Consider the following 144,179-nt stretch of genomic DNA (forward strand, 5'->3'; position numbering starts at 1 on the left):
CTAGCTTGGCTCTCGGCGTATATTTATATATGCCGTCTTTTTCTTTACCTTTTCATTGTTTTTCTCAGTAAAAGTGAGGAATAACCCCAACCGAAAAGTTAGAAAAAAAAAAACACAGTCCTGTTTACTTCGTAAGCTTCAGGAAGCCGACACCTGGGTTTGTGTACCACGAACAACGAATTCAACATCAAAATTTTTGAAGCGAGTGAGGCGAGCGTCAGTTGGTGGTACACAGTTGCCTATCAGGAATAAATACTTTCCTTCGTGATCATTCCTTTCTTTAAGTTTTAATTTCCTAAACTTTTTTTTTATTTCCTCTAATCACATTTATATTACTTCCTTGTTAATGACGTTTTACAAAGTGATCACCGAAAAATTCACCATTAAGAATTAACAGCATTCGCCACCTCTCGTGAATGCGTTGGTTCGTATCCCTGACGCTCTAACAGCCAGGCCTCATTTTATACCTCACTCTGCCAAAGTGAAACGATACATCTCAGAAATACTGCATTCAGAGAATACCCTCCCTCCTTATGTACCTTCTTTCTTACCTTTTACTTGTACAACACTGCCTGTTACGGCTGGTGTGAGCGTGTGTGTGTGTGTGTGTGTGTGTGTGTGTGTGTCTGTGTGAGTGTGTGTGTGTGTATGTGTTATGCATTCGTTCAGGGAGGCCCTCAATTATATACATACATGGACAGAAGTACGAGGCAGATTTCGACATCGCTCGACAAACAACGTATGAATTATACATCCCAACACACACCAGTCTGCCCCTGCGATGCTAGGTCTCACCAACCGAGGCACAAACACCGAGATGATATTGGAAGGCCTATGAGCAATACACAGGTGAATACAATCCTTCTTCCAAAAAGAACAAGTGAGAAATATCGAACGAGAAATATTACAGTGGTAGGGAGAATGGTGAACGGTAGATTGACAGGAGTGAAATATTAGATTAAGATGATAGGAGATGAGGAAGGAGAGACATAAAGGCGGTAAAGAACAGATTACGAGAGAGTGTGGGCGAGACTCCTCGCCACGTACTGAAGGACGAGACCTTCAAGACAATAAGGACGAGACACCTGGCTCGGAGTTGTGGACTGTGTTGTGCATCAGCCGCCGCCGGCCAAGAGAGGCACCCCAGAAGCACTAATACAAGGGAACTACCCCCTTCCTTACTAGTACCCCTTCCCCCCCTCCTCCCTCACCAGTCTTCCCTTCCCTCCCTCACCAGAAGCCTCTCCCTCACCAGTGCCCAATCCCTCCCTCACCAGTGCCCCGTCTCTCACCAGTACCCCTTCCCTACATCACCAGTTCCCCATCCCTCCCTCACCAGTTCCCCCTCCCTCCCTTACCAGTTCCCTTTGCTTTTTTCTTACGGAAAATGAGGGAGTAAGACAGCAAGAAATCCCACATATTCTTACCATCATCTGAACACTCAATAGTATGGTTATCTACAGCTACTTGTTCGTGGTTCCTCCTGAATATGGTGTGAGATGAGGTCCTCACTCTTATCTCGCTTACCCCTCCTCCCTGTTCCCAAACCCTCCACGTTGTCCCTCCATCCTCGACACAGACTCTTCACCCTTCACGAAGACCCTCCACCATCCACGCAGACTCTCCCTCCTCCTCTTCGTCCCTCCAGCCTCTACACAGACCCTCCGGCCTCCTCCCTCCACGCAGACTCTCCCTCCTCCTCCTGCCTCCTCGTCCCACCTAAATATTTCAGTTGGCCGAGCGAGCAGCAGCAGCAGCAGCAGCAGGAGGAGGAAGGCTGGCTCAAACTAGATACGCGGGGGACTGGCGGCTGATAGGGGCGGCTGGCGTGGTGGAAGGACTGGCTGAGGTGAGAGGTGGTGAGAGCCTGGCGGGTGAGAGGAAGGGGAAGGACGTCCTGCTGGTGGGGAGAGAGAGAGAGAGAGAGAGAGAGAGAGAGAGAGAGAGAGAGAGAGAGAGAGAGAGAGGGACTTGTTCGTGGTGGAGAGATGGAGAACGTGCATAAGATAGTGAGAGGAGGGACCTGTAAAAAGGAGAGACCTAAGAGAGGAAGGACCTATGGGAGGAAGGACCTGTAAAAAGGAGAGACTTGTAAAAGGAGGGACCTGTGAGAGGAGGGACGTGAGGAGAGAGGAGGGACCTGTGAGAGGAGGGACCTGAGCGAGGAGGGACCTCCTGGCGGCTGTGGTGGAGAGAGAGCTCAAGACTCACTGATAAGAGGAAAGTGATGGTGTTTAGAGACACAGAGCACTGAGGTGGTGCGTGGTGTGGTGCGGTGTGAGGTGGACGGTGTGCGGTGGAGTGTGTAGTGGAGGTGTATTGTGGTGGTGGTGGTGTGTGTGTGGTGTGGAGGTGTCGTGTGGTGTGGTGGAGGTGTGTGTGGTGTGGTGGGGTGATGGTATGGCGGCACACGCTAATAAAAGCAGAGGCAACTGTGGCAGCCAGGAGACCGGAACACCCGAAGTGAGGAACATCAAGGTGGAGTCGACGCTCAGAGTCGCAGCCGTCGGCCCGCCCGCCCGCCCGGCAAAGCCCAGGAGAAGAGGAGGAGGATGAGGAAGAGAGAAGGACTAAGGAGTCCGCCAGGAGACAGAGAAGCAGTCTAAAACAGCTAAAGCGGCTGCTGAAACACCAGGAGAAGAAGCAGGAGCTGGAGGAGAATCGGGAGCAGCGAGAGTATCATCATCAGGAGGAGGAGGAGGAGGAGGAGGTGGTGGTGGTGGTGGTGATGATGGCCGCCCGGGGCTAACCTGTTGTCGACTATTTCTGGCACCGGTGCCCTCGGTGCCGCCAGCCGCCGGGCCACCACCACCACCACCACCACGCTCACATTTCTTCCGTATTGTCTCACTCCTCGGCTCCAAGTCGTCCCTCTCCACGCCACCAACCAACGACTCTACAACAACCACAACACACAACAACACCCCAAGACCGAGCTCTTATATAGATATGCCACTTCGTTCCGGAAGTCTGGGTCGGGTTGTTTGGAGGAGACGAGATTTGTCTCAAGGGGGTCATCTGAGGTCATGGCTGGGGTCCGGTAGTCTTATGAACTACCTTCGTCAAATCTTGAACTACCTCTCATCCTCCACCCACCTTAGGACGTACATGGGATGTTGCCTGAGACGCGAGGCCACACGTGTATAGCTGGGATCAACTGTACCAACCACCACTAGGTTCCCTGGGATGTCTACTGTCCCTCCCTAACCCCAATACGTCCATCCGATGCGTAGACGTTATTTAAACACATATCCAACCTTGAGTCTACATTCCCCCACCTCTATAAGATACAGTGAGGACCCGTTCAGGATAACTGCCTCATCCTCTTCACCAAGTCAGAGAGAGAGAGAGAGAGAGAGAGAGAGACCCTTGTCTTGTGGTACTGTACTGTGTATTGTCTTCCTAATGTTTACAAGGTGTGTGTGTGTGTGTGTGTGTGTGTGTGTTGGGCCAGGGGGGCCGGTATGTTGGCCAGGAGCAGCACCTATGTTGAGCACACACACACACACACCACAAACAGCTGTGCCGGACAGGCCTCTTGAGCTCTACCCGACTCTCCCACTCTCTCTCTCTCTCTCTCTCTCTCTCTCTCTCTCTCTCTCTCTCTCTCTCTCTCTCTCTCTCTCTCTCTCTCCACCAGCCTCTGCAAACAGCTGCCAACGATGATGCCGCGCGACCCTATAACTTCCACACTCAAAAGATACTTGGCTTCTTCGTGATACAAGTATTTATGAAGTTTCTTACGAGAAGCGAAAAATGCCGATACGAGAGAGAGAGAGAGAGAGAGAGAGAGAGAGAGAGAGAGAGAGAGAGAGAGAGAGAGAGAGAGAGAGACTATATCTGTGGATTGATAATAAAAAGATATTTGTACCATGAGGAAGATCTGCCGCTGCTTCCTTCCCCCCTGGAATGTCGTGGTATATTTGCATCTGCTGATGCAAAGGGTGTGATTAGGATCACATCCTCTTGACAAAAGCTGCAGGGTTTATGGTGGAAGTATTAAATGTTTTCTCGACCGTCAAACCACACTCGTCTTCTCAGCACCCAAAGACACACACACACAGACTCCCACCTTCCTAAACTCTGGTCATATAAGAATCCACGACCATTGAGAGTAACAAGAGCTGGTTATCAACGGTATTAAATCTTGAGTAAGGGAATTATAGGAGCGTATCACACGAGGTATATTATATGCCGACGCCTCTGCCTAGTGAATGTGCGTCCCGGAACTTGGGTAAGCGTATTTGTAGATGGCTTTGTGCGACTTTCTGGGTAGAGTCTTCAGAAAACATTTACCAATATATATATAGAAAACAAAAGTGACTTATCTCATCATTCGTAGTGACCGATACTTGGGGGAATGCCCCACTCAAAGGCAAGCTCTAAGGAATGGAATACAGTAAGAGAAGAAGAATGTAGAAATTAATCAAGCCACGGTAGGTATTTCTACACCTGATTCCTGCAGGGTAGAGAGGGTATAAGAAGAAGGAAAAAACGAAAAAGGAAAAAGAAAAAAAAATCTTCACATCTTATCTGATGGAGGGACGAAATAACAGAACGGTCAATCCTCGAGTAGCCAGTTTCGACACAGAAACGGTGGGAAGCAGCAGACAGACGCGTGCCATGGGGGCCTAAGCCTTGAAGGTAGGTAGGGAGGGACACACAGATAAAACAATACCTGCAGGACAGAGAGAGAGAGAGAGAGAGAGAGAGAGAGAGAGAGAGAGAGAGAGAGAGAGAGAGAGAGAGAGAGGAGACAACACCGCGGCCTACAGGAAGGGGTGGCTGAAGAGGAAGAATGAGAGAGAGAGAGAGAGAGAGAGAGAGAGAGAGAGAGAGAGAGAGAGAGAGAGAGAGAGAGAGAGAGAGAGAGAGAGAGAGAGAGAGGAGACGGCAGGAAATTAATGAGACGGAAGGCTTTTTGATGACGCTCCAATGGAGAAGCGACGGAAGAGCGAGCCTCCGCCTGTACAACACACACTTCCTTGCCTTCGGGAAGCACACACACTGTGTGTGGCGCTGATCACGTGGGATGTCCAGGACAGAGTGGAGGCTGTGGTCATACCCAACACCTCTGTGTTATCATGGTGGCTTGAATTATGGTGTTTTGAGACTGAACGGAGGAGAGGGAGAGGAGGAAACGAGTGACATTTAGAAAGTTTAACGGAGTTAGTCCTTTTTCCACTCTCAGAGGATATGTTTTAAGTCCGGACTGGAGGAGAAAATGTTATTCAAGGCGAGAGAAAGAGAACGAGTGTTTTGTGGGGGGGGGGGAAGCAGGAGGGGAGAACGTGCTGAAGTGTGTCAAGCAGAATTATCAGCAGGAGAGCGAATCGGTTTGAGAGTTGAAGATGTGCCACAGAAAGAAGATAGGAGACAGGGGACAACCCTAAGGAACACCTCTGTTGATAGGAGAGGATGTGGAGGTCGCTCCCATCGACGTGTGTATTGGAACGGCCAGAGAAGAAGCTGTGAATTAGGGAACAGAGAGAAGAAAAAAGAAAGAGGGATTTTCCAAGAGGCAAAGACTTATGCCACATCCTGTCAAATGCTGGGGATAAGAATTTTCACCAAAATCCTCGAGGTGTTGTGAGGAGCTTGTATTCTGCTTCGCTTCATGACTAAGATACAGCCTCGCCAAGAGTGACTTTTCGCTTGCGGTGTGACCTAATGTGCAGTCGGATACACACACACACACACACACACACACGAGTCACATAACCTATATGAGTCACAAAGCCTGTATGAATCACACTACCTCTACATTGTGTCATTCAACTAAATGAGTCACACAGCCTACATGAGTCACACAGCCTACATGAGTCACACAACCTACATGACTTACAGAGTTTAGATGAGTGACTTCTTTTCTACCGTCCAATTTGGCTTTTGTGACGTGACTTTAAGTTTCATCTCAAATAAACTGTTTGACTGATTTCTGTTCTATTATCCTCCATATCTAAATCACGTTTTGTATCTTGACAGACTCATGTTTCACTGTCCTACACAGCTCCAGCAGCTGCCTCCAGTTTTGTCGCTTAAAAAAAAAAAAACTTGCTTGGTTGACTCGTATTTCACTGCCAGATACGTCACACAAGTTTCACTGCTCTGCACCTGCTATGATTTAGTTTTCACTGTTTTACAAACGCCTAAAGGACTCACTTTTCACTGTAAAAAAGAAAGAACTAACAAAAAAAAGTATCGTGCTTCATTATCATTTGTACCCAGTGAAAGTCAGTGAAACTTCATCCCTACAGAAATGCTAATAGTGGCTCACGTTTCACTCACTATCATTCGAAGCTACTGATCCATGTTTCACAGTTCTCTACAAACTGTTTAAATGGCCTGTTTCATAATCCTTCACAAGCAGTATAAGACTCTAAGTTTTGAGTTTCACTGTCCTCCACAAACAGCATTATACTCCAGTTTCACTGTCCTTTATAAGTAGTGCTCACCACAAACAGATTGAGAATCACGTTTCGCCATCCTGAATAAAACAGTATGAGACCCAAGCTTCACCCTCCTTCATGAATAGTATGGATAATGCATGTTTCACCATCTTTCACAAGGAATATGAGTCTCAAGTTTCACCTTTTCCCACAAACTAAGAGACTTAGTTTCATGAGGAGTATGAGTTTCTCCCATCGCGTAATGTTACACAAACAACGTGTCACTCATGTTTCAGTGTCGAATGCAAACAAAGTGACTCACGTTCTGCAGTGAATGGAGTGACCCACTCATGTTTCATAATTCTATTCATATAACATGACTTCCTGACGTTTCAGCATCTAAGACAATTACTGACTCACGTTTCACAGCCCGGACACATAGAGTATGGGTTACTCATGTTTCATTATTCCACACAGAAATCATGAGGTAGGTACTCATGTTTCATGCTCCTACACATACAGTATGAGGTACTCATGTTTCATGCTCCCACACATACAGTATGAGGTACTCATGTTTCATGCTCCCACACATACAGTACGAGGTACTCATGTTTCATGCTCCTACACATACAGTATGAGGTACTCATCTTTCGTTGTCCTACGCATACAGTATGAGGCACTCATGTTTTATTCCTCAACACATACGGTATGAGGTACTCATGTTTCGTTGTCCTTACACAAACAGCATGAGTGACACGTTTCATTTCCCCAACACACAATACTTGCCATACACACCCATACCAAATGGCTCTTCACGACCCACACCCATCCACCCATACACACACACACACCCACACAGTGAGGAATTCACTGTCTCTCACGCAACCTGCACATGGATCATGCATCCCTGTCCCATACACATCACATATTCACCACAGTCTTACCCGCACTGCATGACTAGCGTATCTGTTTTGATAACACGAGGTAGGAGGGGCAAGAGACAGGACTATCATCATTTTGTGTGATGCGTAAGGAAAGATTTTCCCACTTCCATCTCATAATGGGGAGACAACACTACGCTTGATGTGAATGTTAAAGTTTCTATGATGTGAGAGATAGAGAGAGACAGTACGGGAAGAGATCCCCAAGGACGAAGTAGGGTGAGGGTGTCGGGGAGAGAGGGGAAAAGTGTATGTGGAACTGGTTCATGTTCTTATGAGCAGAGGTTCGAACGGAACATTGGTGAGTCAGGGTTTAAAACAAATGACGCATGACGGTGAGTAAGGCATCAGTCACTCAAAAGACATAATTGATCAAAGAATGAGATTCTACGGTACATGGGAAGGACAGATAACAGAAGACCTGATGGTCTGTGACGAGATATCTGCTGGAGGACAGTAATGGCAGTACGTGGGAAGGACAGATAATAGAAGACCTGATGGTCTGTGACGAGGTTATCTGCTGGGGGACAGTAATGGCAGTACATGGGGAAGCTTTATTAACATAATATCAGGTTGTACTATTGGTGGCGTAATGTGAGGCGGGTGTGAGTGTAGCCTTGGCTTATGAGGCGGAAGGGAGACCTTCCCCCCCGAGGCCAGCAGGCGTGGCTGGCTATATAATAATAATACTACATGAAGTGTGTCAGGGGGAGGAGACAGCGCCACGGAATAATAACACACTACAGTGCCACAGGAGACTGCCACACAAGTGCCACACCACGTCCGCCGTACTAGGTAGCCACACAAGTGCCACACCACAGTGTCATACTAGGTTGCTGCCACGCAAGTGCCACACCAGACTGCCACGCCAGATTCCCCTATCAGAGCCACAACAGAATGTCACCTCAGAGAGCTACAACACAGTGCCACACGAGTGTCATAGGCATAGCCTAATGCCAGAGTGCCATGACATGGTGACACAGCAAGCTGCCACTCCAAAGCACAAGACCAGAGCGCCGCAACTGGGATGCGCCAGAGTGTCAGCACCACGGGATGAGACACCAGTGTCATGCCGGAGTGCCAAAGTCCCATGACAGACACTCCAGAATGTCATCTCAGAGTGCCTGGCCAGGGGCACGATAGAGAGTCACGCCAGAGTGCTTGGCCAGTGGCATGAGACAGTGCCTGGCCAGTGGCATGACACAGTGCCTGGCCAGTAGCATGACACATTGCCTGGCTAGTGGCATGAGACTCAGCAATATCATAGTGTCTAATAGTGGTATGCCAGGATGCCACGTTAGAGTGCCTGGACACTAGCATGCCGGTGCTCCACGTCAGAGTGCCTAACCAGTGGCATTCTAGAGTGCCACGTCAGTAACATGAGAGTGCCATAACGGAGCGTCATGCTAAACCCTCGACCCTGCACCACATACCGGTCAACGTAGACGCTGCCTCAGACCATATACACACCGACAGTATTGCGATTCACAACACTGCCTCATACCACATACATATTGAACTTACGGTGCTTACAGCTGGATAAACTTTCCTATGCCTCGTAAAGTACAACCAAGTTTTCCACCATGCAAAGTCTATTGAGACACATTTCTGTACACCGGATCTATGTTCTTTGTTCCATCATGTACAACCCTTTTCAAGCCTTACTGTTTACGATGTACAAGCTCGAATACACCGATCACGTATCCTTTCCTTAGTTATTAGTCTCGTACATCTCTCTCTCTCTCTCTCTCTCTCTCTCTCTCTCTCTCTCTCTCTCTCTCTCTCTCTCTCTCTCTCTCTCTCTCTCTCTCTCTCTCTCTCTCTCTCTCTCTCTCTCTCTCTCTCTCTCTCTCTCTCTCTCTCTCTCATTTCCCATCATACACACCTTTTTTTTTATCACCTATCTATGTACACCAACTTTACCTTTCCTATGGTTCATAATGTACCCCTCTTTCACGAACGATTATGTACAGCTTCCGTACTTCCTGTGATGTACATTTTTTTTGTCATGACCATTTTGTACCCTTTCCTAGTTTCCTTTCCGTACACTTTCCCCCTCCTATTCCAGATGTAACAGCCCGGCCCAACAGAGAAACCCCTTTTCCATAAATCTATCAATATGTCGATGTATCAGATTCTTCAGACAGTTTCAAAATATGTAATCCTTCCCTTCCTCCACCTTCCAATGTCTTAAACATCCAATTTATCATTATTCTTTTAGCTCTGAATTATGCAGTTCGTTTATAAGTTCTATCAGATTAAATGAATAAATAGAACCTGTCCTCTTTCCAAGTTCCAACAAGTTCCTTCAATTTCTATTCTTAAGTTCCAATTTCCGTAGTTGTTTTGTATTTCAAATATCCTAATTTTTCTTTGAAGGTTCTGGTATCATTTTCCTTTATAAGTTCCAACGTCCAGTTTTCTTTCATAGGTTTTACCATTCACTTTCATTCTTTTTTTTTTCATGGTCCAAAACATTCCCTTCATTCAATTTTCAATATCTCCTTTCCTAAGATTGTAATGTCACCTGATCTAAACCTCCAACCTTCCGTTTTCTATACTTCCTACACCTACCTTTTTAAAGGATAAACATCCCCTTTTTTTCCAAAGTCCAACATTCACTACTATTTCTTAAGAAAAACTCCAACATCCACTTACTACTTTTTTTCTTTCCTACTCCTTAATGCATTAATGTATCAACAATTTATTTTTGAATACCAAAAACATCCTGTTTTTTAAAGTTCTAACATCCCCCTTTATCCTAACGCTCCTAAAACCTTTATTTCTACATTTTTTAAAGTTCCAACATCTCCCCCACCCTTTATTCAAAGTTCCAAGATCCAAAATCTCTCTCTCTCTCTCTCTCTCTCTCTCTCTCTCTCTCTCTCTCTCTCTCTCTCTCTCTCTCTCTCTCTTTATTCTGAAAATTCCAAAATCTACCTTTTTCACATTTTCTCAAAAAGAAAATTCTCAGCAGAGACGTTCATTTAAATCATCAGTATATACATGAGACAACAGTAAAATGTGCACAAGTACCATAACTCAAAAATCAAATCTTTTATGCATTTAAAACTACATACCTTATACAAAATACCTCTCGTTACTTTAATATATTTCCCAGCCAAATTATGTGAACTGAGCGATTGTCACAAGTTTAAAAATGATTGATCATTTTCATCTATGCCAGTTACAGACACTTGTATATCAAAACTTGCCTTTATGTAACTCATCTCGATAGATCTAAACGCATGTTTTACACTTTCGGATATCTCAAGCGTTTTTTTTTTTTCGATTAGATGTATTTTTTGTTCCGGATGATCATAACAAAGTTTGGAATTTGGTTTCACGTAAAAGGCTGATAACACAGGACATCTTCCCGAGATAAGGCCTATATGATGATAAGGAACAGATATCAGATACCAAAAGTATATCATTAAACACAAAAGTAAACATTTCCTTAACACACACACACACACACACACACACACACACATATATGTATATATATATATATATATATATATATATATATATATATATATATATATATATATATATATATATATACATACAAATTCATGCCATACGCCAGGGTGTGTGTGTGTGTATGCATACACAGACATGAAACATACATGCAAGGCAATACGCAAATAGTAATCACAAATAGCACACACACACACACACACACACACACACACACACACACACACACACACACACACACACACACACACGCAAATATACCGTGACCAAATTCTTAAAAAAAAAAACCCGGATCACTGAGCTGAGCAAAATCTTTATAGCAGTCAAAAGAATGACGTAAAGTGTGGTTGCCAGTTTAATCAGCTGACGTGATACAAGGGTTTCATTAACCAGTGAGGGAAGGAAGTACTGTTGGAGACGCCAGAGGGGCACAATGTTGGTGATGGAGAACCTCACAGCTGTGGGTGATTGGGGCACTAGTGGTGCACGTTCGAGGACAAGGAATACATGATTGAGGCAGAAGGTGGTGTGGCGTTCTCGGCCAAGGTACAGAGTGTAGTGGGGGATGGTGGAGGATTGCTCTCGGTACAGAGTGTAGTGGGGGATGGTGGAGGATTGCTCTCGGTACAGAGTGTAGTGGGGGATGGTGGAGGATTGCTCTCGGTACAGAGTGTAGTGGGGGATGGTGGAGGATTGCTCTCGGTACAGAGTGTAGTGGGGGATGGTGGAGGATTGCTCTCGATACAGAGTGTAGTGGGGGATGGTGGAGGATTGCTCTCGATATAGAGTGTAGTGGGGGATGGTGGAGGATTGCTCTCGGTACAGAGTGTAGTGGGGGATGGTGGAGGATTGCTCTCGGTACAGAGTGTAGTGGGGGATGGTGGAGGATTGCTCTCGGTACAGAGTGTAGTGGGGGATGGTGGAGGATTGCTCTCGGTACAGAGTGTAGTGGGGGATGGTGGAGGATTGCTCTCGGTACAGAGTGTAGTGGGGGATGGTGGAGGATTGCTCTCGGTACAGAGTGTAGTGGGGGATGGTGGAGGATTGCTCTCGGTACAGAGTGTAGTGGGGGATGGTGGAGGATTGCTCTCGGTACAGAGTGTAGTGGGGGATGGTGGAGGATTGCTCTCGGTACAGAGTGTAGTGGGGGATGGTGGAGGATTGCTCTCGGTACAGAGTGTAGTGGGGGATGGTGGAGGATTGCTCTCGGTACAGAGTGTAGTGGGGGATGGTGGAGGATTGCTCTCGGTACAGAGTGTAGTGGGGGATGGTGGAGGATTGCTCTCGGTACAGAGTGTAGTGGGGGATGGTGGAGGATTGCTCTCGGTACAGAGTGTAGTGGGGGATGGTGGAGGATTGCTCTCGGTACAGAGTGTAGTGGGGGATGGTGGAGGATTGCTCTCGGTACAGAGTGTAGTGGGGGATGGTGGAGGATTGCTCTCGGTACAGAGTGTAGTGGGGGATGGTGGAGGATTGCTCTCGGTACAGAGTGTAGTGGGGGATGGTGGAGGGATAAAGTAGTTTTGCCAGGTCCAATGTTTTACATTGCTGAAGGTTACACGGAAAAAAAAGTAGTTATCTGTAGGTACATGAAGAGTTTGTTGGAGGTTGAAGGCTACTACAGCAACTGCTTCTGTTGGTGAGGTACAAGAGAGAGAGAGAGAGAGAGAGAGAGAGAGAGAGAGAGAGAGAGAGAGAGAGAGAGAGAGAGAGAGAGAGTTAAGCCCAGCATTAGTGTTAAATGTGGATCAACAACAACATTCTGGCATTGTTTTTTTTTGTTTTCTTTGAGGTGTACTAAAATTTCAAAGGAAATAAATATATTTTCACACAGTTCATTGTTGCGGGTTAGTAAAGCTAGGACGGACGCCCGCTAGAAGGCGTTAGAAGTGATGGACAAAAAGAGAGAAAAAAAAAGAGAGACATGACCCACAGACGTCGCGTCGCACGGAACATAGTCCGTCTGGGAGAGAGAGAGAGAGAGAGAGAGAGAGAGAGAGAGAGAGAGAGAGAGAGAGAGAGAGAGAGAGAGAGAGAGTGAGCAAAAGAATGGAGAGAGCCAGAAGGCCCTCCCACATCAGCTGATTCTCTCTCTCTCTCTCTCTCTCTCTCTCTCTCTCTCTCTCTCTCTCTCTCTCTCTCTCTCAACTTTGTCTCATCAAAAATTTCTGGCGAGAGCTTGAGGCCGGGGGGATGAGCGGCGGGCGGGCAGCTCGCCTCACACTGGACAACACCACACTTTTCATCGCCTGGCTCCTCACAACACACAACTCCTCCCCGATCACACTAACCTCTCCTCTCCCCTCCCTCTCTCCCTTCCCTCCCACTGCCGTTTTTCACCTGTAGCGTTTTCTATTATTCTGCCCCCCCGGGGGAGAGAGAAAATTTACTCTAATATATTTTCTTGGGGGAAGGGAAATCTATTTTGGCACTTGTACGATCGCTCTGTAGCTTGGCATGCACTATGCCAGTCTCCGGGCAGGTACTTGGGGCGCCCTCCTCTTCCTCCTGGTGCTGGCGATGCTGGTGGTGGTGGTAGCTGGTTGGTTGGTTGGCTGGTTGGGTGGATCTCCTTTCACTCGTATCTGCAAGACACTATTGGATGTCTTCCGAGGCATCTTGGAGGTCTCTGAAGATGTCTACTTACTTCAAGACGACTCTGAGAGGGATTCTAAGGTCCATGTGTACTCCAAGTGATGCTCAAGGTGTATAGATCGAGTAAACACGAGGCTTATCAAGTGAATCTTATAAATTTCCTCTTTTTCTTCCAAGGCAGTACTCTGCATCGCAAGGTTTGAGATAACAGACCATTGTTTCCATCAGTAAGCACCGAGTACACTCCATCTTTACCTCACCTACGTCAGGTAGGAGCCTGAGGTCCTTGTAGCGGGTGGTCCCTGGACGCAACTCCTCTGGGGCTGGAAATGACGGTCGGGAGGGGATGGTGGCAGTGAAGGACCAATGGAGTCCGATGGCGCACACACTCACACACCCTCCCTCCCTCCCTCCCTCCTGTCCCCCAATCACGTGCCTCTACTCCGTGACAACACACACGCACCACCAACCTCCCTCCCTCCCGCTAAACAGACATACAGACTCCACCACACAAACCTCGAAGTTTCTTCGGCTTCGGCTCTCCAACAACGACGAACTCTCACCAAGACACAAGGGCAGGGGGACAGGGTATCAGTTACAGGTCCAAGCTTGCTGAAGACCACCTCTGTTTAATCAACGCGACACACATATGACCATGACACCATTCTGTCTCTCTGTCAATGATCGTCCCCGTCTGTTTTTAAGAGGATTTTTTTGCCTGCCAGTGACCAGCTGGCGATCACAGAGCCGTGAGAGGGCGCGAGGAAGGTCTCTAGGTCATGACCATATAGGTCTACTGTGTCAGGCTTCGTAAAAACAACAGCTCCTCCTCCCTCCCCCTTCTTCAGGAGAGAGAGAGAGAGAGAGAGAGAGAGAGAGAGAGAGAGAGAGAGAGAGAGAGAGAGAGAGAGAGAGAGAGAGAGAGAGAGAGAGAGAGACGCGGTGGAGACACCGAGACAGGCGCCACATACTTGAGGCTGAAGGCAGCCGTGGACAAAGAATGACATCGATTGTGTGACCTCGTGGGGCGGCAGGCGGCAACACAACGCGGCCACCCACTTGTCGATAGCCGTGTCCCTGTGGCTGTGAACTGTTCCTTTCACTGGTGGATGATAGACGGCAGCCTAGCATGTGTGTGTGTGTGTGCGTGCGTGTGTGTGTGTGTGTGTGTGTGTGTGTGTGTGTGTGTGGTATACACCCTCACCACGTGTAACGTAGCTGTAGCTCCTGTCTTGTTTGATGGTATGGGAGGCCCGTGCCGCCTCACTGGGTCAAGTGTGATGAAGTGTATGTGTGCTCGAGTGTGAGTGTGTCAAGTGAAATCCATATGGTCTTTCTCTGCACAGTAGCACAGGCAGCCTCGAGGTGCGTCATCAGCTCACGGCACACATACGTGCAGCGCTGTGCACCTCCGGTGAATGTAGAGCTTAAGTTAAGCAGTTTAAGAGAAAACGTCACTTGCTCTTTACTATAGAAATAAAAGGACTACGTCAATGTGTCGGTGCTTCACAAAGGCCCTTTTCCCCCGCGCTACAGCCAAGGGGGACAAGATAGTCAAACCCGCTGACGACGATACATGAGACCCAGGTTGTGCCTACATCACGACCATAGAACGACCAGTTCCCCCCCTCCACCACCACCACAGCACGTACATATACGGTACCTCTCAGCTGCTGCTGGTGCCGACTGTCTCTTGTTTATCGATACTGTGGCAACACGGATGAAATTTCCTTGAACGGGGAGGCCGCCGCCAGGGGCGTGCGTCATTCGCAGAGTTACCTGACCCTCGACCACCTGGACCCCCCTCCCCCCCTATCACTCGAAATATGGTCGAGATGAGCTTCACTCACCCAGGAATCAATCTACTCTACTGTTTAGAAACGAAAAATGATCCGGGTGCCTCTTTGGCATCACGTGATCTGATCAGCTGAGCTTTTTTGTCTACCCAGACTTGACATTCCATCCCACTCCGCCCGACCCGGACCTCCACTACTTCGCTATCCTGACGGAGGTAACACCACCTACCCCTCCCCTCCATACACACACACACACACACACACACACACACACACACACACGCCTCCTCGCTCACGTCTTACACTTTTTTTGCGCTGAATTCTCCAAGAACTATCGTTCTCCTGACGGGGCTAACGCCACCACCCCAGACGCCTCGCTCACGACCTAAGCCTTGGTAACCAGGAATCTCCAACATAGACTTACCTTGGCCAAGTGTAGACTCCGCTGACTTCGAATCCGTAATGCCAAGATCCGGAGTACTCTCCCTGACCCTTGGGTCCCGTACACACTCCATGGCCGTGGGCCTTCCCATCCTCCCACCCTCCACAGTACGTTCCACCGTCGTCGAAGTCAAAGCGGCCACCGTTGACAGCCTTGTTGGTGCCGCTAGCCTGGCCGGTGGAGGCCATGGTGGGGGCCGCCCCTGCTGCAGCTGCTGGCAGCCACGGGCGTGGGCGTGGGCGGGCAGGGCGCGCTGCACGTGGCGCCGCCTCTACTGACGAAGTTGGTCACGATATATAACACTTGCGGGAGGGGAGGTGAGTTGAGGGGAGAAGGAGAGGAGGAGAGGAGGGTAGTACCTGACCACCACCGTGTGTCACTGGTTGCGGTTGACCTGCCTGCCCTTCCTGCCCCGCCGCCACCGGAGGTCACACGCCCTGCCACCCGCGGGCTCCACAACAGCCTGGGACGTCCGTGCCGCTGCAGCAGGGGAGGCTGAGCAGAGGAGGTGCGGCGACGGCGGCAGAAGGAGGAGCAGCAGCGGCAGCAGCAGCAGCAGGAGCAGGGGGAACGGGAGCGGGCGGGCGCCGCGGACACATGCTCCGTCACACTAGCCAGGCCCGCGCGCGCCGACCCCCCAACACCGCCATTTTTGGCAAGGGAGAGCGCCGGAGGCCGCTAGGGGACACTAGCGTATAGTGGCGGTGGTAGTGGAGACTTCTGCAGCTGGTACACCTGCACACCCAGCGCTGCCGCCCTCCAGCCCTCCGACCAGAACATCTGTAGCTCGCCCACCGCTCCACACACTCGACTGACTCACACACTCACCTCTCGCAGCCACGGGGACGAGGGATCGATCATGGCGCACTGCCTTCTGACACCACCACCACCACCTCCACCACCACCTCCACCACTACACAATCTATTCACTGTACACTGCCCTCTGACACCACCTCCACCACACTTGCTGTGCGCTGCATTCTGACATCCACCAGCTCCACCGCCAAATCCACCACGCTCGCTGTACTCTGTATACTGTCTTCCGACAACAGCAAATCACAACCACCTCTACCACACGCTATATACGCTGTGCACTGCCTTCAGACACCACCACAACCACCACACTCGCTGTACATTGTACACTGTCCTCTGATACCATACCACCTCCACGATATGAGCCCCCGCAGCGCAAAGGAAACAGGCCACGTCCACCGGGCGGGAACACAGGTCAAGAAGTGTGGTAATGTTGTGACCTTGTTTGTGAGAGGTGAGGGCAGCAAAATAGTTATGAAGTAGTAAAAGTTCGGTTGTCTTCAGCATGAAATTTACAACCTGGGCATGACGGGTCCTGTGACGTGTTGAGTATGTGTCTGTAGTGGTGTAGCGGTAATGATATCCAAAACGTAAGAGAGTAAGTGTCACACGTACATACCTGGGGAGTTTAGTTTTCAGATGGGCGTATATCTAGTTGGAATTCATGACTGGGCTGGATGGCCGGATGTCTAGTGCTTGTCGCGTCACTGCTGTGAGTATGTGCTTAGTTTGTTAGGGAGGGACAGGTATGACTCCAGATTACTAAGACTGTGGAAAGGCGTGCGCGTTTCGTTTCTAGTCGAGGGTTCTTAATTAGTTATGGTATGGTTTGGATGAAAGCCGCCTTGGGCCTTTGCAAAGAAAGTAATCAAATGCTGAACACATTGAAGTAAGGTTATATGGTGAGTATTTTTGTTTCATTCTGCAGATGTTGAGTGCTTGTGGCTACAAGGTAACTGGTAACTGTTCTGAAGGCTTTGTCTTGTGTGGTTTGAAGTTCTGTTACGATTGCTTTCGACAGGTTGGGTGACCAGGTGGATGAAGCATAGTGTAAGGTGGGTAGGACGAATTCTTTTTCAGAGGAAGGTTAGGGATTCTTTCTACGTGTCCATCACTGGTACCTGTAAGTGTTTTGAGGGGCGTTTAATTTGTGTATGGCTTTTGTGATCATATTGTGGAGCGAATGAGTGTGTCACACGTAATACCTGCCTGTAAGGTACGGCTGGAGTACTGTTGAGTGGAAGTGGTTGACCATTTAGTATCACTGGAGGGTGTGGAGTGGATTCCAGTCTACCTTGGGTTAAAAGTGTAACAGTTCATTTGTGCCAGGACGCAGACAATCTGATTTGAGAGAGCCAATGTTTTGGTTGTGCGATGTAATGCTGAGTGTTTGTTATTACCCGATTAATGTCTGGGTTTTGTGATTACAAGCTCGTCCGTATATGTGAGGACTTTTGGCTCTGTGGCCAGCGGGAGATGTTTGGAAGTCATGTAAGGAAAGAGATCGAAGGAGGTTGGAGAAGCAACTGTTCCTTGGGGAACTCCATTGTAGAGTCTAAGGGTTTTAAGGGTGAAGCCATTATGAATGATTCTGGCTTGTCGACCAGATACAAAGTTGGGTAGTTAACCATTTTTTGCCTTTTTTATTGGGAGGAGGTGGTGACATGTCAAGTGTGTGTGCGTGTGTGTGTGTGTGTGTGTGTGTGTGTATATATATATATATATATATATATATATATATATATATATATATATATATATATATATATATATATATATATATGTATATATATATATATATATATATATATGTATATATATATATATATATATACATATAGGGTCACGTGCACAAATACAGAGCACCTACATTAAAGATATCAATGGAATCCATTTGTTCGTTGGATTCGCCGATATCAAATAACACATATTTCATAAAAATCAAGAACTTTTTTCCCCTGTGTTTATACACCACACTGGGTTTTTTTTTCTAACCCACATAACTCGCTCGCTGAAATGGACTTCAAGCTAATGTTACGACGAAAAATTTGTGACTGATGATAATGATGATGAGGATTACCATTATCATTCGTTTTTAATGTCGTTCTATCATCCTTACACTATGCGAAGGGCTGAGGCTGCCTGTAAGAAATTGGGACATCTGTTCAGAGATGAAAAGTAGATATCAACTCTTTTGAACAGTTGTTCCTACTCTACGATAGATGGATTTTGAATAGTTACTCTACGATAGATGGATTTTGAATAGTTACTCTACGATAGATGGATTTTGTCCTTGTGTGGGGTACTGCCTTCGCATCTAGGGTGGTTCTAGCTCTACATACTTACTAAACAACCAATCCGATTCATCAACTCTCCCAGTATAATCTTTGAACCTTGACCCACTTGACCTACGCTGCGGCGTTGAGTCTGTTTCTCTCTCCTATGAATATTCCTCTGGTTATATGTTCTCGAGAACTGGGTATTTGTGTGCCACCTGACGTAATCTAGGACCACGTAATACTCAAGGGTAGAGGGCGGTTATGGTGTCTATTTTTTCCCCTACACGGATCAGCTTTTGAAGGTTTTAGCTTCTCATAGCTTTCCTATCATGTTGGGATTCAAACTTCTTTCTTTTGAAAGGAAGGGTGTCCGATCCCTTCAAAACTCCTGGACTACTTTTACTCGTTTCTCTTCATATACCTAACTCCTTAGTCTTTCATTAAATTTCACTTCATGTTAGCTGAGACGGCCCGCTGTTTCCCGCGTTAGCGAGGTAGCGCCAGGAACAGACGAAGAAATGCCATATCCTATCACTTGTATTCTTTAGCTGTCGTGCGTAATACACCGAAACTGAATATATATATATATATATATATATATATATATATATATATATATATATATATATATATATATATATCCGAGCCTAAGCGACGTACCCAGTCATCGGCTATCCTTTGTGTGCCGACTGCCGCGCACAGGATTCGAGCCTGGGGTGGTCCCGAACGTGACTCATGGTCAGCAACGCTAATCCCTATACCACAGAACCCAGTACTTATAATATCATTATCATTAACATTATCTTTTATATTTTCACTTTTTCATTATCACTATTGTTATCATTATCACAAGTACCATTACCAATCTTCACATCATTATCAGTGAAGATCATTGTAATCATCATAAACATTAGCATACTCCTCTACCACCCCTAACTTAAAAGCCGTAAATAAGTAAGTAAGTAAGTGGGTGAGTAAGTGATTGAATGAGTGAGTAAGTAAGTGAGTGAGCAAGTGAATGATTGAGTTAAAGTAAGTAAGTAAGTGAGTGAACAAGTGAGTGAGTAAGTAAAAGTAAGTAAGTAAGTAAGTAAGTAAGTAAGTAAGTAAGTAGGTAAGTGGGTGAGTGAGTAAGTGAATGAGTGAGTGAGTGAGTAAGTGAGCAAGTGAGTAAGTAAAAGCAAGTAAAAGCAAGCAAGCGAACAAGTAAGTAAGTAAGTAAGTAAGTAAGTAAATAAGTGAATGAGTGAGTAAGTAAAAGTAAGTAACAATATAATCCAAACTGTAATTCTACCCATGCGTGTAACTTACAAAGCAATCTGTGTGACGTCCAGGCTATTCTGGGGCGTTCACCTGATGTCATAGACAGTGTTCTATGTTCAGCAACACTGTGTTCTACCCCCCGCCCCCCCACATAACGCAGTCTTCAAGCTGAACACGACAGCTGATGTCTTTGTTAGGTAAACCTCGTCGTCATGGTAGACTTAGATCCGTCTTCGGAGTAAATTAGGTGTCTTAAATTTTTTTTTCTTTTTTTTTGCGATCTGTAAAATGGCCTCAGCTAACACTCGTATGTTGTGTCCTGTTCTACTTTTAAAAGAAATAGCCACAGTGTGTCTTACTGCAGCTCGCCTGATCCACTACTGACATGCCATGAATCGTGTGAGCCACTACAGACATACTGGGAATCGTGTGATCCACTACAGACATACTGGGAATCGTGTGATCCACTACAGACATACTAGGAATCGTCTGATCCACCACCGACATATTAGGAACCGTGTGATCCACCTCAGACATTATGGACCCATTGACTGAACAAAGACATTGAGGATCGTCTGATCCACGAGAGACATTACAGTCATTGTCATCAACAAAGACGAATCATGACATCTGATCCACTACATTATGAGGTCATCTGATCCACTACATTATGAGGTCACCTGATCCACTACATTATGAGGTCACCTGATCCACTACATTATGAGGTCATCTGATCCACTACATTATGAGGTCATCTGATCCACTACATTATGAGGTCACCTGATCCACTACATTATGAGGTCATCTGATCCACTACATTATGAGGTCATCTGATCCACTACATTATGAGGTCACCTGATCCACTACATTATGAGGTCACCTGATCCACTACATTATGAGGTCATCTGATCCACTACATTATGAGGTCATCTGATCCACTACATTATGAGGTCACCTGATCCACTACATTATGAGGTCATCTGATCCACTACATTATGAGACCATGTGGTTCACATGTCTTTAAGCCTTTCAAGTGCCGGGGTCGTTAAGGGAACTACAAACTGCCTATATCAACAAACCGATATATCTTTTATTCCTTCTTCACATACACCCTCTCAATATGGTAGGGGCCCATGTGCAGTAAAATGAGTTCTTGTTAATAACGATAAACATTATCATTATTATCATTATTTTTGTAGTAGTAGTAGTAGTAGTAATAGTAGTAGTAGTGGTAAAAGTAGTAGTGGTAGTAGTCGTAGTAATAGTAGTAGTAGTGGTAGAAGTAGTAGTGGTAGTAGTAGTAGTAGTAGTAGTAGTATCATAATAATAATAATGATAGAGACTGAGAATAAAAAATCATTGAAACTGAATAAAATGAATATCATAAATAATAAATTATATATGAAACTGAAGAGATAAACATATGTAGATCATGATTCATGATAATGAGACATGAATCGTGTCATAAGGCTGAGGGGAGAGAGACATATTAGTCTACGCAAGGCAAATGCCACATTTCAGTATTCAAGCCTACTGCTACTGCTGCTGGTGCTGCCACACATGTTCTTCCTATTAATCATCATTTCTTTAGTTTCCATCATTCATCACCAGGAGTAATAAGGGAGTAAGGACGGAAACTATATGGAAACTTCAGATCACCATGACGATGGCCAGAACCTCCTCACCGACCCATGAACACTCCAATCACCAGCAACACGGGGACTTCTATCACCAGCAACATAGGACAACCATTATCACTAACAACACAGGAACACCTCCAAATACTAGCAACAGAGGAACACTACCATCACCAGCAACACAGGAACACTGCTATCATTAACAACACAGGAACGCAAAACTTCACGGCAATACTTTACGTCTTCAACATAGCAAAGCCGAGGTTAGTAGGACCTCCTTCGTCTTCATCATAGCAAGGACAAGGTTAGCAGGACCTCGATCTCCACTCCAACACTGAACGATAAGCTAAGGTCTTGGAATGAGCGCCGTGGGAGATTCTACTCAGTCCTCCTGCACGGGCCTCCACGGTGGCCCTCGCCTCCTGAGTTCTCACTGCTTACTCCTGTTTAGAAGCCTCCTCTCCTCCTCCTCCTCCTCCTCCTCCTCCTTCCTCCGCTTCATCCTTCCTCCCTCTCCTTCGGCAGTGTCGGGTGAGAGTGATGAGCGGCGTGGCCCTTGCTTGGAAGAGCTGGATGACGGGAGGAAGGGGTCCAATGCGACTGACTCAAACTACCCTAACAGTCCCAACCCTATAGCCCTATCCCAACTCCATACACCCACCCCAGCCCCATCCCAACCTCATTTACCCACCCCAGCCCCATCCTAGCCCCACAAACCCACCCCAGGCCCATATATACCCACCCCAGAACTCTACTCTCACCACTTCAGCCCTTCACACCCACCCTAAACCCTCACACTTGCCCTAGGTCCACATACCCACCTCAGAACTACCCCAACCCATAGGCCCCACCCTAGCCCCAAGATGTCGAACCCACCTCAAACCCAGCGAAATGACCTCACCCCCATTATAAACCATAAACCAAATCAATGTGGAGGTTCATTACCACGACAACTCGCTAGGCTATTATAAAATCAAAGATACATGTGTTTACATACGCATACTTGTGTGTGTGTGTGTGTGTGTGTGTGTGTGTGTGTGTGTGTGTGTGTGTGTGTGTTTGACTGGGTGTATGTGTGCGTGTGTGTCTGTGTCTGGATGTGTGTGGTCGCGTGCAAAGCGGGTAAAGATCGTCGTTATACCAAAGTATGAATTATGAAGACGACCACATGTGGCGACCAGACTTAGGCGACCACGACCACATGTGGCACACAGGAACGCCCCTAACACGATGGAATGCGGAAGAGTGAGTGTTCAGGGCAGGTCCCCCCCCCCCTTTCTCATGCACTATCTCGCTGGGGGGGGGGGGCTACCCTGTGGCCAAGCACTGCAGTCATGCACTCCCTCGACCGCAAACCACTACCTCTGGTCGTGCAAGTCTTTCAGTCAGACACGAGCTCCGTCGACCACACTCCCGTCGCAACTTCGGTGCTCTGGTTCCTGAGGGACCTCCCTCTACACGTACCCATCGAGATGATTTTACAATCACTATAGACGGTACATTGTCTCGAACACCTCAGGGAGAGAGACACCAGACCAAAGACAACAACACAGTCTTCTGGCAAATATCAGAACAGCAGTCAAGTACGTGGATAAAGGAGAATATTTAGCGAGCTATTCACATCCTCCAATAGGCCAATACTAGACTATCGATTCTCATGTTTGGGAACCGCACCTGAAGAAGTACATAGAACTTCTAGAGAAAGTCCAAAGGAGGGGATCAAGGATGGTACCAGAATTAATAGAGCTAAGCTACAGGGAAAGGCTGGAGGCTTTAGATTTACCTCGCTTGGAAGAGAGAAGACTGAGGGGTGACCTGAGCCAACCTTTTGAGTTTCCACAAGAGATCGACGACAAAGTGGACAGTGGACAGTACGTTGAGAGACATAAGGTTATTAAAGCACACATAGAACATGACATGAAACTGAATAAGAAACTTGTAAACAAGGATGTAAAGAAGTATTTTTGTGTAGTATAAAAGTGATGAATAAATGGAGTGTGAATGATGATAATGTACACAACTTACATACGTTTTAAGAGGCTGTATGATGATATAGAGTAATCAAGAGGTGAGACCCCACGAATGTATAAAACTCCTTCCCTTTACAGTACAATAAAGTAATTACAAATAAGTAATTAATCTCGAACACACTGGGAATAGCTTAGATCCTTTTAGATGGTCACTGTCTCGTTCACCTTAATCCCTCGGCGACACTTTGATCAAATAGCATCCTCAGTCGATGTCCTCCTTCACTCGAAGGATCTTCGTCTGATGCGCTACAGGAAACTTCTCGGTCGGAAACACTCCTCGTCGGGTATTTCCTTGGTCGTCAGTTCCTTTGGTTAATTACTTTCGCCGGGTGGAGGTATAGACTCGACTTCCAATACCATCCCTGACGACCAACAGGTTCTGGACGAACTTCCTTGATTCACGCTAGGCAGCTTCAGTGTCGAGAGTCTCTGCACTCCCTGACGAAGTACAGGTCCCACACGAACTTCCTCAACCAGTGTCACGCTGCCCCTGAATCCGGAAATGGTTCTCTCCCATCACCATGGTGCGCTATAGTAGAAGTATTGGTGTGATAAATCACAGCAGAAGGGCGGCTTTAGTGTGGCTAGAATACCACTATTTTCTCCCACAAGTGCGAGGTGGACAAGTACATCTACTGAAGCAGACATGTGTGTAGAAAACGAGCGACATTTGCTTCGCTCGAACTGACCCAAGCCCTCTCACGTCAGACCCCAGACGTAGCAGGTCCTTCTCGCCTGTAAAGTTCCCATTCTTCATCGCGAGAGAACATTGCATTACGTAAAATTACGTTCAGAAATGCACAGGGTTGCTATATTGAGCAAGTGAGGTCCGATAGCTGAGTTTAGATTTGACTAGCGCCTAGTGGAACTAGTAAAAACAACACTCAAACCGATAATGATCTATTTTGAAAAAGAAAATATGCTTCATATGTAAACTCAGAACATTATGATCCATCATCAGGCACTCAGCACCTATAGCCTCGAAAACCTCATTCATTATCTTAGATTTGAATCTTTGTTGAAGAATTACAGACGATAAAAAGCAATTTCTCTGACCTGTCATATTACAATGAGCAAAAAAGATTTTCACAAAGCCGAAAATTACCTTTGTTGAGAATCCTTGCATAAAATAGAATGTAGAGCAAAAGATTCAGAAAACAAGCGGAAGGAGTCGAGAGAGACGAGACATGGTTCACGAGGTACCGAATCCTGACCGAGGAGAGGCAGTATACTAAACGGAACAAGGCTTCGGCCAGTTTTATTTGCTTCACTCGATGTGTCGCTCTTCACCGAAGCTTTGATATCCGCTTTGTAACAAATATAACGGTAAAAACGAAGTGTTCGCTCACATATAAAAACATATTTTCATTACACTGGGCTGGGGATAACATATATATATATTCTTTTTCTTTTTTCTTTTTTTTTTTTAAGGTAAAGGTATTATTCGCAGGTGCGCACGCGAGAAAATATTCCGTGAATCAATTCTTGTTTTTTGACGTATATCGTTTTTCTATATTCGATATATATATATATATATATATATATATATATATATATATATATATATATATATATATATATATATATATATATTCGCTTATTGGACAATAAAGCGACGTAAACCACTCACTATCCTTGATACACACTCTCTCTCTCTCTCTCTCTCTCTCTCTCTCTCTCTCTCTCTCTCTCTATGATAGCATTTTTCTCAGGAGAGGGAAATCAATATATGTTTCTCGACAACTCATTACTCTTCTAAAGCTTGTGTGAGACAACCACCCCCACCAAATGAATACATATATCAATAAATACGCTTAAAATCCACCACAAAACCAGTATATTACGCAGTAAAGAACATTCTCGCGTGACACACTCGAGTTCATGGGTTTGATCGAGGATTCGGTACTACTGAAGCCTCAAACCAACATTGATCAAAATGTTTCAAAAACAACATAATGCTCGACTCTGCATTATGTACTTCACAACGTTTGGAAGCCCAACCCTTCTCATCTGACCTGTAACTGAATGCAGTCACAACTACGGAGAAAACGAGGTTTGAGTTCCTTTGAAATGAAAACAGTAGCATTTCCCTGATGCCAAGGAGACATAATCCTTCTAATATATATATATATATATATATATATATATATATATATATATATATATATATATATATATATATATATACTTAGCAAAGCATTTAAACAGACTGCGCTTAACAAAGTATAAACATTACAAAACACAAATGTGAACAAATATATAAACATTTACATAGCTACAACTGGCAAAGTGCAGACTGGTCTCAGTGTGTATGTTGTATCAATGGTCGTGTATGTATGACAGTTTAAATGCAATAAATACACCGGCTTCTGTACATACGAATACATACGAGTGTAAATGTATGTACCATAAGCCATCCCTATGCATTCGTTTGACGTCATATACCACAATACACCTACGCATGTTTCTTACCTGGATGTTTATACGCTAAAGAAGAAAAATGGAATGAGTGTACTCACCTTGAATTCTCAAACTGTTGCTGCAGTCTTATTATGCCCCTCTAGCAGGACACTATATTCCTGGAACAAATGACAGCGCGACCTTCTTTGATCCGACCCTTGAAAGACCGAAGCCACCATGCTCAAGGATCGAACCGTCTTGCTCTGACTTAACTCTCAAACCCGGTGCAACTCGGGTGTTGCCATCTCCTCGACGATAAGCAGAGAGCGGCAGGAACAGTTGCAACGACCAGGGCAAAGACTCGGGGGCAGTTCACGTAAACACTGTACACTGTATCGACACCTCTTCTGTTCATTCCGTACCGCATCGAACCTCAACACTGACTATCACTGTATGGAAACACTTGTAGGTTTCGTGATGGCTTGACCAGCACTGTTGGTTGGGTTGGTAGGCCTGTGAACTTGGCTAAACTAAAGTCGTCAACGCCATGTTATGGATGACTACCAATCGAAACAAAGAACCTGAGCCCCGTTAAATGTTTATGATCCTAAGACCATTTACACGCTATCACTGTATGTATATATTTGGTCCTCCTCTTAGCAGCTAGAGCGACAGGCAACGTGCTTGTCAAACCACAGGATCTGAATTGTCACAGAAGGCCGTAGCACCGTCACCTCAATCGCTGCTAAGAGATGGCGCCACACATGATGTAAATAAATATCAGCTGATTGCTTTTAAACCATTGCTACATAAAATCCTTTCGAGGCACACAAGATGTATTTAAATATCAACTGTTTGTTCGTACCATTGCTACAGAAAATCCTGTAGCGGCACACAGGATGTAGACGAATATCAGCTGTTTGCTCTTACCATTACTACAGAAAATCTTGTGGAGGCACACAAAATGTAAACACCGAGCAGCTGAGCCCCCGTAACAGTAACGCCTCGTATGATAGTCACATAAACTCCTCTGCGACCAAATGGCGCCACACAAGATATAAACACGGATCAGCTGTTACATCCTATTATGGTTTTCAAACCTACAGAGTAGTGTCTGTTGGATTTATCACTGACACGTGACGATGATAGGTATTTACCGGTTGGTAATTATACCTTGATACTGATAGATCTCATTAACGACCCTGGTTGTTAATAGGTCTGAAGACCAGCTAACCCAACATAACTATTATCACTGCTGTACTGTACACTGGGCTACCACATGGCGTCACACAAAATGTAAACAAACATCAGCTGATGGCCTCCCCTCAGTGCTTCATGCAGACGATAACGAACACATCATCAAGAGGAAGTTCAGTCAATCATAAGTTTTTTTCTCTGTACAATTTAGAATATGTCAAGGGTTGATTACGAGAGAGAGAGAGATAGAGAGAGAGAGAGAGAGAGAGAGAGAGAGAGAGAGAGAGAGAGAGAGAGAGAGAGAGAGAGAGCAATCTGCACAAAAAATCGTCTTCATTACACCCCCTCGATGAACTCATCTTCAGCTATCCCTCACAAACCCATTTTCTTGATGCCCATAATAGGTATATTTACTACAGCTTCAGTTTTACGCCTTGACTACATTTATGAACACCTGGGATATCGGGTCAACGTCGTCCGTTATCTTCACTACACACACACGCACGCCATGCCTATATTCGTGGTCATCTTCACTCCACACGCATTCTCTATATTCGAGAAGCGCTGGGATATACACCCCATGGATACATTTTTGTAGTCATCTTCACTATAAACACTTTCACTATATTTGTGAAGATCTGGGATATACACTCCATGGCTACATTTTTGTAGTCATCTTCACCATAAACACCTTCACTATATTTGTGAAGATCTGGGATACCGAGTTGACGTCGGTAAGCATTTCACAGATTTTGTTATATTCTCAAGATGATCCATCTCCAGAGAGCACAGATCGACGATCTCGTTTCCCGCAAGGAGACAATTCTTGGCGAGGGGCAGTCTGGGAGAGTGTACCTCGTACCTTGGGAGGATTCCACCGCCGTCCTCAAGGTGTCTAAGAACGGAATGGACAACGTCCTCATGTTCTCAGAGGAGGCCAACCTCATGGAAAAACTGGAAGGGGCTGGAGGAACACCCATACTTCTTGGATATGCCCGTGATCCTCCTGCCCTCCTCATGACCCAGGTGGGCTGCCACACCTTGCACCAACTGATATTTGAAAGCAACGCTGGTTACGACCTCCGACAACTGGGGATCAAGGCAGGACGCCAGCTGCTGGAGATCCACGAGAAAGACATCATTCACAATGACTTCAAAACTAACAACATTATTGTCAGCGGCCCCACTGAGGCACCCATAGTCAACATCATCGATCTGGGTATTGCCTGTGGCGAGGGCGAGAACGCCCGCTTGGCCTGCCATCAGCCAGACTTCCCCTGGATTGCCCCAGAAGTGGCCGCCGGAGGGCCAAGCACAAAGGCCTCCGACGTCTATTCCTTTGGCTTCCTTATGGGCGTGATCCTGTGCAGCGTGCCAGGGGACGACTTCCACTCCATGGATCTGGTGGATCTGGCCGTGGAGGAAAAACCAAGCGAACGGCCAACTTTGAAGAAACTCCTGCAAGACTTCGAAGACGATTTCATCAAACAGATTGAAGCTCAGTGAGCTCTTATGATTTGTGTATTATGTATTATTTATGTTACAAAATTATTTCCTATGGACACCACTTTAGTTGAAAAAATGGAAAACATTAAAAAAAAAAAATCTTCACTTCCATATTACCTTATCTATTATTTCTTTTGTGAAAACAAGATTCTCTCATGGACTATTTTCTTTTATTCATTCATGATTATGGAAACAACGTTTTATTCTAAAAAGATGTGAAATAAGGAAGAAAAATAAGAAACAGACAAAAGAGTACAGGTGAAACAAAAAAAAAGAATCATCAAATCTTAATCAATATTTCTGTAGAAATAATGATTTCTTCATGAACACCATTTCCTATTTATTCATATTCATGAGGAAAACGTTCTACTTTTAAAGAGGACAAGAAATTAATAAAGAAATAAAGAGAAAGATTTATAAAGACTCCTCACGTCCTTATACCTTGTAACTATCATGGGAGACAAATATGAATCAAGAATCATCAACTTTGCCCTCCTGTCCTTGTATCACCCTAGTCTATTACCTTTCCTAATAATGGCTGACTACCTCCTCTCTCTCTCTCTCTCTCTCTCTCTCTCTCTCTCTCTCTCTCTCTCTCTCTCTCTCTCTCTCTCTCTCTCTCTCTCTCTCTCTCTCTCTCTCTCTCCACCGTCACTCATGGCAGCCAGGCTCCACTATTCCAGCCTCAGACTGTGTGCCCATCACCACCTCGTTAAGTGGACGATGACGGGCGTGAAAGGTAACCAGAATAACGTGATGGGGGAAAGCCGAGGAGGCGTATGTAAGACCTGTATTGTCGGAGCTTTCCAGAGCATCTGCCTAGGCAGCTGTAAGCTTCATGATTCCTCCAGTAATGCAAACGTTTAGACTGACGTAAACTTTATTAACTTTACACTTGGTAACGATGCTTGGCCGAGGAGTAATTGGCAAAGTAATTCACATGTAGTGAATACCATAATTACCTCGGAATATAATGCACATATATTCTTGTACTGTAACTGAACTAGGACCAGATCACTGAGAAATATTTAAGGTCGGAAAAGAAAGAATTATTGAAGTTTGGAAAATTTAAGGTAGGAGAGAGAGGCTAGCAGGCATTTTATTTTCAACGCATCACACATATCTTTCCGCGGTGACGTAACGTGTCGTACTAAGTAACGGTCAGTGTGACCCGATGACGTAACAGACAAACTACTTTACGTCAACGCATCACACATATCCTGGCGCCGTGATGTCTTCATTACACCCCCGCATCTTGACTACCCCCTCATTGAACTCATCTTCAGCTATCCCTCACAAACCCATTTTCTTGATGCCCATAATAGGTATATTTACTACAGCATCAGTTTTACGCCTTGACTGCATTTATGAACACCTGGGATATCGGGTCAACGTGGTCTGTTATCTTCACTACACACATGCACACGCCATGGGTATATTCGTGGTCATCTTCACTACACACGCATTCACTATATTCGTGAAGCGCTGGGATATACACCCCATGGCTATATTTGTAGTCATCTTCACTATATACACTTTCACTATATTTGTGAAGATCTGGGATACACACCCATGGCTATATTCGTAGTCATCTTCACTATAAACACTTTCACTATAGGCGTAAAGCGCTGGGATATACACCCCGTGGCTATATTTGTAGTCATCTTCACTATAAACACTTTCACTATATTTGTGAAGATCTGGGATATACACCCATGGCTATATTTGTAGTCATCTTCACTATAAACACTTTCACTATATTTGTGAAGATCTGGGATATACACTCCATGGCTACATTTTTGTAGTCATCTTCACTATAAACACCTTCACTATATTTGTGAAGATCTGGGATACCGAGTTGACGTCGGTAAGCATTTCACAGATTTTGTTATATTCTCAAGATGATCCATCTCCAGAGAGCACAGATCGACGATCTCGTTTCCCGCAAGGAGACAATTCTTGGCGAGGGGCAGTCTGGGAGAGTGTACCTCGTACCATGGGAGGATTCCACCGCCGTCCTCAAGGTGTCTAAGAACGGAATGGACAACGTCCTCATGTTCTCAGAGGAGGCCAACCTCATGGAAAAACTGGAAGGGGCTGGAGGAACACCCATACTTCTTGGATATGCCCGTGATCCTCCTGCCCTCCTCATGACCCAGGTGGGCTGCCACACCTTGCACCAACTGATATTTGAAAGCAACGCTGGTTACGACCTCCGACAGCTGGGGATCAAGGCAGGACGCCAGCTGCTGGAGATCCACGAGAAAGACATCATTCACAATGACTTCAAAACTAACAACATTATTGTCAGCGGCCCCACTGAGGCACCCGTAGTCAACATCATCGATCTGGGTATTGCCTGTGGCGAGGGCGAGAACGCCCGCTTGGCCTGCCATCAGCCAGACTTCCCCTGGATTGCCCCAGAGGTGGCCGCCGGAGGGCCAAGCACAAAGGCCTCCGACGTCTATTCCTTTGGCTTCCTCATGGGCGTGATCCTGTGCAGCGTTTCAGGGGACGACTTCCACTCCATGGATCTGGTGGATCTGGCCGTGGAGGAAGAACCAAGCGAACGGCCAACTTTGAAGAAACTCCTACAGGACTTCGAAGAAGATTTCATCAAACAGATTGAAGCTCAGTGAGCTCTTATGATTTGTGTATTATGTATTATTTATGTTACAAAATTATTTCCTATGGACACCACTTTAGTTGAAAAAATGGAAAACATTAAAAAAAAATTTTAACTTCCATATTACCTTATCTATTATTTCTTTTGTGAAAACAAGATTCTCTCATGGACTATTTTCTTTTATTCATTCATGATTATGGAAACAACGTTTTATTCTAAAAAGATGTGAAATAAGGAAGAAAAATAAGAAACAGACAAAAGAGTACAGGTGAAACAAAAAAAAAGAATCATCAAATCTTAATCAATATTTCTGTAGAAATAATAATTTCTTCATGAACACCATTTCCTATTTATTCATATTCATGAGGAAAACGTTCTACTTTTAAAGAGGACAAGAAATTAATAAAGAAATAAAGAGAAAGATTTATAAAGACTCCTCACGTCCTTATACCTTGTAACTATCATGGGAGACAAATATGAATCAAGAATCATCAACTTTGCCCTCCTGTCCTTGTATCACCCTAGTCTATTACCTTTCCTAATAATGGCTGACTACCTCCTCTCTCTCTCTCTCTCTCTCTCTCTCTCTCTCTCTCTCTCTCTCTCTCTCTCTCTCTCTCTCTCTCTCTCTCTCTCCACCGTCACTCATGGCAGCCAGGCTCCACTATTCCAGCCTCAGACTGTGTGCCCATCACCACCTCGTTAAGTGGACGATGACGGGCGTGAAAGGTAACCAGAATAACGTGATGGGGGAAAGCCGAGGAGGCGTATGTAAGACCTGTATTGTCGGAGCTTTCCAGAGCATCTGCCCAGGCAGCTGTAAGCTTCATGATTCCTCCAGTAATGCAAACGTTTAGACTGACGTAAACTTTATTAAATATACACTTGGTAACGATGCTTGGCCGAGGAGTAATTGGCAAAGTAATTCACATGTAGTAAATACCATAATTACCTTGGAATATAATGCACTTATATTCTTGTACTGTAACTGAACTAGGACCAGATCACTGAGAAATATTTAAGGTCGGAAAAGAAAGAATTATTGAAGTTTGGAAAATTTAAGGTAGGAGAGAGAGGCTAGCAGGCATTTTATTTTCAACGCATCACACATATCCTTCCGCGGTGACGTAACGTGTCGTACTAAGTAACGGTCAGTGTGACCCGATGACGTAACAGACAAACTACTTTACGTCAACGCATCACACATATCCTGGCGCCGTGATGTCTTCATTACACCCCCGCATCTTGACTACCCCCTCATTGAACTCATCTTCAGCTATCCCTCACAAACCCATTTTCTTGATGCCCATAATAGGTATATTTACTACAGCATCAGTTTTACGCCTTGACTGCATTTATGAACACCTGGGATATCGGGTCAACGTGGTCTGTTATCTTCACTACACACATGCACACGCCATGGGTATATTCGTGGTCATCTTCACTACACACGCATTCACTATATTCGTGAAGCGCCGGGATATACACCCCATGGCTATATTTGTAGTCATCTTCACTATATACACTTTCACTATATTTGTGAAGATCTGGGATACACACCCATGGCTATATTCGTAGTCATCTTCACTATAAACACTTTCACTATAGGCGTAAAGCGCTGGGATATACACCCCGTGGCTATATTTGTAGTCATCTTCACTATAAACACTTTCACTATATTTGTGAAGATCTGGGATATACACCCATGGCTATATTTGTAGTCATCTTCACTATAAACACTTTCACTATATTTGTGAAGATCTGGGATATACACTCCATGGCTACATTTTTGTAGTCATCTTCACTATAAACACCTTCACTATATTTGTGAAGATCTGGGATACCGAGTTGACGTCGGTAAGCATTTCACAGATTTTGTTATATTCTCAAGATGATCCATCTCCAGAGAGCACAGATCGACGATCTCGTTTCCCGCAAGGAGACAATTCTTGGCGAGGGGCAGTCTGGGAGAGTGTACCTCGTACCATGGGAGGATTCCACCGCCGTCCTCAAGGTGTCTAAGAACGGAATGGACAACGTCCTCATGTTCTCAGAGGAGGCCAACCTCATGGAAAAACTGGAAGGGGCTGGAGGAACACCCATACTTCTTGGATATGCCCGTGATCCTCCTGTCCTCCTCATGACCCAGGTGGGCTGCCACACCTTGCACCAACTGATATTTGAAAGCAACGCTGGTTACGACCTCCGACAGCTGGGGATCAAGGCAGGACGCCAGCTGCTGGAGATCCACGAGAAAGACATCATTCACAATGACTTCAAAACTAACAACATTATTGTCAGCGGCCCCACTGAGACACCCGTAGTCAACATCATCGATCTGGGTATTGCCTGTGGCGAGGGCGAGAACGCCCGCTTGGCCTGCCATCAGCCAGACTTCCCCTGGATTGCCCCAGAAGTGGCCGCCGGAGGGCCAAGCACAAAGGCCTCCGACGTCTATTCCTTTGGCTTCCTCATGGGCGTGATCCTGTGCAGCGTGCCAGGGGACGACTTCCACTCCATGGATCTGGTGGATCTGGCCGTGGAGGAAGAACCAAGCGAACGGCCAACTTTGAAGAAACTCCTACAGGACTTCGAAGAAGATTTCATCAAACAGATTGAAGCTCAGTGAGCTCTTATGATTTGTGTATTATGTATTATTTATGTTACAAAATTATTTCCTATGGACACCACTTTAGTTGAAAAAATGGAAAACATTAAAAAAAAAAATCTTCACTTCCATATTACCTTATCTATTATTTCTTTTGTGAAAACAAGATTCTCTCATGGACTATTTTCTTTTATTCATTCATGATTATGGAAACAACGTTTTATTCTAAAAAGATGTGAAATAAGGAAGAAAAATAAGAAACAGACAAAAGAGTACAGGTGAAACAAAAAAAAATCATCAAATCTTAATCTTTATTTCTGTAGAAATAATAATTTCTCATGAACACCATTTCCCATCTATTCATATTCATGAGGAAAACGTTCTACTTTTAAAGAGGACAAGAAATTAATAAAGAAATAAAGAGAAAGATTCATAAAGACTCCTCACTTCCTTATACCTTGTAACTATCATGGGAGACAAATATGAATCAAGAATCATCAACTTTGCCCTCCTGTCCTTGTATCACCCTAGTCTATTACCTTTCCTAATAATGGCTGACTACCTCCTCTCTCTCTCTCTCTCTCTCTCTCTCTCTCTCTCTCTCTCTCTCTCTCTCTCTCTCTCTCTCTCTCTCTCCACCGTCACTCATGGCAGCCAGGCTCCACTATTCCAGCCTCAGACTGTGTGCCCATCACCACCTCGTTAAGTGGACGATGACGGGCGTGAAGGGTAACCAGAATAACGTGATGGGGGAAAGCCGAGGAGGCGTATGTAAGACCTGTATTGTCGGAGCTTTCCAGAGCATCTGCCTAGGCAGCTGTAAGCTTCATGATTCCTCCAGTAATGCAAACGTTTAGACTGACGTAAACTTTATTAAATATACACTTGGTAACGATGCTTGGCCGAGGAGTAATTGGCAAAGTAATTCACATGTAGTGAATACCATAATTATCTTGGAATATAATGCACATATATTCTTGTACTGTAACTGAACTAGGACCAGATCACCGAGAAATATCTAAGGGCGGAAAAGAAAGAATTATTGAAGTTTGGAAAATTTAAGGTAGGAGAGAGAAGCTAGCAGGCATTTTATTTTCAACGCATCACACATATCCTTGCGCGGTGACGTAACGTGTCGTACTAAGTAACGGTCAGTGTGACCCAATAACGTAACAGACAAACTACTTTATAACAAAGAATCAGACATGTCCTCTCGCGGCGATCAGTTAAATGACCGACTGCGTGGCATTACGAAGTAAAAACTAATTTGACCCAAGTGACGCAAAAAGGCTTTGTATGTTCGGCCGTTTTTGGCGGGTAAATGTCAGAGGGCACGTAGACTCCCACACGCCGCTGGGGTCAAGGGGTCTTCACTAGACTGTTTCACTAATATGTTCTCAACATTTTTTTTTTCTTTTACAAGGACAAATTCAGGGAAATGGGGAGGAACTGTTTCTGTTGTTAGTCGTATGTCCATGTGTGTTTAAGGCGTTAGTTGTTTAAGCCTTGTGTGTGTGTGTGTGTGTGTGTGTGTGTGTGTGTGTGTGTGTGTGTGTGTGTGTAAAATCACCTATGTGCAATGTACGGAGAAGATGAGGCTTTCCTTCAACCATGTATCAGACCAACTTTGGAGTCTGCTTAAGTTCCCTTGTAAACAAATGCAAATCCTCCTCAAATTTCAATTCACTAATGACTTTTTGCATCGTCTGCAAACTTATTCAGGCAGGAGTCCATTCCTTCAGTCATATCGTTTATAGAGATCAAGATGAACAACGGTTCCCCAAAACAGAACCCTCCCTCCCTCACCTGTTGCCTTCTATCGTTCACAATAACGCCCACGGCCAAAACACTCGCCCATGCAGAGATAACCCTGTATGTAATTCCAGTATTTTAACCATGAAATGTAGGAGGTAATATTGGTTCTACCCTCTCGTGTCTTTCCTAATAACTCCAACCTGGCACAATTTTAAAAGACAGGTTTTTCACTTGCTCCAACAATTTTTCAAATACTTTCCCTTGTCTCTTCTTTTTCACTTTCATAATACACTCTATAAATCAATTAAGGCCAAGCCTTGATGTGGCCTGGCTGAAGCCTCCAACGTTAAAAAAAAAATATTTGAAAATTGTTATCCTTAGTTTCAATGAAAAAACTTTGTATCTATGTAACTTGTGTAATTTATCTCACAATAGCTGAACTATTTATTTGATGTCATGCAAAATATGCCTAAGATTATGTTATCATTATTGTCATTATTATCATTATCATTTACGATTAAGAGTAATGCATTTTTTCCTGGTTCTGATGAAGAATGATACAAGGTAATTTCTGATATAGATATAGCAAGACTTTTTTTTCTATATGATCATATTTCTTTTTCATCACAATAATGGAACCGCCGTCAGTTGTTTATTCCCATCCTCAAAAAACTGGCAGGGATTTTACATTTTATTGAAATAAGAAAATGATATATCCGAACTTCAACTAAATTTTGGTGTGAGTTTGTTTATGTACAATAGAGTGCGAGTTGAAGGGGAAGGGGGTTGGCATGCCCTTGTTAACTTAAAACACCTCCATTTTAAATGGATAAAATACGCTTTAACATGAAAATTATAAAATAATATCATAGCATATTGTAATATATATATATATATATATATATATATATATATATATATATATATATATATATATATATATATATCATACAAACCTCCAACAGCCAGGATCGAGCCCGGGACCCCTGTGCAAGAGGCGGGAATGCTAACCGCTACAATATGGGCCCATAGCCTAGCGGATACATTCCCACCTCTTCCACACGGGTCCCGGGTTTGACCCTGGCTGTTGGAGGTTTGTATGTTCTATGAAGATGGGCGTTTCTCTTCTGCAATGTGTTCGTATACACACACACACACACACATATATATATATATATATATATATATATATATATATATATATATATATATATATATATATATATATATATTCCATACTATTCGCCATTTCCCGCGATAGCGAGGTAGCGTTAAGAACAGAGGACTGGGCCTTTGAGGGAATATCCTCACCTGGCCCTCTTCTCTGTTCCTTCTTTTGGAAAAAAAAAAATCACTCATGTTACTTTGAGATTAAATTGTTTTATGGTTTTGCTAGAGAAGAATGGTCAAAAGATAGCATCGTAATGTTTCAAAATGAAAAATTCCAAATAAGCTGTGATTATCTACGTTCACGAAAAAAATGGCATGGATATCTCAAAAAAAAAAAAAAAAAGAATAAGGTTAAACTAATGATCTGGTGCATATCTTTCCCTATGACATAAACAGCATGAAGGCATTATACAATTACATTATTACATGTTTCACCTATTTCATGGGAGGGGTGATACCCCATCACCCCTAACTTAGGCCCACACCAACATCATCTTCCTTATACCCATCTTACAAGGTGAACTGCGAACACCCGTGCACAAAAACATACAAATTAATTTAAAACTCAAGACAAAAAACAGTCATGTCGTTCATTGTTCGTATGTAGAAAAATATGTGTCAAACCATATCTTATCTAAATGAACAAATAGACTAGGGAATTCAGCTGAGCCCGAGTCATAATTACGACTAGCCTATTACGCATTACTGGACAACATTTCACAACCCGAAGGCAATCTAAAATATCTCATTATATCTACCAAACTGAAAGGACATCAAAAATACTCATGCAACAAACAAAAATATATTATTTACATTAACAATACATGATATGTACAGTTTGGAATGTATGTAGAAGCTGGATCATATCTATATAAAATTTGGGTTGCCTTTCTCGTGTGGTAAATGTGCAGTTAGCTCCTAACAGTAGTCTCGGTGAAGTACGTTCTTTATATACGATTCTGATTAGATCTTGTTAAATTCTTTTCTGTTATGTGTTCTACATTTGACAGGCTACCTCACCCTTAATCCGGAAGCCAACAGCTATCTATAACTCACAAAATTAACTAAGCTGCTTTCGTCAAAAGTTATGTTCCATAATTTATTTCATCAAAACCTATTACACAGTTAGGACAGATGATATCGAAATTCTAACCTAACTTTTACCTCTAACGGTAATATCAATCAAATATACTTTATTCAATGTTAGCATACTTATCTGCAACTTAAGAACTTTTTTTTTTTCCATGTCTCAAGAATGTAGTTATCATTGACCTCCTCTTCTACATTGTATTATGAACACTCGAAGTGACCTCAGGTAACTCTATAACTTTCCACCAATAATTTGTCGCTTCACCGTAACTGAGCAGCGATTACACATGAAACTCTTACTCTCATCTTAAATGTATATTATTCACCTAATTAAGCGGAGGAAGTTTGCGCGTAATCATAAAGTGTCCGGATGCCACATTCCAACACTATATTCCAGCATTTCGTCTCGTTCGCCTTGACACTAAAGCACTCATACTTAAGATGACTTAAGAAACCTGTAAGTTCTCGGTCAACGAAGAAAAAAAAAATTCGCTTTGTTAATACTTGAAAACACTGAAGTTTGAATTCACCAAAGCAGCGATCCTGTTCGCTGTTCTTCTGTAATGTTCTGTTGTCACAGTAGCAATGTCTACTGTTGTCTTCCAACAGTGTGACTAACTAGCTAGCATTTCATAGAAAATAAAACAACTTGTAGAAATTTTTGTAATCCATCTTGACACATCTAAAACCATTCTACGTTAACAGTATTTTAAATATAGAACTCATTCAGTGTTATACGGTATATAAGTTAGCTGCTTACGCCACAAAGTAAACTATAAGACACTCGTTTCTCTCAGGCAATACCCTGTGCACACAATGGCAACAATGGCGCCATCATCTTCCCTTCCCCCCATCATCAGGGGGACGGTTTAGTTTGGTAAACACATACTCAATGGGGGACGATCTGCGAGGCAAGATACCCGAAGACATTTCAATAACGTCCTGCCGAAGTTTTCATGTTAAACATATGTCAACAATTGGAATTATAACGGAAAAATCAGACACTGTTGATACTAAGTAGACTTTTCAATCCTTTGGCACATACAACCTACCTTTATACCCTACGCTTGGAAATGTCTTTTGAAAGAAAGCATTTCATCTCTTGAGAAATCTAACGGTTCTATTAAACTAAAAACTCGAGATGAACCCTTTAAAACCGAAGACAAATGAACATTTAAATTTCAGTTATCAATCCAATATACAATCATCTTCGTGTCATAACAGTTGTCTATGCCTACAAGACATACAAGTTTCAGATGCCACTGAAAATACTGCTTGCACCACTTATATCACAAATTCATTTTTTGTGTGTGTATTTGTACATTGGTGTTTTATATTCATAAAATATTCTTGAAACGTCGTAATCTCTGAGAGAAATGTGTACAGAATATACATCATATATCATTTTACAAATATTAACCTGGAATCAATATAAAAAAAAAAAAAAAGGATCCTGATAAACACGTTTTCTAGGCCTCTTTTATCTGCTTGAAGCCAAAATATGTGAGTGAGGTTCCTCTCACGTCAGCCAGCACGGAGAGCACCGCCAGCAGGAGCGGTAGGGCCATGAGTGGGAAGGACAGGGCCCCGGTAACACCAGCCCGGCTAAAACAGTCGATATTGTGCGGCCCGCAGTACACCCGGTACAAGTCAATTCTGCTGTCGCAACCTTCGTCCGCAACCTGAGGAAGGTATGTACACTCGATAGCGGCTTACTATGTTGAGGAGGATCGGGTTGATTATACATATGTTGTGTTTTTTGTTACATCTTAATTCTAGTAATCCTGTAAATGTGCGATGTTTTTTTTTTTTTATCTTAATTCTATTAATCACGTACATGTTTTTTTTTTTTTTTTTTTTACATCTTAATTCTAGAGATCAAGTAAACTTGTTAAGTTCATTATCTCGAACCGGGTACACAATACTGTCTGAGACTCACTAAATTCACTGTTCGTGTTTGTGGAAAGGTGTGTTCAATTGAGTATAGAGGAGACTTATGTTGCTTCTAAAGGACACATGCAATTCCTAAGGTAATGCATGTAATTCCTAGGGAACAAATGCAATTCCTAAAGGATACATACAATTCTTAGAGGACATACATATTTCCTAAAGGGCACATATAATTCCCAGAAGACACATGTAATTCCTAGGGGATACATGCAATTCTTAAAGGATACATACAATTCCCAGATGTCACATGTAATTCCTAGAGGAAGCATGCAGTTCCCAGGGAACACATGCATTTCCTAGAAGACACACGCAGAGAACACATGCAATCTTGGGGGACACATACAATACCTTGAGGATACATGCCATTCCTACAGGACACACGTCACTCTCAAGAGGTCAAATGCTGCGTCTAGAGGACAAGGCCTTCTCGGAGGATCACAGGTCGCTCTGAGAAGCTGCATTTTGCTCCTGAAGGATACGTGCCACCACTAGAAAAGACACGCGCCTCTCCCACAGGATACATGCCATTCCTAGAGGACATACGAAGCTCCCATAGGACACGTTCCATTTCTAAGGAGACATGCGTCGCTCCCAGGGGACACAGGCCGATATCAAATGACACATGACACTGCTCACCATGTCATTAAGGTTCAATTCATCTTGGAGGTGGCAGCCGCAGGCGTCCACGCTACCGTTGAGCGCCGGGCTGATGGTGAGGTACATGGAGAAGGGCACCTTGTTCAGGCAGAGGTGTTGACACGCGCCCTCCACACTTGTCAGCTCGTCGTGGCCCACCATCACCTGCAGGACCGGACACAGGGTCAATAAGGACGCTAAGGTTGGCACACTCGCCATCAACCGTGCTAAGGTTAGCACTGTCGCCATCAACCGTGCTAAGGTTAGCACAGTCGCCATCAACCGTGCTAAGGTTAGCACAGTCGCCATCAACCGTGCTAAGGCTAGTTAGCAAAGTTTTCGAAAGCTATATGCAAAGGTTCGCAAAGTTTTCGTCAACCAGGCTAATGTAGGCAAAGTTGCTCTTATCTTTTTCTACTGCCATTTACGATAAGAAGTTCAAAATGAGAGGAGAGCGTGGTATCCAACCCGTTCTTCAGAGACAAAACTCACCAAGTTATCAAACTGCTAAAGATGCTAAAACTGCGTTAATCAAATTCATCTGACGGGGTTTAAAGGAACATAACAGTCGTCCTTGTCATAAACTGACGGACGACCAGTTCCCTGAGACATAGTTGCCAAGGGTCGTCGGGGGTCGTCCCACACATTGGAGGGGGGGGGGGGGCTACATCTAACCAATTAATGATACGTAGATAAGGAAGGTACCAGAGTCTTGTGATGGTACAAAAATCCCATTGCTTGTAATCGATACTGGTCAAGGACGTGAACAAACCGTGAGGTTTAACCTTTATAGCACTAACTATGGTTAACCTGGGTCGTTTCTGGTAAACCTGAGTCAACTCTAGTATATTTGGGTTGTTCCACTTGGGTCAATTTTGGTATAACTGGGTCACCTCTACGAAAACTGGGTTAGCTCTGGCAAAAGTGGGTCAACTCGGGAAAAAAAAAAATTGGGTTAACTATGGCACAACCGGGTCAGCTCTGGTAAAACTGAGTTAACTCTGGAAAAAAACTGCGTCAGCTCTAATAAAACCAGGGCAACTCTGGTGCACCTGGATACTCTAATCCTCCACCTCTGTGCTAACAACAGACTATGAACGCTCTTTTAAAACTTCAGAGCCTTTATACGTGACTAGAAAACAAAAAAAAAAAAAAAGTGGTGATTCAGACATCATAAGAGATCAGTCACATACAAAACGTCTAAAAATATACGACACAAAATCCTCCCTGACATGAGATTGATATTCTCCTTACGTCCTCCTGCTGTGAGCTCATTTTCACAGAATAATTCCACTCTCATGGCAGAGAGACCCCCAGCACAAGCGTCTTAGCCAACATGCAAGGGAGAGGGACCGTGCCTCAGACCAGGAGGGGAGTGGAAGGGGTTTCTCCTCTGACCCCGAGCCCGATGCGTCTTCAGAGTTAACATTACTTGCCTTTATTTCCAGTAACACTGTCGCTCCACTTCGTGCCCAGGGTAACAAAGAGGTCCAGACGATGTCTTTGCAATCATACCTTCGATTATCTCATCGAATTTGAGTGTTTTCTTGACAGACATTCTACTCTCTGTTATACTTACATCAGGATTTGTCTCCCAGTCTTCCTTACGTATAAAAATGTTCCTGTGTAGTCTACTTGGAGTTCTCTCATGGCTATTTTCCTGCCGGATGATGAGCCAGAGGGAGCGGTGTGTGAAGACGAACCTTCAGTTCTACTAACTCATCTTCATCTTTGTGGATTATACGTAGATGTTATTACTGTCCTGCAGCAAGATAATCCTGTCATGGACCAACAGGTATTCTGTTATCTGTCCTTCCCAGGTACTGCCATTACTCTCCTCCTGCAGGTAACCTCGTCACAAACCAACAGATCATCTATTACCTGTCCTTCCTTATATTTAAACTATTCTATAAGTAATCCACTTGTTGACAAAGGTGACGTACTCCCAGAATGGCTTAAGGCAATGAAACAATCGCAGCATTATCCCGTTGGAGTTATAATCCACTTATATCGTTAAGAGGTTGAGTTATTGTTAGTAATATATATATATATATATATATATATATATATATATATATATATATATATATATATATATATATATATATATATATCTGGAAACAAAAGTAGAGCAAGATAAAAGTAGATGCGACTATAGAGCGACTGTCTCGTAGTTTATATAGAAATTGCAGCTCGCTTATGTAATGTAGATGTAACACAGCTGCATCTCTATGGAACGACAGCAACACCTCCCACACTAAGAGTGCCCCAGGGAAGAAAAGGAACACCTCCCCCACCAACAGTGTCCCAGGGATCAACAACACCTCCTGCACCGAGAGAACACCAGCAACACCTCCCCACCAAGAGTGCCCTATGAGACACCAACAACACCTCCTCCACCAAGTGTCCCTAGGGAACACCAGCAACACCTCCCCCACCAAGAGTGGCCCTAGGGATCACCAACACTCACCTGCGTAAGGTTGACGAACATAAGCGAGTCCTGAAAACTCTCGTCGGCCGGGATGCAGCCCTGGTACGTCTCCAGCAGCGGCTTCCACCTGCGTGGCGTCTGTATTATCACCGTCATCGGCTCCTCCTCCTCCTCCTCCTCCTCCTCCCTATCCTCCGGCGGGGCCTCCTCCCTTCCTGCGGGTTCGTGAGATATCAGGATTCTTAAAGTCAGAGATAACTGGCTTTATTTACATCTGAAAGATATCAGGACCGTTAAAGTTTTTGAGATATCTGGTTTTATTCATGTCTGTAAGATATCAGGGTTGTTCAGGGCTGCGAGACAACAGATCTGTAGGGCATCAGGGACGTTTAGGTTCGTGTAACAGGAATGCTTAGGTTTGTTTAGGGTCGTTCAGGTCTGATTACTTGATAGGAAGGCTGTTCAGGTGTTAAAATAGCATAGTTGTTCAGATTCACATGATAACTGGGTGTTTAGTTCTGTATAACACCACTGTTGTTAAGGCATGTAAAGACAACAGGGTCGTTCTGGACTACATGGCATCAGGGCTGTGTTCAGGTCAGAGGGATATCAAATTTTAGGTCTGTAGGATATCAAGATTGCTCAGGACTGTTATGAAAAAAAAAAAAAAAAAGGTTTTCAGGTCTTCAAGATAACAGGGTTGTGTAGGTCTGTAAAGTATTAGGGTTGTTCAGGTCTGTAGGAAATCAAGGGTAATCAGGTCTATAAGATTTTCATAGTGAGTCAGTTTTGTAGGCTATCAGGGTTGTTAACGTCAGTGTCATCAATCGAACACGTCTGTAGGATATCAGGGTTATTAGACACCAGAACTTGTCCAGGTCTTTAGTATATCCATGTGGCTCAGTTACGCAAAACATCAAGAGTTAAACTAGGCTATAAAGGTTCTTCAACTTTAGGTCAGGGGTTGCTCAGTTTTGTGAGATATCAGGGATTAAAAGCAGTAACATCTGTCATCATCATCATAATGTGACGAGTGAGCATACACACACACACACACACTACACTTATGACGTCTGATGAAAGGGTAAGCCAATGATCAAATGGCTTGCTGCACGACATTTCAGAACTGTCCGCTAATTTCAAGGCTCGTGGGGAGAGCATTGCTGGCCATTCTATCTAACCAGCGAAATTAAATGAAATCACAAACTTACTTTCGTAATGATCTGTCTGTGGAGATGGAATGATAACAATACCTGTTTTAGATATTGCTATCACACCAGTGAATCATTGTCGACCAAGTTCGTTAAGATCGTGAGAACGATGGACCGACCCTTGAACATTACGGTACGATCCTTGACCACGATGGTACGTCCTTTGGCTTTGATGACCTGGCCTTTGACACGACCCTGAAGGGGTAGTAAGGTCAGAGATCAGGCCATTACACAAAACGGTCGTTCAGTCCCGTGCTCGAGCTTCGAAACGTCGTACTCAAGGGTCGTAGCGTCGTGCTCAGTAGCACGAGTGCTCTCTCTCTCTCTCTCTCTCTCTCTCTCTCTCTCTCTCTCTCTCTCTCTCTCTCTCTCTCTCTCTCTCTCTCTCTACATCATGAAACTGATACTAGCAGCATCTTCCCCTTCGGCAGTTACTTCTTAATTTCAAAATAATCATAAAATCAATATAGAAATATCACTCCGGGTGTTATCAATGATAATCAACTCTCACATACAAAGAATCACTGTGCCCAGTACACCAATGCCTTCATGTAAACAAACCCGTCTCTTGCGACACTGCTAGAGTCAAATAAGCTACTGTAAAACTAATATAAAATGAGTTTCTTACACCAGATTTATACTTTAGACTTACAAGAATATATTTGGCATCAAGAAAATAATAAAAGAATTTCTTAAGCCTTAAGCTACCGTAAGAATAATATAAATTGAGTTACACCAGATTTATACTTTAGACTTACAAGAATATATTTGACATCAAGAAAATAATAAAAGAATTTCTTAAGCCTTAAGAAGACTGGGCAATCTCACTATAGTTTTTTGTCACTAGCTCTAACGACTTACCGCCAGAGGCGCCCTCGCTGTCGTCCGCTACCCATGCCTGCGTGTCGTCCTGCCCGGCTTCCGCGCCCTCCCCGAGCTGGGCGTGGGCCTGGCTAGCCAAACATAGCACCGTCAACACAGCCCACACACCCAACATCTCTCCTAACACAGGACCTGAGCCAGGGATAATATTCGTGTTCACAATGCAACAAAAGGTATACAAATGTTAGAACCTAATTATTAATGATTATCACTGATGATTACATGAGCAACAACAACAACAACAACAACAATAATAATAATAATAATAATAATAATAATAATAATAATAATAACAATAATAATAATTACTGTCATTATTGTTCCACAAAGTGTATTACATCGCTCTAATTTGTGGCGATTCTAAAATGTCAATCTCAGGCATTTTTCATCACTTATTCTAAAACGCTTTAACCCTGTGATATGATAAACATGCTGCGTGCAACTATGTATATATCCTCCACTCTTTCCTGGAAACCCTACATAACACAAAGTCTGCCTCGCAGAAGCTGAGAGAGAGAGAGAGAGAGAGAGAGAGAGAGAGAGAGAGAGAGAGAGAGAGAGAGAGAGAGAGAGAGAGAGAGAGAGAGAGAGAGAGAGAGAGAGTTATAAGTGCCGTAATTGTTCATTTGATCAGTTACTCTCCATAACGAGAGAGTTCTAGCTCGCCCAAGTGTGAGGGTACTGCTTGCACGTCTGGGATGGTTCTTCATCCAACTCTCTCATAGTGCAATACTGCAGTACACAAAGCCTTCCACCACCTTAACCTTCCTGCTATCACCCCTTCTCCAAACTGTCTGTTTCCATCCGCTTTGACGTTGCTTCCCTCTCTGTTCTACAGCTAATACTTCGACTATGCCTCTCATGAGGTGTCTGTCTGCATGTGTCTCATCCACTATGGCTCGGACACGTAACACATCACTGACTGTTGCTTCCCGTAGCTTCTATGTAGAGACCAACCACACCAGGGTTTACCATTAGGATACCTGCCTTTCCCCTGGAATAGCGAAGGTGTGTACCTCTCGTCCTCTCGCCTCTTCATCCAACCTTTCCACTTTTAGTAATCGGGTCCACAGACACCGAAGGAGCTCAGGTTAATCTCCTCGTTCTTTTTTCTCTCGTACTTACATCTCCTTTCACCATAGATGACCATGATTAAGGTAGGATTTTGCCCGAGCCACGCCCAGTGCTTCGAAAGTCAGAGTAAGTCAGTAAAAAACACTGGTTCAAACAGGAAGAAAAAAAAAAGAGAGATAATCACAATGCCTCTCTTGAGAGAGATAGAGAAAGTATAAACACGATTAGGGTTATCAGTTATTATCATCTGTTTCGTTCGCTATTTTTCTATAAAGCTGATAGTTATTTTACATAACTGTATTCTTTATCTACACACACACACACACACACACACACACACACACACACACCTGTATTGCTTCGCAATATCTAGGGTAGAAGTACCCCCTTATTGCCCCCAGATATCCCCCCCAGCAACACGCTGAGGACGAGTGGTGGTAGTGGTGGTGGGTGGGTGGTAGTGGTGAGGAGGGGGGGAAATCTCTATCTTCACACTTGTGGACGACCTCTCGCAATGACCAGGTACGACCCCTGAGTATGAGGGCACTGTGTTTTGGCAAGGACGGCACGACCCTTGGGTATAATTGGCGTGACCTTTGACCATCCTGCACTGGTCATTGCGCCTACAATAGTACGCTGTCACCTACAAACTAATATGCAGTATGACAAATGGCGTATGTAAACATATGGCAAAAGGCGTGCATCAAATGACGCAAGGCAGTATGGCAAGTGGAGTACGCAGCGAGATCTCTATTGACGTCACTGGCACCTGGCTCTGTGTGTGTGTGTGTGTGTGTGTGTGTGTGTGTATGGTAACCCCGCCCCCAGGCACACACACACACACACACATGGCGACCACAGTGTATGCCACAACACGTTATTTCACAATACAGGCGCCACAACAGCTCACTATGACCGCGCGCTGTAAACATCACGTATATATATATATATATATATATATATATATATATATATATATATATATATATATATATATATATATATAACTAACTAACTTGGCAGGTAAGTCTAGTTCACTTTACATTACACTCTCCTGCTGAATGACAAAGTATATCTACCGGTTTTCAATTACTTGATAGATAAAGGTAAGTTGATATGGCTTTTAGGCGAGGCGTTGACACGCACACTCGAACGCACACAGTAATCACTCACTAAATATAGATATATAAAAAATTGTTACCAATGATCACTGTGAAAGACACACTTTCCAAGGTCTTAGAATGAAAAAAAAATAAATAATCTACACTTTTTATCTCTACCTACCTCTTGTCCAGTAATGCTGGGTGTCTAATTAGTCTGCGAGAAGTGACGAGAAGGCAGATTTATTAACCTAGCAAAGTTGAGCCCAGCGGCCGGGATATACCATACTCACCACCCTCAGGTTGCGCGCGTCCGTCAGCGATCGTCAACGGCAGGCGTCTCCGGCGAAGAAGGGCAGCCACGCGAGAATCTATACATCCACGTTCTCTTGAAATACACTTAACTTTCCAACACAACTCCCCATTACCAGTACACAGAGCACTAGGAAATTACGACCTCTCGCGTTGGTTCGTCTCTATCTAATCGCTTATCATCGACCTTATCGCGGGGAGAGATCTAGTTGACGCTTGTTTACAACGATCATCACCAATTAGAAAAAAGAAAAAAAAGGAGTTTGTAAATTAAAAAGGTTATTTATGGTCGGTACACACGCGGGAGGAGGAATGCCGCCGTGGTGTTAGTGCCAGGCGTTATGAGTGAGTGAGGCAACAACACCTGAGCCGCCCGCATGACTCACGTCCGACGTTGAGTCAAGTGGCGGTGCTGCGTCACCAACCCCCTCCCCCTCCACCACCACCACCACCACATGACACCCCTGCTGAATCCACCTCCCTCATTACCCCCTCCTACCTTTTTTCCTCCCCCTCCCCCAATACACACACACACACACGACCTGGAAGTTGTCCATGGCAGTAGATTAACATCGTAATCATCCAAGAATCGTTAGGAATAATATTTATAAATTTATCCAACGCCCTCATGAAATGTTTATATATATAACTATTATGAAATATGGCTAAGGGCAGCCCCGGCCTGGCCAGCCAGCTGGTAACTAGCACCAGCAGACTCAGCGTATCGTGTACGAACCCGGTGAAAAAAAAAAGCCTCTGTTGCCCACGGGCCCCGTGGGCGCGGCGCATATTGCTTCATCCTCGTCGGCCAACGACGGTAAACGTTCATGGCAGAACAATGTATGACGTCAAGGCTGTTTCCTCCTCACAAGATGGTGTACCTTACACGAAAGCATTTCCGCTCCAGAGTAAATGGAGAGTTACCAAATTAATTTATTTATTCTTATGATATTTCCCTACCTTGCTAGTAGTTACACGTGTCCATAAATAGTTATTGAGAAACAAGAGGCGTATCCGGGTGGTGAGACTCATTCAAGAAGAAGGAGGGCGTAGACTCCGCCCACCGACGTATTGATTCCCCGAGCACGTGGACAATCCCCACCCCCGCGCGGGGACACGTGCACTCGCCGCCACGTTGTACTCTAGCAGACCGCGTACCATCTTCGCCTCCCTCGCTGGCCGGTAGGACCACAGCTTTGCTCATAACTAGATAAGAAACACTTGTCAGTCACCCGCGGACACACGCCATAACACCTCCAGCCTCTCTATGAAATAACCAATGAGGAAAGCCGGCCGTAATGACGTCATAGGCGGGTTGCATCTTCGACCAGCTCTGTTATTTCCGCCTTTTGTCATCTACCACGTCAGGATGTCGGGTACAAAGTACACCATTTTGATACAGCCTCTGGTTGTCCAAATATTTCATGGCTCGAGACGAATACCGTAAGAATAAGTAACTTGTAAAGATGTGAGCATCTCTAAATGTGTTCATTGATATTTATTAAAGATGGGAGCATGTCTAAATATGTTGGTTGATATATCAGCCTTCTATCCAGTCTATTGATGAAATCAAATACTTCTTTAGCAATATCATCTGAACATTTGACTAATCAGAACTTCATTTTCAGAAATATTTCGAAACAGGTGGCCTACCAGACCGCTAAGTCTGCTAGTATGGTTACACATAACTAGCGAGACTAGGCATACTGAGTGCTATATCATTTAGTGTTGCTCATGGCATCAACTGACTAATATTGGACATGTATGTGACACGAAGACCAAATGGTGGCCATAAAGTTTTCAATGGAGAAAGAAAACGGGCAAATACGACAACAGGTGAAGAGAATGGTGGAATCGACCATTCCTTGTTTGTCAATAAGGTGGTACCGTGTACCCTAACAAGCCTATTCAGTCGTTAAACGTTCATGAAATAACAAGTATATCTCAATATTATGCAGAAGAGTTCTACTTTTGAGGAGAAGGAACAACAAAAGCCCGACGTTTTCAACAAAAATAACAAAAGGTACGATTTCATCGAACTCATCTTTGCTTTCAGGTTAAAGCTGACACGCCTAACACGACATATATTCTCGAGAACGCTGCAGGTGTTGAAGATTATAAGACGCTTAAAGCCGAGTGCTGACGACAGCTGAGGTTAATAGTGCGTTACTGCCGGGAAAGGTTAAAGGTGTCTGGGGTAAAAAAAAAAAGGGGGGCGGGGGGGGGGGGGTCATTCTGCCCAAGAACGACCCTACAAGCTGGCTGGCTATGTACCCTGGTCCTCGGGAGGGGTCGTCCACAACCGTAGCCGATCTACCTGGGGTCGTTCTACCTACGCAGAAGTAATGTAACACAAGCTCACCCGCTAGTTCCCATGTTTAGGGTGTATGTATAGAAAATCGTCTAACTTTTCTTATTTAAAAACTGCCGATGATGAAAGCGCCATGAATAGAGGTCCAGGAGGCCATCATGTGACCAGAATAACCATGGCCTAAGATGGTATGACCCTTAGGCACGACGGTACGGCTCTTGGGCACGACTACAACCCTTGAGCACGACCGTACGAGACAGTGCGACCCACGAGCACGACGGAAAGACCCTTAAGTAAAACGGTAAGAAATGTGAGCACGACGGTACGACCCTTGAGCAAGACAACGACCCCTAAGCACGACGGTACGAACCCTTGATGAAGACGATAGTACCCATCATCACTGGGAACCACGTCAGTCATCTTCCTCTTGTACTGTTAGTGATCAATTTACTGAGATCATTTAACATGCGTGATATATATATATATATATATATATATATATATATATATATATATATATATATATATATATATATATATATATATATATATCCCCTGACTACAGGCATCACTTTGCATTTACATGTATTCTACACCAGTTCATTTGCCATCATTTTATACCACACCCTCAGCTTGTCTAAATCAATTTGAAACTAAACTCAGTTTCCCCACCATTAGGCTTTATTTCTCCCCCCCCCCCCCACAATGTCGTTTATCTGGGAAATTAGGAACATTCTTCTCGTAATTATCAACATTGATAATGAAAGGAGTGGGTGTTACTTGGACTCAGCCTGCTCAAGGCTGCACCGTAGGTGCAAAGTCGCATTTGGTGAGGCTGTATCACTGGCAGTAACAGTGTCGTCAAAGAACTTCGCATTCCGAAGGTATCTACGTTGCCCTGCTAATGGAAGGAGCGCAGCCGTGGGCTACAGTAGATCCTTTTGGAAGGGTACTAGGTAACATGAGGACTCCTTCCCAGATATTGGTTCTATGGTATTTGTAAACATGTAAATAAATAAGATGATTGCGTTTAATAATTCTACCTTTTTTCATGATAATAATAATTTTATTCATTACATCCACTTTTATTTTCTTGCCTCTTGGTCGTAATAATAATGCTAATGATAATAATCATCATAATTGAGCTGCATAACCTGAATTCAAAGGCTGAAAATATTGGCAGAAATTACACCCAGTAGAGAGAACGAGGCTAAACCAAGAGACAGTATTTGCTTTAGTGTTGAGACAACAGTCTACTGATTATTGATGTTAACAGTGGGTGGAATGGCGCTGTTCTTATAACGATCTGCACAGCCTCACTGCGAATAAGTTGCCGAACTGCAACTCGGGGACGAAGGATCTCTGGTGACAAGAGGTGACGGAGGCGAGAATGTAAGAAAGGTCAGTTAAGGGAGAGGCGCAGAGGAGGAGGAGGTTAGATCTTTCGTCCAGAGTGACATCAAGAAGCTTGGCGGAGTGAACCAGCTGGAGGGGAGGAGGGCCTAGTGGGACGCGGCTGTAGGCGAGGTTGACGTGCATGATCACGGTGTGGGTCATGAGGGTGGTGTAGCTGACGGTGGTCCAGCACTGAGGGCTTTCCTGGATGCGCTACACAAAGGTACAGATGGAAGTGCTGGACTCCCATCCAACAGACGCATCTATGAATGGCATTGATTTATCAGGATGAGGAAACACAAGGGCTCCCCCTCCTCCTCCCCTTCCCCTGACCATCTTGTCCTGTGGGACGCCACACGTGAGGGGGGGGGGGGAAGGAAGGTGGAAATGGTTCACTACCCCCACCCCATTCCCCTCCCCTTCCCTCGGAAGTGTACACATCTTGACGTAGTCATGGTCGCAGACTTCCCCGCAGCTCAGAGGTTAGCGGCCGTGTTGGTAACAGTATTATGGGTAACCATACCGGCAGGTGGGCGGAATCAGATGGGTGAACGTGTAAGGGGATGATGGCCTGAGCCGTAACTGACCCCGAGCGTGCTGGGAATGGTAACACCACCCACCATAGCTGGCCCAACAACACACGACACCCCCTGGTTTGGCCCACCAACATACGAACCCTTGGCTGGCTCACCAACATTACCTCTCCCCCCCAACACACACACACACACACACACACACACCTCCAGCTCCAACTGCTGCGTTCAGGTATGTAGTCAGGAGCCAGCTGAAATTCTACCACTTCTCACCTCTCTCTCTCTCTCTCTGAACCCAAACAATCTGTACCTCTCCTCCACCCCCCCCCCCCCACAACCCCAACCCACCACCGGTCCCCAGCTTTCACCTCCCTCCTGTACCCTGCATAACAGACAATCTCCCCCCCCCCCCCACGTGTAGCCTCACCACACAACCTCATGACGAATACAATATCCCAAAGACGACCCTCCACATCCACAATGCCATCATCATACAAAAAAAAGATGACACCGTACACTAATGACTCAAGTACCCTGCACGCAGACGCTTACAAAACGTTGATTTCATGACCTACGACCCTGTGGTTTCTGGGCGTTACAAATGACAGGTAGAGAGGGGGATGTGAGCCAATGAGGCCATTTCTCTGTCTGCTCCCGGCGCTACCCAACTGACGGAGGAAAAGGCAAACGAAAGAAAAAATGTATCTATTCATTTGTGGATTATGAAGTTTAACCTGTAGAAGAAATTTAATTGCAATCATTGAAATTGGTACAAATATCCAATGCTGATATGCAAAAGGCTGGATTTTTCAGTTACACGTGAATGAGACACCAGCCAGGTGCCATATCTCGGAAACACGAATTCATTATGGTTCCAAACCTTCCAACCAAGAAAATGTAAACATTTCGATGATTGCAACAGCTTTTATACAGAAAGGCAATCCACACATGCAATATATATATATATATATATATATATATATATATAAAGCGGGGAGGGATATGAAATACGGGGAAGATGTGGCATAAAAGTCACAACCAGTTATCGATATGTAACCTGTATTAAATAAGCTATGCCCTACAGTTGAAATAAAAGTAATCGCACAAAATATCGTTTACCTTACTTGTATAATAGTTTTAGACGTGATATATCTTTAACAGCGATATCTATACCAGTTATTCACATTAAGATCGGCCTCAGTGCATTATATGCCGAGAAAGATTCACAGCATCAATCACGATCGGTGAAGATCCGCGAAAAAAAAAAAATGCTGATCGCGACTATATATATATATATATATATATATATATATATATATATATATATATATATATATATATATAGTCATCTCGCCCGATTCAAATTTCTGAAAAGTGCAGATGCCTCTCTTGACATTTAGCAACTTATTATTACTTTAAATGAAAAAAAAATCATAAAATTTTAGCTTTCCCAGATTCTAAATAAGACGGAAGAACAATGAATACATGAGAAAGCGAGACGATAGATTTAAGATTTTGATAAATGAAAATTGTTATATTGAGTTAGTCCCGGATCATCATTGAAACGACCACGCGCTTCCTGGACATGAACATTGTCCAATTAGTTAAAAAAAAAAAAAAAATCTTGCACATCAGAACAGATATTTGATGGAATCTACATCATATTTTCGACTTTTTTTTCTTTTCTCAATAAAGGGTATACAACGGTAAGCGATAGATATGAGGCAATATTAGCCTGGACCAGTTAAAGTGAGGATGAGAGATGATAGAGCGGTGTTAGGTAGCGTTTGGAACGGAATTTTGCTCTGAAAGATTTAATTTGCATAGTGATAAGACTGGTAAATCCTTGCAAGTGACTTCCCTGCTGAACTATGTATCTATATACGTTACTTTCATCTTATCTAAATTGGGTATCAGTTTCACACTAGTGGTATTATTCCCATCTGGGATGCTGTAAACATCTTAAATTACTATGCAATTGACTTTTTTTTTTTCTACATTTAGCAGAAACCTGAGTTTTTGTGTTACTATAATAGATAACGGTCCTCTACTCTTACTGCATAAATGATGAAAAATGCCTTCAATAACAAATTATAAACAAAGTTTGGATAATACACCATGGGATGTGGGTGTCACGGAATATGAGAAATATCCGATTGGGTTCCACGAAATATGACAAATATATATAGAATAGGGTGCTACGAAATGAGAAATGTCAAATGAGGTGTAACGAAATATGAGAAATATAAGTGCCAAGAAATATGAGAAATATCGGTGCCATGAAATAAGTAAAATGTCGGATAGGGTGCCATATAATATGAAAAACATCGAAAAGAGCGCAACAAAATATAAAAATATCGGATAGGGTGCCACAAAATACTAAATCATGGCGTTATTAGATTTTTAGATAATTTGGTTCTTGAGCGACGGCATCATACCCTGTAACGAAACCATATCTTTGACAAGTAACTCAAATAAAGGACGCATCCTTTTGCTAAAAATTGAAGTTTACATCCTAGAACTTGCATGAATCGTGACCTATGACTGATCTCGGCATTTTGAGGGCAGAAATTACATAACATTATCGAATGTAAAATTTTGAGAAAATAACACAATCACTAATTGAAAACTGTTGTCAGAAACTCTTAATCTTTTGAAATATTTCGACTTATCGGGGACTTATACTATTGTTTCAAATAATCTTGATTCAGCTCATTATTATAATTCCAGTGACTCCTTCTAAAAAGACTCTAGCAGCTTAAAGGTTGCCCTACAATCAGTAGCAAGGGATAAACTTTGTCGACGAACTTAATAAAGTAATGATTATAAAGTGACCACTTGTGGCCGATAAGACCAAGTCTGGTAAAGCCATACAATTCAACAATGTGTGTGTGTGTGTGTGTATATATATATATATATAATATATATATATATATATATATATATATATATATATATATATATATATATATATATACATATATTCAAGAGAAAGGGACATCTTATAGAACAGCGAAATGCCCGCATTAGTTTTCCTAAGTAGGTACAGGAAACGATTTTGTCTTATTTCTAACTGTAGTTATCCTCTTTAATCCTTTCTATTAATCAGTAATATCATTTTGTCTTCTATTTTAAACTTTATGTGTATATCATCTCCTTCATACGATTAAAGACAAATTCCTTTACATACGAATTCCATATTCGTTCAGGTACATACATGTAAATGTTAGAAAAATAATACCCACATTCTTAAATGGATTTCTGGATGTTGTGTTTTCTCTGTTATATCCACTGTATTGAATTGATGCTGAGGGCTATATTTCACTCATGAGATTCTTTACCCATTATCAAAAAATAATAAAAAGAATAAAGAGACAAGATAACTGTGCCCAGAGACCAAGGTGTTTGTTGTTGCTGCAGTCAGCTGATCATCACGTCGTCTGCATGTTGGCGCTACAGAGTTTAAGAAGGCTGTGAGTAATGAGAGTCTGTCGTAAACCTTATAGGTATTCTCAGATATCGAGGTTAGTATATCGAAATGTGGGCCGTATAGACGTCTGGTTGGTAAAAGGCTGAGTGATAGGTTATTGACCCAGTGTTGGTCATACCTAGTTGATCGCGATCCAAGTTTTGACATGAGTAGTTGTTTTTGAAGCAGACACTCTTAGTAGGACGTATAACATGATAATGTATCTGAATTTCTTTTAAAGGCGCCTAAGTTCGCAATAATTTCGTATTCACATAGTACCCTCGACAAGTTCATGTTTCTTCCTATATACAGGAAAGGCAGCAACAAGGTTACGGAATTTTGTCTTACATTCTATACACAGAAATTTGCCGAAATTTTTTAAATTGTCAAAACATTTAGCAGTGGTTATCCTGCCGATTAATCAGCTTTAGTGAGATAAAAAAACTATGATGCCAATTGTGTACTTTCTTCTTAGGCCGCTTTATTATCCCATTTATAGATTTCTCATTATAAAGTATATAATAATAATAATGATACTTTTAATCATAGCATACTTTATTTTGAGGAGAATGAGATAGGGTATTTAAATTGCAATGATAAAGGAGATGATAGGGAGGGCTGTGAATCGCACCTTAGTGTAACCCAGAGGAGGAGGAATTTAAAAAATGCTGAATATAAAGATTTATAAATCCAGAAATAAGTGTTAGCATGATATATGATATATTCTAACCTACCTCTGCCAACAGATAAACCATCTTCTGGCAAAATAACAATTTATAAATCTGAGGAAGATGCGGTATATATTCTCAAGTTTTTTGGTTGTTATATAAACATTTAATGATCACGAGCATTTTTTGCAAGCCCTTCCATTACCAACTTTGGGGATATAATCACTATGGACCAATTAATGCTTTGACACTATGTGTTTTCTGAATGCTGTGATGTTATATGAATGATATTTATGATAGAAGTTTTTAAAACTGTCAAATAAATCATTTGAACTAAATATCCACCAGGGATATCGTTTCCCTGGACCCCCCCAGACATAGTCCAACTTAACGTAACCCAAATGGGTGACAAGATTTTATGTAAATGATACTATATATGTAATAAAGTTCCTAACCCTTCATTGCCAAGATTGGCTCAGAGATCCAATTTCCATGTGCATAAAAAACAGTTTCCTTTACTGATTGACAGACTGGTATGTAAACATAAAAGATTTTACATATTCACAAAGAGGAATGTAATTAGATTTGTGTTGGGTTGGTAGAGTGCTAAGTAAGCAGGTATGTGTGTGGCTGACATGTCTGATAGTTTGTGATTAAAGAAAAGAACATCGTAATCTTTCATTCTTTCTCTTGACTTTGGCTTCACAGTTTACTCTTACTTCTAACACAGCACTGGTGAACAGCTTGAATATAAGTAGAAACAGTATGCTCCCCAAACTAAAATTTATTGGTCGGAGGGGGCGTGGCTGGCATGTCTGGGGTGATTCTCTCTCATCTCAACATGAGGAAAAGATATGGAGGTCCTGTCTGATTGTATTACACTCTTATTCATATTTCTTATACAGGTATAGACTGGTAGTTAACAATAGGAATACATGTACAAATCTTGCACTGTGCACACTAAATGATACACTCGCATTACACTACTCGGTAATGATGCTATTAAGTCAAAATATGCTGAAAAATATCATAGACCTTTATTCTCATCTTTTGCTTAGTTCCTCCAACATCCCTGGACTGCATTCTTGAAAAGTAGGTGCAGTTGTTACATAATCTGCTTAAGATGACCAGACAAAGGCTAAGCACATGGGTGGTGGGGACACAGGTGGTAAGGTCCAATGCTTATCTCCCTCCTCCTAGCTCCCACTTAAAATCATGTATTTCTTAACACTTCACCTATTATCTTTCTTCACTTTCCTCACCAACTGATGCATATAATGATATATGTTCCTCCTCACCACTTAAATCATCAGACAATCTTCATATTTTAAGCAGGATCACTGTACACACACCCTAAGAGGTCAACAGACATACCTCTACAATGGGGATTGGAGTAGTAATAAGTGGAATTTTTTCCCAAGACTGCATATCATAGAGATCTCTATAGGCTACTAGTGATGTCAGTTGGATATTCAAACAGAGGGAGAAGCTAAAACATCATGTGATGTTAGCTGCTGTTCCCATATAGAATGTGTACAATGTTCACCACAATTTAAGGTTGAACAGTCAGACCAGACAGTCCGACCATACTCGTAATGCAGGGCTGCATGTTACAGAAGGTTGCAGGTTAGGGTGAGAGGCAGTTCTTTAAAGCCAGTCTCTTATAACACTGTGGGAGAAGACGGCTGATTTTCAATGTCAGAAGGAAAAAAATGTTTCAAAGATTTCTTGACAAAAATGTCTGAAGTACTCATTATGCACTTGATCAGTTTCTTGAAAGTTTTGTGTAAAGGTACCAGATCCTCCCATTATTTTTTTATACATCTTTCTTTCTTTCTTTAAACTATTCGCCATTTCCCGCGTTAGCGAGGTAGCGTTAAGAACAGAGGACTGGGCCTTTTTTTTGAATATCCTCACCTGGCACCCTCAGTTCCTTCTTTTGGAAAATTAAAAAAAAAAAAAAAAAACGAGAGGGGAGGATTTCCAGCCCCCCGCTCCCTCCCCTTTTAGTCGCCTTCTTTGTATTTTTTATACATATATATATATAAATTTATGAATTTTGAGTTCTAGAAATTCTTTCTTTACTAATCAGCCATGGTTACTGGAAGGATTTCATTTGAAGTTAATGCCATTGTAATGGTCTTATGATTGTTGTGTAAGTAAATTTTTAACAAATATTACCTATTATAACAAATTGCAATAATGACCTTTATACTTATCAATCTTGCTAAATCTTTGCACTTTGCTCCTTTCAAGAACTTCCAATAGTTACAGATACAAACGCTCCTCCCATGCATGGTACACCCTCTCAGGATGCAAGCTGATTTCCTCTTACTCTTTTTGCTATAGTGGTGTCGTACTCCTTACTGTTTTACTCCCTATTATTTCTAACCCTATTTCTGAACCAGCCTTTTCTGATGGCTACTCTTGCTCCTTGATAACAGTTACTTTTGTTTTGGTTTCTCAGATGTTGATCACTTATGAGACTTCAGTGTTAGGTTTCCTTCTTCATGTCATATTCGCATTGATTTTTAGTTAAGTTTTGGTTTGAAAAATATTGTTTTCTCTTTAGCTTGCAGAACCATAAGGTTCCAGTGGTCTCAGTCGCCGATTTCAGATTTGATTTCATAATTACACATCAACTTCTAGTAACATGCTAGAAATAAATGTTCGCATTTAACATGTAAACCGTCCGGCATTGATTAAGTATTTTCAGTTTTTTCCATATCTCTGGTTCTTTTGGTGAACTGAATCAGAACTACTGTAGCAATGTGCATAACACTGAACCAACTTGTTGGAAGACTGTCCATGAGGCACATAGAAAGTGACATTTGGGTAGGAGTTGTGCATGGCTAACTTTTATTGTAAGTTATATAAGATTTTTTTTGCTGAGAAATGAGATTTTTTTAAAAATGGAAACAATCATGGAAGTTTGAACTTAATTTCCATAGGTACATGTGGATATAACATTATTTTATGATCAGAAGCTAAAGCATTTTGCATTCTATTTATTCTAAGGCTTAAGGATAAGAAATTTGCATAGTGAATCAAATTGCAGCAGAATATTATCTGTTATTAATTGAATCATTATGTAAAAATCCACATCTTGGTTCCCATTTTGTCAGTACTACCAAATTAAAGCCTCAAATAAAATTTACAGTAGAACAGTAGGCTGTTATGTATGAAATTATTAAGTTGTGGCATTTTTTTTCTTTTTGCTTTCTGCAGCAGGTAGTAGACATGGGACACCAACAATAGGTTAAGGCTGACTTCAAATTCAGTGTTTGATTGAGGACGTATTACCATTTCCTACCAAAGGCTCCTCCTGACTGCCACTACCAGCCCAGTTCTCAGTAGACTGTTCAAAAAGTCCCCGATATTCCTCATCATGAGTGCTCCATATCAGTTTAAGGTAATGTGACAATAAAATTGTACTGTTAATGCAGGACTAGCTTTCAGTACTATTTCTTGTGGGCTTGTTTCATTTTTGGTTAGTCAGGAGCTTGTGGTTATCTTTTAATTGTTATTTTGATTGAGGTAGTCTGAGATTGATCATGGGAAAGTTTGTTAGATAAGGCCAAAACTAGAATATGCCTCTTGAGTATGGTCACCTAACCTGAAGAAACACAAAGAGCAAACAGATAAGTTTCAGAAGAAGACAAGAAAACTGGTGCTGGATTAAAGGTGAGTTACAGGGGAGGTCTAATGGATTTAAATGTGACCATCTTGGAAGAGAGAAAGTTCAGGGGTGACCTAATCACAACTTTTAAGTTGTTCTAAAACAGATTGATAATGTGGACAAAGAACATTTCTTTGAGTGATGTAGCAATAAAGCAAGCAGAGGACATACATAGAAATTCAGTAAGAAGCTTCTTAAAAAAAAGATACAAATATGTACTTTTATTGTATAAGAGTAGTGGATCAATGGAATAAAATAAAATGACTAAGGACATGGTTAATGCAGACCATACTGTACATAAAATTAAGAAGTTGAATGATAGTCGAGCAATGTTCAAGGGATGTGGTCCCAAGAGTGTAAAACTCCTCCATACTGGGCAAATGAGTATTGACACACCTTACCTTACTTTCCAGCCCAAGGAGTCTCATTCTTCTGTGGGGCACAGGACATAAAATGTGATGTGTGTGTTTATGTTGGGAGAGAGCAGAGCAGGTGAGCAGTAGATTTTTAGTGTCTTTATTGTGGTTAATACATGAGATGAGGGTTCTTGTGATATGGAACTTGTTTGTACTGTTGGAACAATGGCTGATGTCCAGAGTGCAGACAGGAAAGAGCAACTCATTTGTCTGGGGAGTGTAGTTTCTAAGGGATATGATTACCATTTGTGTGTTATGGGGAGAGAGAGTTTTACACTCATGTTGCCTTATGTCCAAACCTTTACTCCTATTTTGTATACAAACACGCACATCCCAGTCTAAGTCAGATACAATTTATTAATGAGCTCCAAAGGGAAAATGAACGCCTGGCTTGTGTGTAGGCTGCCTGTAGTGCCCAGGATTTGAACAAATGCAGGCCCATGCTGACTCATGGTCAGTAACATGTAACCATTACACCATGGATTATGCAGTGGACTGGTCTTTTGGTGCATATTAGTTTGTTTTGGTGTATGTATGTTTTGTCATTTCTGTGGCTTTTTGGGAAGGGCTTTCTGTGTGTTTAGGTTTCTGAAGTGTTGGGCAGGAGTCAGTTTTTTGTTTTTTATTTGAGAATTTACGGTTGGTTGTAGAATGGTTTGGATGAAAAGGGTCTGGTGCTTTTGCAAAGAATCATATACATACATGTTATCCCTGGGGATAGAGGAGAAAGAATACTTCCCACGTATTCCCTGCTTGTCGTAAAAGGTAACTAAAAGGGGAGCTGGAAATCCTCCTCTCCCATTTTTGATTTTCAAGAAAAAAAGGGAACAAAGAATGGGGCTAAGTCTAAGGCCCAGCCCTCTGTTCTTAACACTACCTCGCTAATGCGGGAAACTGCAAATATGTATGAAAAAAATAATTTTATTTTTTTGTGGATAATTATCTGGAAATCAACCTGGAAATTAATGGCACAGTAAAGGGGTTAAGGATCTTCCTTGTTCATATGGTTAAGTTGTCTATTGATAGTAGGCCACTGTCCAGAGATGTTGGTTTTGAAGTTTGAAAATCCATTTTTCTACTAGAGGCAGAATCCTCAGAGCATCAATTTATTTCCCATCCTTTTGTCCTTTCTGGAAAAAAGACACTTCTTGAGAGTTGACAGGAAGACTTCCAAGGCAGTGATTAGCAAGTAAAGAAGATTAGAAACCCGAAGGCATCACCTCAGCACTGTGCCATGATGTTATAAACCTTGGTGGGTTGCTCTATGGTTGTTTAATTTCTAGCCAGCCTCGTTATCATGATGACTGAAGAGGGTATCAAGGCAGATACCCCCAATATTGGGGGTAAAATAGTGCTTTAAAGCAACATTTTACCCTTAAATAAGTGGACTATTTATTGTTAATAGGCCTCTGATTCCTACTGAGGTTTTTGATACTTCAAAATCATCAGTACTTCATTCCAAATTTGATTCTTGCTTAGTTTTTTGATGTGCCCTTTAATGTTCAGTATCCATGTAGTCAGATGGAATTAAAATTTTGATTGCAGCTCATCTTCCTTGTTTCTGGTAAAACTGAATCACACCATGTAAATGAAAACACACGACAAATAGAGAGATAAATAGCATTTTATTCTCTTTCTTTACCTCAGGTCATTGCCATTGGAGGTGATTAAATGAAGTGGGTAAAAAGTGCTTTCTCCTTTTCACTAATAAGCAACATTCATGTTCTAGGGAGCAAGAGATAGGTTTTCTGGTGTAACAGTATCTTCTGAAGAAGAACCTACCTCTGCACAGGACTTTGAGGCTGTTCTGCAAGGTATTTAAAGTCCTTGAAAGTTTGCACTTGTTGGTTGATTGTTAGATTCACGGTAATGATGCACTTGCAGACATAGTACAAAGAATTCATCTTTAATTCCATACTTTTATAATGAAAGAGGTGCAGATAAAATGCACCTTACTAAAACAGCATCAGAAATTAAAAGTTATTTGCTGCCAGCACTATTTTATTTCTAAATTTTGCATTAATGCACCATGTGAATGAAATCTTAAGGATTTTCTAAACAACAAAGGCATAAGTTGCACTTGGATGATGTATTATATTCAGGTTTGCATCACTGCTGAAGAACATTTGTTATTAGGTATTGATTTTTCAATAATCTCATTGATTTACTCAAATGTGGATCAGCACATGACAAACAACCTGACATGAGACATGATTATTACCATTTCTGTGCTCAAGAAAATAAGCCCTCTTGGTGAGTGGAGCATGTACAGCTAGCTGTCAGTAGTGTGTACATATTTACAATGATTATAAACATGTGATGCTGTTCTTGGTCTTACATTGTTTTCATATGCACTTTTGTACATAGATGGAAGCTTTATAATAGAACATACACCTGATAGAAACTCCTATGACATCATCATTACAGTGAGTTTTTTAAGATAGGTACAAGCACTGGTGCATGAAAGTTTACAGTAATATTATCATTGAAACATTATCATGAATAACTTTCATATTCAGAGTTGCTATCTTTCCACACAGCATCGCTGGACCTTTGGATGAAGGAAAACATTCGAGGTGTTTGGTTTAGAGTTGCCCTTCAGCATGCAGACTGGGTTCCTGTCTTGGTCAAGGTCAGTCTACACTTAAGTCATACTTCTGTTGAATATTCAAAAAATATTCATGAAATTTAACAGAACTCTTTGTTACATTACAAAGAATTTCAACTTAAGAGAGCATTATGATGCACAACCTTCCCTCCTTTGCACGGATTTGCTTTGTATTGATTTGATCTTTCATGGTTCAGTTTTAAACACCATGTAGTAAGTCACTTTACATGAGGTTGGAGAGAAGGGGGGTTTCATATACATGTAAGGTGAGCAGCCAAGGTCAGGGCTGCAGAATTCACAGAGCCAGGTCCAGGTGTAGCTGAACTTTGCTGATCTCTTTTAGTTATTGTTAACTTTGTTACTTTATTTATAAAAAAAACTTATCAGTGTGCCTCATTGTCTGGATCCTGATTATCAGATTGTCACTCACTGATATATGTACATTATGATAGTGCCTAATCATTCCGGTGTAGCATACTGCAGTTTTAAAAGCTGTACATAAGAGCAACTTATAGTTTTTTAAACAGGGGAGAATGTAATTTCACCTTTCCTGAGTTTCCATGATCCTTGCAGGTGCAATTTTACTGACCCATTGTTGTTCTAAACCAATGAAAGATTACCACCCTGTAGGACATTTCTTGCAACATAAGAAGCACAACATGCCATAAGCTGAACAACATTGCTAATCTTATCAGTAATGAGAGGGTATACTTTCTACAGACCAGATCTAATTTCAACCCATTTGTTGTAAATGTTAATATAAACATCCATATCATGGGACAGTGAATGTTTTCCTCAACTGCATAATTCAAGAATGTTCCTGGGATCTTGAAGCAACAGCCACAGATATGCTCATTTGGTTAGATGTGTGCAACACTGAGTTGCATTGATCACATGGTAGAAGCAGTGTTTAACTTTTAAGTGTTTTGAGTTGATTTTACTGCTTTGTGGGTGTTACACACATAGGACACATAATGTCTATATATAAAAAGATATATACACCTGTATATGACCTTAGTCACTTATTAACTGAGTTATGTTCATATATTACCATTTATTGGAGAAAACTTTTACATCTTACATCCTTAATCTTTCACAACAATTATTTTTCACTATATGTTTTTCAATCCAAAGCCCTTTTGTTGCATACCTGATTTCAGTCTTCCACCAGGTGCAAATAAAGCAGTCATCTTTTTTCTTGATGGATGAAAAAGTTTGTGAAAATATGAAATTATTTTTTTCCTGTTAAGAATTCAGATAACCATTGTTGGCCAGATTGATTAGTCATGTGTACGCAGATTACAAAAAGTTTCGTTTTGTGACCTTTAAAGTAAGCTATTAATTGCAGTAAAACTATCAAAACCATTGTTTTTCTTATGAACTGAATCTAGACTTTGTATTTTGGGAAAAATACATTATACAGCAATTCCCCAACATTCGTCCAAGTTCCATTCTGACCAACTGGTTGGATCTCGAAATCGGACATAAGTTGGAGGTATGGCAGCATGGTATGTAGAATTCGTATACCTGTACAGCATTCTTTAATCCTAAATTTACATCGTGATTATCTCGTTTTTTATAAACCAGCTTTTTTATATGATTCTGTAGTTTCTCTTTACCTTTTACTTAATATTCATTAGTTCACATTTTATCAATTCATTTTCTATTTATATATTTTTTCGGCCATATGTACAGATGGTCATAAGACACAGAGGTCATAATTAGGGAAGAGCTTGCATACTGGAGTGACCAGTCCTAAGTAAAGGTGGCACAGGTGCGAGGCAGGGATGCACTGGTGGGTGCCGTGGGTGGGGATGGGCACCATAAACTTGGCGAGTCCCTAGAAAAGGCACATTACCACCCAAAACAGCCATTTATAAGTTACTAAGGCCTCTAGGCAGCTCCAGTGCCTCATCCTTTGTATGTTACCATCTATGGCAAGCCTACACACACTGTGCTCAAAATTCAACTTGTGGTGGGAAATTACATGTATGGATTAACTTTCATAGCACCCTGCTGCATAAGTAGACTGACGTGCATAGTAATGGCTAACTTGCTTTGTTTGTCTAGTGCAAAACCTTATGGCCTTGCTTCCACATAGCAAAGTCATTTCTTTATTTGTGAAAAGGACATGAAATATAATTTTTTTTTCTAAAGTATAAACCTTTGGGCTGCAGTGTGTCAGTACAGTGGTCCGCTTTTCAGCCCAAAACATGCCAGTAGACTGGCAAAGACTTTAGCAGCAATGTTTTAAATTCCTATCTACGATTCGACATCTTAAACATAGATGTCACTAGTGACTGAACAAAATAATGCACAACATGGTCACCTATTTACTGTCAAAGAGAAACTGCTTCCTCAGGAAAGGAAGCTAGATTTCATGACAGCTATTGAAGTCAGTTTTATAGTAAAAGAAACAATTTCTCTTGAATTAGTGTTTCCATTTTGGATGGTAATAAAGTTATTTATTCATGTGTGTATATGAAATGCAAATACATAAATAATGTGTATAATTTACACAAATATGTATATCTGGAAAATATGAATGATACATATGGGATGTGCAAAGTCATTAATCTATAAATCATGATGTATGTAATGTGTTTCGGTTTATGTCATATGTAGTATGAAATCACACCAAGAAAAACTTACAACCCTGGCAGATAGGGCCCTCCCCTGTCAACTCATTAGCTTCCCACACCAATGCAAAGGAAAGTATGCTACTCTTTTGGGTACTTTCTTCAATAACACATGATGTGGAGATATTCCATAAAAGAAATTTCTATATTTTCCTTTTTTCTAGCTGGGTGAGCACATTTCAGAAGAATTCGACAGTTTAGGGGTTAAGAACTTAGCCATTCCTAATTTCAGAAAACTCATTTTTTACCAGACTGGCAAATCCTAGGTATACAAGTTACATGAGCTTTCATTTTATAACTCTTTTATGTATATGTTTAGGTGCAGAAAAACTATCAAAACCATTGATTTTTCCTATAAATTATGTAGTTGTAGTTTACAAAAAAAAAATCATTTACTGGACTGGTCAATCCTAATGGTGGTGTTTAAGAGCTGGGCACTATGTGATTACTGTTTATGGGGCGAGAGTTTCATTCCCCCATGAGATAACAGTATACAGTATCCTTAATAATAATGACCGATATATTTTTATAATTATTACAATCCTTTTAATCTCAAGAAAGTATAGTAATAAATGTATGTTTATCTTATGTATAATTATCCCAAAGCTGCTTTCTAAGAAAGAGATTCCTGGTGTTATCCTGGACCTCTTACCAGAGTTTCCTGCAGTTACCCAAGGCTGCATCACATCTAATAGCAGGGAAATTATTTTTTTTTGACAAGTCTGTACTCCCAATGATTACAGCCTTGCTAGAGGTGACTTTTCACTCTGTAACCTCTTGCAAGAGTTCACTGATACCTATCTGTGTGTATTAAACTATTTTAGTGATTTATATGAGTGACTACGAAACATCACTGTCAAAGTCACCACCTTCCAATAACAGTGACTAGTTTATGATGGCAACATTTCCTCTGTCTGCAAAAGCATAATAATTTGTTTCACTGAACAATACTTATGTGATCATTGCTGTCAGCTGTTTTATGATTTTAATACCCTAAATTAATTTCCATTTGAGAGTTGCTGGTCTCTCAATAAAAAGTCTGTACAACAGTTTCATTTGATTTTTTGAGAATACGACTATTATCAGTACAGTAATTGAATTTAACATCCAAATAGCTTAGAAAGCTAATGTCTCTATGATGCAATGTCTTCTTGCATACTACTCATAGTACGAATTACCATTGTCTGCACATTTTCATAATCCAACTCCCCAAATCCAATACACATGCTTAGATGGGCACCACAGACTCACTGAGTCCCTAGAAAAGGTGCACACCCATCCATTATGGTCACTGGTGAGTTACTAAGACCTCAGAGCAACTCTCATGGCTCATCCTTTGCTTGGGTTACCATCTGTGGCCAGCCAACAGTCTCCAGTGTACACAGAATTCAACTTGTGTTGGAAAATTACTGATGTATGTACCCTACTACATAACAGCAGTGAAAGGCTTAAGTAAAATCCCAGCTGATGTTTGCTTCCACCAATTATCCATAAATGTCACCATACAAAAAAAAAATCATGCATCTCAATAACAGACAGGATAGTATCTGGGTAAGAATTCAAATGTTTGCACTCTATTATTGTTAGTTTTAGAATGATTGAGACAATTTCCAGGGTATATGTTGAAACCCCAGTTCTTTATGCATGAATAACATGTAAGAATGTAAAAAAAATTACATAAAAACATACAATGGATGTAAAAAACATAAAAATATGTATGTGTAGTGGGAAATCACAGTTTGTGGTGTCAAATCAGATGAATAAATAGAATGCAATCACACTTGGAAAATACATAATTATACTTACATAGACAAAGAGCATCCATGCTGCCAGCATAGGCCTTCCCTTTTCCACTCAGCATCCTCCCACACTAACATAGAGAAAAGTATTCTACTTTTTTGGTGTTTTCTTTCATAAAGTATGGTAGACATTCTGTAAGGAAAAGAGGATTTTCATTCTATATTTTTTTTCATGTCTGGGGTTGGATTAGAGACAGTACCAATGTTTCACGATTAAGCAATATCAATGGTAGATATTTTAAACAGAACTCTCGGTGTTGAAAGTGTTGTATAGATACTTTTCTGGGTGGATATTATGGGAACCAGCCTAATCAGTTGTACAGTGAAAGTGTTATGGTTACACTCAACAAATATTTGATAATACATATAATTATGTTATACCATTCAGCTGAGAATAAGAATAATTATCAGACTTGATGAAGCAGTGTACAAATTCTCTGAAAATACCACAAGTCAGTAACTGCTGTGCTGTGGTTCTGTCTGTTTACTTTGGCTGCAGATGAGCAAAGCTGAGAGATGATTTACTATTACATTCATTATTTTTATTATTATTATAGTTATGATATGGCTCTTTATGGAACAATGCTAGTATTGTGCCCTTGGGTAAAGGCAAGGGGGACAAAACTGAATGCACAAATTACAGTTTCAGGTCTGAAGTATACCTGGTAAGGTGTGTGGGAGGATGATGACTGCGAGGATGGTGGCATGCATAGACCTTCAAGCTGGGAAGTAGTAGTGTGACTTCAGTGGAGGTAGAAGATATAGGGACCAGATGTTTGCTTTGAAGAATTTGTTTGGGAAGTACTTGGAGAAAAAGAGAGAACTGTATGTTGCATTAATGATAGGGTTAACAGAGAAGCTTTGTGGAAGGTGCTACTAAAAATAAACTTGAAGTTACTAAATGCAGTTAGTTGTTGCCAAGAGAGTAAGGAGTATGTGTAAGGAGGAGTGAGAGTTGTCTTTGGTGAGGGTGGGTCTGCGTTAAGGGTGTGTGATGTAACCATGGTTGTTTAATTTGTTCATGAATTGTTTGGTGAAAGAAGTAAAGTAAAGGCAAGGGTCTGAGAGTAAGGGGAGGTCTGTAGAATACTACAGGGGAGTCATAAGCAGTGAAATTACTTTCTGCTTGTAGATTACACAACTCTGGCAGCAGACTCGAGAGTAAAACTTCAGAAGCTAGGTCTTTTCCACTGCTGATCCCCCCTCATGTGTCCCCTTCAACCACATAATCAAATTCAAATGTCACTTGGTCACTTTTCCATTTTTCTTTTAATAGTATCAGTCCCCTGGTTCTCATAAGCTTTGTGATGTCCTGATACAGTAAACTCTGTATACATTCCAGGAACTTGTTTCCTTGAGAATTTAAGTTTTCCCTGTTTATTGCTGTTATTGAAATATCCCATTATCAGTAGTGTATTATCTCTGAGGGAGCTTCTCACCACTTCCTTCACTATCCTGATTCAGGTGTGTATCCAAGATTAGGTCAAGGGGGGGTGAACTGTGAACTTTCGAGAGCAGGAGCAAATTATGTACTAAGAAAAACATGATGAAATGCTCAAAACAATAACAGTAAAAACACATTGTATCAGAGTTATCTAGTTGTTACATTCTTTTCTTTTTTCTTTCAAACTATTCGCCATTTCCCGCATTAGCAAGGTAGCGTTAAGAACAGAGGACTGGGCCTTTGAGGGAATACCCTCACCTGGCCCAATTCTCTGTTCCTTCTTTTGGAAAATTAAAAAAAACGAGAGGGGAGGAATTCCAGCCCCCCCCCCGCTCCCTCCCCTTTTAGTCGCCTTCTACGACACACAGGGAATACGTGGGAAGTATTCTTTCTCCCCTATCCCCAGGGATAAGTTGTTACATTCATCTACTAATATTAGTTAAATTCTCATAAAATTGAATGCAGCTGAATGTTTATGAGACCAACAACCAGTTTTGAATGAAATTATATTTACATATAATAACATAAAACAGCTGATAGCAATAATCAAAAAAAAGTTTTGTCTGCTGAAACAAATTAAGAAAGTATTGAATATAAGATAAAATTCTGTCATTGTTTTAGGAAGGTGGTTCCGTTAGCCACCAGTGTAAATCTTTGAAAAACATATAAGTATATATCAGTGTACAATTATTCTTCTTTTGAAGTGTATATCAGTGTACAATTATTCTTCTTTTGAAGTACATATCAGTGTACAATTAATCTTCTTTTGAAGGATTAAAAGGGTTAGAATAATGACAATAATAATAATAATTATTAACGATAGTAGTACAAGTTGAGCATCCCTTATTCAAAATGCCTGGGACCAGAAGTGTTTTGGATTTTGGAATATTTGCATATACATAATATCTGGATGTGGAGGGGGAGCTATGGTTTCAATGCATTGCACATGACAACTGGGGACTGAGTGTGAATGAATGTGGCCTCTGTTGTCTTTTCCTAACGCTACCTCATGTGCAAGTGGGGGGTGGGGGGGTGCCATTTCATGTGTGGTGGGGTGGCAGCAGGAATGGATGTATATGTCTGGTATGTATATGTATGTATGCATTGAAATGTATAGGTATGTATATGTGCGTGTGTGGGCATTTATGTATAAATATGTGAGTGGGTGGGTTGGGCCAATCTTTCATCTGTTTCCTTGTGCTTCCTTGCTAATGCGGGAGACCGACTAAGCAAAAAAAATATATATATATAATAATAACATCTTGGGGATGGGACCCAATTTTAAACAAAATTTATCTGTTTCATATACACCTTATACACATACCCAGCACGTAATTTATACAATATTCTTACTAATTTTGTATATTAAACAAAGCTTGTGTAACACTGAACCATCAGAAAGCTAAGATGTCAAAACCTCAGTCACCCATGTGGACAGTCAGTGGTTGTATGGCATCACCTTCATTCCTGACTGAATTTATATGCTACTGATAAGCAATTATTTTCTTACACTTACTCACACATCAGTATTTAACAGTAAAAATATATGAAATACCATCAATACAATGAAAAAATAATGTGTTTAAGTGTGGAATTTTCCACTTGTAATGTCATGTTGCCACTCAAAAATTTTATGATTTTGGACCATTTCAGATTAGGATGCTCTACCTGTATTGATTATTATCATATATTGTCCTAGTTTAGGGAATTAGGGCTGAATACCCCATCACTTCCCCTTGGATATGCTCCTCTCTTAATTTTCTCCAGTTATCAGTGTACATCTGATCTGAATCATTGCAGTTCCTCAGAGGGCTGTAAACTGACAGCAGAACCTCAACATAGATAAGGAATGTAAGCTGCATTGTCAGTTACTTCCCTTCAAAAAAAGTAGGGGAACAAAGAATGTAATTTCTACTGTTTAATTTTAATCTTCGTAATATTTTTCACAGTATAATGATTTAAGGGTAGATTATAAAAATATCTGTGATAAAGGAATAAGAATCATTTGAATTTGTGTATGTAATAACATTTTAAGTTCATTCTCATCTCTTAAATTTCTCTTATTGCAGCATGGTTTCATCTACCACCATGCTCAGCAACAGTTTGTGATGATGGTAAAGTGGTTAGCAATCAACGAACCAAATAATATACCTAGGTGAGAATTTTTCTCTTAGATCGAGATCTACATTCTCCTCTTAAATGATAGATCGAACTTTCCCTTCATATCATTCATGACTTATACTTGCTGCCAAAATCTAGATATATTTGTGTTGCCTTCATAGCTAGACAGACACTTTGGAATTACTATGTCTATCATCATCATTCATCTTTCCAGTAGTCTGTGTATCTTTGTTAGGTGTCACACTTTAACAAACCTTTTCACAGCATAAAAACTGTAAATCAGATACTCAATAAACTTTATAATAAGTGTTGTTTCCTAGCATCTGAGGAACTGAACTGCAAAAAAGCTATAACTAGTTAAAATTTTGCTGGAGTTATGACACAAATAAAAGTTTGATTAATATAACCTTCATAACTTAATGAAATAAACCTTAGGCCATGAAACTCCAAACATGGTTTCACTGCCGTATCCACTTCCAGGTATGTAAAACATTCCCCTTCATCCAAGTTCTCCATTCTAACTTACACTCCAAATAACTTATCTCTTTTCACTGATAAGCCAGTAGTAATAACTTTGCTCTTAATAATATTTACTTTCACCTTTCTCCTATCATGTACTCAACTAAACTTATGCAACAGCTTATGCACTTTGTCACTCAGATCTGCCACCAGTGCTGTAACATTTTAAGATAAACGACTCACCTCCCATGCCTTCCACCCTAAGCAGATCTCATACTTGCTCCTCTCTTCAAGACCCTTGTATTCCTTTCGATCACCATACTATCCATAAAGATCCACCTTCCCTTTGAGCTACTCACCTGCTCACACACATGCCTTACTGCAAACTCCTTACTCCTTGTAATAGCTTTCTTCACTTACCATATATTTGTAGCATCTTACACAGAGCATTCTATCAACCCTATAATATACTTTTTCCAGATCCATAAATGTCCATATAAATCCTTCTTTTTCTCCAAGTATTTCTTGCAAGCAAACACGTGGTCCATCCCTTTCAAATGGGAACAGAGTCAATGATGACAGATATATAAACTATTCAAGGCAATTTTTCTCTTGCACTAACAGTCATGTCAATCTATATTTTTTCATCCAAGAGCTTACAAGGAATTTAACACTGTCTGCAGTTGGGGTGTGTATATCCAGAAATAGTTTTTTTGCCCATTGCAGCTGAGCTCAGTAATATTATTTTCTGTTCACTGTAGCAGTGATGTATCTCTAAAGCCATTAATGATTGTAAGAGTATCCCATGCATTATTTCTAGAAACTATAGCCTCAATTTTTTCCATAAATTGTTAAGTGCAGTGTTGTCAAGGAAACTTTTATGAGACATGTACTCTCATGTTATGAAATGGTTTTTGAAGCTGTGTCACTCTTACAAGATAGAAATATTTCACTGATGAAAACTTTTAGTAATCATATTTGTGACAAAACACTTTAAAAATGCCACATCTCACAATACATGCCTCAATGTGCTTCCGGGATACCTAATATGCCTGGTGAGGAAGCAGCGCAAGTCGAAGGTGCTTAATGAATGTCTCTCCTATTTTAGTACATCTTTTTTTTCAGAAAATTATGTTCAAGTTAACCTTAGATTAAATGATAAATGTTTCATATTCTATGAAAAGAAAAGCAGCATTTTGATTACATTCATATTTTTCAGGTATGCACATAATTTAGTAGGAGTTGGTGCTTTTGTGGTCAATGATCAAGATGAGTTACTAGTAGTGCGAGAGAGATTCTATACTCGCCCACACTGGAAGCTACCAGGAGGATATGTTGAGCCTGGTAAGACTGAATGGCAATTAAAGCAGGGAGACTGAAAATGAAACCATTGAAACATAACTCATGTTTTAGGTCACATGCTGTATCACATGAATACTGTGTGTCCATTGGCAACTCGAGGATGAGCTGTTCTGATAGTTGTTTCTTTCTTTACACCTTGAAGCTATGGAACTCTACCTTCTCATGTCTTTCCCAATAACTATAACCTGGCACATTTTAAGAGGTTTTTCACTTGCTCCAAATTTCATAATTACTTCCCGATGTCTCTTCTTTCCTTGCATAATCCTTTCTCTATTTCAGTTAAGGCCCAGCCTTGAAGTGGACTTTTGTCCGTAATTGGAATCTCCAACATAAAAAATAGTTGGATATTCAAATTAAAGATACATAACAATAAATCTAAGTCAAAATATCTCCACCAAAGGATCATTTTTTTTTTTATAAATGTGCATAGACCTTATTCATTAGGTAAATATCATTCAGTTATGTGTAAAAAATGTTTGCTGTACGTAAATATTGAGAGATTAATATGATAAGAACTTATTAAGCTATTTAGGGCATTGTGCAGGCTGTTGCTGTGTATCATGCGTATCATTGGAATTATGACTATAGATTAAACCTCCTAATCTAGTATTCCATGAACCAGTACTCGTAGGAAATATTTTAATTATGTGAATTGGAAAACCACCTGTAGACCAGCACAGTTAGTTTTCAACTCAACCAGTTTGTTGTCCAATGTCTGACACTGATGTCTATCCATATCACCTTTCTTGCTGTATTTGTGTACACATTTTGGTGTGCTCTAGCAATCTTTGTCAGTTTATTGTGATGCTATCCAGAATTCACCCTTTAGTATGGCATCAAAAAGCTACCAAGTTCACCGATGCAATTGCTAAGTTAGTGAAAATGAGAAGTTGACCACTTATTAAAGATCTTATGCCAAGAAAAAACCAAGCAGGTGAAGCTGAAGCAGAACCCATTGAACGTTAAGAAGCAAAGGACATGGTTACTGGGCTAAACTTCTCAATGCAGGAGGTAGAAAGGTATAAACTTATGGTAACAGGGAAGAGCTTGCATCCCAGAGCATTTGAAGGTGTCAGAAATCTTTCAGTAATCTAATTCCAACAAATGAGGCTGGATTACATCCAAGCTTACTTTGGAATAGGTTAAAAACAGAAGCTCAGAATCACAGTCTTGTATAGCTGTCAGTTTTGATCCAAAGCGTAAAATTCTATTCCTCTTGCACAATTGTTTGGCTTATCCAAGTACAGAACTTTTGATTAAAGACAGTGTGTAAGAATCCAATTTAACACCAACTGCATGTCCCTAATCTTACAAGCATTGAAGTGCTGTCATCAGAATTCATTGATGTTTGCCAAGTGGTGTTAATTCTGATATGTCATTGCAAGACGCTTGCAAGAAATTCAACATTAAGAAGGTAGTCTCTGCATTGTCTGTTGCATATAAAAGTGTTTTTGCTTTCAAAAATGCTGAGTGCAATTCATGGCTTTTGAAAATGTTCAAAGATGGTGATGCACATATGTGCCTAACTTCAGTGGACTTCATGTTGCACCTGAGAAACAACTGAGACATGAGTTAGTGGACTCTGTGAGAGAAATGAAAAATCTTACTGCCATGAATGTTATGAATTTGGAAGTGCAGGATCTGGAGGACTGGATAGTGATTGGCAAAGAAGCACCTCGTTTTTAACTCCACTGCTGAGGAGATTTTCAGTGTGGTTGTTAACCCAGGTACTGACAATAACAGTGAAGAGAATGAAAATGTTATGTTTGAAGAAAGAATATTCACTGACACATGCAATGACTTACTGAGAGAGTTGATAGCAGGGCCTCAACAGAGGAACTGTATCACAGACCTTGAAAATAGCAATGTTCACCTGCTGCAGTCTGAACTCATCCAAGAAAAACCTAAGTATATGAAGCAACCAAGTTTGGGAGACTTCTTCAAGAGTAGAAACAAGTAATAAACCAATGCTGCTGACCAAAAATTAACCTGGAACTACAGTCAACAAGTAATTTAGTTTTCAAGTTATCAAGAATCTTCATTTTTTCATTTTGGAAGCACAATTACATATTATTTCTTTTTAAATTTTGGTTTTCTGTTGCCTTTATTACTATGGTGTCTACAGTACACAAGATAATACAACACTCCTTTGGGTATTTTATGTTTTTCTTTTTACCCCCCACCCCCCAATATTATGGTGACTAGAATCTGCAAAATGTTTTTAAATATACAGTGGCTTATATGAGATCACCCATGAACCTGAAAATTTTATAATCTGGTATCGCTCAGGTCCCAAGGTTGCTGTATTAGGGAGGTTCATCTTATATCATACTGTAGGGTCAATTACAGTAAAAGATTCAGATACACTCATACTTTAGAAAATGACACTTTACCTGTTCTTTTGAAATGTGCATGGATTAAACTGTCAAACAGGGGCCATTTCATAAAAAAAAAAATTGAGAACAACCTAGCTATGGGAAACAGTTTTCTTTAATAAGGAGGTTACCACCATCCTATTGTTTGCATTTGGGTTACATTCACAGAAAAACCGTTACACCTCAAGGTATAATAAATCGAGCAGTTGACACCCATTATACAAGAGGTCATGTTCCTGAACAAATTTTTCCGTCTAACTCTTAAGTATGGTATAAACATGAAACAATCTAAAAGAACAATATACCACATTCTTTCATTACTAAGTTTGAATGATGTTTAAGATGTTTTTCCATATTGGATGCATATCCAATATGGAAGAAAGTCAAGCCAAATCACAATTACCAAGTCTTATTAGACGGTCAGACATACATCAAATAGAAAAAAACTGCCAGAAACTGGCACTTACTGATTCATGATTTGGAGGTTGATACATCTCTTCAGTACTTTCTTACATATCTTATGAACAAATGATTATTCATATATTCACAATGATAACAAAGAAAACAGGAATTAGAAACTGAACAACTATACCCTTCCTTCTTGATAATGAGAGAGAATTATAAGCCTGGTCTTTTAAATATAACAAAATGCCACTCAGAAGCTTTCTCAGAAAACTCACACTGATATACTGTCATGGCATGGCTAAAGAATGACTGACTGTGGAAAAATTCATGCAGAATACCATTAAGGCACCACCCTGGCTCAGCATGCAATCTTGGAATAGAGGTGTGAAACTCAGCACAGAAATTTGTGTATAGTTGTTCAGCCTAGATAGTTGTCGACACATCAAAGAAGTTGCTATAGGTATGAAAAATAACAATATACAGTTGTCAATAATTCATTCATTTCCATAGCAAGATAGAAATTAATGGCTGCTGTGTTAATATACTCTCAGGAAAATGCTTTACTGTTGAGCAAAAATTGGTGGGTGAATGGTTGGAACCACTTAATGCCATTCCACCATTTTTGGTGTGGTTGCCAGGGAAGGAGTGTGTGTTGATAGTGAGGGAGGGTATGTTGGCCAGGATAGGAAAGATGAGGTAGTGGTAGCCCTTCACAGGAACAAGGAGACGAGGGCCCAAATCTGCAAATTCCTTAGAAAAACCTCATTATTCTCTTCGCCTCAGGTATGCTTTTTATTCTTTACATATTCACTCTTCCATGAACTTGGGGTGAGCTATAGAGGCAAATGAGGAATGTCAGTCAGATGTATAAAAAATTATAATAGCTATTGATTTGTGACACTGCTTGCTCTTACACATTTTTTATATACATTTATATGTATATGACTGCCCTAAAATGCCTTCAAATAGTTTAGCATGTTTGAACATAACCACTACAGAAAGATTTTTGAGATAAATTCTACTGCCAGTAGATAAATAATTATGACAATTGTAGATTAATGATGCTGTTTTTGATCTTAAAGTAAATTTTAACCCATATTTTTTATATATGATTGTTCTATTATATAATGGACACAAATTTTTAGTTATCTTAAGCAAACCGCCATTACAAAGTGACTTTGCTGATTCCTACTATAAATATGCATTATTGGTGTGAGGTGTGAGAAGGTAGCCCTGCTGAACTCCAGATGTGTGGCATGGTCTGATGTTTGGGAAAGGTAACACACTCTAGACATAAAAACATTCCAATACACCCCAAAATGAATTACTGGTGAATTTCTAAAGCTTTGGACCCATATTGCATCATGCCAGTATATGTATTTTGGAGGATGCACATTGAGACATCAGTACAAGTGCTAAAATTTACATGTTACCCAGAAGAGCACTGAAAAATGAAACCTATAATTATCTTCTATAGGTGAAGACCTTGGTGTAGCAGCTGTACGAGAAGTAAAAGAGGAAACAGGTGTGGATGCAGAATTTGTTTCATTAGTGTCATTCCGTCATGTCCACGGTGCAACATTTGGGTGCTCTGACATCTATTTTATTGTACATCTCCGTCCAACCACTCAGAGTATCACCATGTGTCAGAGGGAGTTAGCGGCTTGCCAGTGGATGAAGGTATGTCATGACTGGAGTAATCTTTGCCTATTTTGATAATCATCCTTTGATACTCATACTTAATGCAGTACATACTTGATTCACTCAACTCTAGATCACTTTCACTCAACATAATCATAGTATTTGTAATATTCTCATATATTTTTTTTTTTTATACTTTGTCGCTGTCTCCCGCGTTTGCGAGGTAGCGCGAGGAAACAGACGAAAGAAATGGCCCAACCCCCATACACACGTACATACACACGTCCACTCACGCAAATATACATACCTACACAGCTTTCCATGGTTTACCCCAGACGCTTCACATGCCTTGATTCAATCCACTGACAGCACGTCAACCCCTGTATACCACATCGCTCCAATTCACTCTATTCCTTGCCCTCCTTTCACCCTCCTGCATGTTCAGGCCCCGATCACACAAAATCTTTTTCACTCCATCTTTCCACCTCCAATTTGGTCTCCCTCTTCTCCTCGTTCCCTCCACCTCCGACACATATATCCTCTTGGTCAATCTTTCCTCACTCATTCTCTCCATGTGCCCAAACCATTTCAAAACACCCTCTTCTGCTCTCTCAACCACGCTCTTTTTATTTCCACACATCTCTCTTACCCTTACGTTACTTACTCGATCAAACCACCTCACACCACACATTGTCCTCAAACATCTCATTTCCAGCACATCCATCCTCCTGCGCACAACTCTATCCATAGCCCACGCCTCGCAACCATACAACATTGTTGGAACCACTATTCCTTCAAACATACCCATTTTTGCTTTCCGAGATAATGTTCTCGACTTCCACACATTATATATCTGAATACCCATACCACCTCAGAACAAAAATAGAGTCCAGCAAAAAAGTTGGAACAAGTATTCATTTCAGCACCAAGTAACATATATGGAGCAGTTACAGTACAGAAACATTTTAAAGAAAACTAAATATATGGTTGAGGTCAATCCTTGATAAACCTTGGATAGACAACTTGGAAGGTGCATGGCACCAGAAAGAAATGGTATTATTCAATATGCAAGACTTGTGGTGAGTGCTTCGCACTAGCCCTATCCTTCTGACAAAATCTCATTGTACGTAGTCCGTTACATGAATTATGTTAGTTTGATAAAAACTGAAATATAGGTTGGTATATATATATATATATATATATATATATATATATATATATATATATATATATATATATATATATATTAAAAACTGCATAGGGCTCTGTATGGCTTATCTGCTTAGTTACACTGATTTAGTTCATATCCATTTCAGATTCAAGAATACATTCAACATCCATACGTACATGAAACAAACAGATTTTTTGCCAAGTGTTTTCTAGAGTGCCGTAAAAATGAAGTTCAAACAGAAGCAACAAATATCTACAGCCCATCATTTAAGAAAAACCAGGTGATCTATAGCATCAACTTCAGAGCATATAAAAAATCTGTTTATGGTTATGATAAAGACACATCTATTGAAGATGAAGAACATGCAACTGTAAATGGTGATCCAAACCCTTAATGCTTTAGGTTGATAAGTTGCAAGTCTAACATTATGATAGACTTATTTTATATATTTTGTATGTAACAGTTGTCTACACTGTGCTACTGAAATGCATAACAAAATGGCCCATCTTTATTTATGATAATTACCTTGTTTAAGTATCCTATATTAAACTGTAATGGCTGTCTCAGAGAGAAATCAACAAAAAGAATGATTTTAACCTCTAAATCTACAAAGCAGAAGGCCTGTTTCTTGCCACTTAGTGTAAATGCTCACTAAATATTAGCAAATACTTAAATGCGTGAAACTTGAATACTGTATTTCATTCATTCATGTGGTCCAGCAGTACTTTCATAAATTATACTGGTTCTATCTTAAAATTTTCTTGTATATCCAAAATGCTTCTGTACAATATTGTAAATGGACTTTTATGATGCATAAACATGGTTTCTTTTTGTATCTTATACCTGGGTTCTGGTTATGCATACCTAAAATCAAATATTACTGTGGTTAACTTATTTTGATTTTTATTTATTCCAATATAAGATAAATTTTAATGGTATATGACTTTGTAAAACTACTTCATTCACTCATGTATCTAGTGCTCTTTCCTTCTCCCCATCTCCTTTGTGACTGCCTCATCCCCTATGCTATTTTTATCTCATACAATGATCCTCGTTGTTTACCTACATATGCTGAAACAGTTTCAGCACATCTTTGTCAGCCCTCTCAATTACATTGCACTCACTACCACACACACCTCTCTGAAAAAGACATTCCTTACACAGTGAACCCATCTCATGCCACATATCATCTACAAGTATTTCACTGTCAGTTGAACCATCAACTTCCTTGCCTGTGCTTTCAAGGCCCAAGTCCTGCATCAATACAACATTCTCAGGAGTATAGCATTGCACCTTCATATATCACCAACTTTGCCCGTGTGGTCAATAACCACATTCCACATCTTCCTTAACACACTAACAACCGTAACTCAATCTTCCATCATAAGACTCACTTTGGCTCTCGTGGTTCCATCTGCTGCCATGTCCACTCCCAGGTACATAAGCAATCCACTCCCTCCAGTGCTCTCCATTTAAACTCTCACACTCAATCTAATGTGTTTCCCCCTGCTGCTCATCGTTACCATATTTTCGTTCATGTAACCCTTTTTCTAAATTACACTCAAACTCCAAGAGTTTCTCCTGGGAGGCTGCCATCGAAATCATGTCATCTACAAACAGTAAATGGTTAACATCCCAAGCCCCCCATCTCTCAGAATACTGCAGATCCAACCACAGCTCCAAGACACATTTACTTCCTTCACCACCTCACATAAAATATGTATAAAAGTCATAATGAACTGACATCCTTAACAGGGACTTTCCTTGCTACCTACATGAATGCCTTACTTTCCCAGTAAAAACTCCTTACTGCATTTAACCCATTCACTGCAGCTGGGGAATGTTTGCTCCAGTATTTTTTTCTGTTCACAGAGGCTTGGGCATGTATATGTTGAAAAAATAATTAAAATGACTTTATACAAGCATGATTATTTTTAAATTCTGGTTACATGGAAGAAATAATGCTCTGTAACTTGAAAACATTGATAAAGGTATCAACCACCGATACTCGTCATATTTACAATAAGAATAGGTTAACATCTTTTAATAATTTTATGTTATGATTATAGTAAGAATAACTGATGGGCCAAGATCGTGAAACTTTTTTTTTTTTTTTTTTTTTTTTTGCTTTGTCGCTGTCTCCCGCGTTTGCGAGGTAGCACAAGGAAACAGACAAAAGAAATGGCCCAACCCACCCCCATACACATGTATATACATACGTCCCCACACGCAAATATACATACCTACACAGCTTTCCATGGTTTACCCCAGACGCTTCACATGCCTTGATTCAATCCACTGACAGCACGTCAACCCCGGTATACCACATCGCTCCAATTCACTCTATTCCTTGCCCTCCTTTCACCCTCCTGCATGTTCAGGCCCCGATCACACAAAATCTTTTTCACTCCATCTTTCCACCTCCAATTTGGTCTCCCTCTTCTCCTCGTTCCCTCCACCTCCGACACATATATCCTCTTGGTCAATCTTTCCTCACTCATTCTCTCCATGTGCCCAAACCATTTCAAAACACCCTCTTCTGCTCTCTCAACCACGCTCTCTTTATTTCCACACATCTCTCTTACCCTTACGTTACTTACTCGATCAAACCACCTCACACCACACATTGTCCTCAAACATCTCATTTCCAGCACATCCATCCTCCTGCGCACAACTCTATCCATAGCCCACGCCTCGCAACCATACAACATTGGATTATCATGAAACTATATAAACATTTTCAGAAAGCAAGTGCACCAAAGTACTACATAAATGAGAGAAGAAATGTCAACATAATACTGTTTTTAGCACTTACCACTGTATTAACAATATGCTAGCACCATAAATTTTTTATTTCTCCCTGGTTAAGATGAGGCCTGTTTGTTTTTTATAATTCTTTGTGATGTTCTTCCATTTCATGAGAGAAATAGTTCTTTACATTATTTCACTACTGAAGATGCACATGTGTTTGGAAGACCAATTTGGTGAAAGCACTAGGATAAAGTATTTTTCTTTGGTTATGAATCTTTTTCTTTTTTTGTTACAAATCTTTTTCTTTTTTTTTCATATACATTGTTCCACTAACTCACTCAACAAAACTTGGGCACTGTGAATGGCTTACACTGTGTTATTCTGGTCAATTTCAAGATACTTTGTGGCTTTGTTAGACTGCCACCTTGAAATACATTGTTTTCATCAATTGGCTGAGAAAAAGGATTCCTGATTGATTCACTTTTCATCTGGTTGGTGCAGATGCAGTAATCATTGATCCTATAACAGTGAGCAACTACTCAAGCATCAGACCCATGCTCAAGTTCATCCAGTATTCCAACTTTTTCCTCATGACAGGTTCACTCGCAGCAGGGGTATTTGCTTAGGCATAGTGATGACTGGTGCATGTGGTCACAACTGTAGAATTATACAAGTGGAAAATGATATGTCCTTACACAGTGAATGCTTGCAGAGAACTGCTGCAGAGGTAAGCAAGGCAAAAGCAACATTAACACTGCACAATCAGCTGGGCTTGTGTTGTATCATGATGGCTCATGTTATAACAGGAAGAGGAGTAATTCAAGAGTTCATGTCATATCAAATTTGTTGCATGGTCATATAATATCCTAACGCATTTTCATAATTAGCTGAATAATTGACACCAGATATAGAGCTGGATATTCCCTAAGCAACCAAAAGGTTACACATGGACTTCCATGCTTATGAAGAGCTTCTTGTTTTTTCAGATGCACACTAGGTTGATTTGTCACACAAGACCATATCTCCATTCACACCACCTCCATACCCAAAATGCTTCCATTGTGGCTAATTACTATTCATTCCTCGATCATCTTCATCTGAAATATTCCTAACCTTAAACAATTCTCTCCCTACACCTTTCCACCATGTACCTTTTACTGTACTATTATATGTTACCTATAACAGCATCTGCCATCTACATGGCGGTAACCTTCGAAAAGACTTTTATCCCCACATCATATTTATTACATCTATCCTCATTTCAACTATACTAAACCAGTTATCCATCTAATTTTCTTTTTCTAACTTGACCTATACAAATTGAATTTCAAATCCTTACACCAGAGCAGGAGGAAGTACTTCATTAAAGCTCCTTGAACATTCTACTGCAGAATTTTCAACCATTCACCAGAGCTTTCAGAGGACCTCCAATTTTCTCCGTTGCAAGAAAATCTTTAAATATGTGGACCAATTAATAAAACTACAATTTAGAGACTCTAAGGACACACTGTTGTACTTCATATACAAGTTGCCTGATCTACATTTATACATTATAATTATTCTTGACCCATATTAAGCTAGACAACTAATGTACATATCAAAATTTGTCTTCCAATGATATTAAATAGCTTTGTGGTTTTATGCAAGACCAGCTATCATGTGCTCTTTGTTTTGATTCAAGTATGTGACAAATCATCTGCAATACTGTGAATGTAACAAATCAAAAATATAAATGAATTAATATGTAAATTTTACATCCCCAATTCCCCTAAATCAGGAAAAAAGCATTTAACATTGCCACATTATGGCACAGTACCAGAGCCAAATGTATGTTGACTCCTAATTATGTCCTTGTCCAATGAATGTAATGAGACATTTGGACATTCTACAAAGTGTGACATCATACTGACTGAATTATGACTGGTAACAAAAATGGAAACAATATCTAAATGACTACGGTTTGCCACCGGTTAATGAAAAACTCCATTACTAAATCACTTGGCATTTTTATTATGTAAAGCATATTTCACTGTATCTTTATCAAACATTATAATGAAAAAAAAAATGGTTAAGTAATACACCAACCTTTTAAGATACCTTGCATTATGTTAGGCAAAGCATACATGAGTACATATTAGTAATTTTACCACACAATATTCAAAAAATACGTAATACACCAACTTTAAAACCTCCAACCACATAATAAGTATCTAAATACCTTCTTACCATTTGCCAGTAAAATGCTTTGTGCTCTAAAACTTTATGATAACCTATATTTAAATAACAAGTCACTGAACATACTACACATTTTGGATTACAATTTTGAAATTTATTTTGCTACAATAGTTTAAAATTATCCAGTGAATTGCTATACATTCTTTTTAACTTCAAGTATATAAATAATATATATATATGGTTTCGGGCATTATTGCATGACAGCTAGAGACTGAGCATGAACGAATGGGGCCTTTGTTGTCTTTTCCTAGCGCTACCTCGCACACATGAGGGGGGAGGGGGATGGTATTCCATGTGTGGCGAGGTGGCGATGGGAATGAATAAAGGCAGACAGTGTGAACTGTGTGCATGGGTATATATGTATGTGTCTGTGTGTATATATATGTGTACATTGAGATGTATAGGTATGTATATTTGCGTGTGTGGACGTGTATGTATATACATGTGTATGGGGGTGGGTTGGGCCATTTCTTTTGTCTGTTTCCTTGCGCTACCTCGCAAACGTGGGAGATGCGACAAAGCAAAATAAAATAAATAAAAAAATGAAGAATGTATGTGAAAAATACTTAGAAAAGCAAATGGATTTGTATGTAGCATTTATGGATCTGGAGAAGGCATATGATAAGAGTTGATAGAGATGCTCTGTGGAAGGTATTAAGAATATATGGTGTGGGTGGCAAGTTGTTAGAAGTAGTGAAAAGTTTTTATCGAGGATGTAAGGCATGTGTACGTGTAGGAAGAGAGGAAAGTGATTGGTTCTCAGTGAATGTAGGTTTGCAGCAGGGGTGTGTGATGTCTCCATGGTTGTTTAATTTGTTTATGGATGGGGTTGTTAGGGAGGTGAATGCAAGAGTTTTGGAAAGAGGGGCAAGAATGAAGTCTGTTGTGGATGAGAGAGCTTGGGAAGCGAGTCAGTTGTTGTTCGCTGATGATACAGCGCTGGTGGCTGATTCATGTGAGAAACTGCAGAAGCTGGTGACTGAGTTTGGTAAAGTGTGTGAAAGAAGAAAGTTAAGAGTAAATGTGAATAAGAGCAAGGTTATTAGGTACAGTAGGGTTGAGGGTCAAGTCAATTGGGAGGTAAGTTTGAATGGAGAAAAACTGGAGGAAGTAAAGTGTTTTAGATATCTGGGAGTGGATCTGGCAGCAGATGGAACCATGGAAGCGGAAGTGAACCATAGGGTGGGGGAGGGGGCGAAAATCCTGGGAGCCTTGAAGAATGTGTGGAAGTCGAGAACATTATCTCGGAAAGCAAAAATGGGTATGTTTGAAGGAATAGTGGTTCCAACAATGTTGTATGGTTGTGAGGCGTGGGCTATGGATAGAGTTGTGCGCAGGAGGGTGGATGTGCTGGAAATGAGATGTTTGAGGACAATGTGTGGTGTGAGGTGGTTTGATCGAGTAAGTAATGTAAGGGTAAGAGAGATGTGTGGAAATAAAAAAAGCGTGGTTGAGAGAGCAGAAGAGGGTGTTTTGAAATGGTTTGGGCACATGGAGAGAATGAGTGAGGAAAGATTGACCAAGAGGATATATGTGTCGGAGGTAGCGCAAGAAAACAGACGGAAGAATGGCCCAACCCACCCACATACACATGTATAAACATACAAGTCCACACACAGCACATATATCTATACATCTCAACGTATACATACATATATATATATATATATATATATATATATATATATATATATATATATATATATATGGGAGCAGGTGGCTGGAAATCCTCCCCTCTCACTTTTTTTTTAATTTTCCAAAAGAGGAACAGAGAAGGGGGCCAGGTGAGGATATTCCCTCAAAGGCCCAGTCCTCTGTTCTCAACGCTACCTTGCTAATGCGGGAAATGGCGAATAGTATGAAACATGAAATATATATATATATATATATATATATATATAAGTATAAGTATATATATATATAAGTATAAGTTTGTTGAGTATTCCTGGTAAATTATATGGGAGGGTATTGATTGAGAGGGTGAAGGCATGTACAGAGCATCAGATTGGGGAAGAGCAGTGTGGTTTCAGAAGTGGTAGAGGATGTGTGGATCAGGTGTTTGCTTTGAAGAATGTATGTGAGAAATACTTAGAAAAGCAAATGGATTTGTATGTAGCATTTATGGATCTGGAGAAGGCATATGATAGAGTTGATAGAGATGCTCTGTGGAAGGTATTAAGAATATATGGTGTGGGAGGAAAGTTGTTAGAAGCAGTGAAAAGTTTTTATCGAAGATGTAAGGCATGTGTACGTGTAGGAAGAGAGGAAAGTGATTGGTTCTCAGTGAATGTAGGTGCGGCAGGGGTGTGTGATGTCTCCATGGTTGTTTAATTTGTGTATGGATGGGGTTGTTAGGGAGGTAAATGCAAGAGTTTTGGAAAGAGGGGCAAGTATGAAGTCTGTTGGGGATGAGAGAGCTTGGGAAGTGAGTCAGTTGTTGTACGCTGATGATACAGCGCTGGTGGCTGATTCATGTGAGAAACTGCAAAAGCTGGTGACTGAGTTTGGTAAAGTGTGTGGAAGAAGAAAGTTAAGAGTAAATGTGAATAAGAGCAAGGTTATTAGGTACAGTAGGGTTGAGGGTCAAGTCAATTGGGAGGTGAGTTTGAATGGAGAAAAACTGGAGGAAGTGAAGTGTTTTAGATATCTGGGAGTGGATCTGGCAGCGGATGGAACCATGGAAGCAGAAGTGGATCATAGGGTGGGGGAGGGGGCGAAAATTCTGGGGGCCTTGAAGAATGTGTGGAAGTCGAGAACATTATCTCGGAAAGCAAAAATGGGTATGTTTGAAGGAATAGTGGTTCCAACAATGTTGTATGGTTGCGAGGCGTGGGCTATGGATAGAGTTGTGCGCAGGAGGATGGATGTGCTGGAAATGAGATGTTTGAGGACAATGTGTGGTGTGAGGTGGTTTGATCGAGTGAGTAACGTAAGGGTAAGAGAGATGTGTGGAAATAAAAAGAGCGTGGTTGAGAGAGCAGAAGAGGGTGTTTTGAAGTGGTTTGGGCACATGGAGAGGATGAGTGAGGAAAGATTGACCAAGAGGATATATGTGTCGGAGGTGGAGGGAGCAAGAAGAAGAGGGAGACCAAATTGGAGGTGGAAAGATGGAGTGAAAAAGATTTTGTGTGATCGGGGCCTGAACATGCAGGAGGGTGAAAGGAGGGCAAGGAATAGAGTGAATTGGAGCGATGTGGTATACCGGGGTTGACGTGCTGTCAGTGGATTGAATCAAGGCATGTGAAGCGTCTGGGGTAAACCATGGAAAGCTGTGTAGGTATGTATATTTGCGTGTGTGGACGTGTGTATATACATGTGTATGGGGGGAGGTTGGGCCATTTCTTTCGTCTGTTTCCTTGCGCTACCTCGCAAACGCGGGAGACAGTGACAAAGTATAAGAAAAAAAAAAAAAAAAAAAAAAAATATATATATATATATATATATATATATATATATATATATATATATATATATATATACACATATATGAAGTATGAAGTCTGTTGGGGATGAGAGAGCTTGGGAAGTGAGTCAGCCGCTGCTCACCGATGACACAGCGCCGGTGGCCGATTCATGCGAGAAACCGCAGATGCTGGTGTTTCGATGTTCTGCCTGCACGATATTACACCATGATGATAACTCCTTCACATGGGAAATGGCAAGCATGTATGAAAATATGGATGTGGATAGGGAGCTGTGGTTTCAGTGCATTACAGCTGACAGCTAGAGAATGGATGTGAGCAGATGTGGCCTTTCTTTGTATGTTTCCTGGTGCTACCTCACTGTTGTAGGGAGTGGCGATGCTATTTCCAGTGGGGCAGGGTGTCACCGGGAATGGATAAAGGCGAACAAATATGAATATGTACAGGTATATATATGGGTATGCATGTGCGTACGTGTTCCCAACATGATAGATCAACTTAAGATTTTTTGGCGGTGTTACGACAGTGCAATAACGATATGCATTCAGTAGAAACCATACTTCGAATTCTGAACTTTAACCTTTACGGAAGCTTTTTGTTAGATGATTTTGTTCAACTGTAGGCTAATGTAAGTGTTCTGACAATGTATAAGGTAGGCTAAGCTATGCTATGATGTTCTATAGGTTAGATGTACAGGATTAAATGTATTTTCAACATGATTTTTTCAACTTACGATAGGTTTATCTGAACGTAACCCCATCGTAAGTGGAGGATCATGTGTGTGTATATATGTATATTAAATTATACTTAGTCGCTGTTTTGCGTGTCAGCGAGGTAGTGCCAGGAAACAGACAAACAGATGAAGAATGGCCCATCCACTTATGTACACATATATATACATACACACCCATATACATATGAACATATGCATATACATCCACAGACATACACACATATACACATGTACATATTCATAATTGCTTACCTTCATCCATTCCTGTCGCTACCCCACTCCACAAGAAATAGCATTGCCACCCCCCCGCTTCAGCGAAGAAGCATCAGGAAAACATACAAAAAAAAAAAAAAAAAAAAAAAAAAAAAAAAAAAAAAAAGGCCACATTCGTTCACACTCAGTCTCTAGCTGTCATGTGCAATGCACTGAAACCACAGTTCCCTATTTATATCCAGGCCCTGCCCCACAGACCTTTCCATAGTTTAACCCAGATGCTTCACATGCCCTGGTTCAGTCCATTGATAGCGTGTCAACACGGTACACCACATCGTTCCAATTCACTCTATTCCTTGCACGCCTCTAACCCTCCTGTATGTTAGGCCCTGATCACTCAAAATCTTTTTCACTCCTTCCTTCCACCTCCACTTTGGTCTCCCACTTCTTGTTTCCCCCATCTCTGATACATATATCCTCTTTGTCAATCTTTCCTCATTCATTCTCACCATATTTCCAAACCATTTCAACACACCCACTTCTGCTCTCTCAACCACACTCTTTTCATTTCCACACATCTCTCTTATCCTTTCATTATTTACTTGATCAAACCACTTTACACCACATATTGTCCCCAAACAGTTCATTTCCAACACATCCACTGTCCTCTGTACAACCCTCTGTATAGCCAATGCCTTGCAACCATATAACATTGTTGGAACTACTATTCCTTCAAGCATACCCATTTCTGCTTTCCAAGATAACGTTCTCTCCTTCCATAAATTCTTCATCGCTCTCAGAATCTTTGCCCCCACCCTGTGACTCACTTCCGCTTCCATGGTTCAATCTGCTGCTAAGTCCACCCCTAGATATATAAAACATTTAACTTCCTCCAGTTTTTCTCCATTCAAACTTACATCCTCATTAACTTGTCCCTCAACCCTACTGAGCCTAATATCCTTGCTCTTATTCACATTTACTCTCAACTTTCTCCTTTCATGCACTTTTGCAAACTTAGTCACCAACCTCTGCAGTTTCTCACATGAATCAGCCACTAGAGCTGTATCATCAGCAAACAAATGACCCATTTCCCAGGCTCTCTAATTCCCAACAAAGTATAAATTTGCTCCTCTCTCCAAACTCTTGCATTTACCTCCCTAACCATCCTATCCATAAACATCCTTGGAAAGGTCTGCGGGGCTTAGATGTGGATAGGGAGCTGTGGTGTTGGTGCATTACACATGAGAACAAGAGACTGAGTATGAATGAATGTAGCCTTTTCAGTCTGTTTTCCTAGTGACAGGAATGAATGAAGGCGAGCAATTATCAGTATGTACATGTGTATATATGTTTATGTCTGTATGTGTATAATATGTATGTATATGATAAGTATATGTATGTATATGTGCGTATGTTGACATTTATGTGTTTATACGTGTATATGAGTGGATGTGCCATTCTTCATCTGTTTCCTAGTGCTACCTCACTGATGCGGGAAATAGCAATTATGTATAATACTAATAATAAATTACTTTTTATTAAACTTAAATGCTGTTTCCTGTGTCAGTGAGATAGCACCAGGAAACAGACAAAGAATGGCCCATCCAGTTGTACACATAAACATCCATACCGCACACATACATGCATATACATAACATATATATATATATATATATATATATATATATATATATATATATATATGGTAAAGTGTGTGGAAGAAGAAAGTTAAGAGTAAATGTGAATAAGAGCAAGGTTATTAGGTACAGTAGGGTTGAGGGTCAAGTCAATTGGGAGGTGAGTTTGAATGGAGAAAAACTGGAGGAAGTGAAGTGTTTTAGATATCTGGGAGTGGATCTGTCAGCGGATGGAACCATGGAAGAGGAAGTGGATCATAGGGTGGGGGAGGGGGCGAAAATTTTGGGAGCCTTGAAAAATGTGTGGAAGTCGAGAACATTATCTCGGAAAGCAAAAATGGGTATGTTTGAAGGAATAGTGGTTCCAACAATGTTGTATGGTTGCGAGGCGTGGGCTATGGATAGAGTTGTGCGCAGGAGGATGGATGTGCTGGAAATGAGATGTTTGAGGACAATGTGTGGTGTGAGGTGGTTTGATCGAGTAAGTAACGTAAGGGTAAGAGAGATGTGTGGAAATAAAAAGAGCGTGGTTGAGAGAGCAGAAGAGGGTGTTTTGAAATGGTTTGGGCACATGGAGAGAATGAGTGAGGAAAGATTGACCAAGAGGATATATGTGTCGGAGGTGGAGGGAACGAGGAGAAGAGGGAGACCAAATTGGAGGTGGAAAGATGGAGTGAAAAAGATTTTGTGTGATCGGGGCCTGAACATGCAGGAGGGTGAAAGGAGGGCAAGAAATAGAGTGAATTGGAGCGATGTGGTATACAGGGGTTGACGTGCTGTCAGTGGATTGAATCAAGGCATGTGAAGCGTCTGGGGTAAACCATGGAAAGCTGTGTAGGTATGTATATTTGCGTGTGTGGACGTGTGTATGTACGTGTGTATGGGGGTTGGGCCATTTCTTTCATCTGTTTCCTTGCGCTACCTCGCAAACGCGGGAGACAGCGACAAAGTATAAAAAAAAAAAAAAAAAAAAAAAAAAATATATATATATATATATATATATATATATATATATATATATATATTTTTTTTTTTATTTATCTATTTTGCTTTGTCGCTGTTTCCCGTGTTAGCGAGGTAGCGCAAGGAAACTGACGAAAGAATGGCCCAACCCACCCACATACACATCCACACACTCAAATATACATACCTATACATCTCAACGTATACATATATATACACACACAGACATACACATATATATGCACATATACATAATTCATACTGTCTGCCTTTATTCATTCCCATCACCACCTCGCCACACATGAAATAACAACCCCCTCCCCCCCTCATGTGTGCGAGGTAGTGCTAAGAAAGGACAACAAAGGCCACATTCATTCACACTCAGTCTCTAGCTGTCATTTAATAATGCACCGAAACCACAGCTCCCTTTCCACATCCAGGACCCACAGAACTTTCCATGGTTTACCCCAGATGCTTCACATATAAACACATATATATATGTACATGTGTATATATGTATATGTATGTGTATGTATATATATGTATACGTTGAAATGTATAGTTATGTATATGTGCATGTGTGGACGTGTATGTATATACATGTGTATGTGGGTGGGTTGGGCCATTCTTACGTCTGTTTCCTTGCGCTACCTCGCTAACGCGGGAGACAGCAACAAAGTATAAATAAATATATACACATATACATATTCATGCTTGCCTTCATCCATTCCTGTCACCACAAAGGAAATAGCATCGCTACCCCCTGCTTCAGTGCCACAAAAACAGACAAAAAAAGGCCATATTCGTTCACACTCAGTCTCTAGCTGTCATGTGTAATGCACCAAACCACAGCTCCCTATCCACAACCAGGCCCTGCAGACCTTTACATGGTTTACCCCAGATGATTCACATGCCCTGGTTCAGTCCCTGAAAAACAGTGTGTCTGGAAAATTCACTTGGGAGAAAATGAATATCATACAAGAAAACTGAAATAGGGAATATAAGCATACCTATGTGACTTATTCAGAGTGATAGTGTAATTTTATTTCAAGGAAAAAAACTGTGTGCAAGTCATTTTCAAGACCAAAGTCTCTGCTTTCCAAGTTTCCTTCTCTTTTCTGCCACCTGGAGTGTCTTTGTTTGACATAACAGATATTTGGAGATAAATTGAAAATAATTAGAGGATGAAAACTCCCCTGGCTATGAATGCACTTTCCATGCAGAAACATAAGCAACTGAGAAGTGGACAGGCCAAGTGGTGAACCAGTCAGGGCCAGTCCAGAAAATTTATAATCAAACTTCTAAAGCTTTAGAAAAATAAAGAGATGCATTTATTTACTGCCAGAGAATCATATTCTCATCTAAAAAAAAAAAAAAAAAAAAAAAAAAAAAGAGGGGGGAGGGTGACAAGAGTATACACATAATTCTGGCCAATGCCTGCTTAGGGTTACACTGTGAGTGAGGAGGTGCCTTTGACAAGGCTGTATCACCATCAAATGACAAATGTTCAGAACTACCGTGGAACTTTTCTTCAAAGGAGTTCATTCTGTCTTTGCTATAGTGTAACACAAACTGGAAACAGCAAAAGCCTTTGGATATGGGGTTCTGGTGTTACAGCCCCAAGACCCCTTTGTGAAATAAGTCTTGGCATTGTACAATAATAATAACAATAATAATAATAATAATAATAATAATAATAATAATAATAATAATAATAATAAAACTAATTTCATGTGTAAATATATCACAGTTTTGAGATCAACTGTGAACAGATTTCTTCTGTTACTAAAACTACATATACTGATAAGATCACAATAAATTCAGGGACCTGGGTTCTTAAGACTATCCTTAGAGATTACAACTCCTTAGTTTGCTCTGAATCGAGAGGTCTCCTGGGCCAGTATTTTTGCTCTTGCAGCTTCGTACTTGATGCATACAATTTTTGCAATTTATCATGAGTTGGTTTCACATTGAGTAAAATCCATTCTTTGACTGTATACTCATCATATACATCTGCTAAAGCTGTTTCTGCCTCATTCATTAATTTGCTGTAATCAAATAAAAGCATTGAGAGATCCTGAAGACCCTGTTCAACATGCTGAGGACTAGCAAAATTGTGCTCTATATTATAATCTGATACCCATCCTGTCACATGTGAGTTATGCAGCATGGTATCTATGTCCCTTTTTAAGATATACAGTTTTTGTGATACTTCATAAACTGCACTACCTGGAAAGTCACACTTATTGGCATACTCCAAATACTGCAAGTCTAAGTTGAGGAAGGAGTTACATTTGAGGGCATCTCCAACTCTAGCTAAAGCACCATGATCTGCTTTACGTTCAGAGATATACAGCAGATTCACTGCTAGTGATGGGATAGCCTGGGGTAAGAGTTCACAGAGCACAGCAAAATGATCAAATCTTTGCCATCCTGTTAGTGCAATACCTCGAAAAGGAATTGTACTTTTATACATTTCAAAAATTTCCATCCACTCCTTGTGGTTACTAAGGCGATCATTAATATTTGTGATGTAACTTTCAGGATTAGCAGCACCTTTAAAAGCACTAGCAATCCATATACCACTAAACACTGAAGAGTACTTTTCCCATATGTCTGATCGCAGATCGACCATTATGCCACTACTGTACTTCCATATCATGATTTCCAAGAGCTGTCCAACTTGAGAGTCTTGAATAGCCATCAGAGGAACTTTACGGAATTCATCATCCCACATTATAGGCTGTATATCATAATTTTCCTTTACATACTGTGCAACTTTCTTAACATGGTGCAGAAATAAGTCATTTTTTCCAAACTGCTGATGAAGGAGGTACTGTTGACATCTTGTGCATTCTCCAAGATTATAAACCTCATCCGAGCCAATATGTAACCAGTCAATCCCTGGATGCATCTCCACAATTTGATCAATCATCATTTTAATGAGAGGCATTGTTTTATTATTTGTTGGGCAAATCACCTGGGGATAGTTTGGTACCTCACGCAGCTCTGAAAATTCTTTAAGTTTTAATACATGTTCCATATGACCAAAAGTCTGAATAAGAGGAATAACTTCGAGACCATTTTTCTCAGCAACTTCCATAATGTCTGCAATATCACCTTTAGCATAAGCATTATGTGCTGAAAGAAATTCCAACTTACCCCAATATGGAAACATGTCTTCATACTCCAAAAGTAATCCAGTGGCACCAAATGAGCGTAGAAGTGGAAACAATTTTTTCAGGTATTCAATCTTTGGTGGTGCACCTTTTAAATCTAAGTGAACTATTTTATGTTTTAGCTGACTTTCCATCACAACATTTTTCCGTATGGCAATTTCTTTTTCTTCTAAATCTCGAACTCTTCCTAATCCATCCAAGAGACTTGGTTTCTTATGTAAAATAACTCCCATGGGGTCATGATCCATTTTACGCTTGAGTTCTTTATGGGCTGTCATTTTCTGAATGTTAGCCATGATCCTACTTTCATACTCCTTTTGTTTCTTTAAATGCTCTGGGCTTTGAGTCAGAAGATCAGATGATTCATCACGCACCACCTTTGACAGCACTTGTTCTGTGTGAGGCTCTGACTCTAAATTCTTTGGTTCATCAAAGGGACCTGATAACTTGTATAGCATGAGCACCACCACCAGAGTACAACCGATAACAGTTAACATTTTTGCATTTCTTCTTGGGAACATCTTGAGGGTAATCATTTGTGCTGCTACTTTGTACACGATGAATAAATTCTAGTTTTGAGAAAACAACTCTGTAATATCTACCAGCCCACAAAGAAAGTGTTAAATGACTCAAGTAATCAATAATCAAAGAACTGTTTCCATAAGAATTAATACACCATTTGATTCATGTTACAAGAAAAAGTATTTATTATGGCTTTACATTGTCCCTTATAAGGTAATATCAGTCTGCATTATAATTATATGCTGTTATCAATTACAAGTCAATCATAGTATTTTCTACCATTGAGTAACTGACAGTAAGAAAATATATACTGTATATAATGTGTACATAATGCTAAGCTACTTTCCTAGAATAAACAAATTGAGATCTAAAACTACCTGACCCCTTTTTATTCCAAAAACAAGAACTGATTTACATATCAATTCACAGAGGTCTTCGTTCTAGCCCTCATTATGGTCTTCTTCACAACTTCTTGAGATGAATGGACTGAAAATAAACACTACATTAATGGCACAATTAGTCAGTCAAAAGGAAATCTCTATCATGCCTTTTCCTTCCTAGGTAAACGTTGGTCCAACCTAAATTATAAATTTTTCTATCTGGTCCTTTTTCCCCTTAATCTTCCAATCACCAGTCACCTTCCTAAAAATGTGTTACCACCTATCCCACTCAAGTTAACTCTTCCATTAGATTACCCAGTTCCATTTGCCTACACCAACTTACACACAAACACTTGCTTTTCTATATTCTACTCCAATTCCTAATATCTCCTCTTAAAATTCTTCATAAGTCTGCTTGTAAAATCTCTTACTACCAAACTCATGTTGTTGCATGTGGATTTGCCACTTATGGTTACTTAAGTGCAATGTTATCTTGGGGTCCTTCTAGTAAATCTGCTAACCCCTCTAAATTAAATGCTGCTGTGTTGTATGATCACCATTTTAGCAGACTGAAATGAACACACTAGAGACAATTCATAAACAAATAAAAAGCAAAATCAGTGGGCCAGAGCATGTGAACTACCATGAATGACTGAAAAATCTTTTGAAGTACATAACCTTGAAAAGCATAAGAATACAAGAAAATATATGCCTTGCGAGTAAGAGATATCCTAAAACTGAAAGCACCTCACAAGGTAGATACAGAATCATTGGATCAAATGTAATATCTGGAAACATCAAAAAGGCATCATATAAAAATTTTCAAATGCCCAGTGAGGAAAATGGAATGATCATTTAATGCCATTGCAGGAGAATTATCAAACGTACATTTGGTAATTATAAATATATTCAAAAGAAAGCTCAATTCTTAGTTGAAGACAGTAAAGGATGAGCCTAGAATAGACAATCATGCCACAGGATCAGAGAAAAAACAATCATTCAACAAGCAAGATATGAAATTAGTAGGATGGAGTCATGCCACAGGATCAGAGAAAAAACAATCATCTAACAAGCAAGATATGAAATTTGTAGGATGGAGATTGAAACAGAATAATCCCACTAATAAGCAATGCGGTGAGTGCAATGCATTAGCCATGACAATGGCAAAATCTCACTGTAAGTACTCAGAGGTAGGAAATGAGCCACTGATGAAGAGGGTTGCCTTAACATTAAAAACAACATATACTGGGGCAAGCTGAAGCGGCAAGAGTGTCATGCATTTAGGCCTGGAGAGAAAACATACATGCTTTTATGAAGAATGCTGATTAGATAACGATACACCTCCACCTGCCTCTACTTTATCAACCTCCAATATCCAACGCTACCTCTCTGGACCATCAACCTCTAACCCTAACCCTGCTGCTTCTGCTCTGCCAGCATGCAACCTCTCCAGTATTCTCTATCCAGTGCTCTCTAATGATGATAGCCCCTTGCCTATTTCTACTGTCAAAGTTACCCTGTCAATACCTCCAAGTTACTCTTTAATATGCTCTCCCCAAAAATCTGAAAACACCATCCTGCACTACAAAAGCATCCATTTCTCAAGCAGTTACACTTCCCTGTTGATAAAGAGTATTAAAGTAAATACTTGTTACCTCTAAGTTTCTTTAAACTTTGTTTTTAAATATAATATGATTGTTTTATTTTCACTTCGGAAATTTTTTGCTGAACCTGTTATGAAATGGAGCTACAAAGTTTTTTGTGAAGGTTGTGATGAGATCCTGAAATGCATCCCAATTAATCAGTATTAAGAGACTCTCTTTGTGCAAACTTTTTTGGAACAAATTCCTCACTTCAAGAGGGGACGAGGTATACTTACCAAAATTTCTACCTTGTTTTGTCCCAAAATGCACAATGTGAATCAAGGAAGAGGCATGTAATTATGCAGAAAGATCTTATACCTCTTGTATGAGAGTTTATTAAGGTTAGCAATCTTGCCCAGTGCACTGTTCTAGACTCAGCAACTCAAAACAGAGAAAATAATAGACTGAAGTGGTGTTGGATATCTGCCCAAACAAGTGAATTCTGCACCTCCAAACACCATTTCATTGAGCACCTTGCAAGTGCTGGAGCACTGGAGATGCCAAATTTTGGAACAACTGACTGGACATATCAGAGTATCATATATTAGTATGCTACTCAAATACTAAAAATCCTGTGGAATGTTCTACATTTTTTCATTCATTCAATCAAATATTTAATGAAGTCCTAAGTCACTGAAATCTTTTATAACGATTATAATTTTCTAATTAAGATTTATAATCATAATGCAACAGCAAAATGTACTCTATATTCGTATTGCAATATGCTTAAGCTAACTTGTATCCTGGGCCTGTGCAGTTGGAGTTATTTCAATATTTTTCAATTATCTCTTATTATATATGTAGAACGATCATCTACAAAAAGGCTCTGGGAACCATAAAATACAAAATAATTTTCTAAAATACCATCATTGTTAAAACTGTATCATACTATAAAATGTGATTATATGGTATCATTTTAGTAACAACATGTTTTAAATGCATCGATACCTTATTGCAAATTTTTTTTTAATATCAACTCAGCATAACATTCCCTTGTACTGTATCATACTTATGGTACTTTTGATTCTAATGGTAATACTTCATTCCTCCATGTCTGTCTGGCTTGTGGGAACTATCATCATTTGCAGATAGGGAAAAATGTTATACAATTTTTCACATATAAATCAAAATGGACTTCTGACCACACATGAGAAAGTACAGCCTTCGAGTTTTCAGGAGTTTTGATTTTCAATGACCATATGTGCTATAATCTTCAAACATTTTCTGCCTAAATAATTTTGCTCACCTTTCAAGTTAAATAAATTTATGAATAAAAGAAAACTAGGCCCAGCAGCATAATTCAGATTTACTGATATTTCCTCCATCACTAATATATAATCATAAAACACACAATAATTTGGAACTTCGAACAGTACTTAACCCTCTTGGGACTCAATCCACACTTACATGTTTTATAAAGTCAGGACACACCATACTTGCATGACTTGACCCTTCCTGCCCTCATTCAAACTGAGTCACCCCTTACCAGTATGAGAGATGCCTTAAAATGATTTGGCAGACTGTGAACTGTTAAACACTAGGAAAAGTTCACTATGTTCCAGTAATTCAGAAGGCATGCTTTAATGGTATGAAGAGGAGCCTTATGTCACAAGGAACTATAATCTATCCATGTAAACAATGGGATTGTATGGTCAATGGTGTAAGGAGTCTATCTATACTTGTACAAAATGCCTTTTCAAAAATGTGTATAATCAGCACATCACAAGAATATACCATTAACCCCAGGAAAGACACATAGAGTGTTTGCTACCCACATTACATGATGAGAGACAGTATGGCCCTAGAGAGCATGCTTATTATGCCCCAAGCAAATTATTGAGATTTTGGTACACTATTGATTGTGATAATGATTTGACAGATGTGGATTTGTACGCATTAGAAAAACTTTTTTACATTTCAGTAATCCGTTGGTGGTGAAGACGGGACAACACTGGAAGTGTTGGCAAATGTCAACAAACCAACTTTAAGCCAAGCTTATGCAGTGCCAAATCTAAATGCATGTACAGCAACACATGTCTGATTTACCAGTTTTTCCACATTTTTCTTGATATGTTCTAATTCTTGATGACTACATTAGTTTGAGTTTTTCGATAAACCTTTATCTTGGGTACCCATCTAAATTTTCTTGTCTCCATCCAATACCCCATAACATCTCCATAGATATGTATGCAAGCTGAGTGATATATCATGACATCAAATTTTCTGCCTCAATTTAAAAGCCATGTGCCAAGACCAGGTGGAAGACTACAATAATTTCTCCAAAGATTCAGTCATCCTCCAGCCATGCTAATGAAAGCACATTCTCCAGTTTTTTAAAGAAGGAAAATGAGCAGCTTTCAGCTAGATTTCGGGGACCAAACAGAAGATGGTCCTGAATTAGATGATGGTATTCGATCTTCGGATCATGAGGAAAATGATTTTGTTGACACTAACTATTCCAGTAATCAAAGTTAACCAAGATGAGAAGGAAGAGTTTCTGGTAAAAGATGAGGGAGTAATGCCAACACCTACATGATCTTGACAACTGAAGTGGCCAGTAATTGTAGAGGTCATTGAAATGATGTGGGACAAAGGATAGAACGTGCTAATTATGGGCTGAACCAGAACATGAGCCTAAAGCATATACAATTCTAAAGAGAGATATAATAATATAATAAAATAATATGATATAATGGTCACTTCACAAGCTTGTAGAATTATAATTAGGTAAGAGCGGGTGAAGCTGTGAAAACTTGCCAACACAAAGAAATTAAAATGCATGACAATAATAAACACTGCTTCAACAAGTAGTGTAAAACAAAAAGGGGAAGTAATGCAAAAAAACAGACACAAAGGGGGAAATAAGGTGATCAATTAAGAATGGAAAGTAGCAATATTAAAAATGTGGAGAAGTGAAAATCTCTGGATGATCACCAAATGGTGCACCATACAAATATGGCTTAAAGAAAACAAACTGCAAGAAAAGAAAAAACGAAAATATCTCCAGGTGCAAAACTTCCATGGATGAGATAAAAAAAAAAAGATCACCTTTAATCCACTACTACTGAAGAACATGGAAAATTTCATTCGTTAACGACTTTACAGAAATAACAAATGTTCTCTTACATGCTACCTACCTTCTTTATATAACCAAGATATAGAACTTGAAATGTAAACCAGAACAGTTGTAAACATCACCAAAGTAGACACTAGCGACTTCAAATTAGCTGTCTGTTGAGTTCACTTCCTGTTAGACACAAAAGAAAATTCAAAGTTTTAAGCTTATATCTTAAATGTTGCAAAATATAAAATCTTTACTGAAATTGAAAGTCCCTACTTTGAAAAAAAGAAAAGAAAAAAAAGTGCACCTTGTAAAAAAAAATTACACACCTACACCATAGAAAAAAAGGGAATCTGTAGAAAACTGGGAAGAGAAATCTTCCTCACATCATGCATATGATATTTTAACTAACTGTGAAGATTATCACAATCAAAGAATGCTCAGTGTCAATCATATGGGGTTATCTAAAAGGCTGACATAAAACAGATAATTGCCCAGTAAAGAATTTTCATTTATTCATTTCATTACAGTCTTTCTATTTCACCAGTAGAATTTAAGATACTACAAACAAAGCTTTATCAGAGTCTTGGAAAATATGCCCATCATCCAATGCTTGGAGCTTAAAATTACTTATAGGATAAATCAGTTAGGTGTGCCACTGTAATGACTAGAACAGCAGTGATTTTGTATTGCAATGGTTTATGTAGTCTATGGAGAACAAAATAAGAGTGGCAATGTGTGATTTAGATAGTCTTTTTTATTTTCTGATAATACATATAAGTAGGCAGTGGAGTGGGCTGAGGTCAGGGAAATTGTGAGGTTATAGAAATGTAAAACTAAGAAACACTTCAAGAAATCAAAAGAATCCATGAAATCTCATCTGGCTTTTCCTGTGGAATGAGGAGCACCTTGATTTTCAATGTTTGGATAATAGTTTCATCAACTGTACCCTGCTAAATTACACATTTGCTGTAGTACATTCGTTTCATCTACTGTATCCTGCTAAATTACACGTTGGCTGTAGTACATTAACGAACTGGTATGCTTTTGTGAGCACATCATTATACATAAAAATGAGAATAACAATTTCTTATACTCTTTTAAACAAGTGACAATTAGGTAAATTTCACTTCCTACAGGAGGTTAGAAAAAATTTTACTTGGTCCTGTTGATTTCCACAAATGTTTCACTTCTACATTTTTGTAACACTATAATTTCCTTGACCAGCATTGCCCTCCCTGCTATCTATCTATTGTCCAGAATTACACAAAAATATGTATTATTTCATGCTCCAACACATACTATATTCTCCACACACAACACCATGATTACAAAATCACTAATGTTCCACAACTAAACCAAACTTTTAGCCTGGCTTATTTCACATCTTTCTTAAAGATCAGTTTAGCCCTATATTATCTAGAAGAGGACACTAAGAAATTTTGTTCTGTAATAGTTGTGTAATATTAAGAGAACAGAAAAAAAAATGCATAACATAATTCCAAGTATTATATTTCACCTGTACCATCAAATTAAGTAATAATAGTGAGAGTTATAAATATCAAATCAAGGATAATGTGGGGTTACTTTACATAAAAGTGAATGTAACGTACAATATTCCATCAGAACTTCTGAAAACCTCGCACAGCCTAACATAGTCACTAATATTTACTGTAGAAACACCAGAATACCAATGTTAATGTGTAATGGTTGCTTGTAGCGAGAGTGAGCATTGACAGAATGGCTGCTGGTCTGTCAAGTTTGCAGAAGTATATTGACAGAACAAAGCTCGTTCATGGGAGTGTCTAGTATATTTGAAGATACCAAATACTATATTCTATGCCGCTACAAAGGTTGGGCAAGGTTTTCATATGTTCTTGTTCTATTAACATTTTACAAGTTTCATTTATATTTACATTAATTAACCGTTCCCATTACTTGAAATTCATAACCCTCACCACTATATTATGTTTCTTAACTTATAAAACAAACATGTCAATCTCTCCCACTTGCGTTTTCTAAACCCAATACTACAATCGCCATACAAAATAACTCAATAACAACAGCTAATTTTGATATGGAGATACCCTCTTAAGTCACCAATATAGGAAAATAGATCTATGATCTTTTTTTCCTCTATTCCTAACACCTAACCTGATGATACAAAAATGCATTACCAACCTTAATATATATAATGAACATTTTGATATGCACTTACGAATCAATTTTACTCAATTTGTTCATGACCTTTCCCTGTCTCAGTAAATAAAGGCATTTAATACAATAATATATATCATAATACATTTTTACCTATCGTTATTCTAGGTTGTCACTACTACAGTACCACCAAAAATCACGGATTTCCAGTTTAATGAATGTAGTCTTTACCTGAAGGCATACTTAACCAACGAAGCAACAGTTCTTGACCAATTTTATGGAAAAAAAAAATTCATATGTTGTTTTCTATCGTTTTGCGTCGATATGGTTTAAAAATAACAACCAGAAGCAGCTTGGCTGACATGTTTACTGTTCTATAAACACCACTTAGGAAAAGTAAAGCCTGGGGGCATGTAACAATTAAAACAGATCTTACAGGGCAATTTGACACTGTATCGGCTCACGGTGACAGACATTAGTGCATTCATTCTAAAGGGGAAAAATTGGTAATATCAAACCTGACAGAAAATGTATTCTTAAAAAACTAAAGACATACCAATCATCACAAACCTACAAGCTACCACTTTCACTTGAGTCAACGATGTAATGAGAACAAGAACAGTGTCACTTTATCAATATTCACCAATGACAGTTTCTCACAGGAAATAAAGAAGATAGGTTAGCTTGGCACTGTCCGCCACCAACTACAGCAGACGATCGCAGCAGCTGCTGCTGCACCGACTCCGGAGTCCGGCCGCTGGACTGGATAAATTAATTTTGTGATCAAACACGTACAGGAAACTGCATGACAAAAATGCCTCATGAACATTCGTAGATAATAGATACTAATTACCCAGGGAGAAACTATACGACCCAAAATGTTTCCAGTGTGTCGTTAAGAGAGGCACAAAGCGGAATGGAATGGGAGAATGGAAATCGGAATCTATCCACTTTCCAAAATTGGGAACAAGATTAGAGTGGGTGGAGAGCTGTAACACTTTGTTACGGGGTGTGCTTGCATAAACCTATTTAGGAAATGTGGAGACTGAGAGAAAGGCACAGAAAACGGTAGCTCAATAATGCTATATTAAAATCTTTATTTATAGGGTCGAGTACCACGTATGCCAAGTTAGCGTTCTGTAGGCATTTTCATAAAATCGATATCACGGATTTACAAGAACAGCGACATTTAACAAGCCGACTTTCCCGTCAAACAATCCTCATATCACAGGAATAGCGACATTTAACACGTTGACTTTCCCGTCGAACGATCATCTCATTTAAACCCAAATCGATGAGTGACCAGTGACCCTTCCCCCAGTGATTCTTTATTTGATCCTTATCATTTATGGCCCCCGACCAACAACCATTATCTGGTGAACAGTATCAAAGCATAGAGACGGTTACCTATTCAGTAATATGTAACTGCACTGCGGATTATTCGGTATCCTCGAAGTGATAATCATGGCTTGGAGTTGAAATGGACAACTTCCCCAGCAACTTTCCAACGCTTCCTCCTCTGAAATCTCAGGCTACCATGTATATGACGAGTTCCAGGCCTCAAAAGTGTCTCAAGTGATTTCCAGGTAAATGTGGACACTCATATAGACCGTATAGCTTACCTAAATTCATTATGAGTGAAGTTGTAATCATGCACCCAAGGTTTAATACAAGGGGAAGAGTACACAGTCGAACTACACGCGACGTCGCGTTTTGAAACTGGTGATCATGGCAGCAACAAACCACAGCTTTTTTTTCTTTTTACACTGGTAAAGTTTCTCTGTGTGCATGTGCACCCAGAACTTGAAAAACAATGGAAGAACAGTTCAAAGCTGTAACGTCCATCGTTTTTCCACGCCCACAGACAAAAAGAAGTGAGTGCACAGTGACAAGACAATGCTGTCAGCATGGATGTTCACAGCAGAAACGTCATGTCTGCTAAGCGTAATTTTTTTATTCAGCTTTTATTTGTGTGGTAGAAGAAAACTGTGCTATGTGTAGACGACGCTGTCATTATCTCCTTTTTATCAAAAACTTGACAAAAAAAAATACAGCAATGGATTTAGAGTAAAATTTTATTCCACAATTAATGACCACTTTAAAGACATGATAAAGAATGATGATATTCAACTGCGGTTAAATTACCACGTAGCTAACATTACCAACCGTAGAGACCTAAGTTAAGACATTGAGGTGATCATGCACGCGGAATAAGTTCATTTTCATTATACCGAATCCACTGCCAAGATTTTCTTAAATATATTTTTCCTATAATTACCCCCCTAACGTCTACCAAATATTCATTACCTTTTTCTTGCTTTAAGATGATAATCTGGTATACTGTATAAGAATGAGAAGCGTTTTCAATAATCATGTCTTAGGAATAACAGACTTTTGTTTTAAAAATCATTGTAATAGTACAAGGCTGTGATTAAATGTGAAGTTAACAATTTGGACTAATAAAAAAATCAATCCAGGGCCATTAGTATGGGGAACTCGTTTCTGATACATCTGATACACTCATTCAGTCAGTTAGGCTATAATTTCAACTACCTTTGGGATTCTTGTACAGATATTAAATGACTTTAGATGCGCCCATATATTTTCTATGCGATATTTTATTGTCCTGAACCAAATAATTTGCGAAATAACGTTGATAAACGAGCAAGTTGTTTTGCACATCGAATGACTTCCTGGTTTGCCAGGCAGCTGCGAAATCACACACACACACACACACCATTATAGCCCTCTGAAACACAGCAGGGCATTCTTCGGGTAAATTAGGTATTTAATATCCAACCTATATATTTTATAAACAAGGATAAGAGACTACCCCTTTATTTATATAAAGTGAGCTAGGTTAGTCTTATATATATATATATATATATATATATATATATATATATATATATATATATATATATATATATTTTTTTTTTTTTTTTTTTTTTATACTTTGTCGCTGTCTCCCGCGTTTGCGAGGTAGCGCAAGGAGACAGCGACAAAGTATAAAAAAAAAAAAAAAAAAAAAATATATATATTTAATACTTGATCGCCATTTCTCGCGTAAGCGAGGTAGCGCCAGGGTCAGAGGAGAAAGGCCGCATTCGCTCACATTCATTCTCTAGCTGTCATGTGCAATGAACCGAAACCACATTTCCCTATCCACAATCAGGACTCACATACGTACCTTTCCATTAACAGCACGTCGGCTCCTGTATACCAGATCGTTGCAACTTAGTCCCGTGCAAGCTTTTCACCTTCTGCATGTTCAATTCTCAAACACTCGAAACCTTTCTCATTTCATCCTTCATCTCCAATTATTCTCCTCCTTCTCCTTGTTCCCTCTACTTCTAACATATATATCTCTTTGTTAACCTTTACTCACTCATTCTCTCCACATGACCAAACCATTTCAGGACACCCTCTCCAGCTTTCTCAGCCATATTCTTTTTATTACCATACCTCTCTCTTACCTTTTATTTCTTACTCGATCAAACAACTTCATATGCTGCTCCCAAATATTTTATTTCCAACACACTCACCCTATCCCACACATCAACTGTAGCCTATGCCTCGATCCATATAATATTATTGGGACTACTATACCTTTAAACATAACTATTTTTGCTCTTCCAGATAACGATATCTTTCCACACATTCCTCAATGCCCTCCGGTAGCTTTTCTCCCTTACTCACCCAATGTTTCCATTCGCTGCCATTTCCACCCCACCTAAACTGTCTCCCAACCCTGCTAATGATTATTCATCCTGACGGTCCTTGGCTATCGATACTTATATTTAATTTCGGTGTTATCTTCAATTCTGGTGTTGTAGGTGAAATATACTAAATACATCAATGACATAAACGGTCAAGAACAGTTGGGCAATCATGTTAAGCGGCGGGTGGGACAACTGGAAAAATTCCTCGGATGCATATTCTCTTTAATGTGTAATTTGGTGCACTTGCCCTTAGACAAAAATAACACCAACAAAGTACATAGGACTCGCCTCGCCTCACGTACAGATAAAATTCCAAGTACAAATGAATTCCTGTATAAGTCATTTGAACAAAAAATAAGTTATTTACAAAAGAAATTTCACAGGAATATTCTCTGCTGAACAAAAAGCAATAAACACCAGGTCAACTTTCTTTCAAAACTAAGACAAACCTTATTTACAACACTTAATACAATATTTCCAAAAGTTCACATATTGATCAAAGCCAAGGTGTTCACTATTAACACAATACTTGGTAACTTTCTTAATTCTAAATCACAACACACTTGGTCAATGTAACAACCTTATTATGCCCGTCGGCTTAATAGCTTATTCACTTTTACCCTACTTTTACTTCTCAAAACTTTAACCCTTAACAACAGCACCACTGTCGCACTACAAGTCCTGCTCTTACACAGACTGCCCAATATATCAATCTGCCTCCAGTGTAATTCACTTCTGGAACCCAACTTGAGTGCTTAGTCAAACCGGCACTTCCTGATAACCGCGCAGTCTACCAGCTTAGCTCTTCGCGTCTAACTACAGTTTGGAATATTTCATGCCAATCCACGGAACCAGGTGGATCTCACCTGACATAACCTCTCCATAAGGGCCGTCTGTGACGCTAAGTAGCAGGCCAAACCCTGTTATATAATTCCTATTACTGACCATCCCCAGGCGGCCATCGTTCCTCAGACGACGCCAAGTCGCCAACACTCTGATTCTTACCAAAAATACACAGTATCCTCACTGCCGCGAATTCCCCATATCATCATAACAATCTATGACTCTTTGTGCACCATACACAACCTTGTTCCACATATCAGTTCCTTACCTGTTTAGATATCGGCAACTTTTCAACCACGTAATGGAGCTATCGCTGTAAAACTTGCCGTGGGCTTGCTGGTAGATTTGGCGCGAAAACGTAGCAGGTGTGCCAACTTCATCCAGCTAACTTCCCTCAAAGCATTGTATATATGCATGTATATATGTATACTTACATACATTTATTCATCTTTTTATCATTTTACTCATTTATGTATATAATAAAGGAAGTTAGCAGGTTGAGATTGGTATGCCTGTGGTATGGAGGAGGGGAACCTCTCGGTCGGGTTGGTACCCCGAGGCACGCGCATGTCGTCTCTTGACATCAACTCTTCCAATCTTGTATTAGAAATCTTGGCATTATCTAAGCAGGTATGTGGCTAGGTTGAGTAACAAGGTTGTATATGGTGCTTGGAGAGTCATAGATTATTGTGGTGATTTGGGGTATTATTTGCAGAGAGGATATTTTTCTTTTTTACAGGAACTAGTGTTGGGGACCCGGCGCTGGCTGAGGGACGCTGGCTGTGAGAGAACGTAAAATACCCAGAGTTGGTACAACAGGTTCTGGCCTGCTAATTTGTGTCATGGACGGCTGCTCTGAGACCAGGGTAATTTCTAGGGAGAAGGGATATCCCAGGTGAGATCTACTTAAGTTCTGTAGAGTGGCATAGAACATTCCAAGCTGTAGCTAGAGCATGGATTTTGGCGCGATGGAGGACCGCTTTGACGAAGGGTCGGTTTGCCGAAGTACTCGGGCTGGGTTGCAGAAGTGAATTACACTTGAGTTAGAACAGGATTTCGAGTATGACAAATTGGTGTTGGTATTAAGGGTTAATGCACAGAGGTTTAGAGGAAGGCAATTAGGGTACAAGTGTGAACTACTATTAAACTGACTGGCCTAGTAAGTTTTGGTCACTGACTTGACTAATTTAGAAGTTGCTAAGCATTGTGCTAATAGCGAACACCCTGGAGGTGAACAATTTGGAAATATTGGAATTGTTTTTCTTTGTGAATAAGGTTTCATTTAGTTTGAAAATATTGACGTGTTTATCGTTTTGTGTATGGCAGAAATTATTTTTGTTAATATTTCTGTTGTAAATGACTAGATTTTTTCTCTCAGTCACCTAGGCAGAATTTCATGTTTCAGATTTTCTATGAGACGAGCCCTGTGTACTCTGCTATAGGTGTCATTTAATGGTGAAAGCATTTTCGCCTCACAAACACACACACACACACACTATATATATATATATATATATATATATATATATATATATATATATATATATATATATATATATATATATAGGGGTAAGAAAAAGGAGTTGCTACTATTTGATAGTTTATGTTCAAGTAGATTACCCTGGGGCCCATAAGTCATGGTTTAAGTAAAGTTCCTTAATGAGAACATCAATGACCCAACCAGGCCAGTAGACTGCCAAGCATACTGTAACCACTCTCTTGCTGGTAATAACCAAAACACTCGAATTCACATGTGAGGGAAATTTAGTTAATGAACCTTAACACTTCAAAACAAGCAATCTACTGTAATTCCTGCTTTACAGCATTATGCTGACCAGCGGCTTTGCCTAGTCTCTGGAAGTAAAAGTTTACTTAGGGAGCATCAGATAGTTACACATGTCCTTCCGGTCAATTTGATCCGTACGTGCACGGGGATTCGGGCGTGCGGCAGCCTTCGCTAAGCGACGGCATGTACGTCCACTATTCATGTGCACAGCTGTGCACCCAGCGTATGTCTTTAGGATGGCTTACTGTTTCCGTACACAAATGCTAAGATTCTCTTTTACCCTACTTTTACCTCTCAAAACTTTAACCCTTAACACCATCACCACTGCCACACTACAAGTCCTGCTCTTATACAAACTGCTCAATATGTTAATCTGCCTCTAGTGTAATTCACTTACAGTGTTGAAAAGGTAAATTGATTGGCATAAAGCTCGGTGAATGATGAGAGAAGAAGTTGTGGTCACCCAGTGTGGAAAACGTGTTCACAGAACCCGAGCCCTGATCATCCCGTCTCAGCCTCGCTTCATCTTTCTCTGAGTCTTTGTGTCGCTAACTTTTCAGCTGGGGCTTAAAGATTTTTTTCCCCGTTTTCAAATTTTGCGAGACGGGTTATACAAAACGAGTTAAAGGTGAAAATAAATTGGAACAATTTTGGACCAGTAACATCTGTAGGAGCATAAGTTTCTAATGGGTGACCCTCAAGATTAGTAGAATTTACAAGAATACGAGAGTTCTGTAACATTCGGAAGGAGAGCTTTTGGCGAATACGTATACAGACTAGATGAAAGCCATTCCCTAGAACTAGGATATGAGAGTTTGGGAGTATATGGGAGGGACAGACAACAGAGACGGCCCGTTAGCCCATGTTTTGGTTGTTTTCAACTTTAAAGCATATAAGTGGATGAGACAAAGATAGATTTCATGGGATTCACCATAATTAGGGAAATTCTACTAAGTGAACTATAGTGCGAGGTGAGGCGTACGATATTTTAGTACAAGACAAACTCGTGCCTTGATTATTCGCTAGTTTGTATGTGTTGGTGAATTTGTGCTATGCGTTCTTACGTGTATTTCCTACAGCGCGTTGTTATGTATATAACAGCTTTTTTTCTATAGTTTGTGTTAAATTACGAATGATAGACTCGAAAATATGAATACACTTGTTATTAATAAGTTAGTTGACGAGACTGACGACCAGTTTTGAACAAAATAATGATTTTTGGTAACTAAAGAGCTGATGACAAGCAAGTTATATTTTTGTTGTTGTTGTTCGATGAAACAAATTGGTTTGCTTTTGCGCTTGATCTATTGTTGCACTTCATTGGATACATTTAAGGATAAAGAAAAACTTGGAACAAAAATTGTAGATTGGCAGGATGAAAAGTCTGAGCTCATTGGTGATGAAACATATGACTGGGGACAGGTTTGGTAAAGGAGGTTAAGAAAGAACGGGAAATGACTTTAGCAAGGACCAGTTAACACCCGTAGAGATGGATGTAGCTTACATGATCAGTAGGAGATATAACATGAAGCAAAATTTAATTGAAGCTGCTCTGGAAAGCATTTAGCGAATGGAAGATACTTCTCGATGAAAGCCTTTCGTTGAAACTTAAGAATTATGGGAAAAAATAACCTCCTGCCTTATTCCAGATAGTCTCAGTTAGCATTTGTTTTAGCTGACCACGGCTTTTTTTTTTTTTAAGGTATAGATACTAGTGGATTTAATTGCTATCGTCAGTACTTTGTACTTTTTTTTTTTTGACATGATACAGATTTTGGCTTAATTACCTTTTATTTCGTATGAATTTAACCAGACACCATATATACGGGCTTCCGTGGTGTAGTGTTACTGACCATGAGCCAGCACTAGCCCACCGGGCTTGTAAGGGCTTGAATCGTGTGCACAGCTATACCACCACAGCCAACTCCTCCTGTTCATCCTTCCCTTGGACTTGATCGATAAATGGGTACCCGACATAGACGTGTGTGTGTGTGTGTGTGTGTGTGTGTGTGTGTGTGTATACACACGTATGAGTACAGAAATGATACTCATACAAAAGATGTTATACATATATTACCATCTACATGGCGTTACCGGACTCAGCCTCCATGTGGTTACGCCGCGATTGAAAAGTTACCTTCTGCTGCGTATCGTCAGTTTCCTCGAAGAACTTCTCTTTCCAAAGCAGACCGTCTTGTCCTGAGGTTACATACTATTGATAATGATTATCCACTCCAAATTTGTTGTGAAGGGTCGATCTATTATAGACGTTGCATGCTAGATGTATGAAGTGGTACATATTGCTAGTGCGTGGTGGCCCAGTATTGCCCTGCCACTGAGGAAGACTTGGGCAGCAATGTTTGGAACAAGAAGCCTATGTGCATTCCAAGCTCATATAGTTTAGATCCTCTTTAGGTTCGTAGGTAGGTTCCCTTATTATTAACTCTCAGATTCCCATCTCTGGGTTAAGTACAGTATCATCATATAGTTTAGATCCTCTTTAGGTTCGTAGGTAAGTTCCCTTATTATTAACTCTCAGATTCCCATCTCTGGGTTAAGTACAGTATCAGAGTATATTATGGGACTATATAGACTTATCATCTGTGGAATGCCACAAGGCATCCATCCAGTTTAGCCTAACTATATTTTATGGCTGTGATCAATATGCTTTGCGGAAATGCATGTTTCTTTGCTTTGTTGAGATTTATCCTGCTGCTAGCGTCATCAGAGCTCTTCCCTGCTTTAGTATTAATTTCCATCAGAAGTATGAGGTTATGTTAACCTGACTACGAAATAAGTGACCATCTCCTTGTGTAGACTATTTGGCGTAATTCAGCCGATCATTTGAAATATATCCATCATGGTGACCGTATATTTCCTTATGCAGTTCAAGCATTCTTCATCATCTCGAGGCATATAGTTCAAGTTCACAATGAACACATTGGTTACATTGTTCAGGTGGTCGACTAGCCGGCTTCCTAATCGTTGTGGGAGTCCCATGGAAGAGGATCCCGGGGCAGTAAAGGTATTAGAATACAAATGAGTTATGCAGCTCCCGTGTTGCAGCTATAAGGAGAACAATAAAAGACATGCATGGGTTCGAATGCCGGGCATGGCAGTCGGCTTACGCCCAAACAAGGTGTTCCTCCCTCCCGCAGGGCTGGTCGTTAAATGGGTACCTGGCTTGGGCAAGTAAATATATGAATAAATAAAAGTTTATTTGAATTAGGCAGTCATTCAGCTGAAAATACACAGATGAGGTATTGCATATTACAGAACTGGTGGGCCATAACAGTTACAAGTTAGATATACAAGAGCATAAGATTGGGGGGAGGTGTGTGTGTGTGTGTGTGTGTATACATAGTAATAAAGACATGATACACATACGCAAGGTTAAGAGACGGGGCAACAAGAGGGTAAAACTTTCCCCACATAACATATGAATAGTAATCTCAAGTATTAATCACCCAAGAAACCATGCATTTCCATTCCTTTTTGCTGGAGATTAGAAAATGTGTCCACAACTTTGTCGAGATCACTCTTTTTTTAATGTAATAAAATGCACAAGTGTTTATTTATTAGATAACGTATCATGGTACATCAAATTACAAATGTTAAAACAATAGTGGACCTATCTTGTCGATAGGAGAATTGTTGACCACGTTTGAGGTGTTTTCAGACTCCACCTGCTTGTGGTTACACCAAGATTTGAAAAGTTACCTTTGACAAACTATCATCATTGTCTGTGGATGAAAAGGAGTACAGTCTTGTCAAGGAACCTCTCGTTCCATTGCTATCCATCACTCCACTGCTATTAATATGGAGCGCCAGTCATGAAGCTGAAGGAGCCCTATAAAAGTTTTTTTAGTGAATTATATACTGGCTGTTATTGATCAAGGTAATGATACTAATGATAAATAAGTTTTTAAGAACTTGGTACTCAACACCATATGATGCAGACTACAGTCTTATGAAACTAATGACATATATAAATTTTGTTACATCTGTGAGCAACATGTGCAAAATCCCTCCAGAACCCAGATACCTGGGATGACATTTTTGTCATCAGAACTCCAGCTCAAGGCTGAGTTTATGGACAAGCTAAATGCAGAGATGAGTCACCTTATGAATGGCGTGGGTTAATGACGGGAGGTCGTTGACGAAAAGAAGGAATGGGATAGGAGACGAGAGAGAACCCTAATGACCAACTTGATTGATAGAGAGTGAATGTGAGGCTGCTGATTTAGCAACATTTCTGCCAACAGAGGGAGGGAGATGAAAGAGGAGAGCTTGGAAATCGTACATGGCACACTCTCCCAGAAGCTCTTGTGATATCAAGGGCTATGACATTGGATTCCTGGAATGAAGAATACACTAGTAAGTATATCACCAGTCGATCTCGCCTCGTGAAAGCCACACTGGTGATCAGATACAGGACTGGGATGCAAGATGTTTTAGGAACATTGAAGTTAAATAGAGATTCAAAGGCCACTGGAGACGGTAGGACTCAAAGCAATAGCTGAAGGCGTTAGGGTGGTCACCCCTTCTTTAAGACAGGCTTGACCAGTGCAAGTATCCAAGAGTGAGGGGAGGAGGTTTTGGTTTTAAGTAAAACCTGACAGGAATGAACTGGGGGTTAGGTTCTGAGGCACATTCTTTCAGAAGATGGAGAGGGATGCCATTTGTTCAAAACATCATACTTGTGTCCGAAATGAGTAGTGCTGAATCGACAATATGAAGTGGTGTTATAGGGAAGTGCAAGAGATCCATGAGAGGTGTTTATCAAGAAGTGAGCCTACGTTGTACTCATTGTGCAAGTAGAAACAGAATTAGTGTTGTTTGCGCAGAAGAGCAAACAAAAGGGAGACAGACAAATGTTGTTGGAGATAACTTTAGCCGGAATACTGAAAGACCTGCTAATGGGAGATAAATCCTTTTGATAAAGGAACACTTGACCTCGCAAATAAGATTAAAAAATACTCTCACTGTATATCCATAAGTCCATTTAACATTAGTGACTACAACCTTGGATCCATCATTGTTAGATGCAGTTCTTGTTCTCTCGACTTTTTTTTTTTACTTGGCTTCTTGCTGTTGGGTCCTGGTGCAGGTACAGCAGGCCGGGACTAGTGCAATTTGAAACTAAATCACAAGAATGCACTCGTCCTCACCTGATTTACTGCATTATTCCCTCAGAACAGCCGTGGTATAATGCACTTCCATTATAATTTCTTTTTGAACCATTCCTACTCAAGAGATGATCGTTCAGGTTTGGTTGCCTCACGAACCAGTTGAGTAAAGGAGATATGGCTGGTCACATAGCCCATGTTGTTCCGGGGAAGAGTGGATGTAGAGTCACACATGGTATACCACTGCTATTAAGGCGAAGCCCATCAGGTAGCTGGCGCTGAAACCATTCGTGTGGAAACATAGATGCCCCATCGGCTCGGTGGCACTGAAACCATTCGGGTGGAAACAGAAATGCCTCATCGAGTTGTTGATTCCATTAGTGGTCAGTCAGAGAGAGAGGGTGAAGATGTGGTTCGTCGCGTAGCATGCACCTTCACCAGCTAGGCCGGGGAAAGTGCAATATTGCTCTTTCAGCCGAACATTGCAGCTTCCCTCAACCCAGTTAGTGTGGTATGATTCTTCTTTGTCTTCGTTACAGACTTGAGGCATAGAAAGTCTTCATCATTATGGAATACATTACCTGTGAATTCATTCTCATGATACCAGATGATCCTTATCTATTCTTCAGTTTATCTGTGTAGCTTTATTCACCATTTCAGGTTGACATATATTTCACCATCTCAACACATTGCATCTTAAACTATGCTTATGGCTAAACATGACATTGGATCTCTTTCAGTCTCTGTCCTTGTTTACATTATACAATCCTATGAATTTTTTTATGGGTTTCGTATAACTTTGAGGCTGGAGTCCATGCAAATACAGAGAAATTATGGAATCCAGTGAAATTACAAGTTCTTCTATAAGCCTTTACACCTTTATGTCCATTAAGAGTAACACAGCCTCCCTTGAGGTGGCTTCTCACTTGTGGAGTAACCATTTTCCAGACAGAATCCAGGAACACCTACCACTTTCTATCACTGCTGTCTTCATTATCCACACCCCTTGAAAAACGTATGTACAACAGAATCGGCCTCAGTATCCCACTCGCCCACACAGCATGGCTCTACACTCAACCACTCCACTACAAAATTGAACACAAGTCTCTTATAACCTACCACAACTCTCTTCCACACAGCTTAATGGCAGAAGATATCACAAAGCTCTCGACACCTCACGACACATCACATCCTCACACAAAGAATATTTTACACCCGCATGGGAATGATGCTGACCTGAACCAAGGCAGATATCCTTCTCGGTGTTGGTCTAGGGCACCTATGCATGAGTGGAGGAGGTTAGCTCTTGGGAAAAGGTAGTGAGTGTAGGGTTGACGAAGCTGAGTTTCTAGTGAAAGAGAAATGGGCGTTTCTTACATGGAAGGAGTGTGAATGATTGGGAGACTTATAAGAAAAAGTGGCAGGAGGCGAAGAAGAATGTGCGGGGGTTAAAAGAAAAGGGCAAATGCGAGTTACGTGAGCGAGTATCAGCAAACTTCAGGGGTAATAAGAAAATGTTTTGGAAGGAAGTCAATAGTTAAGAGAAAACAAGAGAACAAAGGAAACATTAATGAAGGGGGCAAATGGGGAAGTGGTAACTGCCAGAGATGAAATGAGGAAAAGGAATGAAAACATTGAAGGACGTTGAATGTAAATGATGATAGAGCAGCAGATTAGGGTTGTTTGGGTCGGGGAGGTACAGTGTATCAAGAGAGTCATGGCAAGTGGTTTGATGAAGAGAGAAGAGGTGTTGAAAGCCTTTATTGCATATGATGTAATGTGGTAAGGCGGCTGAAATGGATGATATTACAGTTGAATTCCTTAAAAAAGGGAGTGACCGTGTTTTTGAATGCTTAGTTAGGTTATTCCCTGCATGTATGGATCATGGTGAGGTGCCTTAGAACTGGAGGAATGCCTGTACAGTGCGAGTTATAAACGCAAGGAGATTAAAAGTGTGTTCGAATTCTAGAATAAATATATATATATATATATATATATATATATATATATATATATATATATATATATATATATATATATATATATATATATATATATATATATACCTCGCTAATGCGGGAAATGGCGAATAGTTTGAAAAAAAAAATATACATATATATATGTGTGTGTGTGTGTGTGTGTGTGTGTGTGTGTGTGTGTGTTTTGAGTGTACCTGGTAATTTGTGGGAAAGCGATGATTGAGAGGGGTGGTGGCTTGCACAGAGCATCAGACTGGGGAGGAACAATGTGGTTTCAGGAGGGGCAGAGGATGTGTGGATCAGGTGTCTGCTGGGAAGAATGTGTGTGAGAAATATTTAGAGAAACAGTAGTATTTGTTGATATCACTCACTGATCTGGAGAATCCATATGATGAGGTTGCTAGAGATGTCTTGTGTAAGATAGTATGAATATATGGCGTGGGTGGGAAGCTGCAAGAAATAGTGAGGACTTTTAAGACGATGGTATTGCATGTGTGCGAGTAGGAAGAGAGGAGGGTGATTGGTTCCAGGTGAAGGCCGGTTTGCGGCAGGGGTGCGTGATGTCACTATGGCTGTTTAGTCTGTTTGTGGACAGGTGTAAGAGGGAAGTGAATGCGAGGGTCTTGGGTCAGCAATATGGCAGGGGTGGCGTTGCTTGGGAGATGAGTCAGTTATTGTTTGCTTATGATATGGCGCTGGAGGCAGATTCGAGTGAGAAACTGCAGAATTTAGTTTCTTATGTCTAGGAGACTCTGTGAATGGAAAAAGTTGAGAATGATTGTAATAAAAAGCAATATTATCAGGATTAGTAGGGTAGAGGGACAGGTTTGATGGGGCGTGAGTTTGAATGGAGAAAACTTCCAGAAGAAGTGTTTTAGTTACCTGGGAGTGGACATGACAGTAATTGGAACCTTGGGAACTGAAATAAGTCTTAGGGTGGGTGAGGGAGCGACGGTCCTGGGAGCATTTGTGAAATGTTTGGAAAGATAGTTCACGACCTGTGAGGATGAAGATGGGTATGTTTGAAGGTATAGTACTCTCGACGGTGTTACATGGATGACAGGCGTGGGGTGTAGATAATAAAGTAAGGAAAAGGGTGAATGTGTTGGAAATGAAATATCTAGGGACACTTTGTCATGGAAAAATTGTTGATCGGGTTAGAAAATGGTAGGGTAAGAGGGAGTGTGGTTATAAGAAGAGTATGGTTGTGATAGCTGAAGAGGGTGTGCTGAAATGGTCCGGACATATGGAGAGAATGAGTGATAGCTGTAGCCATGGACTTTGCCCATGGTAGATGAGAGGGAGTAAACTTTAAGCCATGATGGTAAGACCATGAGCAACAAGCGTCTGACCTGCCTTTCAAGGATCAAGTTCATAGGTAATGCCATGATACCCATTGGTCAGAGCATCACGTTGAGAAAAAGGTCACACCGTCGTGGTCAAAGGGTTGATAATGTTCACAGTGGTTGGAAATAGCATTGCTCTTATATTGGTGTGTGTGTGTGTGTGTGTGTGTGTGTGTGTGTGTGTATGTGTGTGTATAAAACTTTAGAATGGTTCTCTGTGGTTGCGGTGCCAGACGACAACCATGGGGAAGAGAGACGAGGAACCTCAGATGGCAGGAGGTGATGGTGGCAAGGTGGATGCAGCATTCTCGTCTGGGAGTCAGCAGGGTCGGGTTGTTCTCAGATCCTCCTGCTTGGTTGGTGTACGAGGCGACCGAGGATGATCTTATGCACACCATTCTCCAGTGTGTGTGTCTCCACCTCACTTCCCGCATCCGTTCTGTCCTTCCATCCACTTGCTCAACTGGGCTGACGTAATGGCCTGATATACACACACACCACACGGGGTTTAACACCTCCTGGAGGTCGGTCTTAATAGGTCCTCGTCTTCCCTGCATCACCAGCTTCCTGGAAATGGTTAAAACGCATTAGGAACTTGGATGTGTGTGTCGCCCTTAATGGTGGTGACGTCATGGGTGGCACGTTACACGCCCTGATAGATGTGACGTCACCTGATTTTTTTTTTCTTCTATCTGTACACCGACGGAGACCGTGTTCAGTGTCCTGGTGGCATGATTACCGTTTAATGATGTTGTAAATACCTCTGTTATTAGTGTAGTTATGGCTTCTGCTATTACGACAGTTTCTAGTACAATTACAATCGCTAATATAACGTTTATGACAAAATATTATCACTATGACTAATGTTTACATTGATGTCAACCCTACCACCACCACCACTACTACTACTACTACTACTACTACTACTACTACTGAATCATTATTGGTTATATTGTAGTTCTACTATTGTAGGTCACTTGTCACTAGTCTGCATCTTACAACTGTATTGCCTCTAGTAACTACTGTTGTTGTACAACTGTTACTATACTACCACTGGTAACTACTGCTGTAATACTATTACTGTACTAAGACGTGTGACCAGTTGTACTTTTATTACATCACCACCCCTAGTAACTGCCACTTCTCTCGTACTTTTGGGGCTGTTTTCGAACCTCGCAGCTTGGTCTGACGACAAGTTTCCTTGTTAAGGGGTTTGGTCCACCAGGCTGTTCGTTGCTGCAATTTTCCATTCAGTGTGCTGTGCAACCTGGATGGTCTGAAACTAACACAGGTGTAATACTACTGCTTACCACTGCCACTACTTTTACTACTACTACTACTGTTACTACTACTACTACTACTATTACATTTACTACCCCTACTTTTACCACTACTATTGATACTGCTACTACAACTATAACCACAAATACTTCTACTACTCCTGCTGCTGCTGCTGCTTCTACTACTACTACTACTACTACTACTACTACTACTACTACTACTACTACTACTACTGCTACTACTACTACTACTACTACTACTACTATTACTACAAGGCAAGCTGCTCAAGCAATCTCTTAAGCACAAAGCTTTAACCCTTGAGCACGACACTACGACCTTTGGGTACGATCCATAGGGTCAAGTCAGGGGCCATGCCATCACACCCAGGAGTCGTATGGTCGTGCTTCAGGGGGTCGTGCCCTTCGTACAGAAGAACCACACCGCCGTGCTCGAAGGATCGAACGGCGTTGCTCAGGCAAGAGGGAACCATATGGCTCGGACGAGGTGTGGGCGTTCAGGCTGGCCTGTGTGGGCGGGAGGTGTGGGCGGGCCTTAAGGAGGGAGAGGAGGCGCGCGTCATAGTGAACGGCCGCCTCGTACCAGACCTGCATACCCAAATGTACTCTTCCACACGGTGGTCACCGTACTGGTGCTACGGTGTGTCCCTTGTGGTGCTGGTGTCACCGTTGCATCGCCTGCCACCATCGTGGCGTCACTGTGGCCTGCCCACACTCTGCCAGCACTACAGGTGGTAGTGTGTGTGTGTGTGTGTGTGTGTGTGTGTGTAGCCTGGCCATCCCATACTCCTTCGACTGGCCAGCCTGGCCATCCCATACTCCTTCGACTGGCCAGCCTGGCCACACCATAATCCCTCAACTGGCCAGCCTGGCCATCCCATACTCCTTCGACTGGCCAGCCTGGCCACCCCATACTCCTTCGACTGGCCAGCCTGGCCACCCCATACTCCTTCGACTGGCCAGCCTGGCCACCCCATACTCCTTCGACTGGCCAGCCTGGCCACCCCATACTCCTTCGACTGGCCAGCCTGGCCACCCCATACTCCTTCGACTGGCCAGCCTGGCCACCCCATACTCCTTCGACTGGCCAGCCTGGCCACCCCATACTCCTTCGACTGGCCAGCCTGGCCATCCCATACTCCTTCGACTGGCCAGCCTGGCCATCCCATACTCCTTCGACTGGCCAGCCTGGCCATCCCATACTCCTTCGACTGGCCAGCCTGGCCACCCCATACTCCTTCGACTGGCCAGCCTGGCCACCCCATACTCCTTCGACTGGCCAGCCTGGCCACCCCATACTCCTTCGACTGGCCAGCCTGGCCACCCCATACTCCTTCGACTGGCCAGCCTGGCCATCCCATACTCCTTCGACTGGCCAGCCTGGCCACACCATAATCCCTCAACTGGCCAGCCTGGCCACCCCATACTCCTTCGACTGGCCAGCCTGGCCATCCCATACTCCTTCGACTGGCCAGCCTGGCCATCCCATACTCCTTCGACTGGCCAGCCTGGCCACCCCATACTCCTTCGACTGGCCAGCCTGGCCACCCCATACTCCTTCGACTGGCCAGCCTGGCCACCCCATACTCCTTCGACTGGCCAGCCTGGCCATCCCATACTCCTTCGACTGGCCAGCCTGGCCACCCCATACTCCTTCGACTGGCCAGCCTGGCCACCCCATACTCCTTCGACTGGCCAGCCTGGCCACCCCATACTCCTTCGACTGGCCAGCCTGGCCACCCCATACTCCTTCGACTGGCCAGCCTGGCCACCCCATACTCCTTCGACTGGCCAGCCTGGCCATCCCATACTCCTTCGACTGGCCAGCCTGGCCACACCATAATCCCTCAACTGGCCAGCCTGGCCACCCCATACTCCTTCGACTGGCCAGCCTGGCCACCCCATACTCCTTCGACTGGCCAGCCTGGCCATCCCATACTCCTTCGACTGGCCAGCCTGGCCATCCCATACTCCTTCGACTGGCCAGCCTGGCCATCCCATACTCCTTCGACTGGCCAGCCTGGCCACCCCATACTCCTTCGACTGGCCAGCCTGGCCACCCCATACTCCTTCGACTGGCCAGCCTGGCCACCCCATACTCCTTCGACTGGCCAGCCTGGCCACCCCATACTCCTTCGACTGGCCAGCCTGGCCACCCCATACTCCTTCGACTGGCCAGCCTGGCCACCCCATACTCCTTCGACTGGCCAGCCTGGCCACCCCATACTCCTTCGACTGGCCAGCCTGGCCATCCCATACTCCTTCGACTGGCCAGCCTGGCCACCCCATACTCCTTCGACTGGCCAGCCTGGCCACCCCATACTCCTTCGACTGGCCAGCCTGGCCATCCCATACTCCTTCGACTGGCCAGCCTGGCCACCCCATACTCCTTCGACTGGCCAGCCTGGCCACCCCATACTCCTTCGACTGGCCAGCCTGGCCATCCCATACTCCTTCGACTGGCCAGCCTGGCCACCCCATACTCCTTCGACTGGCCAGCCTGGCCATCCCATACTCCTTCGACTGGCCAGCCTGGCTACCCCATACTCCCTCACCTGGCCAGCCTGGCCACCCCATACTCCTTCGACTGGCCAGCCTGGCCACACCATAATCCCTCAACTGGCCAGCCTGGCCACCCCATACTCCTTCGACTGGCCAGCCTGGCCATCCCATACTCCTTCGACTGGCCAGCCTGGCCACCCCATACTCCTTCGACTGGCCAGCCTGGCCACACCATAATCCCTCAACTGGCCAGCCTGGCCACCCCATACTCCTTCGACTGGCCAGCCTGGCCACACCATAATCCCTCAACTGGCCAGCCTGGCCACCCCATACTCCTTCGACTGGCCAGCCTGGCCATCCCATACTCCTTCGACTGGCCAGCCTGGCCACACCATAATCCCTCAACTGGCCAGCCTGGCCATCCCATACTCCTTCGACTGGCCAGCCTGGCCATCCCATACTCCTTCGACTGGCCAGCCTGGCCACCCCATACTCCTTCGACTGGCCAGCCTGGCCACCCCATACTCCTTCGACTGGCCAGCCTGGCCATCCCATACTCCTTCGACTGGCCAGCCTGGCCACCCCATACTCCTTCGACTGGCCAGCCTGGCCACCCCATACTCCTTCGACTGGCCAGCCTGGCCACCCCATACTCCTTCGACTGGCCAGCCTGGCCACCCCATACTCCTTCGACTGGCCAGCCTGGCCATCCCATACTCCTTCGACTGGCCAGCCTGGCCATCCCATACTCCTTCGACTGGCCAGCCTGGCCACCCCATACTCCTTCGACTGGCCAGCCTGGCCATCCCATACTCCTTCGACTGGCCAGCCTGGCCACCCCATACTCCTTCGACTGGCCAGCCTGGCCACCCCATACTCCTTCGACTGGCCAGCCTGGCCACACCATAATCCCTCAACTGGCCAGCCTGGCCACCCCATACTCCTTCGACTGGCCAGCCTGGCCACCCCATACTCCTTCGACTGGCCAGCCTGGCCATCCCATACTCCTTCGACTGGCCAGCCTGGCCACCCCATACTCCTTCGACTGGCCAGCCTGGCCACCCCATACTCCTTCGACTGGCCAGCCTGGCTACCCCATACTCCCTCACCTGGCCAGCCTGGCCATCCCATACTCCTTCGACTGGCCAGCCTGGCCATCCCATACTCCTTCGACTGGCCAGCCTGGCCATCCCATACTCCTTCGACTGGCCAGCCTGGCCATCCCATACTCCTTCGACTGGCCAGCCTGGCTACCCCATACTCCCTCACCTGGCCAGCCTGGCCATCCCATACTCCTTCGACTGGCCAGCCTGGCCACCCCATACTCCTTCCACTGGCCAACGTGGCCGTTCCCATATTCCCTTACCTGGCTAGCCTGGCCACACCATAATCCCTCAACTGGCCAGCCTGGCCACCCCATACTCCTTCGACTGGCCAGCCTGGCCATCCCATACTCCTTCGACTGGCCAGCCTGGCCACACCATAATCCCTCAACTGGCCAGCCTGGCCACCCCATACTCCTTCGACTGGCCAGCCTGGCCACCCCATACTCCTTCGACTGGCCAGCCTGGCCATCCCATACTCCTTCGACTGGCCAGCCTGGCCATCCCATAATCCCTCAACTGGCCAGCCTGGCCACCCCATACTCCTTCGACTGGCCAGCCTGGCCACCCCATACTCCTTCGACTGGCCAGCCTGGCCACCCCATACTCCTTCGACTGGCCAGCCTGGCCACCCCATACTCCTTCGACTGGCCAGCCTGGCTACCCCATACTCCCTCACCTGGCCAGCCTGGCCACCCCATACTCCTTCGACTGGCCAGCCTGGCCATCCCATACTCCTTCGACTGGCCAGCCTGGCCACCCCATACTCCTTCGACTGGCCAGCCTGGCTACCCCATACTCCCTCACCTGGCCAGCCTGGCCACCCCATACTCCTTCGACTGGCCAGCCTGGCCACCCCATACTCCTTCGACTGGCCAGCCTGGCCATCCCATACTCCTTCGACTGGCCAGCCTGGCCACACCATAATCCCTCAACTGGCCAGCCTGGCCACACCATAATCCCTCAACTGGCCAGCCTGGCCATCCCATACTCCTTCGACTGGCCAGCCTGGCCACACCATAATCCCTCAACTGGCCAGCCTGGCCACCCCATACTCCTTCGACTGGCCAGCCTGGCCATCCCATACTCCTTCGACTGGCCAGCCTGGCCACACCATAATCCCTCAACTGGCCAGCCTGGCCACCCCATACTCCTTCGACTGGCCAGCCTGGCCACCCCATACTCCTTCGACTGGCCAGCCTGGCCACCCCATACTCCTTCGACTGGCCAGCCTGGCCATCCCATACTCCTTCGACTGGCCAGCCTGGCCACACCATAATCCCTCAACTGGCCAGCCTGGCCACACCATAATCCCTCAACTGGCCAGCCTGGCCACCCCATACTCCTTCGACTGGCCAGCCTGGCCACCCCATACTCCTTCGACTGGCCAGCCTGGCCACCCCATACTCCTTCGACTGGCCAGCCTGGCCACACCATAATCCCTCAACTGGCCAGCCTGGCCATCCCATACTCCTTCGACTGGCCAGCCTGGCCACACCATAATCCCTCAACTGGCCAGCCTGGCCACCCCATACTCCTTCGACTGGCCAGCCTGGCCACCCCATACTCCTTCGACTGGCCAGCCTGGCCACCCCATACTCCTTCGACTGGCCAGCCTGGCCACCCCATACTCCTTCGACTGGCCAGCCTGGCCACCCCATACTCCTTCGACTGGCCAGCCTGGCCATCCCATACTCCTTCGACTGGCCAGCCTGGCTACCCCATACTCCCTCACCTGGCCAGCCTGGCCATCCCATACTCCTTCGACTGGCCAGCCTGGCCATCCCATACTCCTTCGACTGGCCAGCCTGGCCACCCCATACTCCTTCGACTGGCCAGCCTGGCCACCCCATACTCCTTCGACTGGCCAGCCTGGCCACCCCATACTCCTTCGACTGGCCAGCCTGGCCACCCCATACTCCTTCGACTGGCCAGCCTGGCCATCCCATACTCCTTCGACTGGCCAGCCTGGCCACCCCATACTCCTTCGACTGGCCAGCCTGGCCACCCCATACTCCTTCGACTGGCCAGCCTGGCCACCCCATACTCCTTCGACTGGCCAGCCTGGCCATCCCATACTCCTTCGACTGGCCAGCCTGGCTACCCCATACTCCCTCACCTGGCCAGCCTGGCCACCCCATACTCCTTCGACTGGCCAGCCTGGCCATCCCATACTCCTTCGACTGGCCAGCCTGGCCATCCCATACTCCTTCGACTGGCCAGCCTGGCCATCCCATACTCCTTCGACTGGCCAGCCTGGCCACCCCATACTCCTTCGACTGGCCAGCCTGGCCATCCCATACTCCTTCGACTGGCCAGCCTGGCCATCCCATACTCCTTCGACTGGCCAGCCTGGCCACCCCATACTCCTTCGACTGGCCAGCCTGGCCATCCCATACTCCTTCGACTGGCCAGCCTGGCCATCCCATACTCCTTCGACTGGCCAGCCTGGCCATCCCATACTCCTTCGACTGGCCAGCCTGGCCACACCATAATCCCTCAACTGGCCTGCTTGGCCACCCCACATCTCACTTTACGTATACCTTACGATGGTTTCGAAGGTCTTCTACCCCCACAGCTGGGTCTGGGACCTTACGTTACCTTACGTATACCTTACGATGGTTTCGAAGGTCTTCTACCCCCGCAGCTGGGTCTAGGACCTTACGTTACCTTACGTATACCTTATGATGTTTTCGGAGATCTTCTGTCCCCACAGCTGGGTCTGGGACCTTACCTTACCTTACGTATATCCTAAGATGGCTTTGGAGGTCTCCTACCCACACAGCTGGGTCTGGGAACGAACTGTTGTCTTGCTAGTTTTTATTAATTTCTTATATTTACCACCTCACCTGCTCTGACCTGGGCAAGCCACTAAGGGCATGCGAACAGCTGAGTGTATAGAGCTGTACGGATGTAGGCTTGATGCTAGAGCTACTACTGAGGGCTGAGGGAACCATATGTTCAGTACATAGGTGCGTAGTCAGATGATGGGTCATCGCCCGCATAGATGGACGGTAAGAGTAACACTTTTGAGTTAGGTCTCAAGAACCCCTTTATCATCAACACACACACACACACAGACACACACGAATTACTCGTTGAGTCAGACAGAACATTACTTATATGGACGGTGGTGTGATACAAGAGCCAAGTTACGGAGGTGTGCTGTGGGTTACATGTATTCAGTGCATGTATAGTCATTTGAGTGGAATATCAGGCGGTATATGGGAAAATTATAACTGACTACAGTTGCCTTTATGTCTGTTTGTTTTGTGTCTTCCAGTTACGAGAATTTTCCGTAGCTTGATTCTGGTATCAGCCACAAAGGATGACAGGAGGGCGTGGTCTCTATTTGCACCTGTGTTGGATGCTAGGGTGAGAAACGACCTTACCAGTGCAAGTCCTGTGCCCATCACTGTCTATTGTTACTGAATACATGTAGTCTAGCCACAGTATACTACTCCCTCACCCGGCCATCCCATTACTCACTTAACTGGCCACTCCATACTCCCTCACCCTGCCAGCCTGGCCACCCCATACTGACTCAACTGGCCAGCTTGGCCACCCCACCATACCCCTTCAACTGGCCAGCCTGGCCACACCATAATCCCTCAACTGGCCAGCCTGGCCATCCCATACTCCTTCGACTGGCCAGCCTGGCTACCCCATACTCCCTCACCTGGCCAGCCTGGCCACCCCATACTCCTTCGACTGGCCAGCCTGGCCACCCCATACTCCTTCCACTGGCCAACGTGGCCGTTCCCATATTCCCTTACCTGGCTAGCTTGGCCACCCATAACCCCCCCCCCCCACCTCCTGATCCTTTCTCTTGGTCTGTGAGCCTCTCTAACTCCGTGCTGCCGCTGCTGCTAACCCACCCACCCACCTCCACTTCACCCACCCTGCACGCTACCACGTGACACTAACGGAACAATATGTAAATCACCTCACCCGCTGATCCATCTTGCTTTATTGTTCCCATCTCTACGACTTTCTCGCAAAAAAGAAAAAAAAATATAGTTTTGAGTTGACCATTTTTTATTCTTTTTTTTTTGTTGTTGAATTATTTTGATTGAAAAATGAGCTCAATGGTATCTTCTGTCAAGGTCGAGAGCCTTCCCAGGGTCCGTATGTTACTACCACAACCATCATCATAACCTTCACCACAACCACGACACTACCACCACTCACCACAACCATCATCGTCACACCTCAACTACATCCGTCACATCACTACCACAACCATCACACCACTACCATCGTAACTCATTCACCACCACCATCACAACTCAGCCACCACAACCATACCCTCAGCCACCACAACCATCACGTTATCATCACAACACGACCATTATCATCGTCAGGGCTTCAATCATCACCGTCCTCTAGCCTGGCTGGAACCACCACCACCACCACCACAACTAACCGCTACCACCAACCACCTACCACCACCACCACCACCACCCAATCACCATCATTACTCTGTCATAGTTCACAACCAGTCACCATGATCACCACCACATCCCTGCCACTCATATTCCCACCCCAAACGCACTCGTACAGATACCACTCACCACCCCACTCCACCACCACTCCCAGTTACGTCACAACAGACGACCGATGACACAGTAAGAGCTGGAATGGTCTTAGAATTACCTTGAACGCCTGACGAAGCTGTTGTTGTAAAGACCTTTCGACTGATGGTTGTCGCTTGACGATGACCGTCTCTAGAATGACCCTGGGCAGCCGATGAGTCCTGGTAGACCCCCAGACCGCCAACCTATTTCAACATCTTCACAACAACACCTCACCGTCATTACCTGTGCTGTTGAGTATCTCACTAGCATCACACTACGTCATTACCCTTCACCATCACTACCCTTCACCATCATCGCACCGGCACCACTGCATCTCACAAAAACCCCCTCGCCACACACACACACACACACACACACACACACACACACACACACACACACACACACACACACACACACACACACATTGTCACACGCCACCAGCATATATTTCACCATCACTATACCATACCATTTACACAGTCACACGCTATTGGCGCTGAAGTGCAAGGCCAACCATGTGAACCATCGCCACGCAAAAGCCCACGTCACCGCTGGACCGAACCCTGTATCTGAACCCCGTCCTGAACCAGTGCCGAAGCCCTGAAAAAAAAAAATCACCCCCTGACACACTACTCGGAAATCGTCTCTTGCTTACATCTCGCCTCAGACATTCACACATCACCTGAACATCCCACGACCACACCTCCAACCACCACATCTCCCGACCACACCTCCAACCATCACATCTCCCGACCACACCTCAGGAACCTCCCCTGGCCACCAAAGGCAGGAAGCAGCGCTAGCAAAGTGTCAACAAAGGTGGTGTGGGCGGCGAGGGTGTGCTGACATGAACGTGGGCGGAAGGGCGTGTCGCCGGAAACCCCGCCCACCGCCGCCCATCAGAGCGGAGAGGCCTCGCCACCCACTTGTCTCGTGTGTGTGTGTGTGTGTGTGTGTGTGTGGAGGGGAGGGAAGTGAGAGTAAGAGTTCGCATTTAAAGCTGTTCTGATTTTGCCGGATATGATCACCGTCCTAGTTTGGTTAGAAGTATGGAACGTCCTACAGCTACAGTACGATACATGACCGTATATTGTTCTCGGGAATACTGCGTATGTGAACTCTAGTCATATACTTATAACGTCTTTTATAACGTCTGGCAGAGTTATGTAATCTAAGGCAATGCTCTGGGTTATATACCCAAGCTTTACAGGCTCGTGTATATAGGTCATGAGGGACGGACTATGGTATATTAATCCCTACTTCCAAAACGATTTTCTTGCGGCCAAACATCCTGGCATGAATAAGATTGTACCAGCTATATCTGGGTCACTCTCTATTTGGGGAAGAGTTTTCGACACGTGATGTTATGAAATTATTTTCTGTTTGTTTATGCCTTTAAGAACGACGGAGAGCGTGTCCTTTGAACACGAGAGAGAGAGAGAGAGAGAGAGAGAGAGAGAGAGAGAGAGAGAGAGAGAGAGAGAGAGAGAGAGAGAGAGAGAGAGAGAGAGCACGACACACAAGCACGGCTGCACGACCTTTTGAGTATACCATGGTCCCGACATTTGACCTAGACAGGTTAAAGGTCTTGCCATCACACCTAAGGGGTCGTATCGTCTTCCTACTCAAGGCTTGTTAAGTTTGCATCGCTAGTTAGAGGCATGATCAACACCCACAACAATTCATATTTTTACGATACGAGAATGAAACCTTTAACCTTTTCCCATCAAAGCGTTCCTGAGGATGAATCTAAACTGCATTGATTTGTCGACGGCCGAGCAGATCCATTGTTATCCCAAGTCAGCTGATTATGTCAACACGAAAAGAAATAGGATCAGAGAGCTTTAGCTGACTCGTTCTCTCTCCAGGATGGATAAAATACTCTGACTTTGGGAAGCTGTGTAGTGCGAGGTTTCAGCAAGAACAGCAACAAGAAGAGTATTGCCAGTAAGTCGCTACAGCGGTTTTAGCCGTAGTAGCATCAGCAGCTGCGGTAATAGCAGCAGCAGCAGCAGCAGCTGTAGAGACAGTAGCATCAGCACCTGTGGTAGTACAATAATAAGCCAATTGCAGCAGCAGCTGTGGTTACCGCAGTAGCAGCAGTGAGGGTCTTAACAGAGTGATAACTGTAAAAACAGCAGTAGAAACGGCAGCTTCAAGGGTGTCTGTCAGCAGTAGCAGGAGGGAGTTCAGCAGCAGTAGCAGCAGGGGGTTTTTTCAGCTTCAGGTACTGGGGCACCTCACTGCTGACGGGATTAATGGAATCATCAGTCATCGCCAGCGGCCCGCGTCTCCCCGGCAGACTCGCCATGAATCATGCGTACACTGCCTGGGTTCTCTATCCCTGTCTCGGTATCCGCTCCTGAATCGATACTTGAATCTTCAGAACCATGACTTGGAGGCCACATGTACGTTAATCTTACACCATTCACCAGCATTAATGGGTCACTCCTGAGGGCTGGTCTTCTGTACACACCACAGCCCCGTAGGCACCAAGTGAACGGTCGTGCTCAGGAGTGGGGCTTGGGCACGACGACAGGACCCCAAGCGTACGCTGGTAAGGGTCTGGCCTAGGTAAGGTACCACACACACACACACACACACACACAGAGGACCCGGGTGTGAGCATGATGCTGCTGCCACGAACACATTATGCCGACCATCACTCAACTCCTGCGGTTGTGTGGGCCGCCTGCACGGAAGGCTGCTGCCTGTCCTGCCGCTCTCGGCTTGATTTGCATAATGTTCAACAACATGGAAATACATCTCTCTAGGATCAGGTGAATATTCAGGAACATAATACACTTGATTCATTAATAGTATAAGACAGAAGGCCATGCGTTCACTTTTTACTCATTTTTCGTAGGGTCAAGACAAACAACTTTCCATCCACTCCCTAAGACACTGTTTGATGATGTGTCCAGGCTTTCCATGGCTTGTAGTCTTGCGTATAAGGTTCTTGTATATACTTAATGCATCATTAGGGAATAATCAATCCTACAGATGTCTCGTGTAAGATTGTTATTTGATTCGCCAGGTCCTAGCCTGGTAAGGAGGCGGGGTACCCCCCTTGTCTCGTTGTCGGCCTGTTCTCAGTATTTTCCGATAAACCTCAAATTTCGTAAGGTTTCTGACGATGCCCTGTGTCTGGCAGAAGCCCAATGAGCTCAGCGGTGAGGCTTGCAAACTCGGCGCTTTCCACTGGGGAAGACAGATCTTGGCAAGTCACGGATACACCACAGTGGAGGTATGTAAAGACTGAAGGGAATATCGGGGGATATGTGTACGGGATGAGGGCGATGATGACATGAGTAGATGTATCATAAGATGTCGTCACCATATGAGTATGTACAAGATAACTTTGGTCATCGTTGTGTCTATACAAGACAGGTTTTATACGACCTAATGTGTACACGATGGTCATGACCGGTGGGTGTATAAAGTGTGGGATATTGCTATCATGTGTACACAATTGAGACGACATCAGCGGATGTATCGTACAAGATGGGGTTAAATACCGCTCATGGTGTACAAGTTAGGTGAAGCATCTGTGGACGTGTACACCTTGAGATTGATACTCATGTACGTGTACACGACAGATTGATGGAGTTCTCGTGACGAGCGAGGCAGGCGCTTGGGATATGCAACGGCGAGGACACTGAACCTGGAGGGCCCCTCATGACTCATTAGGGATGCAAGGTAAGCTGGAGCCATTCACCAGGAGCCGTGAAGTGGAGAAGACCCAGCCCTCAGGGGAACCAAATACGTGTCGACGGCAACTCGACGCCTTTCACGTGAGCTCACGTTTGATCGGGGAAACTCACACCTGTATAGGTGAAGGATGAAACACACCTGTTTTAGGTGAACTACATATTGTTAACATGTATTGTCACGCTGAAGGTAGAACTGACAATGGAGAAATGAATTAATTCTTGGAGGTCCGTATCTCGGCCCATAATGTAGGACCCTCTTCAGGAAAGTGAGGGTCCTAAGTTATGGTCTGAAATAAAAGAGCTTCAAGGATTATTTTCTTATTTGTCCCGTGTGGGTTGTATCTTCAAGGAACTACGTGTTTCCGGTCGAATGTACAAGGGGACCTACATCTTCCTAGGACTGCCTCTGTATATCCAGGAGGATCTATTTGTATCCAGAGGAACCTATATGCTTCCAGTAGACACTAAATGTTTTCACGAGAAAAAAAGTTTCTAGAAGAGCCAACATATTTTCAAGGGAACCTGTGCTTTTTCATGGGTAATTATATACTTCGAAAAGAACCTGCAATGTTCCAGGAGGACGTGCATGTTTCGAGGAAAGCCTACATGTTTTCAGGAGCACTGACACCTTTCCAGGAAAACCTGTATGTTCCAAGGCAAACCAACTTCTTCAGGAGACCCTCCATGTCTCCAGAAGAACCCATTTGTTTCCAAGAGAACTTTCTCGTTTCCAGGAGGACCTAACTGTTTTCAGGAAAAACTGCCCATTTCCCGGAGAACCCTCGCCTTTCCAAGAAAATCAACACTCTGGAACACAGGCATTTTCAGAGGAACCCCCTGTCTAGAGTCAACCTAGACGTCTCTGGGAACCAGGCCCGTGCAGTGGAGGAGTTCACGCGTCTATGGGAACCTCGATCTCGGCATCCGCGACCCATCCCTAGCGGCGTGCGAGGAAGAGAGGGGGGTGTGAGCGGGTTTTTGTCGGGCGTTCGGGGCGTGTTTTTAAGGTTGGTCCGCCCGGCTCGCTGCCCTAATGACCGGATGTCCCCGCCACTAGAACTTCCGCCGGGATGCTGCAACGGGAGATGTGCGTCCCCACCTCTCCCTCTACACCTCCTTCCCTCCCTGATTTATATCGCCGCCACATTGGCTTCCTTCTGGTTCGTGTCCGAAGTTTCGTGTGCTTGTTTCTGGTCCTCCGTGGTCGTTCTTCTGACTTCCCCTGTTGTCGCTCTTTACTCCCCCACCCCGGGTCGTTCTCACCCTGTGTGGTTTGTGTCCTCAGAGTTCTTTAGACGTTGTGCCGACGCTGTGGTCGAACTCTTACGACTCTCTTTCCGTCGTCGTCGTCGTGGACCTGTTGTCGCAACCCCTTCCTTTTAGCGTCGGTCGTCAGCGTCGTGTTGTGGTCGTTATTACTGATCCCCCTGGAGGCTGCCTTTGTCTTGGGGTCGTTATCTGTATCCGGCGGATGCTAATCCGATGCCACGGACGCTGCCTAACCTGAAGCTACGGACACTACCTAATCTGATGCTACGGACGTTGCCTAATTTGATCCTACGGACGCTGCCTAATCTCATGCTACGGACGCTGCCTAATCTCATGCTACGGACGCTGCCTAATCTCATGCTACGGACGCTGCCTAATCTCATGCTACGGACGCTGCCTAATCTCATGCTACGGACGCTGCCTAATCTCATGCTACGGACGCTGCCTAATCTCATGCTACGGACGTTGCCTAATTTGATCCTACGGACGCTGCCTAATCTCATGCTACGGACGCTGCCTAATCTCATGCTACGGACGCTGCCTAATCTCATGCTACGGACGCTGCCTAATCTCATGCTACGGACGTTGCCTTAATGTCATGGTCTTTTTCCTCCACTTAGTTCCTCTCGATACCCCTGTCTCGACTGTTTATCTGTCGTACTGCCCTCGTTTCTGTTATCTTGCCTATGAGTCCTTTGACCTGTTGGGGTTACGTTGTCCTGGTAATGTGTTCTTTGACCTTGGCTGTATAAATTCGCCATTCCAGTCCTACAGAGGGGGCTGACAGCCTATCAGAAAGCAGCAGCATTCTGTCTTAGGTTGCTACTGGCTGTGGACATTATCCTGGTCCTTCACTGTTTGTCCTGGTACTGTGGTAGTGGTTTTCTTGGTTCCGTAGGGACGTTTTCCTGATCGTGGACATTTGTCAAAGTGTTTTCTTCCGTGTTGTTGTTGTTGTTGTCCTGGTCTAGTTATTGTTTCTGTTTTGATGTTGTCCTGGTCCCTGTGGTCAGTTTATTTGTTGTCCTGCTCAGGTTATTGTTCTTGTTTTGTCGTTGTTCTGGTGCCATGTCAGTCTATTAGTTTTCCTGGTCCCAGGTCAAGTCATTTCTGACCTGGTTCCGCCTGCTTTTTCCTTGCTTGGTAACCGCTTTGTAGGTGGTGATGTTTTATCCTCCTTTACTACCATTGGCACGGTCGCGTGGTCTTTGCTATGGTCCTGTGGCCTTTGCTATGATGGGTGGTGGTCGTTGCCATGGTTCTGCGGTCGTTGCCATGGCCTGTGGTCGTTGCCTTGTTTCTACAGTCGTTGTCATGGCCTGTGGTCGTTGCCTTGTTTCTACAGTCGTTGCCATGGTCCTGCGGTCGTTGCCATGGTCCTGTAGTCGTTGGCACGACCCCTTGTTCATGCTTTGGTCTTACGGTCGTACACACTTTTCACATCATGCTTTGGCGGCACTCCGTTGCCGGCCATTGAGACCGTCTTCCAGTGTGTGTTTATAGTTGCCAGAGGCTAGTGGTGAGGGTCGTGGGAGCTGTGATTCCCCCCCCACCCCCCTCTCTCTCTCTCTCTCTCTCTCTCTCTCTCTCTCTCTCTCTCTCTCTCTCTCTCTCTCTCTCTCTCTCTCTCTCTCTCTCTCTCTCTCTCTCTCTCTCTCTCTCTCACGCGTGTTACTGACCTGCCTGGTCGTGGGGCCAGGTGAGAATGGTGGTACAAGTTGTGAGTTCCAGCTCTGGAATAAGACAAGAGACAAAGTTGATTAAACTCTTGAAAAATATTTATATATATATATAGTCATTTCTGCGGTCACATTGTATCGGAATATGCATGGATATGAATGAATTTAGTTTCAGGAAGAACGTATAGGTTTGAAGACTATAAATACAGCAGTTATTTAGCACCCTATGGACGATGGCAAAACCTTGAAACACAAAGGCACGAATCCTTACACAAGACGATGTGACCCATTGGGCACGACAGTACGACTCTTGGCTAGGTGGTCGACTTTTTAACTTAATCCTTCACAGGGTCAAGTCAAAGGCCAAGCCATCATACCCAAGGGTCGTTTCTTCGTGCTCACGGGGAGCGAGACGAAGGAATATCAGAACTGCGGGTCCCCGGCCTTCAACAGCCTGAATGCACATTGGAGAAATACGGCAGCTTGGTTCCAGACCCGGCTGTTGGGGTACAGAGGACCTCCGCAACTATACTAAGGGATACGTAAGGTAAGGTAAGGTCCTAGACCCAGCTGTGGAGGGTAGAAGATCTCCGAAACCGTCTTAATGTATACGTAAGGTAAGGTATGGTCCTACACCCAGCTGTGGAAGGTAGAAGGCTTCCAAAACCATCGTAAGGTATGCTTTAGGTAAGGTAAGGTAAGGTAGGGTTCCAGACCCAGCTGTGAGGGTAGAAAACCTCCGAAACCATCGTAATATTATACATAAGGTAAAGATTTATGTTACATGCATCTTCACTTCCCTTGATTTGATTTTTCTGTAGAAACTTTTAACAGCTTTAAGAGAATTTTAACAGTCGTATGATTATTATTTTTAGACAGAGATATGATGACCAGAGGAATAATACAGTGAGTCTATATGACCACGTCACATCCACTCCAAACAGCTGACTTCACAAAGGGCGTGGGCTCACCGTACATGGCTGGCGGCTGATCACCCTTCCCCTTGTCCACATTGTGGGTCAGCACTGAAGGGTGGGTTGGGAAGTACATTTGGCTGTCTTTTGAGAAGTGACTGAAGTATTAAGGATGCCAAGAATTTAGGCCATCAAACTGCCTGGGTCTCTTGGTCTCTGTGGTGAAGATCCGTTCTCTCTCTCTCTCTCTCTCTCTCTCTCTCTCTCTCTCTCTCTCTCTCTCTCTCTCTCTCTCTCTCTCTCTCTCTCTCACATGATGACCACCAAATTTGAGGGCGTCCACGAGTCGGCCAATGCTAGGTAACCTATGGAGGGCCATGACCTCCCGCCACGCCCACCTGCACATCCCAGGTTACGTGTCGGATTGTGCTGTTGCCTACCCGCCCCGGATGGGTACGCCTGTAGGAGGCGGTGCTGGGGGATACCTCCGGGAGGAGGGAGGGTACAGAAGAGAGAGAGAGGGAGAGATATCGATATAAATGGCGAGTGGAGGAGCGTTCTAGCTCGGCCTCGGTGGATGGTAATGGTGAGGCTGCCGCCATGTCGGTGCACTAAAAGGTTATGCTGACGCCATGTTGTTACCCTAACAACCCCGCTGCCTGCTGGGGAGCAGGTGTTGGGGTCGACATTGATGGTGAAGGGGACGGGGCGGCAATAGTGATGGGGGCGGCAGTGGAGGTGGTGGTGGTGGGGGGTAATGACATTGGTGACTGGGGATAGTAGTCGTGGGGGCGGCAGTGGTGGTGGTGGTCGAGGGGTTGGCAGTGGTAGGAGGAACGCCAGCGGTGGTGAGGGTGGCAGTGGTGTTGGGGGAAACGGCATTGGTGTTAGAGGGACGATAGTGGTGGTGGTGGAAGGGAGGCAGTTGTGTTGGGGGTGGTAGTGGTGTTGGAGGAGCCACAGTAGCGGTGATGGTGGAGAGGAGGTTGTGGTTTTGGGGGTGGTCATGGTGTTGGAGGAACGACAGTGGTGGTGGTGGTGGAGGGAGGCCGCGTGTTGCGTCAGAGCTGGAGGCGGCTAGGGTTACCAGCGGGACGCTGGACCACAAGCCGTAACTAAATACCCTCCCTCCCCAGAACCCCCACCCTCCTCTTCCCTCCACCTCCTCCTCTCCCCACCTGTGGATGGTTCACTCCCCCCACCTGTGGGTGGTTCACTCTCCCCCCATCTATGTATGGTTCCCTCCTCCCCATCCACCTATGAATGGTTCACAACCTGTGGCTGCTTTCACCAATATTGTCACCAGTTGTGACACCCGGGAGTTGTGGAGTTGTGGGTGACACACACAACACTGGACGGCCGGGTGTTACCGTACACCCGCATGGCACAGACTAACTCATGACCGAGCATGTCATGATATCAATTTCCGCAGCATTTCCTCCCTTCGCTTTGAACCATTAAATGACTGAGCGAACAAACCCATGAGTACCAGCTGATGTGGCCGTTCTTCGTCTGTTCCTGATGCTACCTCGCTAACGCGGGAAACAGCGATCAAACATGGGGAGAAAGGGGGAATATTTTGAGATGGTGAATGTGTTGTGATCATTATCACAACTACGTTAAGGATAGTGAGGATGAAGTGTGAGTCAGAGCCGACCTGGGTCCCGTTGCATTCTCGTGAAAAGCTTATGAGGTGAATTGGTTATGATGTAAAAAATTTGTTCATTAGTAGTTGGTGGTGGGAACAGTTTCTAGGACGGGGAGGGGAGGGGAGAGGGGAGAGGAAGGAGGAGGAGGAGAAAGTGAACCCCATACGAAAACCACCACTAAATATTGCGTAATATAAATTGACCATTGTACCAACGCTTCCTGGCAAAGCAAACGTAGTATATTACAGTATCTGTCTATCATCATCCACTCCGTTTTCATATACGTGGGGTGTGGGTGAAGTGACAGTAGAAATGCATCTTTTGTGAGGATCAATTTTTTTCCAAAATGAGGGTCCCTTGCCCCTAACTCCATACATTCTAACAAGGGTCAGGGACCCCCCCCCACCATATTCCCTAAGATACAATTTCTATCCCATTTTCTTTTCTTGTTATTATAGCGTACATTACTTTTCCTGAAAGGTATTTCGTATCACGGAAAAGTAGATTCGGAACAAGTAATAGCTCTACCTAAATGCCAGCGAGGATGACACTCCTAGTGACACCGTAACTCGCACTAGCAGCAGCAGACAACATTTCTGCCAGTGTGCCACTCCAGGTGCGTCGTGGCTTTGCACCAACACATTCCGTAGCCACATCCCAGCCTACATAGTTCCTCAACACAGCCTAATGGTGACCATGAGCGGCGTTACAGCTCCTGGCAGGAGCGTTACCGGTGCCCTGAATTACACACAACCATGAGATTCGGTACTAACACAGTACAGTAGTACACGGGAGTACAGGAGTAAGACAAGGTACAGTGATATCCCAGGCCATAGCGTCCTCACGAGAAACACTAAAGGAATACAGAAACACAATTACGGGACAAGAGCGACACTACACGAATGGGCGATTTGGAGGAGGATTCCATCTTGAACAACACGATTTGGAGGACTCAGTATGTGAACTACACGAGTTGGAGGAAGGAAGACGCCCACAGTGAACTACACGAATTAGAGGAAGGAAGACGCCCTCAGTGAACTACTACACGAGTTGGAGGAAGGAAGACGCCCTCAGTGAACTACTACACGAGTTGGAGGAAGGAAGATGCCCTCAGTGAACTACTACACGAGTTGGAGGAAGGAAGACGCCATCAGTGGACTACAACTACTTGAACAGGAATGTGTCTATATATATGAGTGTATATAGAAGCATGTGACACCTTCCTACCAGTGTCAAGGGGGAGCCTAGTGATATCTGTCCTTACTGAGGTATCTCCTCCTGTCTCATACCTCTCCTTCCCCATTCCCTACATGTAGCAAGGTAGTCCACCTGGTTCTCTTAGGGTATCAGCAAAATGGTGTAATGTCAGTGCACAATTCATGTCAGTCACTCATCCCGATGACTCGAATTGTGCAGATAAGTTCTACCTTTTCCTCTCATATGGCTGTTTCTTACACACACACACACACACACACACACACACACACACATTCCGTGGGCTGGCCTGCCGCTGGCGAGCCAGGCGGCGGCGGCGGGGCTTCTAGGCGACCCTGCGGGAATGGCTCAGGTTACGGGGCGTCGCTGGTCACCAGACTCCTGTACCTGGGGGAGGAAGGGCTGACTCTACCCCTGGCTCTCCTCAAACCCCCCATCGCACTCCTTTAATTACACACATTTTACACTGGTATATTAACGGGTAATTGAGATATTCTCTACGTGAGTGTTGGTTAATGTTCGTACATCTGAACGCCTAGCATGGAGGTAAGGTTTTCGAAGCTTTGGGTGGGTTCCTCTCTCTCTAGTTGGCCCACATCCTCCTGACGCTCGGTGTGTCGACCAAGAATTACAGGCTGAGGCAGATATGTTGTCCAGCAGAACTAGATTCGTTTCTTTTTTCTTTTTAATGACAATTTCCTAATCAGAATATTATATTTCCCTCAAAAAACTGGAAACCTTTCCACTCCCTAATGGTTTGGGTATAGTCGTTTGAGATCATTTGATAAGAGAAATGATCCGCCTTTGTGATGATTTTTGGGAACTAGATCACAGTGGCTCACCTTCCATAGCATTATGTATCGAAAAATTCACGATGGGTTCGCTCAAGGGGAAGGGTAACTAAAGAGTATGTTGGTTGATGTGGTGGAGAGCTCCTCTGGGCCATATTCATGCCAGTATTGGGGAGACTTGCAAGGTTGGACGGGGACACCTCACCTAATACTTTAATGTAACTTTGATATGAATCTTGAGTCAATTGAGTTTTAGTTTAGATTTTCAAAAGAAAAAAAAAAAATCCTATTATATATAGACTATGGATTCCATTAATAGCATGGGTGAATGTTGCAATGTATGTCTAGGGGTAGGTGGAGGCAGGTATAGAGCATACAGTGGGTACAAGACATCGATATAATGGATGACAGATGGGCCCGAGTGGGCCCAGGGACCCAGAGGATGCTCGTTCCATCAGAGAAGGGAGGGAGGTTCAGGGTTCCTGAAATACGTCATACCTGATTAAAGGCTACAAACTGACAGTGAAGTCAAAATACGTAAACAGGCAAAGTCACATGATATTGGCAGTTACACTACATACATAATCAAATCATCCACTAAGTGTCATTTTGCATATGGAACGTGTGATGATATACAGATAGCAACACAAGAAATGAAAATAAGGTGGAATACGCAACACGCATTTATCTGGCGTGGACATGAGCTATTTGTTTACATGCTAGTCTAGGTAACTGGAAGCCCTGACTTATAAATCCAGGTTGTGTTTACAAGCAGTGCCTCTGGTTGCTGAGTCCTCAGGGAATTGGAATGTGCAACACTCAGGTACAACATTAGGATCTCATACCAAGCCAAACGTCATCAGTAGCAATAGAAACTTCAGTACCGAAACTCCTCTCTAAATACAACGCCTCCATTTTAAATACAACTTCTACATTTCGTATGTGTAAAGCGAATCGTGAAAAAAAGATTAAGAGCCGATTGTGTTGGGAATGAAGAGTGGCTCTGCTTGTACTATAGGTTCCGGGGGAGGAGGGATGACACCCGTGTCGGATAGATTTATGTATAATGTATTTGTGATGTATGTTGAAGATACTGCCTTGAATACATGAGAGATGTTGATCGCCATTACGTTCAACGACATACATGTACATAGATAGACAACAAAGTGCTTGTGGCGAGTGAAGAAGGTCTAGCGGGTTTATCCAAGCCGAAGTTATAGGACAGTTATCTATCTATCTATCTATCTATCTATCTATCTATCTATCTATCTATCTATCTATATATATATATATATATATATATATATATATATATATATATATATATATATATATATATATATAATCAGTTGGCAGCAAAAAACACTAGCGAACCATCAAACAACTTGCTACGCGAACCTTCGCGCATTCCGTGTTCCTGTTTTTTCCCATTTTCTACATGTCTTCTTAATTTTTTTTTTTCTGGCAAACTCGTTTTCGCTAAGAGGTACAGATCTCCGCCTGTCTGTCTGTTATCGGAGTGATCCAGATGAGCGGGAGTTTGGTTATACTGGCAGTCATGCCACCATGAACAATTCGATAATTATTTATGGAGAAAGGAAGGGGTCACCCTCCCAAGCATAAATGTGACGTACATTACTACCCCTCCTACCACCTCCTCCTCTCTAAAAGGCTTCAAGCACGGGATGAGGTCCTCGTCGATGCCTGACAAGACAGGGAAGTGGGTCTTGAAAAACAAGCCAAACAATGGGTTGGAAAAAAAAAAAGGGGGACAGGTGTATGGTGTAATGCAAGAAGATACTAAGCTCAGTCCGATAGTTTAGTTTTTTTTGTTTTTCTTTTTTTGAGAAAAAGAAAGAAGGACAATACCATCTCGACATGCAAGGTTGAATGAATAAATAAATACCGGGTTATTGGATTTAAGCAGCCATTCGGCAGAGAATACACAGTTATGGTACTACAGATATTACAGATCCGGGAGGTCATCATAGTTACTAATCAACCAATCATACAATAGCTCAAGATTAGCGTGAGCTGGATATTTCCACATTCTAGACAAGCACAAGGGTGAGGTACACCTATATATATATATACGGTGGCAGATACATTGTACTCAGGACGGTAGTACTTCCCCAAAGCAGCTGTTCACCACAGTCTACATCATGTCGTGTAAGTGTATCTTTAAACGGCGCCGTTGACGGGAACCGACTCACACGTTATGACCTATCCCGACGCGAAGAAAAAAATAGTGTTATCCGTTCTTCAATTGAGGACAGACACGCTCCTTCAAGGAACAGTGCAGGATTCTCTTGAAAAGAAGACATATGGAGGTTAAGCGTTCCGCTCTGTGGCAGTAGAGGGGGGGAAAGAAACAGACATTATTGGTCTGGCCAACACTCGAGTTGTAACGCTCACTCCACACACGTCCGTGTGGGACGTAGTCGACTCTAAGGCGGTTGATGTAAACGCTGACCATAGAATGTTGAGTTATCGAGACCAGATACCTGTGGAACAGTAAGAGGAAGACAACAACACTTGACTGAAAGAAGAAGAGAAGGAAGCTTAATTTGTGGTGCTAGAGACGGCGGCTAACTTTAACGAAGCAAACTGCTTGTAATTGAACATTTCCTAGAAGGAAGGAAGGTGTGTGTGTGTGTGTGTGTGTGTGTGTGTATGTGGGGGGGGGGGGAGAGCCCCTCAGCCGCCTCCAGATGCGTGAGCAGTCACACACACAGACACAAACGGGTCGTTTCTCCGTACAGCTAAGGCGGCTAAACAATAAGGAGAAATGCACTCGAGGCCTGAACTGAATCACGCGCTTATATTTTCTCTTTCTTATCCAGGCAGACGTAGCTATTTCTGTGACTCCGACATTCCAAGATGGGAGTTAGTTTCGAGCATTGTTGATTCATGACGACGGGGATAAACACCAGTAAGATATAACCACGAGAAATTTTAGAGCAAGGAATAGGAAGAAATTGTATTCTGGAAGTGACTGATCTGATCCGAATGCATGTGTTCTACTGAGGAATGTTGTTTTGGGACTGAGTAGTAATAGCAGTTACAGTAAGGCGGTGAATAGAACCCTTCCGTCAAGTGAATATGTTAAAGGGATTGAGCTCGTGAGGAATTGAGTCAAAGATGGTGGAGTTTATAGGGAGGGGTTGCTGCTGTTGGTGAAGAGATCTTTGACAGAGAGATTGAAAAGAAAAATTATTAGGAGACAGAAGATATGACAATATAGGCGACCGACCCATCGCCCTTTTTTTTTTTTTTCCATCAGTGGACCAACCGGAAGAAATGGATGGCAATTCGCTTTCTTAAGAAAAGAAAAATGTTACAAAAAGGGGGCAACAAGAAACGTTAGTGAAACAAATGTGAACATCAGAAGAAGGAAGACAAGAGCGTGTGTCGGCCAACTAGCAAGCCAGCCGGCCCAGGCCCGGGAGCCAGCCAGCCCGAGAGACGATGAAACATGGATCAGGTAACGCGCGAGGGGGGAGGGGGGGGGGGGCTTCCTCACCCCCCTCTACCTCCCAGAGGCCACCAGCTGACTCTGCCACCAGTGGCTGCCTCAGCTGGAGCACGTCAGCTGGTGGTGGGCAGGTCGGTCACGAAGCCTGCTCGAGTCTTTCCTTGCGATAATTTTACCGTTAGTATTGACAAAATATTCTGTAATGTTTGATTTCTTTATTCTGTTAATTGATTTCCAATTGGTAAATAATAAATAATGATAATGAAAATAGAATAAAATAATCATTCAAGTTTTTTTTATTTAAACAGAGCGAAAGGGTGAATATATGGATCTAGAACATAGGTGCGTTTAGAATGGATATTTTTATTTCATTTTACTATCATGGTGGCAAGAGTGAAGAATTCATCGTGTAAACCTACCCGTCCTGTGAGTGGCTCCCCCTCCCCCTCTTAAAAAAAAAGGACACAGACAGCACAAATGGTCCAGGAACTGAGCAACACTGATTGCATCAGGCAACTGGTCGAAATATATCCCGTACACGAGGTCAGGAGACTTCTCCGGTGTCTGGGCTTGAAATATCGTGTGGATGAAAACAATCACACGTACCATGTTAATGCTAAGAATTTATCCCTGAATTTAGTGATTTTTAAAGTCATTCCTGAATTTAGTGATTTTTAAAGTCATTCCTGAATTTAGTGATTTTTAAAGTCATCCCTAAATTTAATGATTTTTAAAGTCATCCCTAAATTTAATGATTTTTAAAGTCATCCCTAAATTTAATGATTTTTTAAAGTCATTCCTAAATTAAATGATTTTTAAAGTCATCTCTGAATAGAGTGATTTTTTTTTCGTTAAATCTCCGAATTCTGTGATTTTCCATTTGTCACCACGTTTTGTTGCACGTGCTGTTGCAGGGCGTTATAGAGCCAAGCTACAGGCCATGTTGCATATCTTATCTGTTCATCTTACCAGCAGGAGGAGCAACCTACCGTGAGTGACCGTCGTCTCACCTGAGTCGTCTCGCAACAACAACGTGTCAGCTGAACCTGTCAGTGATGGTGGTGGTGTCTGTGTGACTCTCAACCTCTCTCCTGAGCTGAGGTTTTAGGCGACGGGAAGGGTAAAGTGGTGTCGGGAGGAGTGTTACCCCGTGGGGCAGGACACTGCAGCTGCTGGCAAGAGTAATGTCAGAAGGGCTAATTGCTCGTGGGGCAGGACACTGCAGCTGCTAGGAAAAGTGATGACAGAGGGGGGTGGGGTTTATTTCCCCTTGGGGCAGGACATTGCAGCTGCTGGGAAGAGTGGTGTCAGAGGGAGTAATGTCCCCGTGGGGCAGGAGAGTGCAGCTGTTGTCTGCCGCGGTAAAGTTCATGAATGCCACGTACATTGTGAGTCCATCAGTTATCTTTAGTGATCCGTGTAGATGAAAGTTTGCTTTTAAGAAGAAACGTCAATACACTTTAGTGCATAAACTGGGAACGCATAAGAAAAACTGATTTTTTTTTTTTTTATTTTTGTCTCATACGAGGACACCAAAGTTCTTCTCATGAAGTTAACAATTATTGTTCTAGGACAGGGATAACCTTCACAGCTGTTATTTTGTTATTATCATGATGCCTCTGCATCCTTTCGTCAGACTCTAGATTAAGGAGAGAGAGACAGAGTAATCATTCAAAGTACGAATCGGTGGAAGGTGCAACATTATTCTGATGTTCCTTAAGTTTGCTTCATAGCTGGGGCATGGAGCCTGTTATTCCCTGGGCCATAACTGTGCAAAAGTCTCCAATCTCAGACTATCAGATCCCGTTCCCCTTCCTCGTGACCTTAAGGGTATAGGTGGGAACCCGACCTCACCCAGGCCACCGAATGCCATGAATCAGTACGCAGGGCACGACGGTGATATATCTAAACCTCCAGCACGTACTGTTCTACGAAGCGAATGCCAACCAGCCATCCCCCAGCGCTCGGAATTCGAACCAGGGTAAAATATATGACAATCCGTGAAAACATGGGCTGAGGGGCGAGGTCCCTCACTCTTTCAGGGTGTAGCAAGGTAGGGATGGGGGCGGAGTGGGCAAAGGTGCTGCTATATACTAGTGGCCCCTTGCTCAAACCCATCGGCTCCGTCACCCCCTCACCTCCACAACCACAATACAACCCTCTCGCTTTGTTCCTCCGTCGCCCTCACGGCCGTCTCCTCGCTTTTTTGACGGGAAGATATCCCAAGTGTTTTTCTCTTTAGTGTGGATATTCTCTCAATAATTCGCGTCGGGGGAGGAGAGGAAGGTTCCGGCGTGAAATTAATGAGCAGTTGCGGTGTCCCGGCGGTTGGCAAAGGAGGGACAAGTCCCATTTAGCGAAGGCCCACAGCGGCTGTTAAGACGCGTTTCGGAATCCCGGTAATAAAGCACTCACAGCGTGGCACTTACGACCCCGCGCCGCCTCAAACCAATCTCATCCACTCGGGGTCTGGAGAACCTATCACCCAATTTCTGTAATAGAGACGAAGATCCCGCGGTACAGCTGCACATACCCGGCCGTACCTGCCCAGGATGGAGGACGTCACCTTATCTTGCTGCCGCATTCTGATTAAAAACTTTCGGTCTTTTGACTGTTTTTCTAAATTGGCGGTTTTGAGAGTTGATCCCTTGCCGTGAATCTTGCCTTGTTTCGTAAACGGCCGACCGAAGGCAGTATTTTGGGTGGCTAGAACACTGTGGGGCGGAGCCAAGGGGAGGCCCAGGGTGGTTGGGAGGGAGACGTTGGGGTGGGATGGGAGTATAAATTGTTACATTCAGTGACCTCAACTTCTCCTGCCCTGCCCCACACTACCTGACGTACACTTAAGAACAAAAATCTATGCACGCCTTATGTATTTGACTTTATTGACGTCCTAAGAAGAAAAAATCATACCACAATCTACACACGATTGTTTTAATAGCATTGAGATTTACTGTGATAGTTGTAGCGGCGTAGGTGACATGACTGCGAGAGAAGGCTTGGGGAGAGAGAGAGAGAGAGAGAGAGAGAGAGAGAGAGAGAGAGAGAGAGAGAGAGAGAGAGAGGAGGGTCGGGTGTTTGGCTACAAGAATGTCCGGCCGCCCGGGCGACGCGACGTGGGTTCACCTTGATCTCGAGATTCCTCGCAACGCAGACGCGTGGTCTTCCGTCTGCCGTATCTGCGCTTGTGAATGGTCTGCGCCGCTTGTAGCGTTTGGCCACTGTCTCGTACTGTTTGTTCTTTCTTAAGTAATGACTGTGGTTAACTTGGCCGGCCATCATACATGACTGGTGTGATTAGGAATGGAACGTCAAGCCCCAAGAGATCTGTCAGTTGTCTGGCGTCTCCACAAGCAACTGGTCTGGAGCAAGTCTTTTCCATCACTGACGCCTCTCACGGCCGCTTCTACTCAAGTCATATATATATATATATATATATATATATATATATATATATATATATATATATTTTTTTTTTTTTTTTTTTTTATACTTTGTCGCTGTCTCCCGCGTTTGCGAGGTAGCGCAAGGAAACAGACGAAAGAAATGGCCCAACCCCCCCCCCCATACACATGTATATACACACGTCCACACACGCAAATATACATACCTACACAGCTTTCCATGGTTTACCCCAGACGCTTCACATGCCTTGCTTCAATCCACTGACAGCACGTCAACCCCTGTATACCACATGACTCCAATTCACTCTATTTCTTGCCCTCCTTTCACCCTCCTGCATGTTCAGGCCCCGATCACACAAAATCTTTTTCACTCCATCTTTCCACCTCCAATTTGGTCTCCCTCTTCTCCTCGTTCCCTCCACCTCCGACACATATATCCTCTTGGTCAATCTCTCCTCACTCATTCTCTCCATGTGCCCAAACCATTTCAAAACACCCTCTTCTGCTCTCTCAACCACGCTCTTTTTATTTCCACACATCTCTCTCACCCTTACGTTACTTACTCGATCAAACCACCTCACACCACACATTGTCCTCAAACATCTCATTTCCAGCACATCCATCCTCCTGCGCACATCTCTATCCATAGCCCACGCCTCGCAACCATACAACATTGTTGGAACCACTATTCCCTCAAACATACCCATTTTTGCTTTCCGAGATAATGTTCTCGACTTCCACACATTTTTCAAGGCTCCCAAAATTTTCGCCCCCTC

The 144,179-nt window shown here is 42.6% G+C and overlaps 7 protein-coding genes across 23 annotated transcripts in view; 4 read left to right on the forward strand and 3 right to left on the reverse strand.

Moving 5' to 3' along the window:
* Positions 1-15,969, reverse strand: part of jp (junctophilin) — a 182,480-nt gene extending 166,511 nt beyond the window's left edge. For both annotated transcript variants that reach the window (XM_071674556.1, XM_071674555.1), the window contains exon 1: positions 15,629-15,969. In XM_071674556.1, coding sequence (XP_071530657.1) covers positions 15,629-15,834 — 206 coding nt within the window. In that variant the 5' untranslated portion in view covers positions 15,835-15,969. The remainder of the gene's footprint in view (positions 1-15,628) is intronic.
* A 12,064-nt stretch (positions 15,970-28,033) lies between these two features.
* On the forward strand, positions 28,034-28,771 carry LOC139756172 (tyrosine-protein kinase Lyn-like). Its single transcript, XM_071675360.1, has one exon. It carries the CDS (start codon positions 28,034-28,036, stop codon positions 28,769-28,771), a length of 738 nt encoding a protein of 245 aa, XP_071531461.1.
* A 1,901-nt stretch (positions 28,772-30,672) lies between these two features.
* On the forward strand, positions 30,673-31,410 carry LOC139756174 (tyrosine-protein kinase yes-like). The gene has a single exon (XM_071675361.1). The coding sequence runs from the start codon at positions 30,673-30,675 to the stop codon at positions 31,408-31,410; it is 738 nt and encodes a 245-aa protein (XP_071531462.1).
* Positions 31,411-33,288: 1,878 nt separating this feature from the next.
* On the forward strand, positions 33,289-34,026 carry LOC139756175 (tyrosine-protein kinase yes-like). The gene has a single exon (XM_071675362.1). It carries the CDS (start codon positions 33,289-33,291, stop codon positions 34,024-34,026), a length of 738 nt encoding a protein of 245 aa, XP_071531463.1.
* Positions 34,027-37,718: 3,692 nt separating this feature from the next.
* On the reverse strand, positions 37,719-48,713 carry LOC139755881 (uncharacterized). Of its 3 annotated transcripts, XM_071674570.1 has the most exons (6): positions 47,597-47,973; positions 46,117-46,315; positions 45,109-45,261; positions 43,076-43,251; positions 40,606-40,770; positions 37,719-39,701 (listed from the first exon to the last, which is right to left on the reverse strand). In XM_071674570.1, exons 2-6 carry the CDS (start codon positions 46,166-46,168, stop codon positions 39,489-39,491), a joined length of 759 nt encoding a protein of 252 aa, XP_071530671.1. In that variant the 5' UTR covers positions 46,169-46,315; positions 47,597-47,973; the 3' UTR covers positions 37,719-39,488. The 3 variants fall into 3 exon arrangements, with proteins under 3 accessions (XP_071530671.1, XP_071530673.1, XP_071530672.1); XM_071674572.1 differs by lacking the exons at positions 46,117-46,315; positions 47,597-47,973 and adding an exon at positions 48,576-48,713; XM_071674571.1 differs by lacking the exon at positions 46,117-46,315 and having other exon boundaries at positions 47,597-47,970.
* Positions 48,714-55,138: 6,425 nt separating this feature from the next.
* Positions 55,139-79,004, forward strand: LOC139755879 (uncharacterized). 5 transcript variants are annotated; one of them, XM_071674564.1, is made up of 8 exons: positions 55,139-55,327; positions 59,310-59,403; positions 61,816-61,900; positions 62,627-62,718; positions 70,646-70,731; positions 72,376-72,500; positions 76,776-76,978; positions 78,256-79,004. In XM_071674564.1, exons 1-8 carry the CDS (start codon positions 55,182-55,184, stop codon positions 78,502-78,504), a joined length of 1,080 nt encoding a protein of 359 aa, XP_071530665.1. In that variant the 5' UTR covers positions 55,139-55,181; the 3' UTR covers positions 78,505-79,004. The 5 variants fall into 5 exon arrangements, with proteins under 5 accessions (XP_071530665.1, XP_071530667.1, XP_071530668.1 ...); XM_071674566.1 differs by having other exon boundaries at positions 55,193-55,327; positions 59,220-59,403; XM_071674567.1 differs by having other exon boundaries at positions 55,217-55,327; positions 59,223-59,403.
* On the reverse strand, positions 62,616-106,054 carry LOC139755878 (hexosaminidase D-like). 10 transcript variants are annotated; one of them, XR_011714192.1, is made up of 4 exons: positions 101,650-101,853; positions 98,926-99,035; positions 67,140-67,265; positions 62,616-62,743 (listed from the first exon to the last, which is right to left on the reverse strand). XR_011714192.1 is itself a non-coding variant. In XM_071674561.1 (3 exons), the coding sequence occupies exon 3, from the start codon at positions 93,777-93,779 to the stop codon at positions 91,920-91,922; it is 1,860 nt and encodes a 619-aa protein (XP_071530662.1). In that variant the 5' UTR covers positions 93,780-94,251; positions 98,926-99,035; positions 105,840-106,054; the 3' UTR covers positions 90,102-91,919. The 10 variants fall into 10 exon arrangements, 6 of the variants coding, with proteins under 6 accessions (XP_071530662.1, XP_071530664.1, XP_071530659.1 ...); XR_011714193.1 differs by lacking the exons at positions 62,616-62,743; positions 67,140-67,265; positions 101,650-101,853 and adding exons at positions 80,846-81,518; positions 101,860-101,998; XR_011714191.1 differs by lacking the exons at positions 62,616-62,743; positions 67,140-67,265 and adding an exon at positions 80,846-81,518 and having other exon boundaries at positions 101,667-101,845.
* Between the last annotated feature and the right edge of the window lie 38,125 nt (positions 106,055-144,179).

Source organism: Panulirus ornatus, chromosome 20 (genome assembly GCF_036320965.1).
Source record: "Panulirus ornatus isolate Po-2019 chromosome 20, ASM3632096v1, whole genome shotgun sequence".
Taxonomy (NCBI): Eukaryota; Metazoa; Arthropoda; class Malacostraca; order Decapoda; family Palinuridae; genus Panulirus; species Panulirus ornatus.

Excerpts from the sequence above, each read along its gene's own strand:
- LOC139755881 (XM_071674570.1), bottom strand. The coding sequence starts at position 46,168 with ATGAAGAGGCGAGAGGACGAGAGGTACACACCTTCGCTATTCCAGGGG. Across the intron at positions 45,262-46,116 it reads TTCGCTATTCCAGGGGAAAG|GTCCTGTGTTAGGAGAGATG; the intron begins GCAGGTATCCTA and ends TCCCTGGCTCAG. Across the intron at positions 40,771-43,075 it reads TGTTCGTCAACCTTACGCAG|GTGATGGTGGGCCACGACGA; the intron begins GTGAGTGTTGGT and ends CCGGTCCTGCAG.
- LOC139755879 (XM_071674564.1), top strand. The coding sequence starts at position 55,182 with ATGAGATTCTTTACCCATTATCAAAAAATAATAAAAAGAATAAAGAGA. Across the intron at positions 62,719-70,645 it reads GGGTTCCTGTCTTGGTCAAG|CATGGTTTCATCTACCACCA; the intron begins GTCAGTCTACAC and ends CTCTTATTGCAG. Across the intron at positions 76,979-78,255 it reads CGGCTTGCCAGTGGATGAAG|ATTCAAGAATACATTCAACA; the intron begins GTATGTCATGAC and ends TATCCATTTCAG.
- LOC139755878 (XM_071674561.1), bottom strand. The coding sequence starts at position 93,779 with ATGATTACCCTCAAGATGTTCCCAAGAAGAAATGCAAAAATGTTAACT.
- LOC139756172 (XM_071675360.1), top strand. The coding sequence starts at position 28,034 with ATGATCCATCTCCAGAGAGCACAGATCGACGATCTCGTTTCCCGCAAG.
- LOC139756175 (XM_071675362.1), top strand. The coding sequence starts at position 33,289 with ATGATCCATCTCCAGAGAGCACAGATCGACGATCTCGTTTCCCGCAAG.
- LOC139756174 (XM_071675361.1), top strand. The coding sequence starts at position 30,673 with ATGATCCATCTCCAGAGAGCACAGATCGACGATCTCGTTTCCCGCAAG.